The following is a 128,446-nucleotide window of genomic DNA, read 5'->3' on the forward strand; positions in this document are numbered from 1 at the left end:
TATTTTATCAAAAAATCAATATGAAATTTAACTTAATTTTTTGTGAATACTTATGAGAATATTTTAAGTTTTCTCCAAAATATGTAATATTTGGAAATTTTTTCAAACAATTTCATAATTGATTTTTTTGTGGATTTTGAATTTTGTATGAATAATGAGGTTACGTTTAAGGGGTGTCAGGAAAAAATGGCAAGGCAAAAAATGTGAAGGAAAAATGGCAGGAGAAAATAAGGGAAAAGTGTATAACTGGAAAAAATGGCAAGATTATTTTAAATTGATATATATCTTTAGTGATGTTTAACTTATGCAAAAGCTAAGTGGCCGGATAAAACTATATCCCAGTTTCTATGAGGTAGAGGTTACAATATCAGATTTGAAGTCTAAAACAAGGGAAGAATTTGTTAAAATTTTTACAAATAAATGTACAATTAATGAAGATATGTGTATTTTGTTTATTAGTAAAACTGTTTCTATCGTCATGAAATATGTATTTACATTTATTCAATAAATTAATTAATTGATAGAATTAAACATTGACAAAGAAATTTACATGAATATTTGTTTTACATGTTAATGAAGTTGGAGTCAAATTCTCATTCTAACTTGAAATGAATGAATATATAGAATTTTAATATTCATATTCTTAGATAAATATCAATAAAGATAATGATCATTTATTACAATCGTACTTAAATTTTCAAACGTCATTGTATCATACTAGAAAAATACTCATAAAATTAGTTAAAAGGGCCTATGAGTAAGTAGTTTTGGTTCTTATAGCATGGTTTGGTACATTGGAAGTATGAATTCACAGTCTTAGATAAACAACTTCGAGAATTAAAGTCCTTTAGGTAATTACGTAATGCAGCCTGTTTCGTTCTCTTATGACAATAAAGAATGTTTATGAAGAGACCAAGCCCATTGATTTATTGCAATATAAGATTGTTCCAACTGAACTGAGCTTCACATTTTTCCTCGCTGTCGTGTTTGTATATTTTTCTTGTATCATTCTATATATAGGTGTTACATCAATTTAAAAGAATCTTGCCATTTTTTCCACTTACACACTTTTCCTTTTTTTTTTTTTTTTTTTTAAATGAAATTAAACAATTTTTCTCTTTAAAACGACTTCTTGGGTTCATTACAGACGGTTTCTAAGTGGAGCTAGTTTTTTTTTTCTTCAAAAAATATGAGGAGAATGTTGTTCAACTTATTCCTCCCGATTTTAATGTACGGATCTGAGATCTGGAATCCTTCAAGAAACTACTTGATTGATTCCTTAGAAAAGGTGCATGCCAGGAGGTTTGTTTTGTTTTTTCCTTCATTGGAAGATAACGAGAACTACGAATGTAAAATCTAAAGACTTGGTCTCATCACTTTGTCTCATAGATGTGCAATTAGATATGTTTACACTACACCGAATTTTAAGCAAAAATATTAACCTACCTCCCCTAACCTGGATATTAAATAAAGGCTATTTACTTAAAGTAGTATTTTTTAGTAAAATTGTCACATTATCATCAAGACGCTTAGTACGCTCATAATACGTACAAGCATTGAAAAATATTTGACGGTATCTTGTATTTTCTGAGACTCTAATAAGGTTGCCAGTTTAACTTTTTGAAGCAGTTTTCGCTTTTATCAATATTTGGTCTACAATTGAAATAAATCTGTATTTAATATTTTTACTTTCAATAAACATTTTTTAAGAAATTTTAATGGATAGGTTATGTGGCTAATTAACATATTTCATATGGCAATGCAGCCCATTATTTTAAAAGACTAGACAACCCGGATCTAGTACATTTTTATTGAAATTTATATTGTGTTCATCCAATCAAACTATAGTATGATAAGAAATTGTCACAAGATACTCAACTTTATTTTGCAAAATATACCTCGGCCAACAGGTTTTGCAGGTAGATCAAAATCTAAGCCACTACTATCCTGAGTATCAAAGACGCCTTTTAATAAATTATAATACAACCTGGACCACGGGATACGCCAGTTAAGTGCTTGTCCACAACGGGGATCCAACTCCATTTCCGCCGCTATCCTGAGTATCTAGAGCCCTTTCTAATATTCTATGATACTTAGTGGGCTTTGTAAAGGTTTTTCTTACTTTGGTTGGTGGTTTATGACGGTCATACGGACACTCTGCAACCGGAGGGTTCAGGTTTTTTTAAATACTAAAATTTAATCCAAAAAGGTGAGCAATTTGAATGAATCCGATAAAATCTGGGTATATTAGGATGACTATAGCAACAAGTAAAGATCTAATAAAAATTTCCAATAGAATTGTTGATCCTATTTGATAATATTCGAACTACACAGTTCTATATTTCATATAAATTTTATTACTTTCTTCAAAATAGACATAAAAAAAAACTTATTTAAGTATACTTTTCAACATCAACTATAATGATATCAAACAATCATATTTTGAATATACCTAATATTAACTAATTCTTTACCTAAATATTTTGACTTTATATATCCTTAACATACACGTATTCCCAAAATAAACTACTTTTGCAGTATGTTGTGCTATTATGACATTTGCTATTACAGATGTGTTCCTTTTTTGTAGAATAACCTATTTGTTTTGAGTCTGTGCAATTGCACTACTTAAAGCCTTGTTCATTTCCATCCGACAGAATTGATGCAGTCTATCACAATACAACTTCCTTCTTTCGGGGAACTTAATCAACCAATTGCTTGCAATGAATTGTTTAATAATCAAATGACTCACAATCATTTTCCCTGATAATGTAAATGAAGTTAAAATGACCAATGACCACTACTCTATTGGAAATTGTATACATTGTCCGCTCTTGCTCGTAAAATATACATTTTGTAGAGCAAGAGGAGAAGGTGGAAGTAGAACTTATGATACTACTGAATTAAAAACATACAAAATAAACAGAATTAGCGATAGTGGAATGACCAAGAAAAATAACGCACTAGCATTGACCGGACTAACAAAAAAACTAGCAGGTTATGCAATATACCGATAGTAATTTTTTGTATGGAAGCCGATAAAACAATAATGGTATCGTGACAACATTCATTGAAACATATCATACACAACGTAAATCGTTATGAAAGAAGCAATTCCTTTGGTTTTCTTTTGAACTTTTTAAAATATATTTTAGCTTGTAATAATAATACCTTTCATCAAGAGTATAAAGGAAAAAGTAATTTTGTGTTAGAAGTAACTTTAAAAAATTTTCCAATTTCTACTTCTATACTGTTCAATTCTAAGATATTCTCTTGGGTAAACAAACATTTCTACCAAAACAAACAAAAAAAAAACCCAAGTCTTTTCTAACAAAAAAGTCCCTGACGTCATACTATGGGTGAATTAAAGGGCATACTCTTGCAAAAAATAACAATAAAAAAAAATGTTACTACAACTAAGAAAAAAATAGCCATAAAAAAATATTTTTTTATTTCAATTCACAAGGGTCATACTTTATTTATTCAACATTCACTACCCTACTAAGGCCATTCAAAATGAAATATTATATGCTTACCACCACCTACAATAAAGTATGCTTCGTAAGGAGTAGAGGGGGGATCTTAATGAAGTAAATAAATTATATATATTTTTGCAAATCATAAAATTTTTGTAAAAAGCAAAACAACTATGCATTAATAAAAATAATGATATGCAGGTATGCTGAAGGACAAAGGGAAAAAAGGGCACGAGAGGGGAAGGGGGGAATGTAGTCATAATGTGAGATTTTCTTAATAGATTTTTATATTTTTTCCTTCTTAAATGGCCTACAACTCCCATTAGAGGAAGAAGGGGAATAAGTCCAAAGCAATTAAGATACATGTGTTTTTTATATACTATTATCAATAGAGATCAAAAGTTTAAGGACTCTCGTTTTTGATTTACTTTGCAAACCCTATTATGACCCTACAAAACAAACATACAAAGATCATATCATGTTCTATGCCTCTTTGTAAATTTTTTTAGTCCTTTGAGGTTTTGATTACAAATAAGAATAAAAAGCTCAAGAGGGTTTAAATAGGGCATGACAAACTTAAAAAAATATATATATTATTCGCAGGGTGGTGTGACATTTTAAACTAGTTGTTTAATAAAATAGCCCATGCTGAGAAGAATTTTCAAAGCGCCCTCTATCTGAGTAACATACACCTATATTTTATATTAAGTAATATTATCATGAGAGATGGGATTTATGTAAGAGGGGGGAGAGGGAGAGGGCGGGAGCGAGACATATGGCATTACTGAATTAATACAAACGTTAATATTAGCTGCCTGTTATATGATTTTGGGGAGATAATTTTTTTTTTTGCTTTAGGGAAGATAACTTTCTACATTTAAAATAGGATTTGTGCAGTTAAAATATCATAATTATGATTTCAAATCATAAAATAGGTTGGGGGAAAAAGTAATTTTGGTTTTTTCGCTTTATTTCAATGCTTTACAGGAAGTGTTTTAATCATCCGGTATAAGCCAAGTTTGCCCGGCTCTGTTTGATAACTTGTTGCCAACGACAATCTAACTTAATCATGCCCTTCCTGTAAAAGCCCTTATCCCTGTTGGGAAAAAACTAGGACGACCAATTTCATAAGCCTTTATAGGGGCTCAATTTTTATCCCAGAGCGCGTTGGCTATAGACAGGAACATGTGGTAGTCACTTGGTACCAGGGCCGAACTGTAGGGTGGATAGATAAGAACTTCCCATTTGAGCTTCTGGCACGTCATCAAAGATGTATACAGCCTGTCGTTATCTGGTTGTCTCCTATTCACCACCAATACTTTTGTTCAATCGCAGGGCTGCGGAGTCGTTACATAAAATGACCGAATCTGACTCAAACTCCAGTATTTTAATGTCACCGGCTCTCACTCCACGACTCCGACTATATCACTCTGACTCCAAAACACACTATTATTTTCTAATAATATGTTTTATAGTCAATATAAGTACTATTACGTCATTTGTGTCCATATACTTTCAATCTAGATTTAATTTATAGTTAAATGTAGTATATAATTATGCTATGTATAATGAAAATATTTGGAATATAAGACATTTAACTAGATGAACAAGAAATGAAATGGATCAAAATCTATCTATTTCTAATACATTCATAAGTTTTGGAAAATAATTTATGTACTCATAACCTATCAACTGCAATGATGACCTTGACTATTCACAAGTCTTATTATAAAACTAGCATGGTTAGTGACTGTACTCCTTTGAAGAAACATCTAAAGAGGATGGTGCAGGATGACTCATGTAGGTTGTGTGGAGAAGAGCCAGAATCTCCTGTACATCTTATAAGGAGATGTGATGCCCTTGAAAGCGTGAGGAGAAGTATATGGGGTTTTAGTCTAGATTTGAAAAGGAACAAGAAATAAATTTTATGTTTCATGGATAGAATTATTGCCACTGGTCGTTTTGGGGATGTTTTCATAGAAGTTTGTTATTTTGAAAGTAATCACGAACTGTCGTGAAGTGACATTATGAGTGTTGACTTTCACTTTAATGGAGGATCTTATTTTCATTGTGGTGTCTTTATGTTTATGTTTAATTTATTTTCTGTTTATATTTTGGTTTGGAAGTGGTGTTTGTTTTAAGTGTTCCCTTTGGGATATTATTTTATTTGTAACAATGCGATGATTGCATTTTGATATGAAATACACCTCAGCTTCAAGGGCATATGCTATACTCACGGGTTGCTGCATTCAATTGGAGTTTCCATGAATTTGGGGCGGCTGGGTCGTCGCATATGCTCCAGGGGTAAAAAGAGAAAAAAAAGTTTCATAAATTAATATTACTTAATACCTATAATTAATAACCATTTAGAAAATAACTTTACAAATACTCAATATAATCCTTAGATTATAAATAAGTTTTGTTGACATAAATTATAATAATTTTTGTAGCCGGAGTCGGTTCACATTTTCGTACTCCTGAATCCAACTCCGACTCCACAGCCCTGCTCAAAAGTGAAAGGGGAAATTTGTAAAACATATGATAAGACTTGCTCTGGTATTTCTGTATTTTTCTTGTTGCCAACTGTAGATTACAAATAATTATTATATACATTGAATTGATAACCTTATCAATGACAATGTATGAAATGTCATAAATATAATAATGATATAAGTAAACAACGCTCATGTCTAATGGAATTCAAGGCAGTAAAAACATACATATATTAGATATACGCTGATCAAAATATCCAATGCGATCCAATATTTTACAAGTATATATACCCGTATCCATAAATCAATTTGTTTTGTTTTGTTACAATTATTTTTTCCCGCTTGCCAACAGATTCATATCCAAAGGATACAATGTTTTAAATTTTTTTTTATACTTAACTTTTCAGTGAAAAGATTTTGATTAGGCTCTGGAATCTGACTCGTGATTTTGAAGTTGTAATATCAAGAGCGTGCATATAGTTTAGAAGGGGCTTGGTTTTTGGAAAAAAAATAAATATATTCACAACTATTCACAAAAACTAAAAAAAAATTAAATTCTTTGGAAAAAAAATTTCTAAATTAAATTTTAAAGATTAAATTTTTTTTGAATTTTATATTTCAAAAATCCTTAGCTATTCACGAAAAGTTAAAACTTAGGAAAATATTTTCAAAAACTAAGTTTTAAGTTTGGGAAAATAATTCTTGTAAAAAGCAGAAACTTATTAATTTGGGGACTACAGCCCCTCCAGCCCACCCCCTGCCGACTCCCCTGAATAATAATAAATGATATTGCTCATTCATTTTGTTAGATCCCTTGTGGTTTAATGGTTTACTTGATCGAAAAAGCTAGCTCGTGAGGGACAAATTTATTTGACTAAACATTTTTGGTTATAAACTAAGATTCATCAATTTGATCTCGGTTTAGTAATATTAACAAGATGACTTTTTTTTAAAGAACTCTTTTTTTGGAGGACAAACTTGATAAAGGCTTCGTTTTGAATCAATCTTATCTTGAATTTTGCCCAAGGGCCAGCAGGGCAAATATTGACTCTTTCTCTGTGTCAGAGTACTCTATGTATAAAGTATTCAAAAATTGAATAGCATTTTATTTTCCATACCCTCATATTTTCTGATTCCATGACAAATTTTCACAGGGAAATTGATTCGACTCAAATTTTGTATGTGGTATTATTGAAAGTAAACCAGCTTAGAAATGAATTTTTGGATCTGTTACTCAATTCAACTTTGAGTTTGAAGGTCTTAAAAATGAAGAAATAATCAATTTGGTTACCAACGTATACCCACGAGGATTTGGACAATTTTCACATATTTATTTGTAATACTATATTTGTCTCTGATATGGCCTTCCATATTGAAAGGATCCATAATATCCTTTAATAGGGTATGAACCTTCCTTACATAATATTAGTTTGTTTACATGGACAAGAATACTGGCGCCGTCTTGAGGTTGAGAGATTGAAATACAATATAGAACGTAAATTAATTAGAAGCTTATTTACTTATTTGGTTATTACTATATATACATACGTATGCGGATAATATTTATCTTGGTTATATTGTACTGTGATAGTTCCTTAATTAATTACAATCTGTTGTTACTTAAAAATATAAATCCTTACTTATTTACATAATATTGATACAAACGGAATATTTGAAGAATACAAATGGTATCCATATAAAATGAGATAAGAAAACTCATCCTTATATAGCTTCTGTGTGGATGAGTAGATTATCTACTTTGAATTATTGTAACTATTTGTAAAGATGAATAAGTAGGATACACAAGATGATCACCTGTAAGAAACTTCATCCATCATAGTCCTGTAATAAATTATGTATGTACGTAACTATATAGAAATATGAAGGATACTTCAATCCAATTAACTGATAGTTTGTTCCTTAACACACATACCAAAAAAAGAAAAAAAAATGTGAGCAAACATTAAAAAGTAAAAGCCAAAGTGAGAGAGAAAGAAGGGGACTGACAACATGAAGTAAAAAAATATATATATTTAGGGAGGATACATATGGTATATAAAATAGAAGGACCTTGTATCATATTTCACACACAAAAAACACATACATTTTAGATTCTCTAGTGGATCTCTAACTCCCTACTCTACTCATTTTTGTATGTAAGTTGTAACATAGTACAAGTACCAACCAGCAATGCTCATTGCTCTGACTATGTAGTATGTACAACGTGCATACTTCAAAAAATAATAATAAATCAAGTGCTTCAATAAAGAAGGATACTAAGAACAACAGTTTATGTAGTAGGGAGACGAGACATGAAAAAGAGAAAGCACTCCCCATCTCTCACCTTTCATTCTAAATGTCCACATATATACATACAAGGTATTTGGTTCATAGAGAACACTCATATGCATACACGTGACTCATCATTGCCCTTATGATTATTGTATCAAATGATCATCTTTTATGTCTTAAGAAAAGTCATTAGAACACATAATAAATGTGTTCTAATCAGAGTATTGGAAAGTTTTATAATGTCACATGTATCGTATTCTTCTGCAAAATAGATCTTTTACCGTGTACATGCATTATTATCATTTCTAATTTATGTTGATTAGCGGTTATTTGAATGTCTATAAAATTAAGCTCTCTTTGATTGACTCCTATAAAGAAATATATTCCATAATAGATTATAAAGTTAAAATAAGTGAGGACACGACAGCTGTACATAAAGCTATGAATCAACTGGTCGAAACGAAGACCAGTTGATATATAGACCACTCTAATATTAAAGTATATATTTTAGCAATACAAAATTGCATTTCCTAGTTGTTAAATAACATTCATCAATTAACCAATAGGACACTTTTTCCTAGCACCATCTATGTGAGTAACTTTCCTACATTTTATATAAAATTGAGTTGAATAATTTTGTGGCATCATTGTGCCACTCTCTGTCGAATTGTAAAGTAAAACACACTCATGCCCATTGAATACATTTTTACTATTATGTGTATTTTATAGTCGTGAATTCATAATACTAAAAATGTACTTTGAGAAAACAAAAATTAAATTTTTTAGACTGTAGATTAAAAATTAATTCCAAAGTAATCAATTATAATCATAAAAAAACCATGCTTCATACAGAATAAGAGCACTACCACTCCACTTCCATCTCTCTTTTTTCATATTCATCGTTAATAATTAATTAATTATATAGTTTGTTAGCTCTTTTTATGAGTTAAAGATATGATTGCATGTGTTTTTTTTTAAAGAAAAATTGCTCTTTAAACCTGTAACGCTTACGAAGATAATGGCCATTATAAATTTCTGATTTTTTGAAATTAGAGTCCTTTTCTATTTCTTAGAAAGAAAATGTGTTTTTTGTTTGAAAATCAGGCCAACATTTTTGATTTTTTGGTTCAAAATTGAGATTTTATTATTGTCATTATTTTTTATTTGTTCATGTTTTTTAAATTTTTGTATGAATTATTTTGTACAGGTCTATAATAAGACCAATAATTTTGTATAAGTACCAATAAGAACGTGATTTTAGCCTTTTTTTCCATGAAGCAATACGTTTGCAACACTAGAAGGCCATAATTAAGACTTGTGTTGTGGTATTCCTTCTTTACTTGGGTAAGACCAATCCTTTTTAAGATAGGTCTTATCAGTACTTGGGAAGGGCCTTTCGTACTGTCAGAACAACTGAATAAAAAAGAAGAAGAAATAAAGTTGAGTTACTTTATAAGTTTTAGAACTGAAAATTAGGACTGAATTGAGATAGATTGACACAAAATTAAGTAAGAAATTCTCTTTTTTTATTAGGTTAAATGCTATATTAATTATAAAATTCAAATTACATTCATTAATTTGGTTGGCTAACAAAAATTGTCACACTCCTCAAATCGAAGAGTCGGTCATTTATGCATCAAATATGATACTTATGGGCTATAGCATTAATGAATTTAGATTATTATAGTCGGATGTGACTGCATGAGATGCAAAATACATTCTCTGTGTATAAAGAGATTATTACAGTGGTATATAATTAAATTTAAATTTCGTGAATTTCTGATGATGTTGACATTATTCCCTTTTTCTTTTGGCTTTCTCCTTTTGTTTGCCCTTTCTGTTACATACATACATACGTATATATGAATATTATGAGCAAATGTTACGACATCTGGTTGGTTATATATACAATTTAAATATATGTACAATGTACATAATGGGTTACTGTATTATCACTATATGTACTCATTTTCGTATGCTACAAACACAGGCAGATAAGAAAAGGAAGGGCAAGATGACATATTATTTTTATTTTTTTTCTTGTCTTTGTGACTCTCTGAGTCTGTGTACATACAAGTTTAATATATCCTGTGGTTTTTAGACAGAAAAAAAGTCTAAAGCAATTCCCTCAATCCATTTCGATTGATACAAAGTCTGTAGTCTATTACATGGTTCATAATTTAGAAGATTTTAATCGTGTGTTATGGGTTTAGGAATTGCAATCTTAAAAACAGTTTTTTTTATTTTCCAAAGCCCTTTAATTTCACTATTTCTTCATTCTGGAGGATTGAATATTTGAGTATTCAGTGTAACCACGAGTGAATGAGCTCATGAAAGACGGAAAGTAACATATTGTTGAGGAGTGTAAGTCCTTATTAAACTCGGAATAAAATTGAGAATCGAAACATAGGTCATTCTTGTCTATGTTCTTCCTAGATAAGGGGCGAGATTTGTGTTTATTTCCTCTCCACTTCTCATAGCTGCTTGTAGGTAAACATTATTACTGCTAAATATCCTTTTATGTATTTATATTCCATTCACGCCGCCCCTTCCCTCCTCCATTGATAGTCATAAGAAGTTGAACAGATTAGGTATAGTTATTGTTGTACTACCAGGGTCGTTTGCAAGGGGTAAGCTGGAGGGGCTGCAACCCACACCCATATTACGAACATTTTGCTTTTTACTGGATCTTTTTTGGTAAGGGTGAAAAAAAATTAAATCAAAATAAGGGTAAAATTTATTTTCTTAAAAAAAGGTTATTCTAGCCAAATTATGCAGCAGAGCAAAAAAATTAATATTAGAAGTTTTTTTAAACTAATTTTTTTGTGAGTAACTATGGATTTTTGAATATTTGAGATTTAATTTTTGATTTTTTTTTGCAAAAAATTTAATTTTCTGCGAATAACGTTCAATATTTGATTTTCTTTTAAATTTACTATTTGAAACTTAATTGTTTAAATTTTTTCCCAAAAATAATTTTTTCCAAATTTTTTTCTAAAAAAAAATTAATATTTGAAATTATTTTATTCACAATTTAATATTTGAAATTTTTTAAATTAAATTTAGTGTTTGATTTTTTTAATTGCTGTGGATTTTTGAAATTTATTTCCAATTACATTTTTTATAAAAATGTAATTGGAAAATTAAATTTAAAAAAAAAAAAATTCAAATAATAAACCTTATGAAAAACATTCAAAAATCGATAGCTAGTTACTAAAAATGAAATTTTTTGGAATCAATTTCGAAAATTACATTATAAATATTAAATTTTTGGGAAAAAATAAATGAAATTATAAATATTAATTTTTTTGGAAAAAATGATTTTTTTTGTTTTTTGAAATTTAGATACAGCCCTTCCAGCCCATCCTCTCTGGACAACCCTACTTTTCTATACAAAAGATATTATAATTCAGGCATTTTTTTAACTCATTTGTAATGTCAAATCATAAATAGTTGTTCTACTAGAATGAAGAAATAATGATGACTGTGTCGAAATGGATAGGGATCAAAGATTGAGTCTTGGACTTGAGACGTACAGCTCGACTTGAACCTAAGCCCATTCGTATCTCAAGAATTTTGACTCAACTTGATCTCACAATCAAAGACTCGTGACTCGATTTGAACTAAAAATCTAGTTCATATTGAAATCAAGAAACACTATTGACTTGAAATGCACTCAAAGGAAATCTGGGGACTTGGATTGGTCAGCAATGTCTTGATACTCGACTGGGACCCTAAGAATAAGGACTATGGCAATGAATTTGTGAAAATGGAGTAATTGGGTCATCGTTATGTGATACATTTTTTATTTAGTGGGTTATACTCCGTTCCAAGGTTGCGTGACATTATAGGTATTTCAAAAAGTGCGGTACAACTCATATTATTTGAAAATTTAGATATGAGAAAGCTGTGTGCAAGACGGTTGCCGAGTATGTGCACACTCAAGTAATAGAGGTATCCTCAAGGAGTTTCAATTGGGTGTTTAGCGGAGTTTCATAACACCAGAGGGGAATTTTTTGAATTTTTTAAAGTTACATTTTTACAAAATGTATAGAGGTGAAAGGAGATTACGTTGAAAAATAAAATAAAAAACTTCTTGGACAACCCTCTTAATTATAATTATATAGCTTACCCAGGCAGGATTTTGGAGTGATGGACTGGCAATTACTTTTTTTCTCACTAAATCTTTAATCCTGATCATTTGTAAGTATGTACATGAAGCATACATATGTACAAATGTATGACTATGATTTATTAAGACCTCACATTCATAATCTAAATTTTACCTGTCTCATAATATTGTATATAACTTATAAGAATATATTCATGCTTAAACGTATATATTATATCTCAGTAGATATATGTATAATACTAATATATATACATGAGTTTGTAGGATGTACATTATGAAATATACATACATTAACATATGTACATTTATTTTATATGCCTTTCCATCTCAAATTCTCAAGAGAAACAGAGGCATAATGAATATGAATAAGATTCCTCCTTTCAAACACATCTTTATTCACTTCTCTTAATGAACTCAACTAATGGGTCAAAATGCACATCACTACGAGTACAAAGTACATAAAATATTTATTAAGATATGTATTATGTAAACTTATTGATACAAAAGAGAGAGTTTGTGTATTGTGAGCACAGTTTTTCTCAAAAATACACAACTGTTCACAAAAAAATATATTTTTGGAAAAAAGTTTCAAAAATCCACAACTGTTCACAAAAAATTAATTTTTTTATAAAAAAATTTCAAAAATCCACAGCTTTTAGCAAAAAATTTCAAAAATCCACAACTGTTCACAAAAAATTATATTTTTGGAAAAAGTTTCAAAAATTAAATTTCAAATATTGAGATTCACACAAAAATTACAAAGATTAAATTTTTCGGAAAAAAAAAAAGAAAAATTAAATTGAATTTCAAATATTTAATCTAAAAAAAATTAATATATATTAAAAAGCAAAAATTCCTTAATTTGGGTAGGCTACAGACAATATGGAAAATACCCAGGGATTTCTATAAAATTTCTATTAGGGTGGTAAATTGTAATTTTAATTTCATTTACATTGTCAGGGGAAATTATTGTGAGTAATATGATTATTAAACAATTCATTGCAAGCAATCGGATCATTAAGGATTTGTTTAAGAACCAATTTCATTGCCAGCAATTTGATAATCTAGTGCAGGGATGTCCATCATATATATTGGCGCAACATTGCGGCCCAACGAATATTTACTTATGGTCCACTACTAATTCTTACTTAAAGTAGTATTTCTTAGTAAAATTGTCACATTATCATCAAGACGCGTAGTACGCTCATAATACGTACAAGCATTGAAAAATATTTGACGGTATCTTGTATTTTCTGAGACTCTAATAAGGTTGGCAGTTTAACTTTTTGAAGCAGTTTTCGCTTTTATCAATATTTGGTCTACAATTGAAATAAATCTGTATTTAATATTTTTACTTTCAATAAACATTTTTTAAGAAATTTTAATGGATAGGTTCTGGGGCTAATTAACATATTTCATATGGCAATGCAGCCCATTATTTTAAAAGACTAGACCACCCGGATCTAGTACATTTTTATTGAAATTTATATTGTGTTCATCCAATCAAACTATAGTATGATAAGAAATTGTCACAAGATACTCAACTTTATTTTGCAAAATATACCTCGGCCAACAGGTTTTGCAGGTAGATCAAAATCTAAGCCACTACTATCCTGAGTATCAAAGACGCCTTTTAATAAATTATAATACAACCTGGACCACGGGATACGCCAGTTAAGTGCTTGTCCACAACGGGGATCCAACTCCATTTCCGCCGCTATCCTGAGTATCTAGAGCCCTTTCTAATATTCTATGATACTTAGTGGGCTTTGTAAAGGTTTTTCTTACTTTGGTTGGTGGTTTATGACGGTCATACGGACACTCTGCAACCAGAGGGTTCAGGTTTTTTTAAATACTAAAATTTAATCCAAAAAGGTGAGCAATTTGAATGAATCCGATAAAATCTGGGTATATTAGGATGACTATAGCAACAAGTAAAGATCTAATAAAAATTTCCAATAGAATTGTTGATCCTATTTGATAATATTCGAACTACACAGTTCTATATTTCATATAAATTTTATTACTTTCTTCAAAATAGACATAAAAAAAAACTTATTTAAGTATACTTTTCAACATCAACTATAATAATATCAAACAATCATATTTTGAATATACCTAATATTAACTAATTCTTTACCTAAATATTTTGACTTTATATATCCTTAACATACACGTATTCCCAAAATAAACTACTTTTGCAGTATGTTGTGCTATTATGACATTTGCTATTACAGATGTGTTCCTTTTTTTTGTAGAATAACCTATTTGTTTTGAGTCTGTGCAATTGCACTACTTAAAGCCTTGTTCATTTCCATCCGACAGAATTGATGCAGTCTGTCACAATGCAACTTCCTTCTTTCGGGGAACTTAATCAACACTGAGGAATGACTCCTTCCAAGGTTCAACCTGCTTTCTTACATTGAGCTGTTTTAAGACATCCTTTTTATCCCTAATCTATAATATCTGTTCTCTGTTACATGGATTACAACAGCCAAGACGTAGTAGGGATAAGTTTTTCTACGTTCCATACTTTGAACTTGTCTTTGGCGCACTGTCCTACTTCAGTCTTCTTAAATTGCCTTGGGGGGAGTTGTTCATCATCCTGTTTGCTTGTTCTTCTTGCTTGTGATTTGCACTTGCCATCCTGAGCTGATTGTGAATGTGAGCACTTTATATATGTCGAATCATCTTCATTTCCACCCATGGCAAAACTGGAAGGTTCTGAAGTTTAGCATTTAAGCCCACAGATGGAACAATTTTGGTCTCCAGATACAGATTGTTGACAAAATACCTACTTCTTGTGAGCAACCGATGTTCTCTCTAAGTACTCAACTTCGGCATTTTCATGGTATATATTTCAACACATCTCTAATAGATGCTACTCCGTGGTTGTATCGCACTCTTTGTTCAATGTAACCTCTCAAGTACGATTTTTATCGCATGGTCATATATATGACATTTACAACATGTAAGCATTAATAAATATTCACTCGGTTATGATACAATCTACCTCTTGAACCTGCAGGACTTTCGCAAAACTCCTTGTGGACAAGCGGTTAACTAGCGTAACCCATAGGGCGGAGTGTATTTTAATGTATTCGAAGGTTCCCTTGATACTCAGGATAGTGGTGGTGATTGGTTTTGATCCACCTGCAAAAATTGTTCCCCTACGTATATTTTATAAAATAAAATGGGGTCTCTTGTGACAATTTCTTATCATACTATAATTTGATTAGATGAACACAATATAAATTTCAATAAAAATGTATTAGATCAGGAATGTCTAGCCTTTTAATATAATAGGCCAAATTGCTTCTTAAAGTAGTTTAATAGGCTGCAGAACCTATTGAAATAAATTTCTTGAAAAATGGTCATAAAACAAAACTATTAAATACAAATTTATTTCAATTTTAGACCAAATATAAATCAAGGCCAAATTTAATATTTGAAGGCTAAAATGCTTAAAAAAGCTAAGTTGGGAACTCTGTAAGAGTCTCAGAAAATACGGGAAATACCTTTAAATATTTTTCAATATTCATACGTATTCTGAGCATTCGGCGGGCCACACTGTTACCCGATACACATGATGGTCATCCCTACACTAGATTATCAAATTGCTTGCAATTAAATTGGTTCTTAAACAAATCCGTAATGACCCAATTGCTTGCAATGAATTGTTTAATAATCAAATGACTCACAATCATTTTCCCTGATAATGTAAATGAAGTTAAAATGACCAATGACCACTCTATTGGAAATTGTATACATTGTCCGCTCTTGCTCGTAAAATATACATTTTGTAGAGCAAGAGGAGAAGGTGGAAGTAGGACTTATGATACTACTGAATTTAAAACCATGTTAATATCAGCTGCCTATTATATTATTCTAGGGAGATAAAATGTATTACTGCTATAGAGAGAAGAACCTTTAACATTTATAATATCATTTGTTCCAGGAAAGTATCGTAAAATTATATTGAAACATGCGAGTATATATATATTAATATTTTATTATACATTTTTAATAATTACAACAAAATTAGGTAAACATTCATCATTCAGAGATATATGCTAACACCACGGCGAATGCACCAACCTTTTTCCTTTTTTAATAAATATACTGGTATTGTTCTATGCGTTTTGCGCATTAGTAAACTTTAGGGAGAAGCGTTGTTAAGAGGTTTCTCCTCGACTTATGAAAAATTTCTTCAACTCTTCTACCCAAACTGTATCTTGTGCATGTATTGGGGTTTTACACTTATGAGAAACTCATCAGAAAAATATACTTCCCGAGATTATACCTTGCATTTAAATATTTGATTGTACGTCGATTTAAAACAATATAAAATCTTAGGAAAAATTGCGTTACTAAAAAGTAAATAAAGATTTTAGTTTAAAATAAGACCGCCTCACCAGGACCTAACAACAATACACGTATTTAAAACATTTAATTAATTAAAAAAATAATTTATGTATAAAATAATGTAAGAGTAGTGTAAAACTCTGAAATTTAGAATATTCAATGCTCCTCTCTTCAAAAATTATTCATAGTGCTGGACGACTTTTTCAACGTTGAGTAGTGTGGAAGGAAATGTGGTATATGATACTTAATCACATTCAGGGCATAGTCCTAGGACCTACCGACCATGTTAAGGATTTTTAGAGAAAAAGCAGCCTACATATCTTACAGAGGCAGATATTGTTTCAAATCTATCTGAAAATATATCATCAATAATATGAATAAAAGCTGACCATCTGATGAAAAATTGTAGTTTTTTTTTAAAGAACTTAAAGCCTACTTTTTAAATGAAGATTTTTTTATTATTTCGGAGTTGAGGGGATTTGTAGTTTCTCCCGGACTCGATTCATCTTTTGTTACTTTTTACAATTTTTATTCGTCCATGATTTCAATTTTGACCCTTTAAAATATCCATCATGAAATGATTATGAATAAATATCTCATTTTCTTTGTTCAAGTATATCCATTATTCACGTATGTGTGTATGGATACTTATTTATTTTCTTTTTCTGTTAATTAATGTTTTATAATAATAATAAAAATAGAAAGTTAAATAAGAAATTACTAAAGTTTACTTTTTACTTTAATTATTAGACTTGGTTTGACAAAAAGATAATAATAATAAAAACTAAAAAGAAAGAAAAAACTGGAGCAAAGTTTGTTTCAAGATTCTTTGAGTATGTTTTACACATAGGTACATAAATGTATAAAATATGCCTGGTCCTCCAATTCTAATTGTCATTTAGCGGAGGTATTGTATCAATTAACCCCATTTCATGGATATTTTGATATTTTATGAGATGAAAGGTCCCTTAATTTAGTACATTAGATGGAAAAAGAAATTAGAATTCTAAACATCCACCATAGCTATAAAATATGACCTGCCGGTATGTTAAATAAAATAAGCCAAAAAATGACACCATGACAACTAAAGATCAAAATTGACTTCATTATTTAGCTCATCCATTTTTATGGAGTTGACAAACTCAAGAGTCAATTTTCTTTTCTTAATCTATTATAATTATTATTTAATTTCTGATGAGTGAACTTCCTTTTCTTCTACGCACAGCATATTATTTTTGTATACGAAACCGGATTGAACAATTGTATGTGATCATAAACGACAGAGACCAATACGAAGGATTTGGCTGCAGAGTTATAATTGTAAGTCCTTGTTCGACACAGAGTAGAATTGAGGATCGACATGGGAGTAATTCTTCCCTCAATCCCTGTTGAATTCCTTCTTCCACTTTCCCTTGTCAGAGTTCTTTTTAGCTGATCTAATGAATCCTCATAACAGCTAAGATCCTCCCCTCCAAATTGTCAGGGTATTGATTTTCGATTTCTTTTTTTTAACGTACTAAAAGTTCCCTGATTAGCATCACTGAAGATAACCCTGGCAATTTCAAGATTTTTTTTAGAGAAGAGGAACAAAACTGTCATGAAATTTTATTAGATTAGTTGCAAGCAACTATGAGAGGACAGAAATACACACTAACTCCACTCCGTATCTGACGTAGAAACGTAGAAAGGAATTACTCCGATTTCGTTCCTTAATTCAACTCTGACTCCAACAAGGACTAACAATTATAACTCCACAACAAATCCTTGGTGCTACCCTCCACCATTCATGAGGACATGGACTTTATGTATAGATGTTCTCTCGTTTCTAGTTTACAATTTGATATAAAATAGACATGGGGGTGTGTGTCTACACCCATCTCATTCTTTTTTGAAAAGGTTTGATGTTTGATGAATTGAGATTATATTGAATGTCCATTTCAATCTATTTTAGAACATGATTTATTATGTTCCACGAGTTCAAAAATAAGATCAAATTTCAAATAGTTATTAAATCATTAATAAACACAAGTCTGCGTTAAGAAAACTTCAAAAATAAGAAAGAACTTTGATCTTATTAGCATTGCAAAAGAGTTTTTTTATTTGTTTAAATTGAATTTTGTTTCTAATATATGGTCGTTTGAAACAGCACCCTCCAAAGGGGGGACACACAACATACAGTAGGATGACTAAATTACGAAAAACGTTATTTTTATAGAATCAAGAAAAGATAATTGAGAACCAATTTTGGATATGTTTAAATACTATATTTAGCTATATTTTTTATAGCTTTATGTATCTCCCTTCAAAAGGAATAACAACCTCAACACACCGGATCATAGATTGGCAGATCTTGACGACGAAGGCCGTGTCCATGGCGTCATGCTACAAGGTCGGAGTGAATACAAATTTAGATTATAGGTGTGTCAGACATTTTTCTCTAATACGACCCAAGCTGCAAAGTACTGAAAGCTGAGGTCATGACTGGAGGAGGGCCACTTGGAGGAAGACCAGAAGTCAGTCAAATTGTTACTGCAGAATGTTTGGTTAGTCCCGACTGTATGGGGCTGTAATAGACTTCTTGATGTTGTAGGCAGTCCGAATGGAGATGTCACCGCTCTGTGCAACCTTCTTGTTACTCAATTCGGCACACACGCGTTGCCTATTTTGTTGTTGCAACGCCATATTTACAATTAGAGACATGGGAAAGATAAAATATTCTTTTCAGCTGTCGTTTGGTGGAGTAATGAGACCTCATAGTTAAAAATAACTGAGATTTAATCGATATTAAATGCTACTGGAAGTTTTGTGTCCCAATTCTGTACATATGTATATTTTGGTGACTGATTATTTTTATAGATACATATATTTAAATATAGGTAAGAAAATACTAGATTAGACTCGTACACAAATACCTAGATGGTTCATAATAATTTGATCAAAAATCTAGAAAACAAAAAATTCCCCATAAGATTATTTATCTTATGTACAGGGGCGTTCTGGTAAATCTTGACCACATTTAACTTCATCCTGATCAATAAGGGAAGCAAGTAGAGGTTTTTATTTACAAGTTTTAATAATACAATGTGTACGTCATCCTTGCCAATAATTCACTCGATACAAGGCCTAAAGGATTTTGAGTCCTTAAACACGGTTGGCGGGGAGACTTTGTCCCTGTACTTGATGATTGAGGCTTTCAACGAGTCGATGCTGTTGTGTGAATTAGCTCTCTAACTCCTCCTAAAAGAATTAATTCATGTGATAGATATTGGGTGAGTTAGAGGGTATTGGGATCCAAAAATGGCCCCTTCTCTTCTTTCAACAAGTTTTGGATCTTGCAGGCCTTGTGAGAGGGGGGAGGGAACGTCTTGTTTAAACAGGAAATGGACACAATTTGCCTCTGCTTTCATACAGGGTATCACTTGGTCAAACAGGAGTTCAGATAAGGGGAATGATACTTCCATTGCTCTCAATTACCCATAGGGGCATGATGCTGGTCGGAAACTTGGTTTTAAATACGTGGGGGACATTAACTCTCTCTGTGGCTGACCATATGCCGTTCTGGATAGTATGAGATCTGTAAATAGTTCATTGTTTCGCATCCGAATAAAAGTTGATTCGGTTACCATGGGACTTCAAATCGTTCAGTAATTTTCTTCCGTGGACAGCCCAGGTGGCCTTCAATGTGTCTGTAGGAATATTTCTTTTGTAGAGGTGGTATGACTTCATCCTCAGGTCAGTGTTTATGGCCTTGGAGACTGCTGCACGGATAACTTGGTGCTTTTTGGAAAAAAGTTAATCGGAGTGACAGGATATATCTTCAAGGACCGTTTCAGCCCTACGATGAATTTGAGGGAGCGTTTTTTATCACTTCAGGACTTATAGGGGTTTCTCTTACATGTCCTTTCCTCTTTCTAGTTGGATATAGAAGTCGTAGATTCTGCACTTTGGATACCAGAAGATATTTTTGATGTAAGCTGAGCTGTGTGCCGGGCAAGCAAATTAGATAATGGTGTTCTTCTGGGCCTCTTTCATCATAAATACTTGTTTTGAATTAAGATTTACTCAAAAAGCTTAAAGCTAAAGTTTAATCTCTCAATTTAAATTTGAAATAACCGAGTTAAATGCTTTCTTTATTGTTCAGGATGTAGTTAAAGATAGTCCAGATTTACCTGAACGATCCTGTATAAATATAATACGTTCCATATTCAAAAGACATACAAGGTATAACACCGAAATCCTACGCTGAAGATTTCCAGGTTTTTTCTACATATATGATGCCAAAAGTGCGCAATTGTGGTGAAATATACATATACACGTTTCATATAGTAGCCAATGGAAGTAAATCCGATGTATCATTTTTTCAGGAGCTTGCTAGAGTCAAAGGTCAACAGAGGTCCTCACGCCATTAAGAAGTTCTATAATTCAAGAGTTTAGATTTTTTTTCAGCGCTTTTCCCTGGTGCAGTATCCGAATCGGGGCTATAATTCAGACCAACGGAAGCTTCATTGAGTGAGATATATTCTCAATGATTGTATCTGCTGCTTTGTGTTGGTTTTTTGAATGTATCTTAAAAAATGTCCATTTTATGTTAATTTAAAGTAGATAGATCAAAAGCACTAGTCATACTCTTTATCTCGGTGATCTTATATCGTCTTCATATTTGTGTGAGGGTTTAGATACTAAATGAGTTTTAACCCCATATGTTTATTCTATAATCTTAATCATTAATTTTGCTTCGTTACCATAATGGGATTACATCCATAGAATTGATCACATTATTTTTCTTTAATTCGTTCATGAGACAAATCATCCTTGTCTGTTATTCTATTAATGGACTCACAAAATTAACAAATGAATATCCTATACAGAAAGATCTTCCATTTCATAGAATTTGCAAATAGTTTTATTATACTTATGTTGCCAAGTCCTAATTGAGAGGGATAAACAAACTTGTTGTGATTGTTTTTTTGTTTTTTGTTAGTTTCTCAAGTCATAAAAAAGTATTTATTTTTATCTAAAATCATGACCAAGTCTTTATTCGTCTTGCAATAAAAGAACAAAAACAAAGATTTAATCTCCACATAAAAGAACAAGAAATTATTGTTAAGTTGTTCAAGGACATACATACGTACAGAGTGGACGGGAGTTGATTCCTATCTTTCCTTCATATCCTCAAAATCAAGTTATGACCTTTTTTGATCAACTTTAGTCAAAAAAAGTATGAATGTACAAATTAAATGATATAGCTCCTGCAAGATTTGAGGAATTGATATGAAATCCGGGGAGTTTCGTGAACATTTTCATTCCTAACGTTTCCTCAAGAATAAATTGTATTTATTTTTTGCAAAAAGTACCTATATGCTATTCAATAGTGATGGGACAATTAATTGGAATCGGAGAATCGGGTGTTTCTTCTAAAATCGATATCGTCATCGGGAAAATAATGTTTAATTAGCTATTCTGATTTTTATTTATTATTTATATTCAACTATTTATAACTTTTCTGAGTAATGAAAAAATAAAAATCCCCCCCCCCAAAAAAAAAGGAATATTTGCTTTTTACTAGAAAAATTAATATTTGAAACTTTTTGTGAACAACTGTGTACTTTTGATATTTTTGTAGAATAGCCATGGGTTTTTGAAATTTTTTTCCAAAAAATGTATTTTTTTGTAATTACCTAAATTCCTAAAAAAGATATATCAAATATGTTAGAATACTTCATCTGGCTCCCTCTGTGCGTCTTCAATAACTGAATAATTACTTTCACATTTGATATTGTTAAAAAAGACAGAGCCTTTTTAATTAAGTGAATTATTTATCTGTTGTAAACATGTAATAAACCGAAAATGTGTCTATGTTGGATATAGTTACATATTATAACGAAACTTCATCTAAGGGCTGTAAAAATGAAGAAAACAAAACTAAACTTATATGCATACTCATGGAGCAATGGTTTTTATTCCTAAAAAATCGGTTTGCTTATGCCTCTAGAATGGCCAATCACTTTCATAATGATGACGATACAAAAAAAAAAAAAAAAATTATATAAGAGATTAATGTGGCCCTATCTAATTGAAGAATTACTACTTACAGATGGAGTATATGGACTTGATTAATATCTTATTACACCAGTCATGTAGACAGAAATTATAGTATAGTTGGTCCTGTTCAAAAGTAAATGTGACATTGCTGATTTAATAAATATTTCAATACCTAACTAAGACTATGGAATGTATATTCAAATTTTTTTTATTTCTTTATATTAACGTAGCTTCTGGGAGAGTCTATGTTAAAAGTGCGTCGTTTTAAATTGAGTTCACGAGTGATGTTTTTGGTAGAAAACAAGATCCCTTGCTTTGATCACCCTAATTATATAATAGATTTTTCAAATTTACAGTTTAATATACATAGAACTAATAGAATGTAAGACATTACATTCATACCAGTCAATTCTTTTCCAGAATAAAAAGAACACATATTTAGAACTAGAAGAGTAATGGAGATTGTTCAGATGATTTGGAAGTCTTCCCTTGTAGTCCTGAAATTCAGATCACATCTGATTTTAAAATATTAAAAAAATATCTATTTTTATTTATAGAATTCATTCTTCTTTTCTGTTGCTTGCACCTTTCAATCAGTTGACGTGTTACTCTTCTAGATCTTTAGATTTTTTCTTTGTGGAAAGCGCATGAGAGGCAAGGCCACCTTAAACATCTAATACTAGGATTCACTTGAGAAGATTTGTAGAATATACAAATTTTCAGCTCATCAGTGTGTTTTAGGCTCCTGGGCTTAGGTATTAATATATACATATATAGGGATAGCAAATATTTCAAAAAGGCACAAAGTCCTCCTTGGAATCTGCGTTAAGAGTGACAATTGCTATACAGGTTAGGAGGGAATTTGAGACCTCTAAAGCTGATTTTGAGGACACAACATTACAGGCTTATTTCAAAGGTCAAAGTGACTTTGTCCGAACACCAGAATCCAGCAAATCATTAATAAGGATCCAAGTAAGTCCATCAGGGCAATTTCTTGAGAAATTATCCGGTCAGAGAAGTTGATCTGGCTCTGCATTAACAAAAACCTTCGTAACTACTCATACAAAAAGGGCCAGATCTGGACAAAAATACCATGTAAAAGCGCTAGCACTTCCTAAAGCTTCTCAACCGCCTCATACACCCACTTTATCAAGACATGCTTTGGTTTTTTCTTTTTTTCTAGGAGCAGAAGGTCAACAACCAGAACAATAGGTGGTTGGTTGTCTACCCCAAAGATATCCCCGTTGTCATGCAGACGAATTTCCCAGCCCACATCATGGTGGTTGGGGGTTGTTAGCTCTAAAGGCTACGCCATACCTCCTCATGTGTTCCCCCAAGGCCTCAGGGGTAACACTGATGCTTATCTGGACGTAGTGAAGTCATGGATCGACATGGTTGCCAAAAAGAGGCCTTTCATTTGGTATCAGGACTCGGCTCCCGGCCACACCTCGAAAAAAGTATCACATGGTTCCAAGACATTTTTGACTACTTCATCTCGCCGAACTTTTGGCCTCCAAATACGCGAGATCTGAATCCATCAAGCATTCAGTATCTGGTTTATTTTTTTTCTTATTTGATGACTGGTTGGAGAGAAAATTTGCGATTGAAAAAAAAAATGACTCAACCATTGATATAATTCGGCAAAATATGAATAAAAAGTTCTTTTTTTAGAAATTTAAAGGACTCCTCAATTTTAGAAGAACGTGCAATCATACGAGATATTTTAATTCTTCATTATTTAAATTCGGAGGAATTGCTCAACGATGGTAGAATAAGATTTCCACTAGTTAATTCTTCAAAATATTATTCAATGCTATGCCCGTGGCATGGTAAGATGGCCACCCTAAATTTTGATGCAGCTGTGAATGGACTCTGGGAGCTGCAAAGTAAGCGTTTAGGCCTCCCTATGGGTTGGAAAAGAAAAATAGTGTATCCTCTGAGGGGAATAAATGATGATAAAAAGTTTACCGTGCAGTTACAAATCTCCACAGATTGTATTAAATAAATATATTAGACCCTGCAAGGACTTTGGAAAGCTATATAATAACACACTTCATGCGTTTGTGGACTGCCTTGCCATCTATATCCTAAAATATTTTGTGTCTATAAATCTAAAAGGGCTAACGAATGGGGAAGAAAAATATGTTAAAGGTCTTGTTCTTTTTGGAATTTCAAAGAAGAAGGGTGGAACTTCTGAGGTAAAAGGGGTTCTGGACTTTGCAATTCTTAATTGTAAAGCCCTCATCGCCAGCCGACTAACTAACTATCAGCCTATTCGGGAAGATGAGTTGAGAGGTATTATCTTGGCAGCTTCAGCTGGCTATGTCTCTCTCACAATGAAAATTCCTAAATCAGGATGTTAGTCATGGAATTTTGGAGGGGAAGAAATCTGGGACCTTCCATCAACTTTACGGAATCATCGAAGTATTTTAAAAAGGGTTTTAAGACATTTTATCAAATATTTATCATAATTGTTAATTTGCATTAATAATAATTTACTGTTTAAAAAAAAAAAAGATTTTAAAGAATATTAGTTGAAATTCTACCCCGGAGCATTAAGTATAAACAATAATGTTTATTTATGTAATTTTGTACGCAATTGCTCCGGTTTATTTATATATGTATGTTCTATATAATATATAAACCAAATCAAGAATGTTGAAAAAAAAAAAAAATCATTTTCGTGATACAGATAGCTTGTACACCTTGTATATGTCCAAATTACAATTGTACAATGTACATTCATATTTTCAATATGAAATATGATATTTATTTATAAACAGTAACACGGCTATTTAAATTGAAAGAGTTGGTATTTTTCAGATTGATGATATGATTGATCGGATGAGGCAAAAAGCCGACATTTAGTAATTTGACATAGTCCAATTAATAGTTGTCTGATTGAGCAAAAATTAAAAATACTTCGTATTAAGGTTTATCACACTTAAACACACTAATCTTTAAAGATAGAAGGACTTCTTTTTGTCTGTTCTTTTTACATAATTCCTTGGATTTAAAAATACGCTTCCTTTTGAAATTTTTTATTAAAGATTATTCTTTTTCTTGAAAAGAGGTTTATTATATTTATACCTTATATAAGTATAGGGTATATTCGCATTTCTTAATTTCTACACTTTTAATGCAGGCACTAGGAATCATATCAGGATATTTTTTTGTGACTCCATTTGACAATTAGACAAAACCTTTTATTTCAAAGCCATCTTCATTGCATTTCTCAACATTTAGTTGGCTAATTATATTATTCTCTACAACTGTTAGAATAGTTATTTATTTTATTAGTTGGTGATAATGATAAATAAGTCATAAATCCATTTTAATTCAATAAATCAACGTTCAACACACTAATAAGCCAAAATAGTAGACAAATAAATGAGTGCCTTGAAAATGCATATGAATTTTTTAAATTTTGGGAAGGTTGTACCATCCTTTCATCTCCTATTTAGTGCTGTAGACGTCAGGTGGAGAAAAAGTTACTCTCTGTTTCAACAGGATTTTAGTAATGCTTGATAATGCCCCCTTACTCAACTGAAATATAAATATAAACATATTCTAAACTTTATCTTACTAAAGAATTTTGACAACATTCTTAATTATTCAGACTGTTTATCGTCCAGCACGTCAGATCAGCTAATGATAGGAGCTAAAGGGTGATTCAAAACGAGCGTTTTTTTCCAGTATGGATTTTTTGACAGGCACGCGCGAGTTCTGTCAAATTCATACGTCATTTTTAACGTATTGTTTTACGTTTCTTCATGGAAAGTAATACGCCACAACAACGTGTACAAATGGTTCAATTGTACTATGAAAATCAGCGTTCTATAAAAGAAGCTTTTGGCAAATTATGCCCAACTTATGGTCCACATAATCGACCTTCAGAATCCACAATTCGCAGAATAATCGAAAAATTTGAAGGGCAGCAACTTGCTGGGATGCCAACTGCTTGTGGAATCATCGGTTCATATTTTTTCAAAAACGCTGCCGGCCAACACGTTACCGTCAACGGCGAACGTTATTGCGCCATGGTAAGATACTTTTTGGTACCTCAAATTGAAGCACATGGTCTCCACGATATTTGGTTCCAACAAGACGGTGCCACTTGCCACACAGTGTGCGTAACAATTGACTTATTGGGGCATCATTTTGGTGAGCAATTAATTTCACGTTTTGGCCCGGTGAATTGGCCACCAAGATCGTGTGATATCACATGTTTGGACTTTTTCTTTGGGGCTACGTAAAAGCAAAAGTCTATGTGGATAAACCAGCGACGATTGAAGCATTGGAAGCAAATATTGAGCGAATTATTCGTGAGATTCCGGTCACAATACTCGAACGCGTCATTGAAAATTGGCGCAAAAGAATGGCCCATTTAAAGGCCAGTTGCGGCCAATACATGAAGGAGATTATTTTCTAGAAATAACTGTAAAGGATTGTTTTTTCGGTTCATAATAAAGTTTTGACCATAATATAATATTTTTTGTGTTTTATTTCTACAATCCAAAAACCGCTCGTTTTGAATCACCCTTTAGTATCACAACAAAACCTCATATGAATTTAAACGATAATTGTGACTGAAAACATTATGAAATGTGATGCAACCAAGCTCAAAGCAAAGTTTTTACCACAAGAAAATGATACTACGAAGTCATTTGAATTTTCAACAGGGATTCCAACTTCCTCTTAAAGTTTACAAATTGCGATCCTGTGAGGTTTTGATTGGATAGAGGGCTCTCTAAGGACTATTATTGTACATCAAACAGTCTTTATTGTGAATAATAACTGTTTATTTTATAATGTGCCAAAAGACCAGTGACTATTGTTAATTATTAAAACAAATTTGTCTTTATAAATAATAATAGTATCAAATTTTGGCTTATATAAAAAAGGTCTTTAAATAATGTAATCTCAAGTCATCAATTGGCAAAGAAAAATCAAATTCACGACCCATACCCTCCTTGAATATAGATTTAGTTACGAGACTATATATGTATTTGACATGAAAGATGATAAAAATTAATGCATTGCTAAGAAATATCGAGTTTTTAATTAAAATGAAATAGACGGAGATATTTGGACTTGTGGAGACAAATCAAATTACAGTATTCCGACAGGGGCCATTTTAACAGCTATCATCATAAAATCCTATAAAAACTATAGAAAAATGTTTTCAAGAACACATAGTACCAACAGTAGTAAAAGTGTTTTGAAATTCTTGTCAAAAATGTCTTTAACGCATACTCGGCCAAAAAAGGAATTCTTACAACTTTTCACAAGCTAATTTAATTACATCAATTACTGACAAAAAAATACAATTTTAATAGGTTTAAGAAATACTATAAACCTTGAGAAATTTAAATTAAAAAACTATGGGTTATTTTAATAACCAAAATTAAATTTAATATGAGTTTGGTTTAGCTAACTGATAGTTTTTAATCATATTTAACTATAACTTCTTTGCTATACGAGATAACGTTAATCAAAAATTCATCACAATATTAATTTTTTCATCCTTAAGACCTTAGAACTCAGAGTTGGATTGAGTTACGGATCCAAAACTTTATTTCTAATCTAGTCTATTGTAAAAAATACCACATACCAAATTGGAGTTAAATCCGTTTCCTCGTGAAAGTTTCTTAACGAATAATGAATAAAACATTTCATAATAGTTCAGATAGAGAAGGATCTTCAGTCATTTCAATAATAATAATAACAAGAATAATTATAAAAAAGCTATAAGCTGTATTACTTTCCTTCCTCCTCTTTTGAGAATCTCTTTAATCTAATGACTTTCCTCCAATCAATGTAAACATCCTCCCATCTGAAAATCTCATTTTAAAATAAACAAACCTAGAACGAATATTAAAATCCATTCAATATATGACGAAAGAAGTGCCGTAGAGAGTGTAAACAAAAGTCTAGTTGCATCCCAGACACTTTCTCTAAGGATCTTGGGTGCACCTTGGTGTGTGTCAAATTAAGTTTTTGACTTCACACGACAAAGGGCTTATCTCCAAAGGATGTCAACGTCATATTTGTTCCTCAATAACAATTATTTATTTCAATTTGAATTAAGTGTATGTTCACTGACCTCACAAACTAGACAATAAACAAAAAGTGACACTATTTTGGAGGATTAGTAAATAAGTATGAGTAATTATTAAGCAAAATGAAGCAATTGCCCCCTTCCCACAAAAGAAAATATCTCGGAAACTTTATCTAATGGGTTTAAAAATGAAAATAAATATATTGTTTGTATTAGTGAGCAAGGATTTCTTTTTATAATATGTTATAATTAGTTATGCTTCCAGAATGTCACGTGAAAAGATCCATACAGTATACATTTACAATTCTACTGATGTGATCTATTATATCTATCTTTCAAAAAAAATACGAAAAAGGCAAAAATCCGTTGGTAGTTTGCCAATTCTTTTTAACTAATGGATTATTCTTCATTTAGTAGTAGGAAATAGTTCACTGCATAACAAAAACTTTGTTGACTTCTACCAATATATGTTAAGAATACTAAAAAGAAGAAAGAAGCTACTAGTAGAAAAAAAAATCCGTAACTGACCATGTCATTACAGGTTGTTAACTCACTAAACAAAAATCTACATTATATTTTGTTGTCAACAGTCAATGATTCTGCTTCTTTTTTTTCTAATCAGGATTCTGAACGTTGATCCGTTGAACTTGAATAAGCTCTTATTTAATTGTGAACAATTCCCAACAGTTATTGAATTACAACTGCAAACTGATTTTGGGCCATTTTCTGTTGTTGTTTTTTTTAAAGGAAGGATTAGGAATTATAATAATGATGTATAGCTATAATCGATTCTACCTTATATCTAAGGATGGGGAAAACGTAGAGAAATAGAACAATTTTGATATTATAAAAGGAAAATCAGTTGGCGCTTTTGTTATTTTTAGTTTATTATTTAATTAAAGATTGTCGTGGTGTTGCAATCTTGCTCTGAATGATAAATTCCTGCGTACTTTAATTGTAAATTTTTTTTAAATAGTATAATAAATTAATAATATTTACCTATATGTAAATATTATTCAAATATTTTCCCTTTACTAATATTATTTTAAATTTTGAAGGTTCTCTTCTCTATAGCAGTTTTAATACATTTCTTTTTTTATATTACGTTAATTGGTCAGATGAAGTTGTAGTGATTAAATAAAACTATATTACAATTCCTCCATCTGACCTAGGAATTGTCATTTAAAGTTAATATACATTAAGTATATTACCTTTACGATCGAGTATCCAACCTTACCACATTGAGTTCATGAGAACAATTTCTCCCGAGCGTGTTCTCCATTGAGCTATTTATTCCCCTCCCCCCCTCCCAAAAAAAAAAAATCAATTAGCCAGAGATAAAATACAAGTACAATTTCTGTGCATAGAACAGACAGCTGATGTTAACAGATGTCTAATTCAAAACACATGGATTGGCTTAACAAAGGAAACAGGTTTTTTTCTTTTCCCTAAAAGTGTTTCTTTTTAAATAATCATTCTTATTATTTGTTCGTTTTATAGAGCGGATTCCCCATAACACTTTTCAAGCCATTGCTTAGCTTGTAAGTTATTTTTTTCTGATGAAGAAGCAGAGAAAATTTAAAACACGTTTTTCTTAATCCATTATTTTCGAAATAACAAAAGTAGCTTAACTCACAAACTAAAGTAGAAATTGTCATGAAATTTTGACAACTGTCTATTGAAGAATGGTACTAACTGAAAAGTAGGTGACTTATAAAAAAATAGCAGCATCTATGTATGAAGCCCAGAACTTTTCAGCCCATACGGTGTTTCGCTCCCGCCTTCTCCGAAATGCCTACACCTTCACTAATATCATCTTCCTTAGCTAAATTCATGGCTCAGTGATTAAATTTTAGATCTACTGTCACACGATTATAGCTGCAAACTGCCAATATTAGTCCCATTCTTATGGGTAAATCAAAGTATCATGTCACTTCATATGTATGTAAATAATAGAAGGATCGTTTCTTGGGATGAGAAGGAATTGGAGCCTAGCTCGGGAGCAGAGTTCAACTATTTCCTTCGGCATCTTTTTTAAATGAACTCACTCAACCATCAATTCCTCTCTGTATCCTTCATTCAATATTTAAATAAATTAAGATAAATTTTTTATAGCTTCGAAAAAAAATATATAAAAGATTTTATACATTTAAGATTTATATCCCTTTGAAAATGTTTGAACCATTAGAGCTGAAATATATGTGTGAATGAAGTAGATATACATACATATTTTTATGTATTTCTTTTATTCAATTTTCTTTTATTTATCTAATACATCGTTGCAATAACAGGAGGGTTATTATTTCTTCTTAAGGAAGTCTCTTTTTATCATTAAAATATACAAAAAATACACTGATAAGAACAGGCTAAATTTAGAGCATATAGATAAATACATTTGTAAAATAAAAAAAAATCACACTCAAACTATGAAAAAGCAAAACGATAAAATCTAATGGTTGGTGTAAAACTATATGTCTTCTGTATATAAAAATTGACTTTAATGAAAGTTATAACAATTATAAAAATAAAAAGTATATTTAATTTCTAAAGATAGTTTGGTACGTATGAAAACGTTAAAGACTGCAGCAGGTAGATTTGGATCAAGTAGTCATGTCTCAGAAAGTATGGAGCTAGGTTAAGTATTATTATTAATTATCACAGGGGATTTAATTCATTCCTATCTTAGTCTTTTTTATATTTACACATCTATCAAAGATGTGAAAAATTGTTCCAAGTGACAAAAGCAACACAGAGTAGAGCCCAAAGCTGAACAAAAATAATCCAGTATGTATGCTTGAAAAAAGATCCATGCGGATTTTTGACTCCTACTCCAATGGTTTGGGTTGTGACTTTCCGTGCATAGTAGACTAGGAATCCGGGGATAACATACTGTATCCCTACACCCGCATAGCTCCCTGTTATACCCACAAGATCCTCCAATTGATCCGTAATCAGTGAAACAATGAGTGGAGGCACGATGGCTAATAGAGGAAACACGCAGCTCCTCGTGCACCAGGAGTACATTCGTCCCTCAGTTAAAAACAAGGCTTTAAGGTTGTTACGAAGCGTAATTGCAATAATTGGGTAATTCGTACTCAGGGTCAGAACAGGGAAGAGGACCAAGAAATAGCTCACTCCTTCCATAAATATCCCGTCATTTGGATTTGGTGGAAAATTCAGAGTGTATAGTTCTTGTAGATCATTAAAGGCAAATATTCCAGTAAAGGCAAGTAGAAAATAGAATCCCAATATAAGTGTGTAGTCAAGTGCTAGGAGTGTATTGAGCTTAGACTTGTTGGAAATAGGGGTGACGAGAGAGGGGAGAGAGTGGTGGCACATGAAGGAATACACAGATACTCCTATAAGATTGCTTAATCCTTGTATTCGGAAAACTGGAGGATCTGGCTTTGGCTCTGGGGCCCATTCTTTTTTAGCGATTCGCACAATAGCGATGATGATCATGGAGATAAATGCAAACCATCGCATGAAAGTTGTTGCGATCTGTAAGTATTTAGTCTTTTGGACGTTGAAAAATGCAAATGGGCCAACAAGGCATACGAAAACAATTAGAGAAATACGATAGGCTTCCCCTCGGGTAATATCAGTTCTGCAAGGAAGATCACGGATATCCTGTCCAGTTGGAAGAAGAGTTATATTCGGTAGAGGGTGACATGTTGCATCTGTTAGACTCTTGGCAATGGCTGTAGAGTAAATAGCAAGATCACCATAGAGATAAATGGTAATACAAATGTAAAAGAGCGTTCTTCCAAATCTACTGAAGAAGTAAGACGCCATTTTGCCTAATTCCACAATCTCAGAGATTAAATAGTATTCACAGACTCTAGAGCGCTCAATATTCACGATATCCTCAGTACTAGGACCTCCGAGAAGTAAAGGAGCATTCTCTGAAAGTGGCTCAATTTCATCCGGGAAACCAGGTCTATCAGAAAAGATAGAATTAGATTGATGAAAGTATGAAGTTACTACTATATAAAAGTATTTATCATCTATGAGTATGTATTCGTACCTACCTATCAGAGTCTTCTAAAGGATCATTATGAGCAACGTTGGGAATGTGTGCCCGGAAGAGATTATCATTTACATATCCACCATTGGTAGAGGATTTCAATTGTTTGAGTCTCTTCCAATGAAGCATGGCATTTGCACAAGCCATTGATTCAATTATAAAGCTAGCAGTGAGATAGCTCATAAATGCTAGAATAAAGAGAATGACCGTACCAAGGATCCACCTATGTATCAGAGGTTTTGAAGAAGGGATCACATTAAGCTCTAAGGAGTCAATACTCAGAATATTACCCAGCATCGAAAAAGGCCTTCGGAAGCGTAAATGCTCCAGTTCCAATGATGAGATTAAAGATGTAGACACATCCCGTTAATCCAGAGTAGGAAGAGGAGGGAATAGCCATTTTATATACAAAATGATTTGTTCTAGGTCGAATATCCAGACATCAAGAGGGAGTTTTTCGGATTCACTGTCAAATATTAGACTTTATTATTTATTTCGATATGATATATCCTCTAGGAACACAAGCACAGCTGAATATCGAATACGTCATTACTCATTCACTAAAGATGGAGCGCGCTATCTACCTCCTAGACTTAGTAGAAGAAAAAAAAGAATAGAAAAATAGACCAAGTAAATAATAATAAATTGACGTACTGTTTGTGTGTAAAGTGTAAAGCTGGCTATGCAATTCTTTGAAAAGACTGCCCATCCTCCACCCTCACAACAGTCAACACAACATTTTATTACGTTTGATTAAAAAACGTCGGAAAAAGAAAGAAACGCAGTAAAGGCGCGCCCGGACATTCATATAAGATACAGTTGAGTCTTAATACTTACGACATTGATTAGGATTTACAGTTACAAATATAATCATTAATAACTGAATTGTGATATAGACATATATAATTTGCATTCAAGACATTTTGCTACTCGTTATATTAATAACACCCTTTCCGATGGTATACTTGTCGTTGCTAAGTCTTTAATAGCTATTGGGTCATTAAACAAAAAAATATATATATCTGCCTATTTATATATAAATAGATATAAACTAATGATTTTTTTATAGAGAAAGAACAGAAAAAAACTGATTTCAAATATGTTCTTCTCTAATAAAAATAAAAACAAAGCTGAGAGAGAAGGAAAAAATAAATTAAGAAAAACAATTCCAAGAAAAAAATTCTTTTATATTTATTTTTTTAATCATTAAGAAAATAATTCCCTCAGTATAAATATTATTTTCGATTTAAAATTTATATTTAAAAATAAAAAAATAAACAATTTATATGCGTTATAGCTGAATGACAATAATAATAAAAAACCCATTAACTCACCCAAGGGCTACTAAAGAGAAGGACTGGAGACATAATTAAGATAGCTGTTGACTGCAGTCCTGAAATTCATTTCATTTATTTTTCTTCATTTGTTTGTTTATTATAATTTCACTTTGACATACAACGTCGAAAATAATTATGAACAAAGAAGTAAAAGGACTACAGTCAACAGCTGATTCAACTTTGTATCCAGGGTGTCTCTCTAGTAGTCCTTGAATCACCCAACTTCGAGCTAGACAATACAATAACTATATAGTAAATAGCAGCAGAAAATGACTACTTTATTATGTAGTATAAAATATGTTAGTATGATTGACGTCACTGGAATACTTCCTCCCTTTTCTTTTCTCTCCGTACCTAGCTCTCTGCTGCTGCCATGGAATTTTCTCACTTAATTCGATCAGCTTCATCCTTTCCCTTTTCTCTCCCTTTCCCACCATTTTTTTTTATTGTGGAGAGTATTAAAATAAAAAGGGAAGAAGAAAAGGAAAAGAAGCAAGTCAAAAGGAATAAATAATAACAAATAAAAAATTGGGGGAGAGGAATGTCAATGTCCATAGTAAAAAGCACAAAAATAAGAAAAAACTACTACCTACCTAGTTAAGTTTGCAATAATTTTTTTCATCAAAATGGTTCCTATGGTTTAGGATAGTACAAAGTAGTAAAGAAACATTATGTTAATATCCTAATAAGAAAAACCCCTTTTTTATTAGGTCATGACCAAACACAAAAAAAGTCAAAGCTCGGGAGACGGCAAAGATGTATGAACTAAGTTATCTTAATCAAGAAAAAAGTATACAAACTACTAATAGATAATTACAAACGCAAGCTGGTGTATGTGAACCTGATATGAACGACCTATTAATAAGTAAACAACGCTCATATCCACCGACCTATACTGGATACTCAATAGGCAAAGAAAAGGATAGTCAACCGTCAGCTTATATTTTATGTTATATTTATCTAATAAAAAACCACAAGTAGTAGAATTTATGTAGTCGTCAACAGCTGAAAGACGAGTAGCTCTTTTTCACCTTTTTATTCAATAGGTTGTGCATCCGGTTATTATATAGGTCTGTGTAAAAACATAGAGTGATCATCTGAAGAAAAATTTGACACCCTCAAAAAATATAAATATAGAGAGAAGGCCCTCAAATATTTTTATGTTCTATCCTCCCTGTATTTTACATTTGATATTATTTTTCTGTAAGAAACTCTTCAGTTTTTATTAGTGTTGGGACGATAAAAAAAAAAACCTGATGCCGACTCCGATCCAATTCTTGTAACAATTCCCGATGTTCTTTAATATTTTAAATAATAGTTCAAAAATACATTTTTGCTCTGTAAATTTCTAAGAATGACAATTCATAAAATAAATTGTCATTCTTATTTAATGTAAATAATATTTACATTAAATAAAGGAAGGCGATTTATCTGCCCGGTGAGCTTTATCCAAGGCAAATTTTACCAGGGCGAGTAATCCCCCGGTAAACTTTCCAAAGGCGAGCTTTCATCGATCCAACTATAATTTCCACTGTTTGGCTCAACTAACTTTCGGCTTCAAAAAATGTGTCTTGCTTTTCCTCAGTGTAAGCACTATGTATTTGATCTCTAACCTCATAGTCATACCCCATTGAATTAGTGAATTTTTCCCCCTATCATATTTAAACAAAACGTCTACATAAAAATTAGTTGATGATTATGATTCCTACTTGTTAGTATAGATCTACTAGGATACTACTTTTTGTGTATAATGTACACTCAAATAATCATGGAGGACGAAAAATAATATGCTGAGTCATTTTTGTATAGTTAAGAAAAAAAAACTCTAAATTGACATTTTTAATCTATTATTATTATTTTCATCTCTATCCAGGAACAAAAGAAGATATTATGATATTTATAAATTTATTTTCCAAATTAGTACTCTTGATTATATAATTATATAAACGTCTTAATAAGCAGATTTTATTTCACCTTGTTAGTCTAATATACATACAATAAAATAAAATTGTGTGAATCAAAGGAGAAAGAAAAGGATGATGAAAATTTATAAATTATCTTGTGAAGGCCACATTATCCTTTTTCCAAGTGAATATTACAGTATTTATATATATTTATATTTATCATCTGTCGTTTTTCTACAAACAATGCACCTTTTATGTAGGGATAGACAAAACGTAGTTTTTAAGATCAGTATAGGAAAAAAAGGTGGAACTAATGTTTTAAAAAAAAATTATGTTTATTCTTTTGACAGACCGTAGAGGTGTTGACAACTCTCTCCGAAAAAAGAATTCGTAATTCTAAGGTCTATAGAAATACAAGGTTATACCATAATGTGCTTACGACTGATGTTTAACTTCCACCACGCTTTTAACAGTGCCGTCATAGTGTATAAGTAGTTGCGTGGTTTTTTTTTTACATTTTCTATTGTATAAAAAAAGAAACATTCTACATTCTTGGTTATACAATTTGACCAGGCCTTTATTATATTAAAGGACATTCAAACCATTGAGGATCTTCCACGTCGTAGTGAAGCACTTGAAGCTAAGTCTCAGTTTCTACAGAGGATCATTTTATCATAGAGGACTACAGCGAGGAACGAAGAAGATTGTCGGATTTCACTCCAATCCATTAGGAAAATTAAATTGAAGTTAGTAATTACTAATTAGTTATTCTGTGTTAACTCTTCAGCCTTGTCATCATCAATTCTATCATTCAATCCAAGAACAATATATTCAATCCATATATATTGTAATTACTTATAAGTTATTTGTATTGACTGTCGTTTGTTAAGATGGCTATAAATTATACTAAGCATTCTTCATCAAATAGAAGGTACTAGATGAAGACTCCTTGAAGAATGTGTGTAACGTAATCTAACAAAATATCGTGTTACTTCCTCAAAGAATAGGTTATTGTTATTTTTTAAACTTAAGTATCTTGAAACAAATACTTTATTGAAATAGAACTGATTAATCCATAGTCAAACAATTCTCATATTGACTTTTTGTGGATTTGACAAATGAAGAAAACTTCGCTCCCAATAGCATTACAGTTGTGTTAAAAAAGAACTCTTTTACTTGGAAAAAAAATGTTGGCCATGTAATTTCTGAGGAATTGCTTGACAAGGTTTTTAGACTTAGCTAGAACACAGGCACTCACATATCGAAAGTTAATTGTTTAAAGTTAAATAATGAGCCCAAAAAAAAAATATATATATATAATTTCTTTCTCTATTTTTTAACTAATGAAATGAGCAGTTTTTCGCACGTTACTTACTATTTTTATGCTACTTTTGTTTACAATATTAATATACTTTAGTCTAATGAATGTACCGGTGCAAATAAATTTTTGTATAACTTCATATCCTTCCTTAGGATACTTTTTTACAATTATGCTGATGAGTGGATCCATCACATATGGTTCGGTATCAAAAAAATCCCATGAAACTTAATGAAATGCTTCTATATTAAAGATTCCGATGGTTGAAGCAGTCCCATCTTGACTATGTTTTAAGGCATGGACTTGGAGGAACTTAGATGCTGGAAGTATTACACCCCAGAGTGGGAAATTTTTGAAGTAACGATTTGGCCACATCTCCAGCAACATAAATAAATCCTTCATCTTCACAGATTTTAGGGAGATGTAAATCATTAGATGGTTGTTCCATTGTATTTTCATCATTATTTATATTTTCCTCAATCTCCCCTTTAATGATTTGAGGATAAATTATATCATCAAAGTCTTGATAAAATTCTATGTTATCTTCTGAATCTGCTTTCCTCAAAATAGGACCTAAAAGAAGATGCAAGATTAGTAAATATAAATTAGTGCATTGATGATACTACAACCTGTAATTTGTTCAAACATAGAAATTATAAATTGGTCTCCTTCAGATCTGACGGGAGTATTCTCAAAAACCATTTTTTTGAGCCACTTATTACGAGTATCTGAAATTGATCCATGGCCTCTCCCGCATTAGGATGAGAGTAGGTTCGTTCAATATATCTTATTCTTGAAAAAAAGTTTTCATGACAATCTTGATTTAAACGAGATGTCAATATATATGGAAGGCCAATTTCATTATTTATGTATGGATACAATGATATGAAAGATTTTGAAGAAATACTTATGCCCTTTTGGTAGGGCTTCAAAGCAGATGAATTAGGTAACACCACTTCAACATTTTTATTTCTTTTAATTTAGTTCATTGTTGCAATCACATTTATCATGCTTTGGAGAATATCCTTTTGTATTTACAAATTTACTCCATGGGCACATCCAAAGTCATTTTTTGATATTGGTCGGGAGCTTCATCTCATCAAAGCACAAGACAGCTAAGTTTCCATTAGGAGTTTCGTTGGATTTGATTTGTTGAGCGATCATTTTAATAATATTTCATTGTATTCCAAGAGCTGTTTTAAAATTTCGGATCCACCGTCTGAGGGTTGTTATACTAGGAACTGGAGGTAAACCACTGGATTGAATGTAACGGTAGATTTTTTAGGAAAGAGACTTCAGTATCACTCCTTTTACAAAATCCTCCTAATTCCATTTTCCAAACCTCTTCCAATTGATAATGAGTTTACATTGAGATTTAGTAAATATCTTTTCTAGTTCTTCTTTCATCGCTTTCTTAAAATTAGATTTGGATTTTAATAATCTATACTCCGATTGAAGGATTTTCACTTTTTCGTGTAAATTTGCATTCTGTTTCCTTAGTGACTCGAGTTCTAGAATTAGTGGATCTTTTCTGGTATTAGAAGTCATACTAATTTGTATAATCCGGGATACACAAGCTTGATTAGATGTGTTAAGCGTTCCTAACACAAGTGTTTGAGTTGATTTTACGTTGGTTTTGGATGATTTGTCTAATGTGTCCAAATATATTTCACTAGAATCTTCTTCAAAATGGTCCACTATCTTTATTAATTTTTGCTTTCCTTGGACCTTTTCCAGGTATGATACCTCTGGTAGGGATAGCATCTTTTTTCAATTTTCTTTTTAAAAGTAGTCCTAGCAATTCACCTTTTAAATCCCTTTTATAAGCATTTTCCTAAAAAATGGTTCACACAAATTCTAGGGTATTTTCCTCAGGGGTCCTTTCGACGACAAGCACTTTCCCATTTTTTCCTCCTTGAGAGATTCTTTGGAATATGATGATAAATTATGTTGTTAGGAGAATCACAAATGACAAGTGCACAACTGACAGTTTCATTGCGCGAATACATTATACATTTTCGGATTGGCGAATAAGTATTATTATCGTAATAATAATAATCAATTAGTAATAATATATATATATTGTAAAATGTGAATAAGATATAATATCATACTCCAAGGATACCAAACTTCTCTCTCTTGGCCCACAACGTAGTACCAGTTCTCAATTTTGGCCTTTTGTGAATTTGTATCTGGTACCCTTTCTATTTTCTATGACGTCAAAATATCCCTCTCTTGCCCAGCAGTCGGTACGATACATCAAATTGAAAATTCTAGCAAGCCTGATAACACGATAGTCTAACCTTGTATTTCTACTAACCTTGGTATCTTCTTTTTGTGTAGTAAACAAAAAAATACTATAAAATTCATTCACATATATCTATTTAAATATAATTGTAATATTACCGCTGTTCTAATGCTATCTTAAACGTAGAATATTTTTCTCTTTATAAGAGTAATACACATTATCCCCCAAAATTGTAAAAAGATAAATTGATGTTAACAAGATTTTTAATTCAGTAGTATCATAAGTATCTCACCCGCTTTCTATTTATACTCTACAAAATGTCCATTCCTACTTATTAGTATTTTGAACGTTGAGTTCGAATGAATTTCTTGTTGTTGTTAAGCTGTGAAAAAGTTCCTATTATTAAATGAAAAAAATTAATTTTGGATCGTTTATAGTCTTTTTGAAAAATCACCCCAAAATATCTTATTAGGCAAACATTTCGGATGAAAAATAATTCTTATCTAAGAAATGAATTATGCTTGGTCACTTAATAAAGTAATAAGGAGTAACAAATGAGGCCATAAAAACCTTTGACTCTCTTTCTAGGGCTTCAAAGTATGTCCTTAATTGAATATTTCATATGTATGTTACTTTTATGACACCTCCATTGAATCCTTCTTCATAAATATATGCATGTAATCTCCCTCATGAGGGATCATGTTATGATTAATAAAACTTCCCCCCTCACTAATTAGACAAGAGCCTTAATCAATATCTAATTATGTATATTCCTTCGATTGACTATGACTACTCAAGGTCTACATAGTAGGTATAACATACGAGCACACTACAATATATTCTCTCTTCTCCTTGAGTCCTGATCAAATTCATTTCAATAACTTAATAAAAAATATTTTCCTTTCTATCTATAAAAGTGCATGCATTTCGTGCAATAAAAATGTTTGCACTTCTCAGAGTCCCTTCGCCATTAATTATCGGAGTGAACTAACTACCTACCTACATTACTAATCCATATCCTCTGCCTGCTTGCTTGGTGCAAGACAGAGAAATAATCTCCATTTTTCTTCTAATCCACTTATTGAATAATTTATTTAAACATTTATATTTAGGTCATAAAAAATTTACGTTGTAATTCCTTTTTCTACGTTCATGAATATGTACGTAGATATATAATTTCTTATAATTTATTGTGGCAGAGGAAGGAATTACTGGAGAGACAGAGAGAAGTAAAGACATAAAATAAACCTTGAGTACATATGAGAAACAGATATATACATTTTTGTGCTCAAAAGTAACTAGGTAAATTCACTACTGCCTTTTTAAACATAAAACTGCCACTCATGTATAAATAATAAGGGGTCAGTCAAAATCTTACCCATTGGTTGCTTATTGAGAGTCTGAATGGAAGATGAAAAAAATGGACGATTAACGGAAAAAATCAGTTCATTTCTTAAATGAACACAAAATTTCAAATTTTGTGTTCATTTAATTGTCTAAAATAATACTTTTTTGTCCCCTAAGAATGCCGAAGGCATCATAAATGATTATATAACTAACTAAACAACTTTCATAAATTCAACCAAAGGGAATTATCAGAGGAAAAATTATTTAGCTACTTTATCTGTACTATTTTAAAATGGACATCTTCCGACGGGTAAGCAGTTTTTTTGAAGCCAACTAAATTATTCAAAAATGGATCACAGGTTCGTCGTTTCGTTTAATAAAGTGATTGAATGAGCACCTGAACGGAAAAAGTGTAAAGACAGTTGAATATAAAAAGCTATCTTGATGTATTGTTGAGTATATTGTAAATATATAATGATAGTTTAATTGCTAGGTCTGGTTTAATGATTTGAGAAGAGAGATTGGGAAATATAGAAACCAAAAATCCCTTATAATGGACTTTGTGCGAACAATTCTAGAGACAAAATAAGATATTTAAAAGAGGCAGTGGGATTCAACTGTCTCCAGATATGACATAGGTATGTATTTGTAGAATCCAAACTTTGCATTAAACTTAAATTCTGGTTTAAACATTCTATTACTTGATGTATGTGTTTATTCTAAGAATTTAAACTGACAGAGAATTTAGTGACGAAAAAAACCCGACAAAAAACAAATAGACTCCAAAACATGCTCTCAACAAGTATGTATAAATTATTCTATTTACATGCACCACGTACTTCCTACCTCAGAATTAAATTGTAAATGGATATTGACTTAGGTTTTCCATTACTTTTTATAATATACTTTTTTTTTTTTGAATTTTTGAATTACTTCATAGGGACCGTTAAAATGAGGTGTTAGAGAAGATCTAATAGGAGGGTTTAAAACATTCACTTTTTTGACCTGCATTAATCCTTCATTGATTTCATTATGTGTTAAGACTCATTTTTTAAATTGAGTATAGTGTTAAATTTGTATTTAATTTCCAGTTTATTTGGAAGCAGTGTCCATGTTGAACAAATTTCTTTTCCAAATACCAATTCTGCAGTAACATCAATTCATTCCAGATTTTACTGTTGTCCTAAGATCAAGCAAGATCCTGGGTAATACATCAACCCAACTGCGGTTTGACTCCAGTAATTTGCATCAAATAGCGTCTTTAAGAGTTCTGTGTTCTCGTTCAATAAAAAGTCAGGAATCTTATGAAATATATCTTCGGATATAGTATTTACTAAGGAGATAGTTATATTTTGTTTTTCCTTGTGTTATCTTTGCTTTCTCAAATTAAGCCTCTACTTGGAAGATACTTTTTAAACATTTAAACTTAGAATTGAATAGAAAAACAATTATCTTTTATTTATGTTGATCTACATATTTTACAAAGTGGTTATTAATTAATGTGTTATCATATCTAATTGATATTACTTCATTAAATTATATAGTAGTGAAGAAATGTTATTCCCTTCCTTTTTGTCAGTAGTACAAATTCCAATTTAATGAATATTATTATAAAGCTTTCATAATTGCGTTTTCGCTTTCAATTTATTCGATAAAAGGGATATCCACTAAAGGTTTGTATATGTTGTGATTGATGCTCTAAGCATGATTATTATTTTTAAACAGTTTGTTAGGTTTTTGAGACAAATAAGCTTTCTAGTAATTTTGATACTATGTATTTATTTGTAGCATTAAAAAAATAGAACAGAATATATGTGCACCGTAACCCTAAAAGATATATATGTTCCATTTGAAAAAAAAAATGTGGATTTAAGCAGAAATAACTTGTTGAATGAAAGTTTTGCAACTGGAGTAGAAGCGTACTATTCCATATGTTGTCCCTCATTCAATCATTCTAAAAAACCTTGCTTGCCTAGTGTCTTGCATCATTGTTTACATAGTAAGGAATGGCACTAGAGCTCTTGTGCATCTCACTCCACTAATTTGGATATTTACTCCACTTCTAGGTAAGCAATGTACAAGACAATATTATCATATATATATATCAGTTATAAATGAGGCATGTTAATGTTAAAAAATCCTTAAAGAGTACAAGTACATTTATTCAATAGAAAATTAAATGTTGATTTAAAAAATGGATTTGAGTTCAGTCCCATTCTGAAAAAGAACCATGTTAATGTTATCAACATATATTTTTTTTTTAAATTGTTTTTCTTTGATACTAATGAATATCATCTTAGTTTTGAGTTAAAATGAACCAATTTGATTGATAAATATATCACACCTTTGATTAAAATCAATATTTTTTCTATTTATACATAGAAAACTGTTAAGAAAGACTATGGATTTTATTTATTTCAATTCCACACGCGAGGTTGAGTTGCAATAAATAAATGATTGCATTTCTATTAAATCTTGATTGTCATAAAAAAAAGATAATTGACACTTTAGTTTACAATATATATTTCCACTAAGCTTCCAAGGGAGATCTACGACCTTTCATATTAAAATTTATTTATAATAATATTGATTTGAAAAATATTTTACAGATAGATAGCCGAACAAATTATGTTAAATAATGTAGAGCTTAGATTGTGAGACACTTATCGTTTGAGTATTTTAAACTTCATACATACTAAAAAAATAATTCCTCACTTTGGACACTTCGATAAGGCCAGACCACTATGTTTTGATGAACAGTTTATCTCCTAGTAATTAAACATTTTCTTTACCAGTGTTTCGAATTATTTTATATACTTTTGGGATTAATTGGTAACCTTCTTATTTTAATTACTTATTTTTTTTTTTTTTTTGAAAAAGAGTCAACTATGTCCCCTTAGATATATCCGCTGATGCGATGGCTTCTAGTGACTAGTATACATATCGATATTAAATAGTTGTTATGAAATAGGAGTTAATATAAAAAATTTGTGTACATTATATGTGGATTTAAGTCATTTTTGATTTGTGAGTACTTCTCCCACATACAAGTTGCTTGCAATCCAAAGAATTACGGTGCATTTACATATTTACAAGGTGGTACAGATTTAGAGTCCCATTAACTTTAACGTAATTAAATTAAGATTATGGTGTGTAGAGGTTTCGTTACCCAAGTCTGAAATATTGCAACAGGGTTTTGTCAGAAAAAAATATTGCAACTGAAGTGTAATAACAGTGCAAAGATCATTTTGTGTACTTTTGACTTCCCTTTGCACCTGATCTTGACCGCCTTGAATTTGCATTGTATGGTCTAGGGGGAGGCCAAGACAGTTTGAATGCTCAGCAAGAACTCCCTTATGGCAGCCGCGGAGACAAAATATTATGAAAGACATTGTACGTACAGGCTGCAACCTAGTGACAAAGCTCAAGTTGCTCAAAAACAGGGCAAGTACATTAAAAGAGAGATTGGTCAATTTTGGAACAATATTAAACCTTTCAAAAAGAGCAAGGACTGTTTGTACTTTATAAACTTGCTGCTGTGCTCAAAATTTAAGGGATATACGGAATGTGTGAGTGCAAGGGGTGGGTGCCACTGGTCTTTGGTCACGAGTTCATAGCAGTTCTTCTCAAGTTAAAGAAGAAATGTGTTGCATATATGGCAGTAGGACTCTGGACACTGCCATATATCCAGTGACCCCTAGTTACCTGGGTGATCCAAGGGATCATAGTCTGTTCCATCACTTGTTGATCTGCAATTGATTATTAATTAGATACATAACTACGGTGCATCTCCGTTCCTCCTTTTTGAACTGAATCTCCGGCTACTCCAAGTATAGATCTTCCATTCTGATGTAATTAGACTGAATAAATGTGTTACGCGGGGTTTAAAAAATATATCAAGACATTTTGTTCCATGGCGACCCAAAGAAGGGGTAGATTAGATCTTCATGTCCCGTATGTAATACTTTTTCAATTCCAACTAATTAAATATTCATAAAAATATCACCCTGGAAGAATTAATCGTTTATTTATCTCTCTTAAAAAGGAAATAATGTGGAAGGGCTTTCTAAAATTAGAAAATCAAAGTTATTTTGTATTACAAGAATTACAAATTAGGGAAATGAATCAATTAGTATTTTATGTATTTTATTTTTTTCATTTTTTACTTCTTTTTGGCAGTGGGATTTTTTATTTAATAGAAGATGTTCTTTTCCAAAATAAGTAATCAAAATAAAATCATTTTTTTTACTTTATCTTTTTTCATTGATAAGTTATAGCTTTTTATTCTTCTTTTTCAACTTGGATGGTGCAAAATACTTAAATATTTTTGATTATATTTATATTGTGTAACGTACGTGATGAAGGTAGGTAAAATATAATAGTAATAATAATAATAGCAAGAAATTGCAAATTTTCAAACCAAAAAAGCTAAACTCATCCATCAAGAGCTTGAAATATTCTATCTATATATATATCTTCTTTTTTTTATATTTCCTTTCAACCTATCACTTTAATCGACCCTTACACAAAATGAAAAAAAAAAACATATTCTATAATTGCAAGAATTACATTTTAAAATAGTTTCTTGAGTCATAATTTAGGAAAAATCCATATGACTTATTATGTAGTACATAAAAGATGGCTTTTGTAGAACAAAGCTTTCCTGTTTTGTATCATATCATAAATTGTATAAGAAAAATATGTTATATTTTTATAAATTAAATATCATATCAATCTATTCTTATAAAAAGTTTGTTGAGAGTGACGTTTCCCACTATTATCAATTGAGCATAAGTCCAAACACATAAAGTTTGCTATTTTTTTGTAGAATGGGGTTCCTTGTTATTAGTATTTATATAAGTTTTTGGTAAATACAAAATTATATTTGATAGAAAAGGTTTGGGATTTCACCTCATCTATATTTAGAGCGTAATTTGTCCTCATACCCACGTATGAAGGTTTCGATCATTTATATCAATTACATAATTTGTGGAGTGAGGTTTCCCTGTAAAATAAGGTATATATTTAAAAAAATTAAAGGTTTTCCCTTGTGTTGTCACTCGACTTGTCAGTAGGTACAATTATTAGTCTTTATATTTCATAGATAGATTTTCCAAAAAATAAGGGCTTCACACTGAATATTAGTGATATTACGATTTAAAAAAAAAAAATTCTTTTTGTAACTTAAAAAAATAATGAATACCAGTAATAAATAAGAATCGTAATAGCAAATGAAACCTTATTTTCCCGATCCAGTTCTTGTTCCCAAATTCCATTAAAAAAAAGAACACACTAAATTTATCCGATTCTGATTAATTGCCCCATCACTACTGAATCTATAATCATACTTTACAAAGTTCAAAAATTTCAATTGGAAGTAGATATTTGTTGAATGAAGTTTTCCTGCGTATTGAATATATGTATAGGAAGAAAAAATACAAAACACTATATTAGTAATTTATTATCCCTTATGCTTTTTAATACATCCCTTGTATGAATAATATATGTATATAAATCCATTCTTAAAATGACTTTGTTTACTGAGGGTTCCCTTCTTATTTAAATACAGAAAATGTTATGATTTCACTCTTTATGTATTTAATAAATATCAGATATTTCACACAAAGACCTTTGAACGACAAAAAAAAAAACCGAAAAACCCCAAGAAAAACCCATATCAAATCCTCTCAACATTTTAAGGTCATATGTATCATATTTGATACATGAGTAACATAATCCTCAATTTGAGCAGTTTAAAATTTTTTGTATTAAAAACTTCATTCATGCAATTGAATCATAACTTTATTAAAATTATGAATAATATAATAGAAATATATACAAACTTGTTAATTTTGACTAGAGTTTACATTTTTGTAAGGAAAAGAAGAGCGCGAAAAGAAGGCATATTGTATAACTGAATTAAGAACTTTGTTAATTTAAGCTGTTTGTTTTATGATTTTGTAGGGATAAAATGAAATAGTTCTACATATAAAGAGGATAATCTTCTACATTTAAAATAGCATTAGTATAGGGGAAATATTATAATTATATTTAAATTCAAATATATGCATTTTTGAAACAATTTAAACCAAAGATAGGCCAGATGTCTTTCTTCAGAGGGAGAATTTAACGCCTCGACGACGAATTAATTATTGAACAAAAAAGAAGAAGAAGCACAAACAACATCCGTTTTACCTTTTTTAATCATTAAATCTCTTCTTTTCATCACAAAAATGTCAACTCAACTTATGACATTCCGTACTTGATAGTAACCTAAAACAATGAGTTTGGGGTTTTTTTTTTGTTACGTAAAAATAGTTCATTTAAATGAAAAAATGAACATAAACAAGGTCATAACATTTTTGTTCTTAGAGCTGAGCAAGAAATTTTTTGACTTTGTGGGCATTAAGAAGATTTTTGAGAAGACGTCCCTACCTACAAGAAACATAATAGGTATGGAACATCATAACTATTTTTATCTGATGGATCAAATAAATAAATAAGAAACAACATCCTTCTTAAAGATTAATTATACCCCTAAACATAGAAAGCCAATGTCACTGCAAAAAGAAGAATTTTGTTTTATTCTTCTAGTACAAAAGTAAAACAGAGAGGCAAGCAATTATAATTAGTCATTATTACATTAGAGTAAATGCCCCATTTTCTTCTTTTTCTTCTTAACGAAATACTTAAGTGGGTCATCAGGATTCAAAAAAAAAAAAAAAAAAGAAGAGGAAGAGAGAAAAATAAGGGAAAGAGAACAAAATGGTGGAAGAAAGTCACCTTCAACTCATTATGAAATACATCTCTTTATGTAGCCATTATGGTTGTAGATATATTGGAATTCAAATTAAACTCTGTGAAAAAGAGGGAGTTTTATTAAATTTGAATACTGTATACTTATGAATAAAGAGCGTTTTATTGTGACATCATCATCATTGGTCTCGGCCATCTAGGAACTTGCCAAGAAACAACTAAGTTTTCCTTTTTTCATTAATAAAAAGAAAAATGGCAAACTATTAAGATGTCAAAATATACCGTCTCTCTAACGCCTAGTTTTATTAAGTATAAATTCGACCCCCTATGTGATGTGTTAAAAATATATTATTACATTGTTAAACAATCTTATTTACATAGTGTATGTAGACAATACATTTGCAAAGGTCAGATATTTTTTTCCAAATAATTATCAAAAACAAAATAATTATAAAAATCTAGCCATTTCAATGGAAACTTCAGTACTAATTACTTTTATTTTATTCAAATATCCTTATTTATTATCGGAATCAAGTATTCAATCAATGCTGATTTTTGGAGAGCATAGGGCGTAGAGTACCCGACTGCTTGTTTTTGATCAGAGTCATATCTGATTAAAAAAAAAAACAATAAGAATTTAACAAATATCGAACTTTTCTAAAAAAAGGTCCTTTCAAAAAATTAAGTATTATTTGCTAAGGATTAATTCATTTGAAAAAAGAGAGATTTTCTAAAAAAAAAGTGCATATTTTTAAAGAGAATTAATCAAATTAAAGAAAAAAAAAATTGGCACGGAAATATATTTTTGCCCAACCCCACACAGACTCTAACCGGCCTTGTACTCAATACAATTGTCAAATCTGTCTAAATTTTTGATGTAATTTAATGAAGCTTCATTAATGTTTTTTTGGAACACTTTGTTCATTTTACTTACTAAAACTATCAAGTTATATTGAGTTATGATGCAATTTCTGACGTCAGTCTAAATAACCTTTAAAGAAGGAGTATGTAGAGGTCATGGTTACAAACAATTTTATGTATAAAGATGCCGCTACTTTATTTTGATAGAGAAAGAAACCATTTTGTATATAAGTATGTCATATTTATTAAGAAAGACAACTTGGTTAGAAACGGAAGAAAGATAGAGAGATAAACGAACTACGTACCTATGTATACCTATATATATAGGTATACAAATACAACCAATTCACGCGTCACATTATAAATCCAATATGATTTATCTCTTTCTCTCTTTTCTGTTCCCCAACTGAAGGAAAAACTTATAAAGAATCTAAGAAAATAAAAAATAAAGAAACATATAAATAAATATATTATTGGATATAAATAAATATATCATCGTCAACCGACATGAACGTGGAAAAGAGAAGGTTGGAGAAAAAGAGATATATCCTATATATATATATATATAACCAATAATAGGTTGGTATTATATATAAAAGAAGAGGTCATGACAAGAAAATAAAATAAAGAAAGAAAGGCAGGTACATAAATAAATATTCCATTATTTCATATTATCCAAGTTGTAGAAAAAGTGGGATTACCGGCTTGTAAATAAATCCCTCTCTTCATAATACAAAAAAATAGGGTAACACCGAGGAAATAATAACTCTGATACTCAATTTTTTAATCAAAATACGGGAGGCAATAGGTAATTTGCAATACATATCTCCTTATAAATTATATATATCGTTGAAAATCCCTAATTTTCGTCAATACCAACGTTAAAAATATATGGAGCATCCGAAGAGTTATAAATCTTAGATGTGAGCGTGATTTTTAGATGTAGGTAATATGAAGAATATTATTTCCACGAGCTGTCGTCATTATTTTTTCATTCTTCATGAGGGAATAATACATTCGTGTAAGTCGTTGTTGGATTTTTGTGTATGTTTATTTTCTCTCCCTCACGTCAAAATGAAAAGATAGTAAGAGTGTTAAATCAAATGACATGCTGGAGTCTAAAAAAAGTGACATGTTAACCCAAGCAATTTGAATAATGATTTAAAGTAGAGTAGCTTAGTTATCATGACATGAGAAGCAGCAGCTGCACTGTTTTAATGGCAAAAACTCACAGACAGATGTATTTTAAATAGGAATCAACTACTTTCTTGCCATTATCTCACTGCAGACTCTATGGGGGGAATAAACATTGTTTGCTTATATATCCAAGAGTTGTTCCACCGTCTTATGGTTAAGATATTGAGAAAAATACTTAACAACACACATAAGCTGTTTTCGTTTAAGTTATTTTTTCATTATTACTCCATAAAAAACCGAAGATAATGTTCATACTGTCGTAATTTTAGGAGAGTCTGAGCCAAGTGTTACTTGGGTCTATTAACAAACCTTACGAGTCCTATAATGTTTTACAATACTAATATGTATTATTCTTCCATTACTAAAAGAAAATAAATAAATAAAAGGGAATCTGCAAGTCACACACGATCGAATGAATCAATTTTGGAACAATGCAATGGAACGTATATTGTAAGATCCTCAAACGTCAACAAGAATCCTTGGCAAATTGAAAGTTTTTTTCGGTAACTGGAGTTTTTTTGTTTATAGAAGGGAAATAAATTGCCATGAAAATGAGCATTTAAAAAAGAAAATAATTCAAGTTACATTTTGAAAGGAACAGCGTTGGTGTAGAATATATTTTCAAAACTATAATAAAGAACTGAAAGGTTCATTGAAATCTATGTAATTGGATAACTATTCTTTTATTCAATCTCACTGGAGGAGGTAGTGTCATTATATATATAAATATCATAGTATAATAGTTATTAATTATAATAATTAATCAGTGTATGCATATATATAATCATGAGTTAACTATATAATATAAATAAATAAATAATTAATTAATTAATATGAAGTATGTATGCATATTAATATTCTTATTAATTTTATAATCCTTTATTGTTCAAAATGGTTTTCAAATCATTCAATCACTCGGATTGATTAAATATAAATTATGAGATTTATATAAATGATTCAATTCATGGATGTATGTAAATCTTTATAACAGATGATGTTTTCATAAAACGAAGGTTCTTGGAGAAAAAAAGAAGAAGAAGAAGTCGAAGTTTTCAACTCCAGAGATAAGGGGTGTGTATGGTATATCAATGTTGGGGAAGAGGAGGAGGCGAATGTGCTGCGGCAGATTGGTGATGTCCTCCGGTTTGAGTCCTAGAGACGTACGTAATAGATTTACTACGGAGTTTTAATTCTTTCTTTTTTTATTTTGGATTTATCACAATCAAAATATCACTGGGTAATAAATTCCTTCATTCCTTCCTTCCTTTCTAGGTGAGCTGTGATTGAGTGGTGTGATCAAGTCTCTTGTGTTTCTTCTGATCCATAAAGAGAGTCAATACACACACGCACATAGACATTAAGTATCCTATGTTTCGGCCTTTTAATTAAACATATTATGCAGGTGTTTGATACTTATTCTTCTTGCATCACCATATATCAGGAAATATAAAAAGTCCTTGAGAGAAGGAAGAGTATGGTCCTAGCGAGTAGGTTCGTCGGTACTGACATGGACAGTGATAAAAAGATCCAAATTGCGTTTGGGTTTAGTCTTGCGGAGGAATTACACAAATCATCACTGCAAGTACAGACCTGAGCATCTCCGTCTTCAAGGCAACGCTGACTCGCTTCCATCCAGCAAGCTCGGAGCAACACAACTGCAAAAAAATAAAATATGATTCGTCAATTATAAACATTTAGATAATAAATACAATATATTTTTAACAGTCCCTTGAAAAAAACACAAAGAATCAAAACAGACACAAGATCAAAGGGCACAACTCAGCAGCATGATATTATAATATACGATGTAGAGCTAATACTGAACATTCACCAGAGTTATTAGGCATCTAAAATTAAACAAACTTTGCTTTAATCTTATTGAAGATATCCCCCAGAAAATCCTTACTATTACTCAACGTTTTATGACTACATTCGCACGCAGTGTTGTCTCGGTCCTCATTTATTCTGTCCAGTCAGTCTTAAGACTCTCAAACCTTTGGACTGGTCTTTAATTGTCGGGCCTTGGAATTTTTTATATACAAATATCGATGGTTTATTAATCCAAATAAGATATCAAGTAAGAAGATTGCATCATATTTAGCAAAAAGTATTCATTTTTTCATTATAATGCAAAATATAAATATTATGTATTTACTTGCTTATATAATTTATTATATTAAATAACAGGGTAATTAAAAAAGAAAAACTACCCTCAATGACGTGACGAGGCATGAATTTTACCCCCATTAAAGAGCGATACGTGAGACCGGACTGAACCACAGTTCTAAATAATTACCGACACAAAGCACTACTTACACCTAATTACTCAAAAGTTAGATGTCATCTCCTCAAGAATAAAATAATAACAGCTTGAGAAAATAAAAACATTATTCAGGTTGCCAAGAACCAAAAAATAATTAGAAATTACAAGCACAAGCTATAATAAAGTTCATCTATTATGTGTACCAACTGTGAACATGTGGAAGGGGAGACACCAAAACTTTCGTACATACTTTATATATGGGGGGTTAGGAGGTCACTATACTTCATCGCAATGAATCCGGCAATATATGTATTGTCGGTGTACAGATAGGTAATGGTAGAAATTTGCCGGAATTCAAATTTAAATAGCTACAGAGTATTATAAGAACACATTTATGGCATTGTCCATATTCGAACCTCCTTTGAATGGATGTACAATGTCAGTCTTGTTTACCTTTTTCTATCTAACGAATTTAAATAAGAATAACAGAGACCCTACTTGAAATGAGAAGTGAAACTATTTTTCAATGATATTTACAATAAATATACAAAAAAAAATAAACAATTCATAACTAAAATATAAAAATATTTCGTTTCATCAAAAAACTATGTCAAAAATAATGTTTTTTCACTAATAACTAGGTATTATCATGGAATTCTAGGGACATGAAATAATCAGGCTTGCAGCTTAGCTTGTTTTTCTTTATTTCCCCCTTTTGAAGAAGGAATGGAGTAAAAAATTATGTGGCCTTTTTTTTTTAACCAATCACTCCAATCTCCGTAGAATTCCATAGTATTCAAAATATATATTATGTACAGGGGAGTCCACGAGGAGTGGGCTGGAATGGCTGGCCCCCACCCCCAAAAAACTTATAATTATAAATCATGATTTTTTTTTTTTTTTTTAATTGAATTTTTAATTTTTTTTCAATAACATTCGAAAAACCAAACCCTCCCCCAAATATAATCCTGCAGACGTCCCTGGAGTACAAATCCATTAAAAAACAAAAAAAAATATGTATTTTTTATAAAATATGCTACAATTTAAAGTGTATTTCTATGACTTAATGAACTCTACGAGTGCATTAATAAAGCATCCCAATAAATCAAAGATACATAAAATAGTTTATCAACAGGAACGATCGCAGGGATGTCTGGGTAGAATGAACACGAGTGCATGAGGCCCAATCATCCTTTATGGTTTGTCTAAATGAAACACCCTGTTGTACATACAATAATACATAAATGTTTATACAATTCCATTTTTAACAATTTAGCAGAACCTTATCAGACATTTGTAATTATGTATTTGTAAAAATAAATCCGTGTCATGCAAAAAAACAATTACATAAGTATATTTTGTAAATAGATCGATCCTAATCTACATTTTGTAAAATATTAGGATATACATGTACATAGTAGGTGCAATTGTTTAGTGACATGTTTTAGGTCGATTTTCGGTGGAGCAACGGGAAAAATATAAGTACTTCCTATTGGTCGTATCGTTTTTCGTGGATTTGGTGGAGTATGATTTCATAGTTCTACGTTCACTCTTTACCCAATACTAGAATAAAAATGAACCTAAACACTCAACGACAAACGATATCGAGAATCGGCAAGGGTTCATAGAGCAATTAGGCATAGCCAATCTTTGCTCGTTGCACCACTAAAAATTGAACTTTTATATTTTTTCGAAAAGATGTTTTTGCTAGAAATACAGGTCAAATATTGAGGCTCCTGCAACAAACCATTATCGGGGCTTCCGCAGGATTATATTTGGGAGGGTGGAGTATGGGTTTTGGCATTTTTTTTTTTTTGGAAAAAAAACCAAATATTAAATTTCCAAATCTACAAAAATCCACAGCTATTCCCAAAAATTACAACAATACTAGTTATTCAAAAAAAATTGATTTTTTTGCAAAAAAGATTCAACAATCAACAGCTGTTCAAAAAAGAAATTTTTGGAAAAAAAAACAATTTTAAATAATAAATTTTTAAAATCCATAGCTATTCTCTAAAAATTAATTTGATTGGAAAAAAAAATTACAAATCCATAGCTATTCACAAAAAAAAAAAAAAAAAAGAAGAAATCAAGATCCACAGCTGCTCGTTAAAGATTTTATTTAAATATTAAATTTTTTGCCAAAAAAAATTACCCTTTTTTTTGCATAAAATTTTTCAATTTCAGCACTTTTAAAAATTAAGAAGTCTGAAATGTTTTCAAAGTAAGGAAGCTGAAATTTCCAAATTCAACGTACATTTGACTTTTTAAGCAAAGCATTGTAATTTAACTTCTCTGCTTTTATAATTAAAAAAAAAATTACGACAAATATTGACTTGTAGGGGCAACACACATCAAGACAAAATTTCATAAAATCCTCGATCCTCGAGTGCAAAGCAGTGAATAATAAACACAAATATCCCTTTGTATTTAGCAAGGACATTGGCAGGATTGACTCCGATGTCTAACAAGGACTTATACTATTAACAATTGTTTTAAATTTGCGTGAGAGTTTTTTTAGTATTTGATAATCTAAAGAGTGTTTATACACTAAAAAACTGTTATAATTATTGAGAAGAGAGTGTATAAGAATAAAGTATCCGTTTGTAGTAACAAAAGATGGAGTAACACTGGTGATTTGTTGGGGGTATACTTGAATATTACTCTATACTAGGGATCGGCAACCCACAGTTCCGGAGCCGCTTTCATCCTGATGCCGTGGTTCTGGGATAGGGTTGAGTAAATAGTAACACATCAGTCAAGCGAATTATTGTTGCTTAAATTTAGGTCAAGGCTCCGATGAAGATGATTGGGATGACAGCTAACAACATTTTTTGTTTGCTACATGTATTATACGAATTTAAGTGCAACTTTTTAATCATTTTAGATGTCAAAAAGTATTTGCAGCTCTCAATGATTTATTTTCCGTGGTAAACGGATCCAAATGGCTCTTTGAGTCTAAAAAGTTGCAGACCCCTGCTCAATACTCAATACTATCCAAATAGTAGCCTTTTTACTGAATAGACAAGCTGCACTCTGCAAAGGGAAGAAAAAGTTGAATACGTGAAGAGAGGAAATGACAAAAAAAAATTATTAAGGGACGTTCGTAGAATCAGTATTCTAATAAAAAAGCGACACCTTACGTGGGAAAGGGATACTTATAATACAAGGACTCTACTAAGTGGTTCGGCACTTTGTTTTAAAGCTTTCCACCAATGCATTCAGATAGTCGTTCTTGAAATCGTAGCTACCACTCTTTGGAAATTTAATCTGTTATAGTAAGGACACATAATGTTATTGATTGGGAAAGAATTCCTAAGGCTTATGTATTAATAATAATATTATTAAGGTAAGGGATTTTATTTATAGGATTGCTTGAAATAGGAAATTGATGTTTCCATCCATGACAAACTCTTTCTCACTACACTCTTACACAAACAACATTGTATGTACGACGTACATATGTGCCCATAAATCAAAGTGAGAATCTACTCCTGCTGCATCTGAATGTACATAATATGTGTATACTCATACAATTCTACATAAATCAAAGTATCTCACCCCCCTCTTTCTCTCACTCACACACCAATATCTCAATAGACATCACCAACCAACTAACCGACCACCAACGCTCTACTTCCACCCAATAATGATAATCAAAATAATAATAAGATGAACAACATTAATAATAAAGAAAAGCAACTCATAAATTAATATAAAATCAGATTAGGTAAACGACGTTATAAGTATGTGTGTACCCCCCTATTTATATCTACCTACCTACCTACCTATTGAGGGATTGAAGGAAGAACGCAAAAATCATAACAGGGGGTCTTTTTTGAAGAAAAAAAATCAAAAATCCACACCTATCCACAAAAATTATACTTTTTTGAAAAAAAGTTCAAAAATCCATAGCTATTCTCAAAAACTTTCAAAAATCTACAACCAATCACAAAAAAAAAAAAAAATTAAAATTTCAATATTCAATTTAAAAAATTGAATTTTTTGGAAACAAATTTCAAAAATCCACAGACCTTCAAAAAAAAAAAATTAAATCTCAAATATAAATTTTTTCCCAAAATAGTTAATATTTGAAATATTTTTTAGAAAAAATTCATAAAATTAATGCTTATTCATAGAAAATTACATTTTTTGGAAATTAAAAAAAAGATTCAAAAATGAAATGAAATTTTTCTATTTTTATTATTTAGTAAAAAAGAAAAAAATCCTTAATTTGAGGGAGGGCTAAAGCAAACAAGCAAACAACTTTGAGAATAGGACAAACACGTTTACCTTTTTTATCCCCTCGCAACAACATTAAGTGTCAAAGGGGAAAGGGAAAAATTTGAAGAAAAGAACAGACTGATGTTAGCTACACTTCTGTATTTTACTTAGTGCCAACTGTTAATTATTATAGAAGGATTCATTATTATTTAGATAGTAGCATTTAGAGAAATAGATATGTATTTCTTTCTTTATGGACATTATTTACAATATACATTGAATTAAAATCTTTGATTTATATAAATTAACTTAAATGTCAAAATCCTTTGTATGTAATACCCCTTTTGAGTTCATAATACCTGCCTTAAATCATACAAACAAGCATACTTAAGAATATGATTAAAATAGACGTTGTTATATTTGTAGAGAAGACCTGCAACATTTGAAATTATAGTTGTAAAAGATATGATAATGGAAGAGTGCGAGTCTTTTTGCTGTTCCCCCTGAACAGTGTTTCTTATTTTCCAAAGCTGATATCATTGTTATTTTATTCTTGAAGAGATAACATCTAAAGTTAATATTAACGTGCAGTAGGGAAAAATAGAACTGAGAATTTGCTGCAGAGTAAATATTGGAAGTCCTTGTTGGACTCGGAGTAGAATTGAGGATAGGTATCGGAGTAATTCCTGCCTTTATCATTGTTAAATACGGAGTATTTATTTCCTTCATCTCATAGCTGCGCATAGGAGATCTAATGAAACGTCATTATAGCTAAACTGTTCTCTTTCCAAAGCATTCTTTCAATTGTCAGGGTGTTCATGTTAATTTTCTTTTAGCATACCATTAGGTCATATTATTTACAAATAGCTGCAGCTGTTCCTTTTTCTCGAACATCAACAAGATACAGCTAGTGCTAATACTCGATTCGAGACAGAATATTATTTAGAGACTAGTTCAGATGGAATTAGTTAAAATTTTAACTAATAAGAGTCACATACTGAAAGTATCATACCAAAACCAACACTATCTAACCCCATAAATTTTACTTGTAAATTCTGCCCTCTCTTTTTAAAATCTATCATCCACATGTGAACAACCACCATTTTTTTGATTGTGATAGAACTGTTTAGATTAACTATGTAGTGATGATTAAGTCAAGTTACTTTGTTTGCTTTACATACAATAAAGTTCATGACTCATTTATCAAAGGAAGCAAATCTAGAAAACATAATTTATGTATTCTGTGGAGGGAAGGCAAAAAACTGAAAACATGTGCATAATAGGTTTTGCAAACAAAGGGCAGAATTGTAATTATAAAGGAGATTATTGTGAAAAAAAACTTAATACCTTTTGTAAGACTTTTCTTCAAGATATGGGATAGAAATTGTTTTTAAGAGGTGAAAGTGCTTTTAGTAGATAATTATTTTTCTAATGGTGCCATTAATTTGTCAATGCTTTTCTTGTTACGATCTTATCCTTGGATATAAATATATCTACCGGTATGTTAAGAAAAAAAACTGAAAATGAGCGTGGTCACCCTGAGAATTTGAAGAATGTTTGGGAGTAGAGGAGCATAGCTGTTGTGACATTTCATTAGATTAGAGCGAGGCGAGATAAGTTGCATAGGCTGGGTAGACTGGACAGAGCAGATAGGGGTAGTACAGAAATAAAATTCCCTGTACACCTGTAGAAAATCCACCATTTTCTCCCCAAAAGGTGGAATATATATTATTTTTAGTTGTAACATTAAGTAAAAATGGGAATTCGCCTAGATCTGCAATATCAAAGGTAAGAAATTGTAGGCCTGTATTAAGTGCTTATTCCTTCCTGACTTAAAAATATAAACATTTGCACTTCTAAGTAACTTTAAGTCTTCATCAAGCTATTTCGGAGCTAAAATCAAAAAATGTGCAACTGTCCCCGGTCTCCCCTACTGTATTCTTATTCCTAGCCATTCATGCGTTCTTTTCTAATTTTCATGAATAGTAGGAGGAGGAACGATCTACTTATTGTTTTAGGAGTAAATTAAACAATTAACTGCATGCTGTTATAATAGTAACTATTGGTATAAACTATTTCGTATAATATAATAAAGAGAAACGGAAACAAGATAAAAATGTAGGGGAGACCGGAGACGATACCAACAATCCCGTTTTTCTCGAAAATCAAAATATCTATAGCCCATCAAAATAGCCAAATAATTTACATTACAATTGTAATATATGATATGGATTATTATAGCAGAAAAAAGACAATCAATTTTTTTAACATTACTATAAGAATTACAAATGAACATAATGAGACACATTCCATCTAGTGGCTAAAATCCCCAATAATATATGCTTAGGTCAGACCATGACACAGAGCTTTTGTTTATTTTTACCCATTTAAAAAAAAATATCTGTAAACCATGAATAGTGATGGTAAAATTGTCGAAATTGCGGGGAGTGCTAAAACCACGCCTGAGAGAATGTCATAAAAATATTGTAATTTTGACAAACAAGATGTCTACTGATAGAGATCACTATAGTGCTCCTTCCTTGCCGATATATTAGAAATTTATTTAAGAATAATTTGTAAAACCATGAATATTTTGGTCATACCATGATATTTTATTTTATTTATGGTTACCACAATTTGGACATTTTTTCTCATTCCTATGCCTGAGAAACGAGTTATCAAACCTCATATTTATATTTATTGAGTTTCTTTTAACTTTTAAAATAAGCTCGTTCATTCCTTAGTGGTTAAGTTTTTATCCCCTTAGTTAAATGTCATATTTCTTACAAAGAAATAAAAGTGTTGCTCTTTACTCCAGGGCTTTTAAGTCTATTACCATAAGCGAGAAACTAATGCAAATACACATTTTTTCATGCTTTTAGTGCACGGATTGAATTTTGCAAACTCTTTTTTCAAACATAGAAAGAGTAACCTTGAATTAAAAGATGTAAGGAAGATCTTTTCTTTGGAAACTAATATTGAACGTTTGGTCTAGAGTAGGGGCTTCTGACATTTCTTTGACAAGCTTTTATATAAAAAGTGGGGATATTGAAGGCTTTATTTAAGTATTTTACATCACACACACACACAAAAAAACTTAGAAGGTAATTTCATTTGAGGTGAAAAGTATATGGCAGTTTAGTAAAATAAACCTTTAAATTCCAATTAAATACATTCAACTACCCGTACTATTTATTCGAACAATATGTATGTAAAGCATTATATCACATTTTCTTCATTAGAGTAGTGAAATTAGATGATGTAAGGTTGACGTGGTGTGGCGCTAAATAATTCAAAGGATACAGGATTCAAAAAAGATTGAACATAATTTTTATACATGAGATTATTTCCATTATTATTTCAACCGGCTTGAAGGTTCTGAAACTCTAATGAGAAAGAAAAAACCCAAGACATATTTTATACCATCTTCTCAGCTTTGGATTTTTATCCCATACGTACCAAGATTCTTTATGTTTTACATCTGTGGTTGTATTACAAAAAACATACAACTACGTTGGGGAGTGTTTATTTAAAGGGGTGAAATAAAATAAGTAGTTAAAGTAGTTTCAATTATGTACTTATGTACATAATTATAGGTAATATTAGATTTTTACCAAAAAAAAAAACAACCAAAAGTCCTTCATTTTTACAGCTAAAACAAATACACAGGATATACAAATCTCTTATGACTTTAGAGTGAGTTTCATTTGCAAAAATTAACAAACCAATGCTTCATTGTGAAAATTAATTATTGCAATCAAACATAAATTCAATGGGGCATACCTGTAAACAAGGTGACAAAATAATAAAACTACCCGAATGATAATATTATTTAATATAAAATAACATACGTATGTTATTCACATAGATTGCGCTCTGAAAATTCTTTTCTGATGGTGCCATTTTTTTTTAAACAAGTATTTTTTTTTTTTTTAAGTTTGTTCATGCCCCACTGATATGGAAAAGCTTTACTGCGATGATAAATTAAATTGGCATATTTTATTTTAAAAATATGTATTTTATATTAAAAAAAATATATATATATATGTATCAATCAATATTTATTTTTTTTCCCTACAGGACAACTTTAGAGTTTAGTGTACTATAGCATGTAAGCATAAATTAAATTTGTATTAGAAATCCAGTCTACTGTAAAAAAAAATATATATATATATTAACCCAGATTCGTGTAACAAAATTATTAGTTCTAAAGTATTAAACTTGCACATGATGATTCAATAATACATGTTAGATATTTATATGAGAACTAGTATAAATGAACTACAAATTTTTTAGTTTAAAGGTGCTAAAAAGTTGTATTTTTGTTCAAACTGAAGCCAGAGTAAGGACTGTTCAACATCCATGTTTGTAGCTGAATAAATTTTTAAATTAACAATATCATCATATCAACATATTGAAGAAGGCATTTAAGCCGTTATGAACACTTCTTCAACAGATTCTAACCTAGTTTTCCATTTTTCAAATTTTGGTCAAAAATAATTATTTAAATAATTGTCTCCACCTCAGTAAGTGTAGACAAAAGACTTCATATACAAAGGCATATTTGCTAATAAAAGAAGGGTAAAATCCCATCAAAAGTACATTTGGTAATTTGCAATTCAAAGGAAAAGATTCAGAGCAGATTCATTAGTTTTCGTTTTTTAAATTGTAATAAAAATAAATGGTACCTATGAGCCATGGACCCTATTTGGATTGTATAGGGTCATTCAACAAGAATACAAGTCTCTTGGGTAATTAAAAAAAAAACACTTTTTTGTTTAAAAAATTAGCTGATTATTTACAAGGGGAAAAACCTTTTCAATTTATTTCCATGTTAAAGTGTATGTAAGCAAAATAAGTAAAAAATGGTCAAAACTTGCAATTTTGGTTGTAAATAGCAAAAAATTACGCCATCTAAGTGGAAAGTTGTAAATTGCAACTACATCCTAGCTCTAGTTATAAGTCTTCCTCTTTCAAGAACCATATTATTAATATAATATATATAAGCAATGTAATTTTTAAAAAAAATGAATTATAAGAGATTTTCTTTTAACAAAAAAGAAGAGGAAGGGAAAAAAAGAATAAAAAGAAGAGAAAAACGATTTACTTACTTAGGAATTGACTCAAATAGATCATTATGTATCCTATTTAGTATATGAAAGCAGTTATAAAATACTAATACTATACATATAAAGAGGTATGACGTAATTATATATAATAACCATATATATATAGGGTTAAAGGAGTAGGGGAAAAAATACTCTTAGCTCTAAAGGGAGAGAAAGAAATGAAGAAAAAGTTGTAAGAGTAGAAGAGATAAGGAGTGATTCAAGAAAGAAAGAAAGAAAGAACGAAAAGAGGGAGGAAGAAATCAATTCCCTTTTCTCCCCCTTTCTTAACATATACATACATGCATACATAGTATTAAACTGTATGTATGTGAAAAGTAAAGTTAAATTTCAATTACATAAAGAGTAAGGGAGAAGGACTGAGGAGTGTACTACTCTTATGTAACACACTTGATAATAATAACATTCCCCACATTTTACTGCTATAAGCATGTACATTCTACAAAAACAGAGTTGAAAATCATTCAGCCCCTAGGTTGTGCGTGAAAAAACAAAAACGATAAATAAGGTGGTAACTTTGACGATTTGAATAATTTGTTGGAGTTGAGAAGCTAGCTGTCATGTACTGATGTTTCATTCCAAGCAGCTATCAGAGGAAGGAAATAAAAACGTATCTCACAGCGTATCAAGAAAGGGCATAGACAGGAACTACTGAGATGTCGATCCTCAATTAGTGTGTGAATACAGCACTTATACAAATCTTTAGTATTTAAATGAGCAAACGCACCTTTTATTTTTGTGTTCCTCTCCTTATTTTTTATCATGGTACTACTCCTACTTTAAAGATGAAAAAAAATTGTATCTTTGCGTCAAATAGAACAAGGTCAGACCCCTCAATGTTAAAGATATAGGTCCAATACTAAGGTTTCAAACAGGTATTAATTTAATTCAATCAATTTTTTAAACTCTTAAAACCGGACACCCTATATACTAATCAATTATGAGTGTTGATGTAGTGACCATTTTAATTCTTGCTTTTTATTATATATAAAGGGTAATTTTATTTTGGGTGAGGAGGGGCTTGGGGGAGAAGATTTGGGAGATGACGTCTTCGGCGCACTAATTTATTTATGAGATAGTCAAACTGAAACAACCAATTCCAATATTTGTTAAATATAGTAACGTTTAAATGTGTCTTCCATTATATCACTGATATACCGAACAACTTTTAGGGGCGGATCATATTTTCTACAGCTATGTTTAATGTCATTTATGGATTAGGATCACTTATCCTCTTTTATTATGTTTTATGTTTTTAATCCAAGATATTACTGTACGTAGATACTAAGTTGAGTTTTCTTGTACTTTTCCCTATCTTTCTTTGGTGGGACCGAGTCTAGTATCTAACGAAATGTGCCGAATATGTACATACATATATGTTAATAATAATATCCCATATTAGGAGGAGTATTAGAGTACTAATACATATTATGACATTTAAAATCTCTAGGGGATTAAGTAATTTTTTATACTTAAATATTATATATAATATTCATACGTAATATGTATATATATTTTTCAAGGTTTCGAGTTAATGAGGAAAAGATGGAGTTATAGCTAAGTAATTGCATGCTATCGTTGATGCCAAATTATATGTCTATACATTAGTGATGGGATGATTAATCGAAATCGGGAGTCAGGTTTTTCTTTTCCGGAATTGTAATTGGCATCGGGGAAAATAGTGTTTAATTTGCGATTCCCATTCTTATTGAACTATTTATTTTTTTTTAAGTTAGGAAACAAAAATTAAATTTAAGGAATTTTTGCTTTTCATTGGAAAATTTAATAATTGAAATTTAATTTTTCAAGCTCTTTTCCAAAAAAATTAATTTTCTGTAACTACGTATTTTTGATATTTTTTTCAAAAAAATATAACATTCGATTTTTTTTTAAATTTTATATTAGAAATGTACTTTTTGAAATTTTTTTCGATTTTTTTTTTCTGAGAGCTGGGAATTTTTGAATTTTTTCACCGAAAATTCTATTTTTAAAGAATAGCCATGGGGTTGCCTTTTTTTCCAAAAATTTTAGTATTTTTTTTTTTTTTTCAAAATTTGATATTAGAAATTTAGATATTTTTTTGTCAACAGCTATGGATTTTGGATTTTTTTTTAGAACAGTCGCGTGTTTTGAAATGGAAGGTTTGCTTTGGCTGGCTATGACATGTTCGGGGATTATTTATAATAACGTTGCAATACTGAACGAACTTCCAGTATATACCAATTTAGTATAGTACTGTTTTAATGGAGTCAGTCGTCAGAACTCCGGTACCAGAACCGACTTACATGAATAAACTTTTAAAAATCCGAGTTATTATTATAGAAATACAAGTCGATGGATTTTAGGTAGATGAATACCCATAAATCAAACGAAGGCTCTAAACCAGTGCTTCTTAAACAATATTTCGTCATGGAGAATACCACCACAACGCAGAATGTATTTTTCTACCATCTGTAAGTAAACAGGATCATCGAATAAAAAATTGAATGGTGTACTACAAGAGTTTGTCTATCTCCCTATTGAACCCTTGGATAAAATAGTTTGAAATACAATGGTTCTCAAATAGGAGTACCCGTACTGATTGTGGTTACTTTAAGGCACTGCAGGGGGTACTTGAGATTTTGATACATAATTTTTTTAAATAGCATCAGTTCAAAAAACTTCTGGCCACAGATCTAGGATTTCACTCTATCGCCATCTGTTGGAAAGAGAATGAATATGACTCATATATACAAAATTGAATAAAACAGATAGTGTTGACGTGGTGGTGTTTATGTATTTTTTTTTTTCACTAAAAATTCTTTGAAGTGGTTAGGAGGTACTTGGCTGAATGTATGTTGAATATATATAGTTAGTATTTCTGAATATATCTCTACATTCCAGGAATTTGAATGTATATAGTCGATAATAATTGACTGGAATATGTCTATAAAAATGTTACATATATTTATGAATAAAACAAAAAGAATGTATAGCTTTCTCTTGCTTGTTTGTTGACGCAGCATAAATTAAACCATACAAAATGCACAGATTGCAAAAAAAAAAAAAGAAGTCCTTCACAATGATTAATTTATATGTACATTGTAAATAGTTTTCTTTATCTCTATAACATCAAGCAAAAAATAATCTTATCGTCAAAAATGGAATATAATTAATATGACTAAATAATCCCAACATACATATTTGAAGTTCTTAATATTTGCTAGTATATAAAATGCATGAATGCCTGAAAAAGAGGACGTGAATACCTAATCGTAGTATGGCTGCTTGCTTCAACGTAGGCAACTATTTTGTTTTGCTTTATTTACTTACAAAAGAATCAATTATATATACAATTGTATTTATATATGAGCAGGGGCATCCGCAGGGGGTGCGCTGGAGGGGCTGTATCCCTACCCAAATTAAGGATTGCGTGCATTTTACTAGAAAATTCAACATTTACATTTTTTGAAAAAAAAAATACAAATATTTGAAATTTTATTTTATTTTCTACAAAATTAATTCTTTGTGTAAAGGATTTCCAAATTATTTTTTTTTGTGAATACCTGTAGATTTTTGAGTGTGTTATTCTAAAAATTTAATATTTGAATTTTTTTATTTTTTGTGAATAGCTGTGGATTTTTGATTTTTTTTTTCCAAAAAATTTAATACTGTCAGTTTAATTTTTGAATTTTTTTTCCCCAATAAATTGTATTTCTTTGTGAATACCTGTATATTTTTTGCAATTTTTTTTTTTTCAAAAAGTATTGGATTTGAGTATAAAGCCAATTTTCTGAAAATTACTTAAAATATTATTTGGAAAACTTGACAAAATCCAAACTCCAATTAATCGATTATACATTTATCTCATTTTTTTCAAAAATATTTCAATTGAGTAATTCCTAATCAATTTTGTTTTAATATTTTTTGTGAGAATTTATTATTTGTCTAATTGGCGCCAACATTTTCTGTTTTGTTAATTTTACAATAATATTGAAAAAAATATATATAATTAGAAGTGAAGCGGCTGAGATGGTAATAACTACACAATACATGATAATCTACATACATTAGTTTAATTTACACTTTGTTTTTATTGTAATGATACAACTTGTTGAAATAATTTTCTATCATAGAAGTACATTTTTTCTAAAATTACCCACATCATTTGATTAGTAATTGTCAGTTTTAAATTGACGTAGTCCAACTGAATTAATTTGATCAATTCAATGAGAAAATATTTTTCATAATTCAACTTTTAGGAGATATAAACACCTCATAACACAAGAACTTATTGGATGTACCTAGCTACAAGCATGAGTACACCGTACAATCATTTAGTAATCTTCAAAAATCATAAACAGCTTGGATAAGTGTGTGTAAGTGAAAAAGTTTGAGAGGGGTTCGTTCTTAGGAATAAGTACATAAAATATTCACTGAAATGAAGGAAATTGAATTAAGGTCTAGTTTTATGGCTCACTAAAGCATAAAAGGCCCTAAATGACTCTTTTTTTCATTATACACACACAATATATAAAGATACATATTACACAAACCTATATATTAGGTTGAGAAAAAAGTAATTTCGTATTTACAGCCTTTCTTTTTTAAACTAAGTATCTATGTGATTCTTAAGTTTCTATGAAAATCTACTATAATATAATATTATAGTTGTATGTATGTCCCCTGATAAAAACAGTTGGGGTATTTATTTCCAAAGCGGAGACATATGCAGACTTTAGGTATAAAATAAAAGTTGTTCAAACCAGATTCCTGGGCTCTGGACGGCAAGTTATTTTTTGCTTCAAATTTTTTTTTTTTTCATAAAACAAGATCAATTTCCCGTCTTTCAAAGTATTTTTTTTAAGTATGGGTTGTAGATTCGAAAATGTACCAAGAAAATTAAAAATCCCAAAAAACGAATTATCGACTAATGGAGAACGTATATTGAATAGGAATTAAAAAAGGGAATTTGGAAGAGGATTTGCGAGTTAGTCTTGGTATGTATCTTCATTATAGTTGAAAGAGGACTGGTTATTATGTTGTCGATCGACAAGTTTTACTTAATTCTGGAGTTATTTGAAACATTAATAAAATAATTCTAAATAGAATGTATTGTACGGGTACTTCCTGGTACTATATAATATTCTCATTTACTATAGTAAAAAATATTAAAGATAATAAAATAAATTTGAAATACTTTTATGCGTGACGTTTTTTGCTCAAATCACTTTAAAAATCAAATTATACTCAAACTGTGTATAAAACCCTTACAAAAAAAGAAAAAGGTATTACCTTTTGTGTACGTACATATATTTGTATGTAGATAAGTACTTTGAAGTCCATACAATATATGAATCCCCCAATAGAGTGAATTACTTAACTACAGCCTAGTTAGCTATTGCAGTAAAAATGAGTAAGAAGAGCCCTAGTAGTAGAATTAAGTACCACTATTGTGCATATATAATGGCATAAATGTTTAAATAAATAAATAAGGGATTCGCATTCCAAAGCACATAAGAGAACCATTTGTCAAAGTGGTTCATTACTAATAGCATTGCCTCCATACATGCATATTGCATAACTATGTAGATATTTGGTGCAGGAGTCTACCCCATGAATAGGTATGTAGGTCGATATGCTAATCTTTATATTGTAAATTGGTATTGGGTTCGGTACAAGAGTGACACCTACCATATTTGACAGGACATGTAGGCTATTTTATAAGTGGCACCCTCCCCAAACAAACATATTTCACAAAGGCACCTGGACATATTATAATAATCAACCAATCTATCTTTCTTTCTTTTCGATAAATCTTTTGCACCTATGACAGAGACTCAAAAAGGGATGTGGTCAAGGAAGTTTATTTAGTAATGAAAGATAAGTATGACTATAGAAATATATTATAAATGAAAAGCCTCTATGTACTTACTTTAATTTACATTTATTGAGCTCAATTAACAAATAGAGCAATATTGACTTAGTTTGCGGGATTTTCGGATAAATACCAAAATAGTAAGACAAACTAACTAACTCTGTTCAGCCTAAAGTTATTTTTCCTAGATCTATTAAGAGTAATATTTTGGTCAAGGCTGCTCAAGCATATCGTACACCATTGGTCGCGGGAAACAACAGAGGGGTCGCAACATGATTTCCAAAAAGGAAGAATATAATTTAAATTGTGGCATCAAAACATAAATAATGATAAATGTACATATTTTTTATAGTCTGTTCTGGATCATTTTTTAAAGTATTTCTCAGAAGATAATGCTCCACAAAAACATAACTGGATAGCCCCCCCCCTTTTAACGCCACAGTTAATCATCTGTCGTCTGACATGAAAGATGTGTTTATCAAAGTTCAATATGACCAAACACTAAAAACAGATTTTGATTCTAATACAATTGACAATCCTGGATTTTTGTGATGAATGAGTACCCACTGCTGACTAACACAGCTGTAGATTTACTTAAACCTTTTGGCACAAACTGTTTATGTGAGAAAACCTATTCCGTATTAACTTAACTGTTCCAAAATAAATACAGATTAACGTGGAGGATGATCTTCGAGTTTTTGTGCTCAAAGTTAAACTTAGAATAGACTACCTACTTTGCTCAGTGCACATTGCAGAGACGTTAAATGAAGATCTTAATTCGTTTATTCTTTGCACATCCACAACCTACTATGTTATTTGCTTTTGAGTCTTAATTTTGACATTATTTACAGCAAAAAAGATAATTGATTGTACAGAAATTATTCAAAGGTGTAAACATATCGCTGATTTTAAATTTAGAATATATGTACATATTTGATTATTTCTTATATTTTTCATTATATGTAGAATTAAAATCTTGATATTATGACAATTCAGAACTGATTTCTTTGAAAAGATGTATAACGTATTTAACCCTTAAATGTTTCATTTTTTTTTTTTTTAAATTTTTTTTTCCCCACAAAAATCCACAGCTGTCGACAAAAATTAAATTTTTTGAAAAACAATTTCAAATTTTTTTAACTATTCACAGAAAATTTAATTTTTTGAAAAAAAATACATTAAATTTCAATATTAAATTTACATTTTGTAGTTAAAAGCAAATATTCCTTCATTGGGAGGGGGCTTTTTATTTCCTTTCATCTCACAATTAATTTATGAAACCTCATGGCAGGCAGCTATCCTCCTCTCTTCCCCAAAATTCCTCAAATTGTCAGGGTTAACAAATTGATTTCTTTAGCATAACAACAGATCATATTTTCTACAACTCTATAGATACGTAACAAAATTTTAAAAGAGGAAAAAATAACTTTTAATGTTGGTTGGTTCCTCAGATACATATGTAAGATATATTGTACAAGAATGAGACCAAATCTTATTAGCAATATCTATGCAATATACAGTAACATTATCTTTATATAAAAATATATATTTTTTTCGAGATGTTGTTTCAAAGTTAATGTAAAATAAGTTTTGAGCAGAGTTTTTTTTTTTTTTTTTTTTTGATGAACTATTAACTCATACTCACACACACATTTAATAGAGAAAAATGATCACAAGTTTTATATATAGTTTTTATTTCTTAGTTCTCTCTTTTTGAGAAGGAAAGAAAACGTTGTATGTATACACATAATATAACTGCTGTATTATTTCTTGGAGAGACTCTGTTACCACTCTTTCCTTCTAAATTATTCATCCTCTCCTCTTCACCAAATATATAACAACATGGATACGATCCTACTACAATACCTATAGGAATATGTTGATTAAAAGTTGCAACTTGTATGAGCAGATAGTACAAGTTGGCATTTCTTCGTCTTGAAATGCGTTGTTTATTTATTCTAATTCACAACTATTTATTGATGCGATCATTTCATTCAGATCTATTCAAATAGTACGGTTATCATATATTTTTGTGTAATATAATTATGACCATATTTTGAACTTTATTATATGCTACAAAATACCTAAGTTTTAGTCATTTGTGTTAAATTAATCAAAATTAACCATTAATATATTTTCATCATCCATGGATTATTGTAAATCCTTCAATTTAAATTATTCATCTATTTTTTTAGTCGCAACTTGTACACAACTTGTTCATAAACACAAGTTTTTTCCCCGTTCAGTCATGTTTGTTTCCAGAGTAATTTCTGGGCGTCCGTAGGGAGAAGGAGGTAGAGGCTGGAATGGGATTCTAGAAGGGCTATAGCTCTCAACGAAAATATAGGGATTTTTAGCTTTTTGCTAGAAAATTAAATATTTGATTTTTTTTAAATTTAATTTTGTGTAAACAGCAGTGGATTTTTGATATTTTTTCCAAAAATATTATTTCTTGAGAACAGCATTGGATTTTGAATTTTTTTTCCAAAAACGTAATTTCATACAAACAGCTATGGATTTTTGATTTTTTTTTCTTCTAAATATTTTATTTTTTGTGAAGAATTCTGGATTTTTGAAATGTTTTTTTCAAAAAAATAATTTTTTGTGAAGAACTCTGGATTTTTGAAATGTTTTTTAAAAAAAAAATAATTTTTTGTGAATAGTTGGAGATTTTTGAAAATTTTTGTGAATAGCTGTGGGTTTTTGGAATTTTTGTCAATAAATGTAAAATTTAAAATTTTTTTCAAATTTTTTGTGATTAGCTATGAACTTTTGAAATTTTTTACCCAAAAAAATTAATTTTTGGATTTAAAAAAGAAAATCCCCCCGCCAAAATATGATCCTGAATTTGGACCGATATTTAAGTCCAAACAAGGATCTCAGACTGAACCAAAATTTATTCGTTTTCTAATCGTGGACCAATTTGTTTCGTCTCAATCTATGAACCAATTGGTTCCCTATCCCTCCTGAGTTTTGTGTTGTGGAAATGTCATTTAAGCAACACATTTACGTTCACTTTACGAGATTATACCTTAGTCGATGGTTACAATATTGAATCACAAATAATCTCATCAACTATTCATGTATGGAACCTGTCTAGACGTAATTTTAAATGTAACCGATCCAGAACAAATTAGCTCGAGAAATTACAATTAGTGTTGTGCCAGACCTTGTTTAGGACCGAGGAGTGCAGTATAGTCTAGTAACACTTTTCGGTCTTTAAAGAGGGTAAAACCCATCACTCGTAACGTCATTGAGAGTGTTTTTTCCTTTTTAATTGTTCCCTTAAATAATAGAATACATTTAGAACTAAGTAAAAATATAATAAGATCGTATTATGTTGCATTTTAATTAAAAAAAGGATATTTGTTAAAAGATATATAATCATAACAGTCTAAGACCGGTCTATGATTTTCAGAACAAACCCCAACATTAATACACCTATTAAAAGGTATACTTCAAATAATAGTAGGGCTCGCAAAATCACGATCCAGACGTCTCGGGGCTATGTATCTTTTCACTTGTACTGATAAAATTTTACACTCCCTCCCCACAGGTAGGGGCGTCCGCAGGATTATATACTTTATATATATATATTTTTTTTTTTTTTTTGGGTGGGGGGGGGGAGGCTTGGTTTTAGGAATTTTGTTGTACAAATCCAAAAATTTACACTTATGGAAATTCAAAATCTATAGCTATTCACAAAAAAATTCAAAAATTAAATTTCATATAATGAAATTTTTGGAAAAAAAAAAAATGAAATATTAAAATTTTTGAAAAAAAATGTCAAATATTACATTTTTTGTATACAAATTTCAAAAATCCATACCTATTCACAAAAAATTAAATTTCTTAGAAAAACCAAATATCAATTTTTTTGCTCTGCTACATAATTTGCCCGAATGACCTTTTTTAAATTAAATAAATCTTTAAAAAAAATAAAATAATAACCCCTGTTTTCCCTTTAAATTCGAGTTAAAGGTAAAAATTCCTTAAATCGGGTGTGGGCTGCAGCCCCTCCAGCCCACCCTGCCGACCTCCCTGACGGTGTAACTTGAATACATATTCGATATCTTCGCTGACTAAGAGTAAGAGGGACGGCACCATCCTAAAACGAACAAGTACCAAGCGGAAATACTTTATGTAAATCTCCATAAATGGGGAATCAGTGAACCCCTTCTATCCTGAGATATGAATTCATTTCTGGATGTTGAGCACAAGGGCACAAGATGTATATTTTTGTACAAAACAGAAAAAACAGTGACTAGAGAAGTGGAATTATCTGATGAAGATAACTGATGAGACCTCAACAACAGCGGCATTTTCTAATTCTCCAGAATAATGAAATTTCCTAGTTCTATGTTGGTAAAAGTTACAAAAGTGTTATTACGTTAAATGTGCTATCACAAGCATTAAAATAGTTAAACAAAATTGTATGAGTTCATTTCATTTTCAGTTGCCAAACCTGAAGAGTGCCAGACCAGAGGGCTACTAAGTATTTTGAAATCCAATTTTAGTATGAAAAAAAACAAACAACAACTAATTATATCCATATATATCAACACCTATTTCATATATTGATAGTCTTTAATTAGCCAATCAATTCTGAATAACGTATACTATGCTATGAAGATATCTTTTTTTTTAAATGTCTAATATAATGTACTCCTCAGTACAAATATACACCTTTTATTGAGAAAACATACATATTCAAGAGTGTGTTTATAGTATTTTGAATTAAGAAAAACTAGAGTCACTATTTATAAAATATTAGAGCAAAGATATCTCAATACAAATCTCTGAAACAGCCTTTCCCCTATATGAACGTGGTAACCTCAACAATTTGACAAATTTAAGTGAAGAGAACAGCTGAGCATTCATGACATCTTATTAGAGCAAGCAGCTATGAGAGGAAGGAAATAAACCCAAATCTAACAAGGAGGGCATAACCAGGACCATGTGATTATAGAGACCTGATAATATCACGCAGACTTTTTATTTCCACACGAGGATAATATAAAAGGAGTGATTGGTCGAAAAAAAGAGTACACGTCCTTTTTACTCAATTCCTTCAAGAGGGAATATACGGATAAACAAGCTAAGCTGCATGCCGGATTATTCCATTTATTTAGAATCCCATGACCAAACTTACACTTGTAGCTCTCCAACAAATCCTCATTTTTACTCTCAGTCTTTCATGATTACTTGATATCCAGATTTTTAGGTCATAGGTTTTTTTATAACTGTAGGTATGATTCCTTTGTCACATTATGCATAAATGTTGCTATCAAAAGTATTTTCCCCACTTCTTTCCTCAGTTTATTAAGAACAAAATAAAACATTTTATTTTGAAAAGTGATGGAATACCCTTGTTTTCTATTGCTTCCTTCTTCTTTTACTACATTTTTATGGCCTAAATACATGTAAATCGTAGAAAATAGTGCATACATTTTCATCTCTTTCTTTGTAAATATACATGAACATACTCGTATATCCATGGTTTGCACAATCTACATTAGAGTGAGTCGAAAATCAGTATTGGAAAATTTGTAGTTCTATGAAAGACTTTTCTAGCCAAATTTATGGACTTTATGACCATAATTCGTCAATTCAGTTGAAACTAAAACTCCGGACAATGCCGGCTACTACCACTATTATATAAATAAATAGGGATTATACTTCGCTATTGTTTATTTTTGGGTGAAATAGATGCTCCTTTTGGAATTTTGAATCAATACATGTAACTGTAAAACCCATTAAATGCTTCTTTTGTTTCTGAATTATCCCCAAAAATTTCAATACATACAAACATCGGTCAATAAGTTCCCGGCATTAGATAGGAAAATGACATTTTTTTCATCAATATAATCTCCTTTTAGAACGATACAATCATTCCAAAGCTTCTCTAGCACTTCGATACCACGGGTATGGAATGTTTTATCAAGACCTTCAAAATATACTATGCTTCAGTTTCGACAATCACTTCCTCATCTGAGCCAAATCTCTTTCCATGGAGCATCTTTTGAGTTCTGCGAAGAGCCAGTCGTTGCTGGGGGTCAGATCTGGAGAATAAGGTGGGTGCGGTAGCAATTCGAAACCCCATTCGACCAATTTTGCGGCCCGTATCGTCTCGGTGAAAGAGCACCTTTTTCTTCTTCAAAAAAGGGTTTTTCTGGGTAATTTCGGCCTTCAAACGATACCACAAACCGATGTAATAGTCACTTTTGATTTTTTTCCATGTTCCAAGAATTCAATGAATAAAATTCCATCCGAATCCCAAAATAGAGAGGGCATGACCTTCCTTCCCAGCCTATGTTTGAGTCTTTAGACGGGTTTCTGCGTATACATACCACTAATCAGACTGCAATTTTGATTCCGGAGTGAAGTGGTAAATCCATGTTTCATCCATTGTGATGTACCGACGCAAAAAATCCTTCTTATTTCGCGTGAACATCTCCAAATAGATCTTTGAATCATTTGCTAGTTGTTGTTTTTTCTCTGGTGTGAGCAAACGCGGCACCCATTTGGAAAACAGCTTTTTATACCCAAATGTTCGTATATGATTGTCTAAATACTACCTTCTGATAACGTCAGAGTATCATCTACGAGTGTCAGCTATCTCTTGCACTTCACTTTGCGATTACTCATGATGATTTTCAGGGTTTCTTGAATGTTTTCCGGAATAACCGCTTCATTTGGCCAACCCAGGCGTTCATCATCATCGGTGTCCGTACGACCACGTTTGATGGTTGTTTTCGATGAGACAGAGTCCAGATAACATTTCTCAACCCAAGCTTTGGGCTTGAACGGTGTTTTTCCCATCAAAAAGCAATAATAAATGAAATTGCTTTGAATCTATCGTTTTTAAGAATCACAAAAGTAGCGTCACTTAAACCACTGTAACTGTTATAGTAATTAACATGATATATTTTGATTAATAAAGTTCAAAAGGAGTATCAATTTAAACCAAGAACAAACAATAACGACGTATAAACATGATTTATTTATATATTAAGGCAAAATCACCTTGAGGCAAAATGGTTTTAAGGCAAAATGTCCTGAGCCAAAAAAATATACGTATTTTGTGGTTTTTTTAACTATTTTTCAATTAGAACATATTATGCTCATAAATTTGACTGCTATTTTAACCAATTGGGGAACCTCTGTGACCGATACTTTGCTTTCTAAATCCGAAAAAGTTGTTCAAACTCTTTAAAAAAAAACCAACCTAATGTACATACATAAATATATATTATATTCATAGAATTTGTACTATATTTATATTATAATAATAAAAAACAAGAGATAAATTGAGATTGATTTAATAATCTCCAAAGCTTCTTCTTCTTCATCTACATATTTTGCTAAGAAAACCTACTTATTCATGCATAAATATACATGGAATACATATTACTAGGAATGGAATTTTTGTAGAGCGTGAGACTTATGCTTCCGCTCAATTATGAACCTGTTAAGATAACTAAGGGGGGAGGAATTAAATTATTAATATAAAGACTGGTCGTACACCTTTTACATTTTAAATAACAGATAAATTTAAAAATTATGTGGAAGTGAGAATTACTCGAGTCATGGAATTCCAGACTTTTTTTATTAAAAATTTTGAAAATTAAAATTTTTGTCATAAATGATTATCGTTAAGATTAAAATGTGAAGATTTAGCTCAAATTTTTAGCTTGTTTTTTTTTATGTGTAAAAATTTTGAATTATTTTTTTGAATTTAATTTTTCAAAAAAATTTTAATGTTTGTATGTTTTTTCTTCAAAAACCATAATTTTCTGTGAATAGCTATGGATTTTTTTTTTCCAAAAAATGAACATTATAAATTTAAGTTTTGAAATTTTTTTGAATAATTATTCCTATAAATTGTTTTTTCAAAAAATTTAATTTAAAAAAAATACAAAAACCAAGCCCCTAAAATAGAATCCTGCAGACGCCCCTGTTTTATAATGTCTTAATTGTAAATGGATATCAGAGGAGGCGTTTTAATTATTAGCAATTGTATGTAGATACAATATATTCAACATCGTATGTATATCTATACAAATTACTCATTTTTTGTGTAGCAATTATTTTGTAGGTTGGAGTAAAATTAATATGTAGAACTCTATAGACATTTTATATATTTATTATCCATCTTTTTATTGACGTCAACTTTTGAGTTTTTATTTGTTTTTAGTATGCATAATATTGTGAAAAAGATCAAACTTTTTTTGTAGACTTTTCTTTTTAGATACTATATATAAATTGATATTGAAGGGTAAAAGTAATTTTTCCCGAAACAATATTTTATTAATAATGCAATCAGTTTTTGTCACTTTTAGTTGCAACTTATATCATTTGAATGAATGGCTCTTTTACTATCAGTAAAAATAATTTGATCACTCATTGAAAACTCTGGAGAAATTTTAACCCTAAGTACAAAGGGGACATTTACTATAAGTGATGGATTTTTTTTTCATTTTTTTTCTCCATATAATTACAATTCACATCAAGTTATATCTTTTAGACAGAGTATGGCCCTGTAGAGTTTTCTGAGAGTTAGTTTATCCAATATACCTATAATATTGATCAGTAATCTAAACTATAGATCTTATTATATATCAATTCAGTGTTAATACATTGAAATTTAAAAATTACAAGGTAATTATTTATTCTTTGAAAAATATTATTTACTCTCATTTTCTTAACTTCTAATTCATATTCATTTTTTTTAAACTGTTAACAATGTCTCTGGCCATGGGAAAAGTAGACATAAAATACGATTTGTGCCAAAATTGATTGCTATGATCTTAAAATATATTTCAAAAATGATTTGCTTAATTCAAACTAACTCAGAGTAATTGAGTCAAAGTAAAACGGCTTCTACTTATTACTAAAGTTAACATGATTGTAAGGGGGGGAAAACACGCGAGGAGAAAGCGGGAGCGAGAGATATAGTACTACTGAATTAAGACTTCTATTAATATTAACAAACCGTTATATGATTTTGGGGAATTTACTGCTATAAAGAAGAGATCCTTCTTTATTAAAAGTAGTATTAGTGCAGGGAAAATATTATAGTTATATATATATTTATTTTATTATGTAATTTTAAACAATTTACACCAAAGATAGGCCAGATTGCTTTCTCCAGAGGGAGAAGTTAACATTCCCACGACATATTAAATAATGCACAAAAAAAGGAAGAACAGATTCATGAAGACTTTTTCTTTTTCTAATTTTCAAAAGTAGTTTTTTTCTTTACAAATATGTCAACTCTACCTATCACAAGTACATACAAGAGTAAGTACATTAAATACTTTATTTTCCTTCTTTTATAGCAACTGCTTCAATTTGTTTGTTGTACAAGTTAGAAACTGTACAACAAACCCATCATATACATTATCCAAACATAATGCTTCCATAAAATAAAATGTAATATAACAGCAAGGTCATAATGTAGATAAATTCATACATTCTCATAGTCCTTTTATCATTAAAAAAAAATAACATTCCAGCATTTTCATAATCCTTTTCCTTTGCAAACAATTTTGTATGGATTGACGAAAAAATAAATAATAATAACAACAACGACAATAAAAAAACAAATAAAGGAATTAAATCTCAATAAATTATTATCAATCTTATTTATGGCTTTAAGAAATAAAAATTCCTCCTTCTTGAAATAGATCCTTGCTCCCAGCATTGAAGTTCTTTACATCATTCATGAATATATATGTACATTAGACTGCCCTGTTTTTGAGATTATATTTTTTTCCCCCTACTCCAAGCCATTTATAAAATGAGCTTCCCAAAAGAGGTGAGGCCCTTTTAGCCTTTAAATTTTTTATTTATTTATTCAAAACTACCGCATTATAATTTCAATAAATAAGTAATTATGTGTGCATGCACATTTTCCTCCTAATATCGTAGTAAATATATCGAAACCTGAACTTTAAGGGCATTTTAGCTGTAGAAGTGCATGATGTCTCATTAAGTTGTTCATACTTATATAATAGCAATGATCCCGTGGACATGAAAACTTTTAATACATTTGATTATTTAAAATTTTCAACTCAGTATCAGACATCATAAATATACCAAATGGCTTTCCTCATAATTTTTTAAATAGACAGAATCTACCGCGGAGGAAAAAATAAAAAGTAAATTTGAATGTTGGTGAGGTCTTCTTTATGGGAATGAACAAAGCTTTAAAAACTGAACGACGTAGCTCAATGGACAACGCGCTCGGTATAAATTATTATCTTGAACTCAATGTGTATAGGTTCACGTCTCAGTTGTTCCTAGAGAAATAAATTTGCTGTTTGTATATGGTCTTCAAATACAATTCCTAGGTCCAATGGAGTAAATGTAATACTATAATTTTTAATTATACTTAATCAGTGTAACTCTATCTGGAATATTAAAAAAGAAGCTTTAAAACAAAGTGCCAAACTTATCATTGGCTTGAGTGGATTCCTGGCCGTACTGATATATTTTCCCCATACACAGTGATAACACAGATGATCTTTCTCGTCTCTCAAGCATACCATATTTTTTAAAACATTCCCAAAGACGCAATTTAAACAATATTCCCATCTCTACTAATGAAACCTCATGACTCCTAAGCGCCTCTCCTCTCAAACATTCTTCAAACTGTCAGGGTTACCATATTCTTCATTTTTTGGTTCTTTTTTTTTTACATACTTACAATTTACAAGCTCATCTATGTATATTGGGGGATATGGGGAGTTGGTACAAATTATTTTTTTGGTAGCTTACTTTCCATGTAGAAGTTCATAAGAATATGATACTTTAATATGCTTAAATATGCATTTATATAATATAGTTTAATTTTTTTTAAACTAATAAAATTCTTAATTTGTATGTATATTATATTTGCAATAAACAAATAATTATAATTTATAATTGGATTTTTTATGGTTTATTTTACTTTGCAAAAAATGGATCAAAATAAACCTTCCAAATAATACAACTTTTAAATTATATTTAATAGAAATTAAACTCTAGATCAAACAAATTAAATTTCTGCAAAATGTGTGTCAATGGCTATAACAGAAAAGATTCAAATCATATAAAGGATATACCTAATCAAATATGTTTATCTATTTTAAAATAATCAAGGGAGATCATACCAAACAAATGTTGTTTAAGAAGGAAGTACACATACTCATTATTAATAAAGCTATTGAAAGGATATTTTAAAGCTTCCTAACTTGTTTAGGAGATCTCTGTTTTAAGACCCATTACGATTAGCATATGTACAATATATGGAAAATTGTGTCAGTTCTTATTTGAGACAGAAGAGTGGAGTCCCATCCAGTTTAAACTTGGTCCAGTTCAGTTCAGCATGTCAGTCCTAAAAACTTATAAAGATCGGTCCTTGATGACGTCACTCAACTATATTTATTCATTTTTTTATCAGTTCTAGTATTGAGAGTCCGAAGAACAGGTTCTAAAGACTGATAGGACTGGTACGAAGATTGCACTGAATAAATAAGGACTGTCACAACATGGATTAGTTAGGATCAAATACATTTCTATCAATAAGTTTTATGAACAATATTTTTCCCGCAATGGCCGTAGTGTATAATTGAATATTACCCCCCCCTCCCTCGGTGAAAAGAGAAGAATAAGGGCGACTACGTCACAACAATAAAACGATGTTTAAAAGTCGGTGTTAGGAACAAGGAATTTCTTGTCTTTTGATTGAATTGTTTATTTTTCCCTTAACCGCTCTTCTTTCCCGAGAGTCCTTTACCTATAACTTACTACACATCCTCTAGTAACTCACTCTTACACCTAAAGCTATTTGTTCATATTATGTATATAGGAACACCGCTCATTTGAAGTGATGTTAAGCTCTTTGAACTTCATAGTCCATGCTCTAGAAAGCCACAAATGTTCAACTAGAAATTGAATTTTGGCAGAGAAGTTAGTTACTGATGGGTCACATAGAAAAATTTGAGATTAATGGGTGCAACAAACAAAAAACCGTCTCATTTGAAATACGTTCAAGACAGCTTTTATGGATTAATCGTTGATAACGTCATGCATATTTCCATACAGTGGGCTTCGGTATTATAATGATCTTATATGAAGTTTAAGGTGTTTGAAACGTGTATTACTCGTATAATTGGGAAATTGATTAAACTGGGGTAAAAAATAAAGACAATTATGTAGCATTTTCTTTGATTTTGTGCAATGTAGTTGGTCCTATTTGAAAGATTTAAATTTTAAGAGTAAATTTAGGTACAGGATCGTGCATTACAATTAAAAACAAACTTTGATCTCATCCATATCACGTATGAGTGCATCATTTTTTCCTGTTCATTTATGAGATTTAGTGACAAATAGAATAACTTTGCGTTTGCTTTCATAATTAGTAAGCTGTCGAGATGGAGAAACACTATTATTCGACAAGTAATGTTTTGCTAATTTGAAATTTTCAAAATTCTGTGAACGCAAATAACTCCATATGGTTATGGAAAATAAAAAAAATATATATGAAGTAAAATGGTTAAGCGCCTTTTTACTTTATAAATTCATATAAATGCAAATATTGACATGTGAGAGTAGAAATAGGGATAAAATTTCATTAAAACCAAATTAAAATCAAATGGTACCCATCCCACGGCCTAAGACAGTTGGGAATTTTTGATTTCATTCCCTAAGCTTTTATTCCTTGAAAAAGGGCAACAAAGAGAAAAATAGAAAGCTAGGGCAGATAATGCAAAACTTTTTTATTTAAAACTATGTATATTCAAAAGATCTACTAATGATAAAATCAGAACTTGACTGTAAAATCAATATTACCAACTCTAGGGCAGTTTATGCAAGATTACTATTTTTCTTTATGAAGTAAAATGGTTACTCTCTGGAAGAATTGAGGCAGTAATTGAGGCCCATGGAGGTGATATTGAAGAACTATATTTCATTACCACCTATGTTATTATATAAAATAAAATAAAATCGTCACAGTCTGGATGAGGTAAAATTTTATTCCTATTATACTAGAGCACCTCCCTTTATGCATAATTGACGTAGACTGGAATATGCTCAATATGTTGACATATCATGATTAACCAGCTTTTGAATTCTGCATATGCCCATTAAGATGCAGAAAAGTGCAACATATTATTTCCTGTGCACAGTATTTTTGTTTGTTTCAGGGATGAAAGGAGGGAAGAAGCCTACCCATTTGGCTGGCTAGTTCTACATATATAAACTCCCTCCCTCCTTCTTCTTATCCATTCAACATAAGAATCTATTATAATTGAATCATTTTATGTATACTCGTACACATCCTGGTGAAAGGGAAGATGACTCAATTGAATAATGATAATTTATTCCATTTTTATTTCGTTTGAGGAGGATAGAACAAAAATATAAAAACATTATACATAATATTCTCTCCTCCATTTTAAACATAATCATTCTCATCGTCTTCATCATGAGAACGACTACTCATGTCACGGGCCATTGAATATATGTATATATAAAGTCTAAACTGATCATAAATTCTGTTACAAAGAGAGTGAGAGAGAAAGAGAGATTTATTGACTTTACATATCCAAAACATCACTAAAACAAATAAGACTATATTTATCCACTTTGATTTGTTCAAAGGGAACAAGGTAAATAAATGCTTCATATACCTATGTGTTGAGTTGTACAATCTAAGCATTCTCTAGGGAGCGACATTTCTTTCAGTTGGTAAACTGAGTAGAGTTTTTTATTTATTTTCCAAAATTGTCATCATCATTATTTTATTTTTGAGGTATACATTAACCGCATGTGCTCATGTAAGGCAAAGTAACTACTGAGGGACTTTCACTTATTATAAGTAAAAGTCCTCGTTGGACAAAGACTAGAATTGAGGATCGATTTCGAATTAATTTCTGTTGAAATTCTTGTTGATCCGGAATATAATGTGTATTTATTTCCTTTCTCTTATAAGTGATTGTTGCTATTCTGATGAATAGTGATGACAGCTTAAGTGGATCTACTCTTAAATATTTTTAAATGCCAAGTCTTACCTTATAAATTTTAGATTTTTTTTATTATAAATTATTATTAGTATTCACAACGTTAAACATAATAAAAGTCTTGCAACTATTTTCTATATGACCCGCAAAGAACCCTTAATTTAAAGATTTTACAAGTGTTATTCAGAAAATCCAAATAAGGAATAAAATGTTGAATCCAAAAATATGAATCTTAAATAAAAGTCGTAACATAGAACAATTGTTCTTAAATGATAGATCCAGCCACTAACTTCCTCATCATCAATCGATCTTCACTGTCATGGATCCAATATTTAAAAGAATAATTAATTCTTCAATTAGGCGTAATTTAGACTAATAACAAAATATTATTGTACATCCAAATACTTGTAGTTTTACTAAACTTAACTCAATTGGTAAAATGATCTACTTAACTATAATGTTTGTGAAGGTGATGCCTCATAGAGAGTGCTCTAAAAATTAATACTTTTTGGAGAAGCAATACAAGGAACGGGACACATTTGAATACACATATTAAGGAATGATACAACCTAAAAACTATTTGTTTACATACTGATTGCAATATTAATGAGTAAAAAATATTCAAAACTACTTTTCGCACTATAGGGTTACTGAAAATGTGTGTTCATATCTAAGGCATGCATCTTATATTCACCAACCATGCTTTATAAAGTGATTAGGAAATACAATCTGTTTATGTCCATAGGTATTGATAAAAGTCTCTACTCAGGCAAGGATTTTCATTCTTTCCTTTTCATCAATAATAATAAACAGAGCCGTGGAGATCTTTTTGGATTGAGTATACACATGCAATGTCATGCTATGACTTAGATAGTAAGTCATGCATTAAAATAGACTCCCAATCCTTAGTTATTTATAAATCGGTCCCATCATAAATAAAAAGGAAAAGGGGGTAGGACAAAGAAAAATATTATGCAATTAAGTTTTGTTTTTTCGCTATTGCATTGAGCCTTTGTTTATCTCATCTGATAATAACAATTATAATAATAATAAATAAGGAAGAGAAGGAAGGAAATGGACGTCATCAGCATCAGAGTAAAGTCATCCGTAGTACATAGTGTTTAATGCCTTCTTTTCAATTTATGGGGAATTATATATCTACAATGTACGAATTGATTGTTATTTTTCTTCTATTTTATGTGTGTGTGTGTGGGGGGAGGGGGTTTTAGTAATCAAAGAAACTAACTATATTGGAAAAATAGATACAAGATACTTGCCGTTTATAAATACAAAAAATGGGCATTTTTAACAGGTTCAAATTTACCATTTTTAGCCTGTCTCAACTGATAAGCCTATGGGTCATAAATAAAATGTAGTCGTAATGTTCTATGACCATAGATACGAGAAAATGAGTGCATCTAACTAAAAAAAAAACAGCCTCTTAATTTGTACAAATCTTTGCACGCTCAAAAATGTTCCCATTTTCACTTCTCTAACTATGATCTTTAATCTAATATAAAAAAACAGAGCACTAGCGGTAGTGCCCAGAATTATTAGGCGTCGGCGAACATACAAATTTTGCTATACTATATATAGATGATAAATCCATAACAAATCCTTACTGCTTTTCATGAGCACACTCAATACTTAGATATTCTCTTACAAGAAAAGAAAAATAATAACAATAGCTAGAGAAAGAAAAATTTAATATCCTTTGATGAGCCAGGAAGTAGTTTTTTCAATTTAATATAAAGTACTTTATTTTTTATTTTTCTAATATGAGTTGAACTAAACGCCTGCGAGGTATAATTTATTTTATGCAGTGCTCCCTAGTGTATATTATAATCCCTTTTTTTCTGTATATAATATTGTTTGTTATACATCAGGGAACACTATAAACTGTGCACTTTGTAACTTTTTTTTTATACATAAACACATTTCAACTTTTCTTTATTAATCTAGATAAACTCTGAGATGTGTTCATAATAGAAAATAATTTAACGGACACTGAATTTTTATTATTCCTATATTGACAAACCAACATTATGCTATTTTCGCATATACGTAAATAGTAGACTCTATTACAAAAAGGCTCATGAAATGAAGAAAATAGTCATTAAATTGCTGTATTTTGTTACTCTTCCCAATTGTCAAAAAATGGGACACCCTGATGAACGTAAATTAATACATACAATATATTTGCATGTATTTAATGTCTAAAAAGTCATGAACATGTGATATCTAACTGCTTTCATTCTTTTTATTTTTTTGAAGGAAGGCTTTTTATTTTTTATTGTAGCTTTTTGAAAGCATGTAATTGTGTTATTAAAACACCTTGTCAATCATTCATGACACATTAATTAATGACATTTATTCAATATACACATATGTGCCTATACCTATATATGTTGTCTTGTTTGTCATTTTATTGTTTAGTTAATAGGAGTACATATGATGATACGCATAGTAGGATTTGTACAAACAAAAAGTCCATCGTGTCTATTAACTCTGTAGTTAATTAGATCGACACGTCTTCAAATAAAGCAATCAGCATGGAGCATAGATATGTTTAACATACAATATGAATGTAGGTTGGTAGATGAGTCAAATTGTAAATCTTACGCGTTTTCGTTATGTAAAAAAACAAACTGAAAAAGGTCATGGTAACTAGTGATGTGTCAGTTCTTATTTATTCAGTGCAGTTCAGTCTTAAGGTACTAGAACTGATTTTAAAAAGAATAAATAAAGTTAAATGATGTTATCTAGGACCAAACTTAATAGGTTCTTTTAGGACTGAAATGGACTGGACCGAGACTAAACTAGACGGGACTCCAGTCTTCATTCCTAAATAAGAACTGATGAGACACTATATATATTGTACATATACTAATCCTAGTGGGTCTTAAAAAAGACATATCATGAACAAGTTAGGAAGCTTCAAAATATCCTTTCAATAGCTTTATTAATAATGAGTATGTGTACTTCCTTCTTAAACAACATTTGTTTGGTATGATCTCCCTTGATTATTTTAAAATAGATAAACATATTTGATTAGGTATATCCTTTATATGATTTGAATCTTTTCTGTTATAGCCATTGACACACATTTTGCAGAAATTTAATTCGTTTGATCTAGACTTTAATTTCTATTAAATATAAATGAGGTAAGAATATTTGGGAGGCGTCACACCGTTTTATTAGATTAGCTTCAACCAGCTATGAAAGAACGCAATTCCCACTATGAGTTTTAAAAAAACAAAGATGGGAATGATTTATATACTGATCCTCAATTATATTCTATGCATAACAAGAACTGATAGCTCCACAGTAAACCACCAGTGTTACTCTTCGTCTTTTATGAGTACACGCACTGTATAATGATTTGTCAATGTTCTATTCAAACCTATACACCAATTGGCGCAGATAAGACCGCATGGGCAATATTTGTCTAGATATGTATAGTTGGCTACGGGACTTATTTTTTGTCCGCTAGAGGCGTCGAATATACTTGAATATTACTTTTTAACTAGCAACAATGAAAGCTCCCCATAAATTTATCCCTTTAACTAAATTTAAAATATGAATTCCGCAAAGAGAAGGAAAAGTTGCAAAGGTCATGAGGGAAAATGATAATGTAATGTCGTCATCGTGGTGTCATTAAAAGCAAAATCTTGCGGAGGAAAAGCATATTAAAAAGACAAGGGATCTAATCAAGCTAAAACTCGGGTTTCCCCCCTGGGTTCTTTCCTTGCTCAAGAATAAAAGACAGAAAAAACAGTATTAAGATTATCAAAGACAAAAAAATAGATCACTCCTTATATCTTATATTTTTGACAACTCTATTGATGGTTACACAATATATATGCCTCGTCAGAAAAGAGGAAATTCCCATCATACCTTTTTCTTGTTCTTTTCGTTTTATTAACTTCATTAATGTACCTAGGTATACACACACACTATATATATATATAAATATATGTATGTATAAGTATTTGATTACGCCTGAATCTTTATTGCCCCATTTTGAGAGAGTAGTGTGTGTTCACGTTTTTTCTTTTTCTTTTTCGTGGAGAGAGTTGAAGAAAAAGGAGAAGGAAAGGACATGGTTATATTATTATATTATGTAGTAGTGGTAGAATAAATATTCTTTTTTTCAAAAAAAAAAAAAAAAAAAAAAAAAAAAATGAACTGAAATATGTTGAGTAAGCAAGTTTCACCCACCCACCACCTCCTCCCTATTGTTCCCTCCTGGTCTCCCCTTTTTGTACCTACAATCTAATAATATGTCCTATATACATACATACTTATTCGATGTGTTTTCATACATCTCATTAGGTGGTAGACTAATGAGGGGTATACAGTAAATGTAATAATACATACATACGATGGGGTACTATTTGCAATTTGTACAAGGGATAGTCAGATTTAATTTTATAGTAATCTTCTTATTTCCTGGGACAATAGAAACCTTAGTACCTATGTATCATGGACCTTTTATCAATTTGAATCCAAATACAATCAAGGGAAAAGTAATGTACAAACCTATTTAATATAAAGTAGGTCCTGCGCATAACAGGGGTCAAACACAGTGGGTTTCGCATAACGCGGTATTTGAAATTATTCTGACTCCTTGTATAGTACGATATATTCCCTCATATCGTTTTTTTAAATATTAAATTAATATATTATAAAAAGCAGTATATTGAGGCAAGCAAGAATTTTTGTATTTGATGATGAGTTTGTTCATAACATACATATTCATATAATAAAAGTGTATAATTTTGCATATTTGCATTCCCCCAAATGCCTTGTAAGTATTTGATTTCCTACACTAGACTTGGTTATTCTTTATTATACAAACTTGCAATTAAAAAGGCTGCTGAATAAATATAACTTAAGCTCCGATTATTTAAATTTTACAGTATTGAAATGAGCGGATTAAAAATCAAGTAAATACCCCATCCATTAAATTTTAAAATTATTTTTCAAGTAACTTGTCAAACATACACTATTTTAAATAATTTATGACGAATAAAATGTTTTCATTGTCTTAACCATACTAAGAAGAAACAAAGGAACAATAGTAAAATCTGAGCATAAAGGACTCATAGGTAATTTTTGAGGCTCTAAAGACCGTGTTAATAGGACAAATGGGGGGGGGGATTGGGCTATTTTTAGGCCTCTTTCACCGTCCCGAATATATAAACAAGTATTGTACTTTTAATATTTTTAGGTCCTTTGTTTATGAGGGGAAAATATGAAACACCTTTAAAGGGTGGTTTGGAGTTTCTTCTTTTATCTAATATATTGTCCTTCACTTTTTTGTTCAAAAATTATCACTTCAACTAGGATTAAATTCTGATTAGCTATGGTTGATAAAACAGGAAAACGATTGATCACATCCTAGACCTCAAACTTTGTCATAATGTGGTCTTTGGGCAGAGGGAAAAAAGTATTAACCCAAAAATAGAACAGTCCAGAATGGAAATCAAATTAGACTTTTTTAGTCTAAATTTTATGCTTTGTGAATTGAGAAAAACAGCGTGTTTTGACTGCCCCTTGTATCAACTGTAAGCAACTGTCTGCTCTATAATAAATTATTTATTTAAAAATTAAAATGCTTCATAAGTTCAAGTTAAAACTTATATGTACAAAATCCCAATTTGTTATTTATAATTACTCCAAAAAAGGGCATCATCATAATTAATAAATTATTGGCTCTCACTTACCTTCGTTCACAACTTGCTTGATACATCCCTTATTATTGATGAGATCATCACAAACCTCCCATTGCCGGTGTCCATCCGCAGATGGTAGTGGATTAGGACGAACATACGGAGATCTTCTTCGTGTCTCAAGTATATCACCGCAGGGCCTTCCCGTGTTACCCCCACACACGTAACATCGTAAGGCTTCCACACCACCGCCTCCTCCTTTCCCTCCGGGAGGATCCGTGAGTCCACACCATAGTAATAACATTGAGAGTCGAAACAAAAAATATGACAAAAACATTTCCAAGTAGGTATTTATTATTACTCTATGTTTTCTAGGGTTGACCATGAATTATTGTCACGTAAGGGAGAAAAATAATCGTTTGTGAGAATTAGAGAGAGAAAAAGGAGGGAGGAAGGAAGGAAAGGGAAATTTGAAGAAAACAAATTCTTGTAAAGGATATCAAATTCTCAAGAATATATCATATATCTTAGAAATAAAATTTCTTTCCATGGGGAGGGAAAAGATGGAACAGATGAAGTATTTTTCTTTGCCAAGAGAGATCCAATGAATAGATAAATAAAATAAAAAGTAAATAAGCCATACAAATTGCTTATTCATAACGTAAATATACATTCAATTCAGTTTATTTGTGTGTGCGGTGGATGTCTTTCTTTGTAGTCAATGAAATTTTGCAATAGCATCAAAATCAGAGTAAATTATTAGTTTTTTTCTTTCTAAATACTAGCATAATGAATACAAAGCTATTCGATATTTATTTATAATTTCCTCCGTACATACATATATTTATAAATTGCAAAAATAAAATAATAATTATTTATTTATTTTATTCTTGCAATTGATGGATCCTCAAAAACCTTGGCCCCAATAAACAGACATGCAATAGTCTCCGATTATAGGGTAAATTATCTTAGTAATCTTTCTTCTAGAAGGAATTAAATAAACGTGAGTCTACTATTCCATATTTGCCATGATGGTACTGACTACTCACACTTGACTCGATCAAAAAATACATTTTTTGATAAAAGTGGGTCAAATACTGTGAACTTATTGTTTCATAAGTCTTAATCTATAACTAACTGGTAGTTTTTTTAATTATCCGAGAATAGTGGTTCAAGAAATTTTACTCTTGAACTCAAGAGACGCGTAGATTCGCGTCTCGGTCGTTCCTAGAGAAGGAATCTTAATGTATGTTGTCTTCAAAGACAATTCATGCTTTAGATGGAGTAATTCTAATACAATAATGGTTCCTTATACTTAATCAGGGAAACTCCATCTGACCAATTAAAAGAACATTATTATCTTTTTTAAGTAGATTGTTTACTTATTTATTTATTACAAAAACTTCGAACACCCAGGCCATCTTACGGATATTGTTGTTCTTTAGTTGGCTCATGCCCAGTTAGAATCATCTTTGAGTCTGTTAATTGTTTTTAATTATTTTCCTATTTAGTTGCCAAAATCTTTAAGGCACAAAATATAATTTTAATTCATAATATCATTGATGAAAAAATCTGTTCACGACATAAATATATGTCCAAATCAGTATATAAAAAATAATTTAACACCTACCCAGGGGGAAATGGGTCTGGTTATTTGTGGACTCTATGCTTTTAATGGCTTAGAAAAAATGTAAAATATGCAATCGTGCATTACTAATTAAATTTATCTCTCTCTCTCTCTCTCATTCTCACTTAAGTACATGGATGGTTTGTTTGTTTGTAGGTTGTATTGTAAACGTTGCTCTTCTTTTCGTATCAAAGGAGGACGAACTATGTATGTAAAGTGTCTATGTTGTATATAAATATGAATTTGGGCTACTTACTAATAAATACATAATAATAGGTAATAGACTAATAATATTGTGATTTTCTCTAAAACATCAACGATATAATATAGAAGAAGATATTGAAGGTCAGAAGAGAGAAGGGGAAAAGAAGACAAAGAAGAAGAATAAGGGAGGGGATGGAAGAAAGAAACAAGTGAACAATGATGACCACCTAAGAAAGTTCTGTCTTGAGTTGTCTAAAAATTAGAGTATGAAGAGAGGAGTGAGTAGCTGCTGTTGCTCTTGGTAATTGTTAGTTTGTTCGTAAGTTATTTTCGTGAGTTAACAAATCCGCAGTGTGTATTATTAGATAGAAATGAGTATTTACTACTGCTAATAATAAGTATGATTAGGTATGCAGTAGTGGGGGTAATGAAGAAATGAAGTTTTTGATAATGATGATGATACAAAGTCCTCCTCTTCCTCTTGATCCATTTTTTGATTAAGAGTCCTTGATAGAAGAATTGATGATGAATTACTCCAGCCGCACGGCCTTACATTTTTTGAGGGGAGTCGTCGGTTTCATGGGAGAGAAGGGTGGTGAACATGAGAATAGATTAACAGATGGCACAGACGGATATATGATGAATCATGGAAACCCTGGTTCTAACAAGATCGTTCTTTACGTTGAGAAATGATGCATATCTCCAGCTTCTAGTGGAAGAGATGAACGCTAAAGACGATGACACTGTGACCATGATGATCAAACTCCTTCTGTAAAATAGATTTGAAAGAAAATTAATACATACTAATAGGTGGGACATATTATAAGTATAGCTACATTAAACATATGTATATGACGATGTGATGATCTGTAATGCATCATATCTCAAACCCCTGCTCCCCCCTAAAGGGAAAAGGCTTATTCTTATCAACTGCTGAACATTTAATAGCTCATAGCGACACCATTTGAAGTTCAACCAATCAGCATTCATAGAGCTCTCTAGCCTCCTCAACCAAATGGTCTATATTTCTACCCAATATCACTCTTTGACGCAACTCAGGGTATTTCTCAAGCATTTGTTCTCTTCTGATAATAATGACAGGCTCACAATGTTTTAAAAAGAAAACCACCTAACTCCGTCGTAAAGGTCCTGAAATAAGCCACAAGTAGTGACGTTTGATGTCCTTTGTAGTAATAAATTTTAAAACTTGAGAGAGATTCCAGTAGAATGAAGTCATAATACTGATGGGGTCACGTAGTAAGATTAGAACCCTCACACCGAAATGATTTCAAAGCTTGAGAGCCCTGTATTTAGAAAACTAACAATAATAATAGGACATAGGTTAGGTACAAGAAAGGTTAATAGAAATACAAGGTGATGCCATCATGTAATTGGGCTTGGCAGAATTTTCAATTTGATGTACCGTACAAACTGCTGGTATAACAGATATATTTTGACGTCATAGAGTAAAAAGCGGTACACTAACAGTAACAGTCAAGAAAGGCGATATATAGCTACACTTGGTAACAGTTATACTATTTGAAGTTACAATAAAAAAGCGTGGAGGAAGTCAAACATCAGTCGGAAAAACGTTATTGTATAGGTAATCTTGTCTTTCTAATAACCTAAGGTACGAGTAAAAAAATCGAGTACAGAAAAAACAAACAAAAACAAAAAAACAGCCTAAATGTTAATTTTATAGAGGCATAAAACAGTGATTCTCAACTTTTTTCACACATAACACCATTCCAAAAAGTTTTGAACCACACACTTATTATGAATTGGAATAACGTCTTAATATACTTGCATATCCACTATTTGATGTACAAAAATGCCAGCTAGCCCCCCTCCATCCAATCAAAACAATACAGAAACTCAAATTGTAAACACTAACGAAAAGTAGGAATTTATCCTGAAAAATTCAAATTACACCGTGGCATCATTTTCTTGTGAAGTAAACTTTGCATTTAGCTTGGACTTATCACAATTCATAAATATTGCTGCAAGTTCTATGAGGTTTTGCCGCGATACTAGCACCTCAAATCAGCTGACAAGACACTAAACATTCCCTATATTGCAATTGTATCTCCAAAACATCAATTACTCATATTATTTTTCTGAGCTGTTGAGGAGTACTCTTTATACGCTATACATGAAGGGAATGTGCACTATCTTTTTTTGACCTACTGAGGGTTGTTTCTTCCATCTCATTAGTTGTAAAGTAGTAATCATAAAGTTTTAATGAATTAAAATTATTTTATTAATTATTAACCCTATATATTTATTACACTGTTAAATCCAAATAATTTGAAATACATATATTATAAATAAGGAACATTTTAATTCAACTCTCTTCATCATTTCATAACCATGTAAAGAAATACCCCTTGGAATATATATAGATAGAAAAATTGCGCATTCTATGTACATAAAAAGTATTCCCTGGTTTATTCATCACTTTTATTTGTGTTGTGAACGTTAATTTATAGAAGGTTTTTATGATACGTTATTATTTTTGATTTTGGTCATCTTCGAGGCTTAGACAATATAATTTAAGGAACTTGGTGAACTGCTCTCGTGTATTTGTATTTCAAAATAGAACTGACAGATAAAATAACTTAAAACTTTAAGGTCTCTCTAAAATCTAACTTTACTATAATATCATAATATCACTTCCTAAAATTTATTAAAATTATGATTTTAGTCATTATACCTTTTTTGTTTACATAGTGAATGTAGACAATTAGTTTTCCAAGGGTCAGATATTATTATCCAATCCTAATTTTCTGGTCCCTAATCGATCTAAAACATAATTACTATCTTGGCCTTTTAGCGTATTTTCAGTATCTCTTAATTAAGTACACATTTGTTTCAAATATCAATGTTTATTATAAGCATCAAGTAGGTACATGGTATTGAATAGAAGTAAGCACCAAGATGGCATCACCTTCAATTATGTTACAATTTGTGACGTGAGTGATTCGCTTAATTGTATTTGAATGACACTCATACTATTTAGCTTTAAACATTTTCCTACCATTAGATATTAAATTATTATGAAAAGTAGGATAGATTTGAGAAAGAGGCACAATATTGGCTAACAACTATCAGTTACTTAATTGAGGGCTATGTATATATATATATACATAGAGTAGTAAATTCCGAGCTTATAAAGTGTGTATGCTGATGAAAGACTTATTTAGATAAGTACACTGACTTAGAAGTTCCCTCCTGAATAATGAATGAATAATTATAACAGCTTTGGAAAATAAAAAAAAACACTATTCAGATAGTCAAAATACTCCTGTTTAAGGTCCTATTTTACAATAGTGTTTAAGTGTGTAAGTTCTTGTTGGACACAGAGTAGAATTGAGGATAAAGATAGGATTAATTCCTGCCTATGTCATTTTTAGATACTAAGTGGTGTTAGTGTGAATTTCCTTACTCTCAAAGCTACGTATTTGTATCTAACTAAGAAAGTGCCATGACAGCTAACCTGTTCTCCTTCCCAACATTCTTCAAACTGTTAGGCTTATAATCATTACCAATTTTCATTTTCTATATTTTTTAAATGGAAAGGTGCAAGGAATGTTTAATTATATGCGGAGGCATAGTAGATATATGTGTGTGCTAAATAAAGTGCCTTCATCAAAATGGGAGTTGGGAAGGAAGAAGATTTTGAAGGTGAAAGTAGGTAAGAAGGAGAAATGTATTATTAATAGTAAGAGCAGTAAAAACTCAATTTCATGAATCTCTCCCAGAGGAGTATTTTACAATGTTAAAAATCCCTATGAAATATGCAAGGATTACGGGGTCAGAATCCCCCATGGCTCTTTTATACATACAAAGATGTATTCTAGTGTAGTGGTGTGTTGTGTATACCTACATTAGATACATAAATATACACTTTTGATTTGCCCGCAATGCGGGCTTCAAATTTTGTTCTTTCTTAACTCCCCTTCTCAAACTCTCTATTCCACATAGCTCTAAAAACAAACATACACGCATTATAATGAATATAAAATATACATTAATCGTTTTCGTCTCTACTGCTTTATGAAGCTAGGATTCAGTGTAGACTCTAGGTAAATATGTACTAGTGTTGAGACTCGGTCCAAGACCAAATTTTCCCTTTCTGTTCCATTTTAAGGGATTTTTCTAGAGCAATTTGCACCGATATTTCCGTTCAGACCGCCATCTCAGACCGTGGACCAAAATTTAATCGTCTTCAAATCCGGTCTCAATATATATATATAGGGAGGGCTTGTAGTCTTCCCAACCCATCAGACTCATTTAAAACCTTGATACCATCATAAACAGTTGATCTCGGCAGCTTCGTAAGTTCAATAATCTCATTTGGCGTGCTCCCGTCACGGTGGCCCACAATAATGGCCGTAATGCGTTCGTATTCGGAAGGTATCTAAATGATTTGGGATTTTTTCAGACACAGTTTTTCCACCTGAATCTGATGAGGAAACTTTCATAAACTTAGATCTGAAGGTTGCCAAGATATTGATTTCTAAATTTGTTCTGGATTTAAAATCCCAAGCCTGTCGACTAATTTTTTTGGTCTCAATCTGTGGACCAATTTTCTCTCCACTCTTGATTTACAAATATGATATTTTGTGCAACACATTTAATTTCATTTGACATTATTATAGGCCCATGCTCACAATTTTTATAAGGCAACTGATGTCATAAACAATTAATATATAGAATCCGTCTAAACCGAACTTTAAATGACATCAATCTAGATCGAGCCCCAGCACTAGTGAATACATATTTTAAAAGTATTTTTTCTTTGAATTTGATTAAGTTATTATTATTCATTTGGAATGTTAAGTCATGCGATCAATCAAGGAGTGCGTTGTAGAAAGTAACTATGCAAAAAAATAAAGAGCAAAGGAAAGACCCTGGTTAAATACATTTACATGTTCTATGTATACACTATACACCCTCCTCTCACACACCATGACACAGATATTTGCATATAAATACCCTACTATGTAACAACACATACATACATAGTTAAAATTTGTTGTTACAACTCACGTACTTAATAATCATATGTACAAACTAGCATAACTAGTGACAGGGATCGGAAAACTTTTTGGTTGAGGGAGCGCTGGACGCCACACATTTTAAAATGTAATTCCCTGAGAGCCATAGAATAGGAACAAGACTAAATGCAAGTAAATGTGTACCAACACTTTTAAAGTACAGCTAGTCTCTGAATTCGTACTAATAAAGTGTATAACATGCATATACAGACATAAAGAAACTATAATAAAAATTATAATTATGATTGAGCAAGAGACCAAAAGGTAGCACATCTCTTCAAGTTGAAGTATCTTTCCCAGAAAGCAGAAATTGAAGGGCACTATTTAAAGAGGATCCGGAGTTCCTGTCCAGCTTCGAAAAGAAGATCAAGAAGGACCCCGCCAAATCGATGAATTTGTCTCGCCAACGATTTCTTTGTAGCTGCTAAGATCATCAAGAGGTCCTTGAAGGGCGACTAGGGAGTGTCTTCATACACGAGGATCTTTTGGCATAGGTCATGAAGGCAAGTTGGCTCGAGAGTCAATATATTATTTATTATTTTTTTGAGAGGGGGGAGGGGCTTGGCTTTTGGATTTCTTTAAAAAATTACATTTTGTCACACTGAAGATAGCAATCCAGATACAGTCATCAAAAGAGCCACATCTGCCTTGTAAGCCATGGGTTCCCGACCCCTGTACTAAGGTTTCTCATTTCCCAGGAAAATATTTTTAAGGATGAATATCAGGAAACACATTTTCAAGCATCATGATGTATATATATATACTATAAGTTAATCCAATCCATATTTAGGGCTGAAAATTTTGTAGAGCATTAAAGAGAAGAAGGAAGGTGGATCATATAATACTCCAAATCTGTGATATTTCAAGCGCACCCACTACAAATGGGGTAGAGATTCTGTGAAATTACTACTATAGGTAACATAACATAAGTTCATAAGGCCATTTGTCTATTCTTATGAGAAAAAAACCCTATTTATTATATTCAAAGAGTGATACATATACCTAAAAAAGAGGCCCGTGATAGGGTTGATATTCGAATTAAATCATTTTTTTAAAACTGTGATTTATGAATTTTACAGGCCTGGTTTTTTTTATATAAGTATATTTATAAGACTATTTAAATCTAATAAATGCTTCTTTTTTTTCTTTTTTTTGTTAAAAATATGACAAATTGCCTTTTGCACTTATGTTATGTCATTGTAGACTTATGCTAGTACTAAATTAAGACCCTTGTAAACATCAACTGCCTGTTATAGGGATTTGGGGGAGAGAAAAGGAATAGTGAGGCGAACCGTCTACATTTAAAATGCCGTTAGTAGAGGGAAAATTTAAAGTATTATATTCAAGTATGTATATTATTATTATTTTATTATAATATTTTTTTTAAATCACACCAAAAAGTAGGTGGGATTTCATCATCCACTATTAAAGAGTATTAGTAGCAACATCTGTTTTTCGTTTTCGAATCGCTAAACAGTGTTTTTTTAGACGTTTTGGTCATCTCTCTCCATATTTTTTCAATGTTCATGTTCTATACATTATTCATTAAGTAATAGTGTATGAGTTGGAATTTTAGTCCCTGCAGATCACATTTTCCTAAATTCCGATGCCCACAATAATAGAGACTTTTAAATGGTAAATTATGAAGAAGCTAATTTTTTGAGGATTATTAGTTTATAAGCAAATGAAACTTAGAGAATAATTAAATAGGGGATTTTGCATAGGTGTAAAACCCCGATAAATCCCGGGAAAAAAGGATCCCAAAAGAGTAACCCTAATACTAACTATATCTGAAATTCTCAACAAGCAGACCGTGGGCCAAGTATAGGTCACAAAAATATTTAATAACAATAATAAAATTAAAATAAAAGCATTTGACGTTGGCATAATAAGTCACAATTGTGTTTTTAGGGCAAGACTGACATGCACTACCCAAATATCTATGGGAGCGGGTGTATCAATTTTCCTCCATTGTTTTTATCGTGCTAGGAAATATCCTCCTTCTTTTATCAAACCCCTCTACATCAAGCAAAATTACCCTTCACTAGTAAAATTGATTCAACCACTTGTTTTATTCTTCAATTACGTACCGGTAGTTGCATAAATACGCGGTATTATATCTCGAGGTTCCATGACCGGAAATAAAAAATTCCAGTAGCAGTAACTCGGTAAATCTTTTGGCTTTGTTTTTGTTTTTCTTACTCGCATCAAACAAAGTCGTTTACGATGAATGACGAGGTCAAACGTCATAGGGTTGCCACTCTCCTCCGCGCAGGTAGGTCTGTCAAGGAGATCATCAAGGACACTGGACTATCCAGGACTACTGTGTTCAAGGTCCAGAAGCTTGTCAAGGAGGGAAAAGATCTGAAGGAGAGTGCCCATACCTCTGGAATGACTCAGGATTGGCTTGCTGCCAACATGCACTTTTGGAACAAAAAGATTTGGCCACCTCAATCACCTGATTTTAATCTCCTTGACTACAGTGTGTGGTGGCAAATTGAGAAGAAAGCCTCTGCTACCCACCACCCGAATTCGGACTCATAAAAGGCTAGTGTCAATGAGCAATGGGCAGTGATGGAAGACCATTACATCATCAATGTGTGCAAGGCCTTCCGCGGGCGCTTGGAGGTTGTCTAACAGCTGATGGCGGTTATATTCAGTAATTATATTAAATTTTATACCAGAATAAATTCTATTTCATTTAATTCTCAAAAAAAAATACTTCATACGAATTTTATTACACATTTAATTATTGTCCATAAATAGTCCGCGTATTTACGCAACTACCGGTATATTTATGAGCACTTAGATCAGAAAATAAGGATTGCCACAATCAGTCTGGATGCAAGCTTAAAAAGATAAATCATAATTCACAAGGAAATTGCCCTCATTAGAATTATATATCATATGTACCTATAAATAAAAATATTCAAATTTCAATAATTTTCATCATGCTTGTATTATTGACTGTCTAATTAAAATCCAAGCTAATATTTCAATAGTGTGGCCCGCAAGATGATCTATTCATTTCATTTTGGCCGACACCCAAAAACTCTTGAAAACCCTTGAACTATATAGTCAAGACAAAAATTATGCATTTAAAAATGTCCATAATAATAATTGATAAATCTTTTATACATTATCGACTTAATAAAGGTGTGGAATTGTACGTATGTACATGTTTTAAACTCTAAGCAGATGATGATAATGCTATCTATAAGCTATAATTTGTAGGTAAGTTTGATTTCAGTACGTCTTATACTATGAACCTCACAAAGAAAATGACTAATTTAAATATAAAAAGCTCAAATACTAGATTTATATTTATACTGTTTTATTTTCGTCTTTTAAGAATATACAATAATCAAAATTTATCTAATTAAATGTTCAATTGTAAGTCATCTTAAAATATTTTTTTTTATAATTTAATTTTTCTTTATGACATGTTTAAATTTATTTAATTTACTTTAATTGTATCTAAAAAAGAAAAAATAAAGGATATTACAAAAAAACCCAAAAAAAGAAGTAATTTATTAATGATATCAAACATTAATATGTATGAATCAGAGGAACAGGCGTAAGGAAGCATAATTTTTTAGAAGATCATTCAAATTTTGCGCGAATACTTGAGACAAAATAAGATTTTTGTTTTCATGTCGTTTTTTGTTTTCTTCAAGATGTACTTTAGGACGGCCTTTGTTCAAAATATTGTTAACAATATTTATTGAATGACGTTATTTCTTTTATATTTTAATTTATTTTTACCATTTTTTTAAAATATATAGTCTTTTTATAAAAGTTTATTCTTCTTGTATATAATGTATACAGTCAAGTCCGCATATAGTCAACGTTCTCTCAGATACCAATTTTTTTATTAGATAAAATACTTTCTATGGGGAAAACATGAAATAAAAACTATTTATTCCTTTTTTTTTGTATCAATATCATAGGAATTCATGAGAATGAAAAAATCCCATGAGGATATCTCCTTCGTTATAGGTACAAATCTTAATAAGCTGTTCTGTATGTTTCTTCTTATACTCATTTCACATTGTTTTTCAGCCAATACATGTCAGTTCCAAAATTACTTATTTTTATAACTATAAAAAAAAATTGTAGTTTAGATTTTCCCCTCTTTCCCAGATATTATATGTTATTTTCCCGAATATACGGCGAATATTAATAGTTTCCAAATAATTGGATAGACAATTGCTAGTGAACATGTTCAACCACGTCTAACTTCAAAACTTGATTCCTATATTACACGTTCAAAAAAAGTCTTTTAAATTAAAATATTGAGCACTATGTACTTAGAAAGGGTTATTTAAAATCACAATTGTAGTAACTTTGGTATTCTTTTTTTCAAAATGATTTTAAATAAAGTACTTCCTATTGGGGAAAGGAGCTACATTCGAGTTAAAATTTAAGGGATATGAACAAAGCACTTATACAGGTAGAAGTGTGCAAACAGTGGGGGGGGGGGGCAAAAATACCAAAGATTTGAATACATACTTTGTTCATGGGCCGTTAGTATCAAAAGAAATGAGAAATGAGCTCGAAAGTAATGAAGTAATGAATCAATAAAAACATATTATACCAAAGACTTTAGACTCTAATTGGACTTCCAATGGGGGCCTATGGTATAAACTACCATAGATATTGCAACTGTCTTTATTCATCTTATACAATTTGTTCTTTTGGGACTTGTAAATTTCAGACTTTAGGGGATAATGATTTGGATCTGGTTTTGTATCAAAGAAAAACAAATAGTCTGAAGTGATTCAAAACATACATAATCAAAAATGTATATCATATTTCACATTCATCTCGGATATCTAAAACAAAATACTATCACAGCATTGATTAGCTCAAGAGAAAAAAAATTAAGAGAGCAAAAATCATTTTGCTTTCGATAGGCATAAAAACTATTCTCGATTTCAGAGCGATCAAAATTAAATCAATATGTTGAGGAAATACTTTAAATTTGCTTGGATTGAAGATCAATAAATATGTACATATAATTAATTTTACATAATATAAATATTTAAATACTTCATATCAAGGCTGAAATTTTTAACTTTTCTGAAGATAAATTGTATTCCATGACTCGAAGTTCTCCACTGGTCTCGCATTCAGAACCTCAATTACAATAGTTCAAAATGGTGACAATTAATACCTAAATTATCAAACATTTAAATCAGTTTTAATCGCTCCAAAAGTTGTTACCTTATTTATGTCACGAAACCTTTCTTTCGGGAAAAAAAACAGGCCGAAAGATCCAAAAACAGTTGGCCGTTAATCAATTCTGAGCCAATATTTCCAAAGTATGAAATGATTAATAAATAATTTTTGAGAAGTTTTCACAGCCTAACAAGAGCTAATTATAATTCAACCAATCAACGATCTTCACATTGATATGGTGAAAAGAAGCAGAAACATCGACAGTTGACAACAAATACACTCAATATATTTATATTTCCGATGTAACACCGTTTCCATAATAATTATAACACGAAAAAACAACACCTCCAAAAGTCTGTGTCATATGTTCCGTGGATATACACAGACTGTCAGTGCACCGAAGTAATATTTTAATATGTAAACACTGGATTTTAATATTATAAGAGCCAGGAAATGAAAAATTGTACCAGTACAAACTTGGCAGATCAAATCTGGGCATAAAAAGAGCCTTGTTGTACTATACATATGCATGTACAGACCGGTAACCCCAAAATATCCACAACTTCTATTATATCTATATGAAGATAAATTCAACAGTTGACTGAGATGTTAATGACTTGCTACAATTTAATTTTGGCCAGCCATGGATTTTGATTTTTTTTTGCAAAATGTTTAATTTTTTTTTTTAAATCCTCCACAAAATCTGATCTTGCAGACGCCCCTGATTATGTATATAAGTTTTACATTTTTATATGGCAACTTGTACATAAAATATACAAATATTAACAGTAGCAACAACAATTTTAAGTCACTTTAGCAAAGAAAAATAAAAGGATTGTTGAATTCATTTAAAATGTAAGTACTTACCTATGAACATGATTAAATGTAACAAGAAGGAAGCAAAAAAGCATAACATATACTAAGTATAAAAAATATTTTCCTAATCAGAATTATATTAAATGTCTCTTTCCCTGGCAAGTTGACCATATAGATAATTTCTCTAGCCAAGAAAAAAGTAAATCACAATTATTTATAAATATATATAAGTACATAATATTATATAAATAGAAAGTAGTCAGAAAAAGAAACTCTCAGATGGAGTACTCTAATAAGATAATTGAAGACTTCTTCTTCTTCCATGTATGTACTTTCATAATTAATTTCTACAAAAACAAAAAATGAACATAATAAAGAGTTCCCTACCTATTGAGTAATAATAATAATTATTATTATTATAATCAAAGGTAAGTGTACATACACTGAATAAACCTATGTAGGTATTATTTAGGTAGTGACAGTTCTTGGAATGCTTTTACAAGAAAATATGATTATTAGTAGATAGTGGTAGGTATGTATGGTGTATTAATATGTGGAAGTAATTACTATGATGTACAGTACATGTGTACAATTTTATATTATATTCATACCATACTAATCTCATAAATTCCAAGTCATCAAAAAATATATGAATATTAGTGTAGGGTTTCGTTCTGAAAAGAGAGCGTAATACCTTTTAACTAATTCCGTCCTTAAAAGAAGTTCAGTGTAAATCGGTCACATTTAGAGTTGGGTCTAACCCAGTGGTTGAGGAACTGGGGTAAATTATCCCAAATGGGATAATTTATAAAAATTTGTGGGTAAAGGGAATGGATTTTTTTAAATTTTTTATAAATATTCAAAGAACCAATCCCCAAAAAAAAAAAATAATAATAATAATATCCTGCAGACATCCCTGTAATAATTTCTGGTAAATTAATTTTACTACAGTCCTTGTGAGGTAATGCTAAAAAAAGTTTTTGTGTCCGAGTTCTAATCAATCTTCTTTTTATAATTACTTTTAAGTTTAAAAATACAAAATGCACAAATTATCCTCAAAAACGTGCTTTTGTGGCTTACAAAAAGTATATGAAAAACACAGTTTCTGCAGCCGACAAAGTGATAGATAATCCAGCATGCCTGAGAGTAAAACATCGTGTCTCAAATAAACTCTAATGTCATATATGGTACAGCCTATGCATACAGAGTTGCCCCAAGACCAAGATCGTAAGCTAGACCCGAAAAGAAAAAACAACAAATGTTGTCCTTTTGACTCAACTTCGAACTCTACTACTCGAAAGTTTTTTGAAGTTCCGCTAGTTGAATAACCCTAATGTTATTAAACCTAATAAAATAGAATCTTATAAGTATCAGAGCTTCTCAACCTATGGGATGCGCCCCATAAGGAAACGTAAAGTAACTCCATTGGGCTAAGAGAAGTGGAACAAATATTCAAAAAGTATATATATATAAACACACTTTGATAATGAATGGCCTATGTCAGAAAGATGGGAAAAGTATGTTCAATTGTTTTCCGTGAGGGAGTGCAAGTCAAATATGTAGCTTATTTGGTGAGCTTATAAATTATTTACCATAATTATATATCAACGGAAATTGAATTTTACTAATGAAAGTTAAGGAATACAAATACTTACATGTCCAGACTCATGCATGATGAGAAAAATCCTTCTAGCCTGATTTTGTATTGAGGGGTTACATAGATAATAGATTGGAGAAAAAGTAATTTCGTATTTTTTGCTTTATTTCATAGGTTTATAAGATGTATTACATTCATCCTATTTAAGTCAAATATACCCCTTCCTGTTCGATAACTTACTTGTTGTCTCCTATTCACCAATGCTGACCGCTTCTGTTTGATCGAGTTGTTCACTGTAAAGTAACTGCAAATTGAGCGAGAGAGAGACAAACACCTCCTTGTATATACTATTGGAAATTTTCTTGGTCGCTTAGGACGCGTTTTTCCCTATCAGAAAGTAAAAATGTATAATAGGTTGAATTTCTTCCTCCACGCTCGATAATTCACGACTGAACCGGCCTAGTGCAATACTCTACAAAAATCATTTGAATTATACACAAGATTATACTTAGTTAAAAAAAAGGACGGGAAATACGAAATTACTTTTTCCCTAACCTAATACTTCCTTTTTTTATAAAGTTTACTCCAGCTAGTTTTTGTCAATTAATAACATTATTTTAGTTAGTTACAATGTCCGGACTTCATCAGGGACTTTCATTTTGCAAAAAAAAAAAAAGTTAGCACGCATCTTTAGAAGAATTCCCTTAATTGGTATAAATAGATTCCTGGATTGAAGTAGATAATACATCAAGAACAAAAAGTATAAAAGTTACATATTAAATTAACTTAATTTCCTTTGCATGTTTAAAAACGATTACTAATAATGAGCTAAAAAATGGATGGTCCAAAATAGCAAACTAAAGTTCAATGCACGCCTATTCGGAAATTACTATAGATACATTATGATATGATATTATGCATACTTTATCACATAATCAAAAGACTTTGGACTCGAAAACTATTTGAATTTTTTTAATGGATATAAAGTATATTTGAAACTCTGAGGACTTGAATTGGACTCGAACATAATATATACAAGAACTTATGAGCAAAGGTTTGAGGATCAACTTGGACTGACAGTATACGGACTTTTTCCCACCTCAACTATGTACTGCAAATGTATGAGGGATCGTTTCCCGAAATCCTTTTGTTTTTTATAATCTAGAAAATTAGGGGGAAATTCCCATATAATAAAAATGAATTATTTCAATTTATTTATGATATAAGAAACTAATATTTAACATAATCGAAATAGACACAGAAAATATTCGTAGAATTGAAATATTATTGTAATCTAGTATGACCCACCACATTTATTGAATCAGAAGGAGCTACTTCAGGAGATGGTTAATTTGTCTCGAGACTGAAAAATCGTTCAAGGGAAAACAGGGCTGATTGTTTAAACTCTTTATTTTCCATCACTTGACAGCAAATTAATTATATTTTGATTTTTCTAAAAATGTTATTTTTTTCACAATTTAAATATATATTTACTATGTATATGTGTATATCATTTACTTAGATCTAAAAATGAATTCATATGTCACATGCTATTAATTATTCCACTTTTTGATTTAACAACCAACTTTTTGTACATTAGAAATAATTTTCTAGGATCCTGAGATAATACTCAGTTTCTTCCCATATCCCGGGGTAACAAAAACCCTCTAAAATGACAATCCCAAGACTATTTATGAATGTAAAATGAAGAAGAGACATATTACTTACTGAGCAACTTATCATTTTCTTCGATATTATATAAATATATATATACAACCCTCATACATCAAGGAAAACCATCATGCCAAATAAGTGATCATGCTGAATAAATTTACTTTTAATGATGAGGGAGGAGTAGTTGAGTGTACCTATTACATATGGTAATATTGAGTACAAGTTGGGATTTTGTACAAGTTACAATCAAAAAATGAGATGAAGCACTTTAAATAAGAATTTAAAGCGGTAAAGTGATTAGCACTATTTCAAGGAGACTTCAGCAAAGAATTTAGGTCCTTGGAATCCTACACTTACCGTATAATAGTAATATGTATATATTAGAATGTGCCCAAATCACAAAAGTATGCCCGGATATTTTTTATTTTCCATTTTATTCCTCTAAATAAATTTGTAAAATAGGGAGTCTTATTTGGCATAAACAAGCAAAGAAAGTATGCATTGTAATAATATATTTCAAATTTAGTATCAAAAAATGAGATTTGTGTAGTAAAAATGAAGAGATACGTCTACATAAATAAGCGTAACAAAAGAGAATATTTATATATTGGCAGGATGCTTGGAATTAAAATCTGCATCCTTTGAAGCAAGTTAGAGAGAGATTGTTAGAATATTTCTTTCATCTATAATACTTAATAAAATAAAAATCCTGGAACTGGATTCAAATCGATAATTTTAAAGGAAGGACAACGAAATTTGATTTTTTTCGACATTTTAAAGATTTTCAAATCAAAAGTCGTCCATCCACCTTTTTTTTCTTTTTTTTTTACGTTTGATGGTTATTTTCTTGTTCAAAGGAATAAAATGAAAAATAAAAATATCCAGTGATACCAAATTCTCTACTTTTGTCATTACGGTACACACTAATATTTTTATAATACAGTCTGTATGTGTGTCCTTTATGAGTGCCCACACCATTGGGTGTAAGAGGCTGCAACTTCGTATGGGTCTCTCTTTTGAATATGGTCAGGCAAAGCCAGTGGAGCACATTTTCAAAGGGGCTTATTATACACTCAAAACACAAAAATGGTTTTTTGGAGCTCAAAGAGACTAGATAGGAGGTTGAGTTATGAATCAAAAAGTTTTCTAAATTTATTGAAAATCAAAAAAGTTATTGGAAAAATAAGAAAGCGGTGAAAATTGTAGGTTTTTTTAAGGTGCGAGATATGCGAGAAAATGATGCTTTTTAGACACAAAAAACCCTGACATCCCACAAGATCATTTTCCGGAACATTTTATTCTATAATTTTTGCCATATTGCCAAATATATTTTTAAACAACATTATTCTCCATAACTTTATTGTTTTTGCAAGTACAATTTTTTTTATAGGTCTGTGTTTCTTTTTGTGTTTGTATTTTTTATTAAAATATGTAATTTTTGAAATTTTTTCCAAAAAAAATTAATTTTTTTGTGAACAGCTGTGGATTTTTGAAATTTTTCCATTAAATTTAATATTTGAAACTTATTTTTAGAAATTTTTTATCTAAAAAATTTAATTTCTGAAATATTTTGTGAATAGCAATGGATTTTTGAATAGTCTAGGCTCTAGGCTATTTGCACTTAAGAAAAGAGACAGACTAAGCTCAAGACTAACTTTCCTCAACATCAAGAGCTTAAATACATTATTAGTAAAAATTTAATTTAAGATGGAATCAGTTTTTCGATTAAAACAGCGCTTTCTTAGAGTTCTCAACAAAATAAAACTTTTCAGTTCAAGGTCCTGTGCTTTTGCCAGGTATCTGCTCCTAGAGTCTCTTTTCTTTATCCTAAATGCATGATAAGCATTTGATAGATCCATATCACAGAAAAAATGATCCCTCTTCACCACTGTATTACGCACAAAACTGATTCCCTCTTAAATTTATATTTTATTAAATATGTATCACATGGAGTCAAAAAATCTATAGTATATTTTTATTACATATGTAATACATCTATATCTATTAAGCAAAGTGTATCTTTATTTATGAATGAATCTTTGAACAAAATAAAGGCCTTTTTGATCTAACACTTAATAATGTTTCAATGTAGAGCTTGGAGTCATTTAGCATCGAGTGTGTATACATATATATGGTGTATATCATAAACATATTTTCGTAGTCATATTAATGAAATGTTGCAAGCGTTTTCCATGTGCCATTGAGCGTTTATATACGGTGAATTGTATATTGTACACCCTGATGATGTATAGCATGTAACATCGAGTATGAATACAAGTAGAACTGCTTCTCTTTGTTTTCTATACTACTCTCTTACATATATATTACTTAATATTTAAGTAATATATAAACGCCGGTATGTAATAATGAATTAACTCTTGAAGACGTTTTATATGTAGCATACTGGGAGCACAATTTTTGTTATTGAGCTCTCTAGAGACTAAAGTACTCATCAGTCATCCCTTATACTATTTTTTTTTTGCCTCAAACTCATATTATTATTCTTTCATTATTGAGGGGAGTGCATATATCAATTGATTTAAGTAGCTACGTGAGATACTCCTCATGAAAAAGGGAAAGTAACACTGAGGAGCTATTAGGGAGCAAAATTCGTCTTTTAGCCAGCACCTCAATGAATCCGGGCAATGCCGGGTGCTACGGCTAGTTAGAATTTAAATCAATGTTTCTATAATCTTTCAAATTCGGTGAAGGAATTGAATTATTTACCAACCGAAAATGGGAACAATTTACGGCTGACAATTTTAAAACAATCGGTGTGTAAATGATGACACCTCATATGATATTCATGTCTATCCTTTGCCTTGAGTCCTTTAGGATAAATAAGTGAGTATGAAAGTGTCTAAAATTTGGTACAGAAGTCATAGGTATATACAATATACAAATAATGTCTGAAAAGCGGAGTTGGGTCATTCCTGTTATTTCTATCTAATGATTCTGCATGGATTATTTAAAATCAAAGAGAACATTCATAGGTATTAATGGCGTATCCAGTGACATGTCATATTAATGAAGTAAACAGGAAATGCATCCAGGGAGGAGAGACATGATCCTCAATTAAAACTGTTGGGCGGCACATAAATATATATGTGAGTAAGTTAAAGTCTAAAAATAGACTACTTTCCCCCTATGATTACGTGTGTACATATATATTGTACATACATAGATAGATAGATAGATATATATTCCTCGTTAGTCACCATTAAGAAAATTGCTGAAAGTGCCAATAAATAATATCTGACAGGAATTACTTTTAAAAGAAGGAGAAGATGGACCCCCAAATATATTATTCTTATCAAAAGACCAATGGACTACTATACTTAGAGTTGTATCAAATATGACCTAGAACGCCTGCGCTATTTTATATTGTTTCTATCTGTGTTTCTTTCATTTCCCAAAGCCAGGGATGGGTTTGGGATATTTTTTTATTTTGGAACCGGATAGACATGAGTAATTGAGCTTTGGACTCGGTTAGAGCCGGGTATTTTAATATCCACGAGTAATATGCAACTGGGTATGTAGTCTTATTTATAAAGAACCTTAGAAGTACAGAATAATGCACACATACAGCTAATTAATGATCAGTTACCTGGAGGATTTGGGGGTAATAGAAACGTGTATTTTTTTATTGAAGTTCTGGGTACGAGTGTATAGGTACGGATATTACTCAGAGTCCGGCCCATCCCTACCCAAAGCTGTTATAATTTTTCATTAATTCTAGAAGAAAGAACATCTCAATATAAAGTTATCAGTCGATCGTAATTGACCTTAGTGTTATGTCAGTCTTTATTTAAGACTGAAGACTGCAGTCCCGTCTATTCACTTTCGGACCGATCCAGTTTAGTTCTAAAAGCTTAATAAGTTCGGTCCTCTATGACATTTCTCAACTGTATTTCTTCATTTTTTGTCAGTTCTTTTACTGACAGTCTTAAGGGCAGTCCTAAGACTGGACTGGACCGAATAAATAAGGACCCACACAATACTACGTCTGCTTATGAATGACAGGAGGAGTAACAAATTGGATTTGTGGGTGAGTATTATTCAGTGTAAGTTGAACTCAAGGTAGAATTGACATCGGAGTGATTCCTGTCTATGTCCTTGCTTGATATGTGTGTGTGTGTGTGATTTCCTTTCTTGTTCTCTCATAGCAGCTAATGTAATTGAGCGTTTAGACGGCTAAACCGTTCTCCCTCTTAACATGATTTAGTTTACAATGTCCTTTATTCGGTCATATTTACTACAACTCTATTTATTATGGTGAACATATATGTATGTACATTGCAGGAGGGAGGGATCTGGGTAATGAATTCAATAAAATAACAGCCATATTTATACGGTGTCTGATATGAGTATATGGATACTATAGTTTTTTTCTACATACACCTGTTCTTCCTATTATTCCTACTCCTACTCCTACTACACTCCTCCTAATAATACTATTGAATAAAGAAGCCATTGAAATTTTGACATAATATTTTAAAAGTTTTACTCCTTTTATCCATAAGATAGTATGTATATTATGACAAATACACACTTCTGAGAAAAAAAAAAAAAAAAAAAAATGAAAGGAGAGATTCATTATTATTCCAAGAGTAGAATGAGTCCAAAAAGTTTTATATTTAAAAAAAAAATTATAAGTATGATAATAAAAAAAAGTTTTTTATATACATTAAATATTATTACTATATACATTAGTCCGTATGCCCATAGGCCTCATCCTACTAATATGACTTTTACAATCATGATCATAACAAGTTGCTGCTGTTGTACTAGGGATTGAAGAAGTTGGAATTTAGTATTATTATGCATCTTAGCATACTCGTCATTGTGACTTATTTTCTCCTAATAGCATATGTACGAAAAGTTTTGTTGTTCTATTACTAAGGGATTGCATGATTCAGTCTCATTTTCTTTTCGAAGAATAATGGGTTTTGATTATTCTATTATTATAGGTGCATAGATTAGGGTGCCCCAAGACATAACAAGCAACTTTTGTTTTCCTTCAAATCTTACATGATTACATAGAGTTCTAAAGACTATAAACTTGCCCACCCTGACAATTTGAAGAGCCTTTAAGCTGAACAGTCATGACGCATCATCAAATCATCTGCAAGGAGCTGCTATGAGATGAAGGAAATAAACAGAAATCTCACTCTGTACCTAGTAAAAGTACAATAGACAGGAATTGCACTGATGTCAATCTTTTCCAAGTCCGACGAGAACTTAGACTTTCAGTGTTGTTCTCCGACTTACATAACACACTAGTTATTACATTATACTTTGATGTTCTTAGGGTCGGTGCTAGGATTTGTCCTTTTTGGTATTTTCTGATTTTGCTAATGTTATTATTAGCCTTTTTTTTTTTTTTTTTTTTTTTTTTTTTTGATAAATGATTTTGTTCATTGTTGACCGAATTATGTTTTCTTTAAAAAAAAGTCGTGTTTTGGTTTTTTTTAGTCACATTTTTGTGTCTTTGTCAATATTTAGTTTAATGACTTTTTATCGAAAATTAATCATTCTATATATACCAAAAAAAAATATTTTTTTATAGAGAAATTATAATTTTGCAGAATTGAGCTTGAACTATACCTTAATAGAAATTACAGAAAAAGTACTTATCATAAAAGCCATTAATTTACCTTTTAATAAATAGATTTAAATTTGATGTTTAAAAATTTGGTTTGTCTAATCCAAATAATCTTTAAGTAGCATAATATATATTATAATACAATAGTACCTATTATTGGTATGCAGCTTGATTTTTAGGCTGCAGGATCCTCAGGCTTTCAAATATTTTTTGGACCCTCTGTTCTTACAAAAAACAAAAATGTTTCTCTCCACTCCAGTGTCTCAAGTCTAAAACAATAAGCTAAAAACCCAAGAAAATCCACCCTTTCAAATACTTTTATGTCACATCTCTAATTTTTCGCACAATTTTTCAAATAGAGAAAGAGTAACTTTGAATAAAATGATGTGATGACGACCTTTTTTTTTAAACTAACTTTAGACGTAGGGTTGAGATTCATAGGTAGGGATTCTGTCATGTCTGTGACAAGTCGTTGTATAAATTGTGGAGTTATAGAAGGCTATATTTAAAAGCTTTACGCCACACACAAAAAAGAACTTAGAAGGTAAATTCATCAGAAGTGGAAGGTTAATGGGCAGTTTTGTGTAATAAACTTTTCAGTTCCAATAAAATACATTGAATTATTCGTAATATTTATTTGATAATTAGGTATCAAGGCATTGAAATAATGTATAATTGAATTTCTTATCAAAAAAATTTGTAGTTGTCAAATAAGATCAAATGTATTTCTATGTAAGAGTCATCTACCTATAATTAGTAATGTTTCGGTCCTAAATTCTTTGGTGCGATTCAGGCTTAGGATTGATCTTAAAGATTCTCTTAATTTCTCTTAATAATTTTGATAGTGGATTAAGCCAAAGTTCAGATATGCGTTAAGAACTTTGCACAAATCTCCCAAAAATATTTTTGTTTTCATTAAAAGACAACATAATACGAATTATTACTATTTTTACCTAATAATAATAATTTATTCTATGGGGTTGTAACTGAATGATCAAAAATGCCCCTGGATGACGTCAGGAGGGATAGATTTTACCTTATTTAAGGAAGAACAAGTAGGACTGGACTGGACCGTAGTCCTAGATAAGAACCAACACAACACTACCTATACTAACGTGTTAGAGATTAATTATGGCTACCCTCTATTGAAAGGATCTTATAAGAATCTAGTTAAATGATGGGCTTACATATAAATCATATATGCGGTCCGTTAACACACAAAAAAACCAGGAAGTTCCCAATAAAGTACATTTCACTTCATAGAATTCAAAGATATTACGTATAAACGGCCAAGTATTCAATAGATGTTTTACTTTGGTCAATTATAATGGGTTGTGTATTCAAATTTCTAGTGATGGGTGGAGATCCTCAGATATTATGCTAGTTAGAGTCTACATTTGATTATGAGGTTTTTTTTTTTTTTTTAATATACACATAATTTGGCTCCGATATCACCTTTAAAATATACAAGAATCGACCATATTCTCTAATTTTAATTCAATTACGCCCTGATATTTCATTAGAATATTTCGATCCATTATGGGCAATGAATTAAAACTTTTGGGCTGGTATGAGATAGAATCCATGAATGTCAACTACCAGTTAAGAGTTTTTATTGGATTTATGTGACTTGAATTGCCTTTGATAGAATCTATCAAATACCTCTTGTTTAACCCTTTACCGCTTGGATGTACTTCAAAGTCTCCTTTTAAAAATAAACAGGTATAGTATTAATCTCTTCTACCTAATTGTGATAAAAGGTGATCAATATAAGAAATATGTTTATTTGTCCATATAAGAAATATATTTTTGAAGGAAATTATATATATTTTTAGACTATATTTACATTTTTTTTATGAATTTCTAGTGTTATTATTTATAGTCATTCACCCGAATGTACTTTCAAAGCCTTGGTACATAGATATAAATATTTACTTTTTTTAAATAATGTGACTAGTGGATCTCAAAGTCATCTTAAGATATTTTTGCCACTAAAAAATATTTTTTAGTTTTTTTTTTCATTTATATTATATCCTGATGCCTCTACAAGCTTATACAAATAAGAATTTTCCTTTTTAATTAATTAGATAAAATTCAGGCGGTTAAGGGTTAACTGTGACCGGGATTTTCTGGGACGTTTTAATGCTATTTGCAGCGGCTCCAAAGATTTAATTTAAATATTGTACTAATAGAAATATATGCATATTGATTTTTGATGAGAAAATAATCCTTCTTGCTTGTTTTTGTGCTAGGAGACCGCATATTACATGATTGAAAAAAATCACGCCTTCACAATGAAGAGCTAACACACACCGTAAACGATACGTTAGAGAGTATAATAACTACTTTGACTTATGAAGTGTAATATCTGGACTCTCTCGTTTCTCTTTTTCCCGGTATTGATGATGATGTTGAGTGATGGTGACGATGACAAGAGAGATTGGAAATGTTGTTTTAGAGGGATCACGAAGAGGAGGAGTACACTGCACACTGAATTCCCACACCTCACAATTCTTATATAATATATCTTTTAGGTTAAAAAATTTATAATAATAATAGGTTTATTAATTAGTACTAAATAATAATAGTAATAGATATACTCGCACAGAAGTCGAGAAACTCCATTGACTGAGGATTTTTATGTTCTTCATCATATCCACACGCTCTCTCTCTCGCGCAGATTTTGTGCGCATGCTTCAGCTTCTCCGCTTTTAATTCCTCCTTTTTTACATTTTGGAGCGAGAAGAAGAAAGTTGAAGAAGAGGGGGAAAAGTTCCCCCTCTTCTTCTGGCTCTATCTCTTCTCCTTTGCACCACCACCACCACGACTGTTTCTCTTATTCTTCTTCTCTTTTTTAAAAAAAAAGGAAGGAGCGAAAAATATTGAAGAAGTTTTTGCATTAATTTTGAAGATTTGGCGAGCTTTATATATATGTATATAATATATACATACTTATTTATTTATTCCTTTAATGTGCACGAATGCAAAGAGAGAGAGAGAGAGAGTGAAAAAGAAGACGCAATGGAAGGATCCTACATATTTTTTGAACAATACACAGATGTATAGATTGTATTTTGATGTGATTCTTTGACAATTTTATTTAAAATTTAATTTAAAAAGGAAGAAACAAAAAGTTTTCTTCCTTTTCTTTTTCCGAGTGTCACTCATTATTATAGAGCTACATTATTATAGCTAGAAATTATTAACAGCAAAGAAATAAGAAATAAATAAAAAAAGTTTGTTTCGCTCTCTCTCATGTATCAAATATCATTTATCTAAGATTAAGACTAATTAAAAATAAAAGTCAAGACTTTTTGTTATTGTTTTTCATGGGAGAAGGGGAGCGAAATATTTGACCCATCAACACAAAACCAATGATTTTTCTCATAAAAATTATTCTTCAATGCATAATTATTTATTTTTCATTTCTATTAATAAATTATTTTGAATAATTCGTTAAAGGTACTGGAAATTGCTTATAAACTATTCAAATATTACACATACTTGAATAGCAATAGTGAAGCTAAATAAAGTCTCATAAACATAAAAGTAGGAGGAGATTAGTATTAAAGGGGGAGAGGGGGGTCGGGCATCAATTCTGTTTCTATTTTAATGTTTATTGCCCGAATGTATCATATTAATTGTCCAAATGTTGCTTGTTTCGGACCTGTTCTCTTGTATCCAATGCCTATATGATCATAGATAATGGATCTAGACAATACATAGCAACCCTAGGATCCGTTTGCACCTGTTCAGCTTAAATGTGATGATATAAGTTATTAGTTTTACTTTAAGTCAAGTTTGTGCAATTGGACCTTGGTATATCAAAACATCCCTAGAAATTGCAATATAAATCCCAAAATAATAAGTTTATCCATGAAATATTCGGGGGCTGTTGTTAATATATGACCTAAAAATGTTAGGAATATTGTATTTTCTAGACTTTAGATCAAAATGTTTTTGTCTTGTTGATGCATCATATGTGATGAACACAGAGATGCATTAGCTAAGACTATACATAGTCAGGAAATTAAAATGGTATATTCGGACAATATTTGATATTTGTATTTCTTTTAAATCAAAGAAATGTCTTTTCTAAAAAAAGAATCATCAGAAATATGTATTTTATATATAAATACTAACTACATATAGTCCCAAATATTTGGGCAAAATTTTCTTCCACAAATGTTCATCTCCTACACCTAGGTACATGACTTCAAAGGGGCTATGTACAGAGCCATAATCACCGGCGGCTTAATATTTCCTGTTTTCATAAGTAGTAATATTCGGTCTATTAATGATGAGTCATCTATTAAAATTGGAAACACAGGCTATAATAAAGTATACCAAATGCAAACGGGATTGAAGCAAAAAATGTGGGAAAACTTACAGGGCTTACAACACTCTCTCTTTTTTTGTTCGTAGAGTGTAGGAAGTCTCTGTCTCATTTCCAGAATAGGAACAAAAATAAATAAATAAATAAAATTTGGAAAAAATGGTTGTGTGGGGGGATTTATGATTTTTTTTTTGTCTAAATCTCTCAAGAGAGGAGATTTTTTTTTTCGGAAAAGTATATTCAGAGTAGAATTTGAAGAATAATAATATAAATGTAGACAATATTCTTATTTTACATACATATTGTATGGTGCATCAACATACAAACCATCTTGAATAAAAATCAAGAATATCCACATTTCCTATATATCAATACTTCATGGACGTATTTGAGTCAATTATTGACATTCTACTCAAAATTTTAGAATGAGTTAAGATTCTTAAGAATTTTAGCTATAATTTAAAACCTTTATTGAATTGAAGAGGCCATAAAATCTAATAATTTCCTGTTATTTTTCGGTGACAATCCATTCTGGCTAATTTAATTGCAATTTGCGACACGGCCAATGGGTTAATAAGAATAATTTATTAATAGACGTTGATGACGATTTCGTATAAGAAACCAAATGTAAACCACACTCGATTTTGAGTGTAAAATAATTCTAGCTTGCTTTTGTATTGACGGGGCACAAATCTATCTATATACATTCTACAGAGTACTAGTAGTAGAATATATATATATATATATATATACTAGGTGAACGTACAGTAAATCTGAAAGTTCAAGGCTTTTGTTTAAAAGTACTATATGTACATACCTCTAGTAGTATAAATAATGTTATAAAGTTTTGCAAGGTTAGGCAAGGGAGGAGGCGGGAAGGGGGAGGACTTGCTAGGAGAAATGAAGTTATTTATATTTCCCTCGTGGAAACTTGTCTTAAAGGCTCTAGAATCTACATATAGTCACTTTATTTATTCATATATTATGCCCTTAACTAATACCTATCTATAAATACATATATTATGTGGTACCTAGGCATATATTTGAAACAGAATGGACTATGTAATATACATGTGTATGTAAATACTACTACTAACACTCCTTCCAGGGGCTTCTACAGGCCATGAGCTGGAGGGGCTGGAGACCCTCTCTCCCAAATAAAGAAATATTCCCCCCCCCTCATTTCGGCAAGGTATGTAGCAGAGAAAAAAAATGATAAATGAATTTTTCTTTCAATCAAATGTTAATTTTTCACATTTTTTTCGAAAATTTTACTTTTTGTGAATAACTGTGGATTTTGAAAAAAATTTGATATTGGAAACTTTTTTCTAAAAAATTTAATTTTTTGTGAATTACTATAGCTTTTTGAATTTTTTTCAACAAATTTAATACTTACAAAAACCAAGCCCCCATCCAAAAAAACAATATTTATATATGGTTCGGAAGCAAAACGTGGACTTTGAATAAATGCAAATTAAGTAATTAAAATAGAGAGGTTCTGTGATTTTTCACAGAAAATTTCGAATATCCTGTTCTTTCTGTATAAGTAAACAATAATAAACATGTCTCAAATCTTATATCATAAGTGAGCAAAAAGGATATCAGACCTTTTGAATACCAAAATTGAGGTGGCAGAGATTATGGATAATGTGAAGGGTTCCGTGAGCCTCATTTTCAAGGTGGCCAAGATGAATAAGGATGGAAAATACCTCTCAAGGGAAGAAGGAAGTGGGGGACACAACTTGAAAAGGGATTCTGAGTTTCTGGGGTACCTGAACAAGAACACCAAAAAGTACCCCAAAAATCCATGAATCGCCTCTCTAACAAGTTTGACGTGGACGAGGGGACAATCAGGAGGGCTCTGAAGTCCTCTTATACAAGGACACCAGGCCATCTATCATATATTAATATTATTATATATTATCAAGTTCGTGCATGGATCAAGGCAAATGGATCCACGGTAAAAATTTTCTCTGACGAGAATACTTTCACCGTGGACCAGGTCTACAACAGTCGGAACGGCCATTGGCTTGGCGAATAACCAGAGGAGGTCAAGGGGGTGCTCCGTACAAAACATCCGCCCCAAACAATGGTCCTGGGAGTCGTGGTGTCTAGCGGTAAGAAGATGCATCCCTCCTTTTTTTAGGCTGGAGAGAAAAATGGCCAGGAGGCCTACTTCAAAGAGCTGTGGTTGACTATACTGACATGGCTCAAAGCCACCTACCCAGACGACAACTATGTGTGGAGCCAAGCTGGTGCACCCTCACACACATCGGCCAAATGCCAGAAGTTCTGTGCCGACAACATGGCTGATTTTTTACCCAAGGACATGTGGCCATCATCTTCACCAGATTTGAACCCGTTGGACTTTGCTGTGTGGTGGCACATTGTAGAGACTAACTGGACATCTCACCCGAACGTGGACTCCCTGAAGTCCGCCATTGTAAAGGAGTGGAGCAATTTCAACTCCTGCAAGGCTTTCCGCCACCATGTGGAGGCTGTGAGTCTGCTGAGGGCGACCATATTGAGTGAATATGTTCACAAAAGTCGTGACTCAAAGTTTTGTTTAAAAAAAAAAATTTAAGAATTATTGACATTTTTTTTTTAATCAGTCATTCAGTCCACCTTTTGCTTCCAACCCCTGTATATATATTATATACTTCTGCGGACGCTCATGACTTCCTTCCCTTCATGCCCCAATGACAGGACTCTCCAACTATAAAAATAACTCAACTCTCCAAAAGACTCCCTCTACACGACTGGTTTTTTAAATGGAATAATATTCATAAAATGTACTTTATTTCCCCTCAACGAATTTATTCAGTTTTTCCCTCTGTTTGTTTGTCAGTCATTAGGATTACAGCAAAATTACAGCATTGATACGGAAATTAAATAGGTGACAGTAACAGGCCATTAAATTTTGAGACGTCAAGGATATGTAACACAAAACATTCAATAAAAATACATAATCGACCATAACTTTTGAACATAGTCAGGTACAGAGCTCAAATTGGTGTTCTTTTGTAGGGTTAATAAAGATTCTTCATATATCAAAAAAATCTAAGTTCAAGGTAAAACATTGTGTTAATAAAAATGTATAATTTACCTTAAAAATGGAACAAGGACCCCCAGGTGGAGATTTTGCACTCTACCGAATGCCTATTCTAGTCTTTCATGAGTTGAGTTGGGTATTTATAAAGATAAAATACAAAGAGTGCTTGCTTACACTGAGCAATAGCAAGGGACATTTTTTGAAGCCAAAAGTTAGTTTACCAAAACAATTTATACATCAATCACTCCAGATCCCGTATGGGATATTCTTATAATCTCTCTATAAGAACTGAAGCGTTTTATAAAGATAAATATAATCATCTAAAATAAAGTGAGGATCGAACATAAAAATATTTGAAGTACCCTCTATGTCTTTAAATCATCTATAATTTGAATGTTTTGCTCAATTTTTCCTTCACATGATTAATTTATGTTTTTTTCCCTATGCTTGCATGATTTAAAGCAGCTGACTCTATGTATGTATTACTATTAGAAACTCAAAAAGGGGATTACATAATATTCCCCTCTTTAACTTGATTGTATCTTGCAACTTTTTCTCCGAAAAGAAAAGAAAAAAGTGGCAAAATAATTTTGTAGTTATAACATTCTTTCCAAATATGGAATTATTATTTAGGAATAATTGTCTGGAAATGCTCACAGCAGATTAACAACAGCTAATTCAAACTCAATTAATTAACGTTCAAAACACGGATGAGGGAAAAAGAACTCAAAAAATTGATAGATAACAACCAAATACACAGTATATTTTTGCGTTAGTGAGGCAACACGGTGGAATTATATTTTTATATTAATTTATAAATCAAGGATTTCCATGCAATGTATATTCTTTATAATGTCCATAGATAAAGTAACATTTCTGTCTCTATGATACTTTTTAAATAATAAATCTGCCGATAGTAGTTAACAGTTGAATAATTAAGAAAACTACCATTTACATTTTTTTTTAAATTATTACTTTTCTTTTTGTCAGTCGAGGTTGCGATTGGATAAAAAGCTCGACGTGACATACATAATCTAAAACAATTTTCTTTCTTTCTCTCTTTTCCTTCATTTTTCAAAGTGCAACGGAGCCTGACATTGGAAAATATTTGATTTATTAAATTAAATCTTCCAATGGATCCATCCCCTTCTCTCTTAACTTGATCCTCTCGCCCAAATCCCTCTCACATCTGTCAAACTTTTTTAAACTATTCATTAAGCAGAAATAGAGTAGTGAAGCCCATGTACATCCTAAATCCATGAATTGTAGTGACCCATTGTTTTTTAATACATTGCAAGAATTAATCATTTCTACAATGGACTATTATTTTAAACACAACCAATATTTCATACTTCTATAAAAACTGAAGCGCTTTATAAAGATAAATATAATCATATCTAAAATACTTATTAATCAAGGGTGGATTACTGAAATCCATTTAGTCAAGACCATCAATTTTATTGGTGCATTACAGCACTTCCTCACAAGTACCATCTCAGTCCATAACCGAGATCAAGATTTTTGTATAAAATATGTTAAATTGACTACCATATGATATATACATGTTCGCCCTCTTGATCTTTGACTGCCTCCACCTAGCGATCCCCACTTCTTTTTAAGGGGTAGTGAAAAGTTTTCATATACTTAGGAGATGCATGCAAGTAGCTTGATATATCCGGACAATTTTAGATTTTTTTAATAGGATGTTGTTCTTTTAAAAAAGGTCATCAAGGAATGGATTTTCATAAAACAAAGTCCTCAAAGGAAATAAAAAAAAGTCGTAAAAATATATTTTTCAAAATGCAAGTCATAAGTACCTATTTGAATGTCAAAATTTGAAGGCAACCCTCCTTTCCCCAAGAGAAACTAGTAAAAAGAAATCCATTATTTTTCAAATAGATAGCCTTCACATTTCACTGGATTTCACGTTGAAAGTTCGATCGGGATAAACTAGATGGCATAGAAATATAAGATTTCGTATTAAAAGTACGTATTACACAATTTTATTATTTCTTGGCTCAGTATTGTTCAATCGAGTATTAAAGATGGACAGAGGCAAAGAGAAAATCCGCTAAATTTATAGTTTTCCTTGGATAAAGGCAAAAACTTAAGCCAAGCGCCAAAAATGTTGATGATATTTATGGTCCGTATACTGTAACAGCCAATCTAGCGTAATTTTGGCTTCGTCAATTCTGTTCCAGTAATTTTGATATCATATCAAAGGTCCGCCACGCTCTGGAAGACCAAATATTGAAACATCGATAAAATTATGGGAATCATCGAAGCACTGTTTCAATTGCCCAAGAGCTAAACTTTGCACAAAAACCGTTTGGAACCACTTAAAAAGGGCTGGATTCGAAAATAAGCTCGATGTATGGGTCCCACACGAATTAACTAAAAAAATCCCTCATGGACCGAATTTTCATCTTTGAATCCCTGCTTAATGGCAACAAAATCGATCTATTTCTGAAGCAAATTGTTACCGGTGATTCAAAGTGTGTCACTTACGACAACATCAAGCAAAAACGATCGTAACCAATCGCAGTGAGCCAGAGCAAATGTTACAAACCCAGGATTACCAGACAGGAAGATTTTGCTGTGTGTTTGGTGGAATGACAGGGAATCATCTACTATGAAAAGCTCCCCATTGCCAAATTCTTTATTCGGATTGGTATTGTCAACAGTTGGACCAATAGTAGGGAAACTGTGTTCCATCAGGACAACAACAGGTCACACACATCGATATTGATTCGCCAGAAGCTCTGGGAGGTTCTTATGCATCCACTTAATATTCCGGACCTGGCACCAAGTGATTTCCACCTGTTCCTCTCTATATTGAATAATTTGGTTTGTAAAAAATTAGCCTCAAAAGAAGCTTGTCAAATCGACTCTCCCAGTTTTTGGCCAATAACGACGAGGGTTTCTATGAAAGAGACAGAATGGAACAAAACGTTGTATATTTTACCTAAATCGTATAGCTCTTACTATGCTAAATAAAACATTGAAATTAAATAAAAATAATTGATTTATTTTTACTAGACCTTACATTCACTACAAAACACATAAAAGTTATTTATTAACCAAGGGTCTAATAGTGAAGTCTATTTATCAAAATAGACTAAGAATTGTATAATTTTTTTACTATAACGGAGGAAAGAGTTTTCAAATTAGTCGTTACTAATCATTGTTAATAAAAATATGTATATATTAATAATGAAGAGTAGAATAGTAAAACTCATTTACGTGGGAAACCTATTCATTTTATTGTGCACCATTCATCAACATTACCACTATCCACGACTCAATCAAAAGATAATTTATATACCAATCGTGGAGTAGTGAATCCCATTAAAATACATGAATCATAGGGGAGTACGAAATTTATAGTAATACTGGTGGTGGTACCCGGATTAGATGTCGGCTAAAAGTGAAATTTTGCTGTAATAATAAAAGTGAAATTTTGCTGTAATAATATAGAAGATAACTCCCCAAGAAATCATCAGTTTTACTCTCCGGCTTTCATGAGTTTACTCTAACGTAAAAGCTCAATACTTATTTCAATTCATATGACGTGTTCTTTCCCCAAGAATGAAATAATAATAATAACAGTTTGATAATTTTTTTAAATATGTTGGGAGGACTGATGAGTACTTTACTTTTTAGAGCTCTCACTACTAAAAACAAAAAAACATTTTAACATAGCAGCGTTTACTTAAATAAGGAAGGCAGAGACTTGAAACTTGCAGAAACACGGCCCTCGGTTCTGTTGAGAATGGGCTACTCCTCGCCTGCAAGTGGGGTTTTTGTTCTGGAATTTTTCGTCCTTTTCGGGCAGGGGACTTATCTTGGTTTTTTAATCCTTTTTATGGTTCCCTAAATAGGGATCCCTTGTGGGCCATGTTCCCCATAGTTATTTGCTCTCTTCCTCCCTTTGTATATTCTATTCTAGTACAAATATTTACATTTATTTATGAAAATTTTAAAAAGTTGAGACATATATATTTAAAATAAATTTAAAAAAATATAAATGTATATTAAAGTAAAATATATCAAAGATATATATATTTGAAAACGTGTAATCTGTCCATTGTTTGAAATTTATAGAAACTTGTCCATATGACAATTCCATAAACTAATAATAAACCTGAATAAGAGACCAAAAATAAAAATAAACAGAAACAGTGCCTTTTTTTTAATATATTTATTATGTCAAAATATTAATATAATTTACATCAGGGAGCACTAGTTAAGGCGCATCCTATATACACGCTCGATCCCCTATACACACGCCTGCAATACTTCATTATTGTGACTACATTGTTATTTTTTAGATCATTTTAGATTTACAGTGCATCCCGTTACTCGTTTTCATATATTCAGACATTTAGACACACTACGCTATTGAGAGAAATTTTAAAAATTCGGTTTTGTAGAGTGTGTAAGGATTGTTTCCACGGTTCTCTAAAGATAATTGTCGTATGATTGTATAAAGGCAATAATGACCAATTAAGGAAAGTAGAGTTGATAGAGCATTGCATAAGTATACTGAGATTGAAGCCAAAAGTTTGGGAAAATCAAATCTTAGAAACAGAAAATATCGGATTGCTAAAGAGGAAAATTTACTGACCCCTATTATCAAGGCAATTACAAGGGTTGAGCCTGTCAAGCATACCGTGTAACAGGTGAAGATCAAAGAGTATATCTTGGTCATAAGTATCTTGTAAGAACTATTGGTTACCGGATAACAAAAGGAATCTTTCAAGATATTTATATGAAGCAAACTCCACCATTTATTATACTACATCATTACTATTTGAAATGTGTTTGGAACAGGGCTGTGGAGACGGAGTCGTGGAGTAATAGTTGGTGTCATTTTGGTGGAGTCGGAAAATCTAAGGATTATATTGAGTATTCGTAAAATTACTTTTTAACTGGTATTAAGTACATTTAATTTATGATTATTATAAGTTTTCTTCAAAAATTTCGAAAGTGAAGGAGGGCTTGGATTTTGGCTTGTCGAAGAAAAGACTAATTCAATACTGATGAAGCCAGAATTTGAGCTCATCATTTTATGGATTCTATCATTCTGTCGAATAAGATACCAGAGTCTGAACATTTGAATAAAAAAGTTGTCCTAGATAGTTCAAAAGAAGAATCTCTTAATGATACCAGCATTCAGTGTAATATTATACAGCCTAATTCAATTTATATGTATTTCAGAAAATGATTAACAAAAGAAAATATTTTTGAAAGCAGAAAATGATATTTAAAAATTGTGTAAGGAAAACAGGTATATAAAGAGTAATAAACATGAATATTTATTATAAATAACACATTGGCAGCAAGCTTGACCCCTCACTGACAAAACGTATATTATCAGATAAGAATACCAAGTTCAATCGAGGTTATGAAATGGATGAAATTATATCTACTCTTGTTTTAAGATGCATGAGCTTCCAAACTTTTGAATATCTGGGAAAAATAATTTTTTAGCTCTTCCAAGCCGACAAACTCAAGAGAAATGGCTTATACGATTTGACTGCTCGTATGGATTTCAACATTATAGTATGAAAGCCTTAAAAGAGATGCTCTTGATTTCTGAAGATAATGAAAAATTAGCTGTCTTAGCCTTTGATGAGATGGATATCAAGAAAAGATATGAAATGCAAATAAAGAAACAGCAAATTGTTGGTCCTTATAAAGAAATTGCAGGTAGTAATTATTTGTGGTTTAGTAAGTCACATCTTCTTTGGTCTTGATAAGACCATGACAAAGGAGTTACTTTTTTCTATAATTAATGAAATGAAGAAGCAAGTGTTTAGAATTTGAGGAATCACGATTATTCAGGATAATTATACACAGGAGCCATATGATGTAATAAAAAAAGTTTGTTCGAACTCATACTTTTATTTGTAAGAAATATATTAATAAAGTCAACAAAAGCAAGAGTAATAGAAAATTGGCGACAAAGTTGCAAAAATGTCTCATTTTGTTTGTTAAATTATTTATTTATTTTGTTAAGTTTATGTAAATACGTTGTATGTTATGTTTTAGAAATAAAATTAGGTTTATTACAAAAGGATTAATATGAAATGTTGATACCATCCCTCCAAAGCAACAATAATTTAAATACATAAATATATACATAAATAATTTGCAACATATACTTCATTTGATAAGTAAACACAAGGTATATTGAGTCAATACCGAAATATAACTATAATGACGTCACTTCTGACGTTAGTATAAAGTGAAAAAGAAAGGCGTGATGGATTCATACATCTGACAATACAACGTTATGAAAATACCTTGTATTTCTATATCCCTTGGGAAATTAATGTATATAATTAGGAGATTTTATGTAGTAGAAAAATAAGACTTTTGTTATATTTGCACTTACTTAAAAGAAAATTGAGTAGCTGGATATTTTTTAAAGGCAACATTGTAGCTAAATACAATATACGAAGCCTGAAAGCTCAGACATAAATTTTTAGTCGTCGATTAGATTGGCATTATTACTTCAACAAATTGAATGTTTACCTGCTGAAATGATGTAGAATGGGATTCTGTTATTATAAAATTAACCATGGTTAAAATAATCCATACAATTTTTGTCGATGGCGTATGCTATGGCTGTTTCAATGAGCGTTGATTTTGAAGTATTATTCATAAAAACGCTGTTTGAGGTGTCACAGTATTCAGAAACTGTTAGAGTATATTATAAAACAAAGAGTCTAAAATATGCAATATTAATAATTAAGCCTGTATGTTTTTCTTGGAACTGAAAATATGTCTTGAATATCTTTTATTTTCATCTCATCGAAGCATATATAAGTTATAACACACATTATTAAAAAATAATAATGGGTGTTGGAGTTAGAATCTAGTATTTCATGTACCGACTCTGCACCTTAGTTGGAAGGGGGTTCCGAGACAAATAAGCCAATGGACTCCCTTAATACCATTGGAACAGTACTCATTATTTAGAGTGATTACTGTATTACGAGATGTAGAAGGAATTTTCGTTGTACAGTTATATATTATTGCAATGGTTGCATAATAATAACTAAGGTAAATAAGAACAGGGAATGGTTTGAATCTACATAATTACCCAATTATGATGAGCATTGTATATTGGTTTTTAAGTACGTATTATAAAGTCGATATATCCCTACATTGTTCTCGTATGTGCATTTACCTATTTCAGTGGTAGTAGTCGTACCTACTACCTTTATGTAAACATATAATTGCGTCTGATGCTCTTGTTTTTGCCTGTGCAAGGCACATCATGCATTTCAATGGTGTATATTGTTACACACTTTTAGTTTGAGAGAGAGAGAGAAAGGAAAGAAAGAAGAAGGGATGATGATATGATGGTTATATTTTTTTTATCTGCACTGCAGATAATATGTATAATACTTTTCCATCACCAATGCATTCACTAATTATGCCTCACTCTTTCCTTCTCTCTCCATCTTTCATAATATCATACATAGAATACATACATATTAGATATTTAGGAGTGCATAAACACAACCCAAATCAATAACAATCCACCACAACCAACACCTCCTCCTCCTTTTGACTCTTTACATCTCAAAGGTCTAAAACATTCATACCCGTAGAAAAAACATACCCATGGGACTCTAAAACGTTGAGCTGTATATCATAAACCTTTTTGTTAAGCTAACAGAGGACAACCCAAAAATTAACATGGTAACTCTTAAAATTTGACAAATGATTGGAGGATAACAGCTTAGCTGTTATGGCGTTTCGTTAAACCTTGGCTACGAGAAGCTGTGATATAAAGGAAATAAACTCTGTATCAATCAAAGACATGGCATGGGAGTTCACAGGATTGATATATGTACCGGTAGTTGCATAAATACGTAGACTATTTGTGGCCAATAATGAAATGTGTAATAAAATTCGTATGATTTTTTTTTTTTTTTTTTTTGAGAATTATATAAAAGAGAATTTATTCTGGCATAAAATTTAATATAATTACTTAATATAACCACCATCAGCTGCTAAGACACCCTCCAAGATGTAATGGTCTTCCATGGCTGCCCATTGCTCATTGACACTGGCCTTCTATGAGTCCGAATTCGGGTGGTGGGTAGCACAGGCTTTCTTCTCAATTTGCCACCACACACTGTAGTCAAGGGGATTCAAATCAGGTGATTGAGGTGGCCAAATGTTTTTGTGAAGGCCTCCTTCACCTCATCCACACTGATTTTCCGTGGTCTGCTGGTCCGAACACCCTCCTTCAGATCTTTTCCCTCCTTGACAAGCTTCTGCACCTTGAACACAGTAGTCCTGGATAGTCCAGCGACCTTGGTTATCTCCTTGATATACCTACCAGCGCAGAGGAGAGTGGCAGCCATATGACGTTTGGCCGCGTCATTCATCGTAAACAAAAACAAAGCCAAAAGATTTACCGATTTAATTGGGCTGAATTTTTTATTTCCGATCACGGAACCTCGAGATATAAGCGTTTAAAAATTAGTCCGCGTATTTATGCAACTACCGATATATATTTTTTGCTTCAAAAGTTGACAGAAGTTCACAAAAAAATTAAATTTCATTTATTAACATTTTTTTGGAAAAATTCAAAAATCCATAGTTATTCACAAAAAAATATTTTTGGGAAAGAAAAATTAACAGCTGTTTACAAAAAGTTAAATTTTTTGGAAAAAAATCCTTAAAGTTGTATTTCAAATATTTAATTTTTTCGAAAAAAAAATTCAAAAATCCATTACAATTCACTGAAAATTAAATTTTTCCGGAAAATATGTCGAATATTCAATTTTTCGCAATTTTTTTCATATTAATATATTATATAAAAACAAAAAGATAATATAAATATAATAATAATAAAGTCCAGGGTAATTATATACAAATACATAAAAAAACATTGTAGTTTAAATTATACCCCTCTCTTCTTCCACAACAATCTGTTAATATGACGTCAGACCGCTCGCAATAAGATCTTTTGAGTTTACCATAGAAATGTCAATTGCTTTGGTTTCGGATGAAGCTCCTTTTTTCCTTAGTAAAAGTCCAAACAGCACAATCCCTTTCTAAAAATTTTCATCACCACCCCTCAAACCTCTTACATTTAATTTTACAAATTGCTTTAGAATGGTTAAAGACGGACAATCTACAAACGCATGGACTGTGTCATTGAATATCTTACTGCAGTCGTTATAAAATGCAATTAGCGGAAATCTGAAATTGGACTGTGGATTTGTTTCCGTCATTTATTCCTCTCAACGATGACTTGATTCTGCTCTTCAAATTGTCAGGAAGGCTCAATCGTCTTCTATGTAGATCATATAGTATATCATTCTCACATTCAAAATCAGGCAATGCCATGGACATGGCATAATATAGAGACCTGAAGTCCTCTCATGAGGAAACTTGAATCTCCCGTCATTGAATAGATCGGAGGAGTGTATATCGTGTCTAGCTAAAATTCTGTTGCTAATAGCATGTTCTTCCAAAATATATGGATACTTTAATTTCCTAAAAAAAAACTTTTACTCAGATTTTTCTGACCATTATCTACTGTTGAGTCGTCATTAAAGACAGGATCACTAGTCCAGATAACGTGTTGAGCCACACCCCATACTTGAGATAGTCCCATGGTTACATCGTTGGTAAGATTGGTTCCCATCATAAGCCTTTTATAAATTATGGTTTCAGTAATTCCTCCATGTCTACAAATTTTACAGTATATTCGCAGAAGGATATTTGATAAATGGGCTATCCCTCCCCCCAGATGAGATTTTGGTCTTTTCATGACCTTGATGTAGTTTTTAAAGAAAAGTCCACAAAGCTCTTCCTCCATAATCTCCTTTTATGCAACTAAAGGACTCGTTGTAGCTTTATAAATTACTGCATGAATAGGACGAGTATTGTAGAGGTCAATTCTTTTTTGTATATTTTTTACCTCCTGCAGAGGTTTATTTTTTGATCTACTGTTGACTTAATTTGGTTCCAGTTATCTTTGTGGATACCATTACTCTCCCATGTGATGCCTAATATATCAATCTTCTTTTTTTTATTGCAGCTCCCAACTTTGAGCTCTCGAGTAGGATTCCATGAACCGATAGGCATAATATGAGCCTGGGAAAAGTGTGTTCTTTGCTTTTCCCTCAAAGTGACCCTGCTTACGATTTTCTCTCAATTTGTACTTACTTCTCCATAGAAGTAAGCTACCTCAAAACAAGAAAGGTTGAAAAGCATTCCAAATTTTGTAACGTATTAAGTATAAATATGTCAAATATAAAAAAAGAAAAAACCCAGACATCGAATACTCAAGTTAGGGATCAATTAAATTTATTTGTTTAGCACTGTAGAAAAAAATGATAAATGATATATCCTTCTAAGTATCTAGTATTCGCATACAAAAGTGACAAACTGATTTCCCTTAAATTAAAGCAATGAGCTACATATAACAGCATCATTGGAAAGTTATCTTTGAATACTATTTGAATGTACGTCATAATTATATAGTTAAAAAATAAAAAAGTAATGATTAGTTATATTGCGAGGGTATTCACAGAGTAGTCAAGGAACAATAATTAAGTCAATAAATGTTCGCGAATAAATATACCCATTTTTTTAAATCCTTGATGCCAGTTTTGCTATTGTATCTGTGAGAGTCACAAATTAGACGATGCATAGATGCAGTCCTTTTTTAGAGAAAATATTATATAATTATTATTTGTGCGTGTATTGATAAAATAATATAGTATTTTTGTTCAGCAGACATACTTATTTAAAGAAAGAAATTGAAATTAAATTATCCTTTAGGATTGGGCTATCAATTGTACACACATTAGGTCCAAAAGAAAGTTCAAGCAAAGAGTATCCTCATCTTCTTTTTCACATGATCCCACAAGACGCCCTCCTACCAACAATCTCTTTTCCCTACAATAATTATACATAATATCCTTCGTCTTCGTCGAAATAAGAGGTTTAGTTTGTGCTATTTCTCCAGAAAAAGCTGAATTCGTGCAACAGCTGTAACATTAAGAATATTGTTCCTCATTATATTTTTCGTCTACTATTTCGATTACATTCTTATAGTCACTGAGAAAATGATAGGTCGTGATGGAAATGTCGTCAGTACCTTGAAATTAAGAACTGCTTATGGAAAAATAACTTCTCGGCCAGTGCAGCGTATACATTTATTTGAAAAATCTTGCGATTAATGATTATTTCTTTCAATTTAATTAGATGGATGTTTATTTATTTTTGTATTTCAATCTTTCTTCATTTTGATTATACATTATAATGATTATTAATTGTAACTATTTAGAGAAATTGATTTCTCAAGGCTGGGAGTGTTGCTGCTGGTCAGCCAGTAACTTCATCCGGCCCCCTTGTTGTGACATTCCTTCTTTTTATCTACAGTTTATTTCCTGTTCCTTTTGTTCAGTTTTTGTTCGTTCGTTAATAAGTGACGTCCGCTATAATATTCTGAAAAATAAAATAAAATAATAAATAAACCAAGATCCTTTGTTTAATATCTTTCGTCTTTGTCGAAATAAGTTTGTCCTATTTCTCCAAAAAAAAAGCGAAATTTGTGCAACAGCAGAACAATCCAAATTATTCACCCTATGCACTTACTTTCATCAACGTATTTACTTGATAATAAATATTTTAATTTTATTTTTTAAGTTACTCGATAAGAAATATTTTTATTTATTTTTTATGTAGTTGATAAGAAATATTCAAATAGATTATAATTTTAGAGTTTTAGTTTAAAGAAGTTGTTTGTGTCAAATTTTTTATTTAAATGGATGTTGCCTTTGGCATCTGCTGTAAAGTTTTTCGAAAAAATATTATATATTACTGATACGATTTGATTTGTAATTTGAGAAAACTGAAGAGAAAACTGATCCATGGGGACGAAATATAGTCTTTCTCTTCCAATAAACGCAATAATTAAACAAATTTATGTGATGACAAAATAAAAAGTTTCAGCCATTTAATCACTCAAACACTTGAAATATTTTATATAATTTGGTTGTCTTTAAAATTCAGGGTGATTTTTCTCATAATACTAAAGAACTTGAACAGTTGAGACACGAAAAATATGATTGAAATAAATAAATTTATTTAAATTGCTAAATGTAAAACATTATGTTTTCAGTGGCGTCCAAAAGATTATATTTTGACAGGGGCCTGGTTTTTGGAATTTATTTGAAAACAATTCCAAGAATTAAAATTTTTTGGAAAAAAAATTGAAAAAATAAGGGTATAAATACT

General features: G+C 31.0%; 1 protein-coding gene and 2 long non-coding RNA genes across 6 annotated transcripts; 1 reads left to right on the top strand and 2 right to left on the bottom strand.

Moving 5' to 3' along the window:
• Window positions 1-31,089: 31,089 nt before the first annotated feature.
• On the bottom strand, window positions 31,090-34,507 carry LOC121127107 (transmembrane protein 104). The gene is made up of 4 exons (XM_040722484.2): window positions 33,542-34,507; window positions 33,178-33,474; window positions 32,892-33,110; window positions 31,090-32,800 (listed from the first exon to the last, which is right to left on the bottom strand). Exons 2-4 carry the CDS (start codon window positions 33,285-33,287, stop codon window positions 31,570-31,572), a joined length of 1,560 nt encoding a protein of 519 aa, XP_040578418.1. The 5' UTR covers window positions 33,288-33,474; window positions 33,542-34,507; the 3' UTR covers window positions 31,090-31,569.
• A 162-nt stretch (window positions 34,508-34,669) lies between these two features.
• Window positions 34,670-35,113, top strand: LOC121127116 (uncharacterized). The gene is made up of 2 exons (XR_005867539.2): window positions 34,670-34,879; window positions 34,935-35,113. It is a non-coding gene; the product is annotated as an uncharacterized lncRNA (long non-coding RNA).
• A 15,605-nt stretch (window positions 35,114-50,718) lies between these two features.
• Window positions 50,719-111,406, bottom strand: LOC121127065 (uncharacterized). Of its 4 annotated transcripts, none has more exons than XR_011782892.1 (5): window positions 111,090-111,406; window positions 88,896-89,612; window positions 88,773-88,818; window positions 87,067-87,383; window positions 50,719-51,510 (listed from the first exon to the last, which is right to left on the bottom strand). It is a non-coding gene; the product is annotated as an uncharacterized lncRNA (long non-coding RNA). The 4 variants fall into 4 exon arrangements; XR_011782893.1 differs by having other exon boundaries at window positions 51,049-51,510; window positions 88,765-88,818; XR_011782890.1 differs by having other exon boundaries at window positions 51,049-51,510; window positions 88,773-88,842.
• Window positions 111,407-128,446: the final 17,040 nt, after the last annotated feature.

This window comes from Lepeophtheirus salmonis, chromosome 1 (assembly GCF_016086655.4).
Source record: "Lepeophtheirus salmonis chromosome 1, UVic_Lsal_1.4, whole genome shotgun sequence".
Taxonomy (NCBI): domain Eukaryota; kingdom Metazoa; phylum Arthropoda; class Copepoda; order Siphonostomatoida; family Caligidae; genus Lepeophtheirus; species Lepeophtheirus salmonis.

Bases quoted from the DNA above. Each gene is read 5' to 3' on its own strand.
- LOC121127107 (XM_040722484.2), bottom strand. From the start codon at position 33,287: ATGGCTATTCCCTCCTCTTCCTACTCTGGATTAACGGGATGTGTCTAC. The intron at 33,111-33,177 runs GTAATATTCTGA...TCTGATACATAG, and splicing joins AAGGCCTTTTTCGATGCTGG to GTGGATCCTTGGTACGGTCA. The intron at 32,801-32,891 runs GTAGGTACGAAT...CTTTTCTGATAG, and splicing joins CCTTTAGAAGACTCTGATAG to ACCTGGTTTCCCGGATGAAA.